Here is a 106,673-nt window from a genome sequence, read left to right as displayed (position 1 = left end):
TTTACTTCTTCTTTTCCGATTTGGATTCCTTTTATTTCTTTTTCTTCTCTAATTGTTGTGGCTAAAACTTCCAAAACTATGTTGAATAACAGTGCTGAGACTGGACATCCTTGTCTTGTTCCTGATCTTAGAGGAAATGCTTTCAATTTTTCACCATTAAGAATGATGTTTGCTGTGGGTTTGTCATATATGGCCCTTCATATGTTTAGGTAGGTTCTCTCTATGCCTACTTTCTGGAGAGTTTTTATCATAAATGGGTGTTGAATTTTGTTGAAAGCTTTTTCTGCATCTATTGAGATGATCATATGGTTTTTCTCCTTCAATTTGTTAATATGGTTTCTCACATTGATTGACTTGCGTATACTGAAGAATCCTTGCATCCCTGGAATAAACCCCACTTGATCATGGTGTATGATCCTTTATTGTGCTGTTGGATTCTGTTTGCTAGTATTTTGCTGAGGGTTTTTCATCTATGTTCATCAGTGATATTGGCCTGTAGTTTTCTTTCTTTGTGACATCTTTGTCCGGTTTTGGTATCATGGTGATGGTGGCCTCGTAGAATGAGTTTGGGAGTGTTCCTCCCTCTGCTATATTTTGGAAGAGTTTGAGAAGGATAAGTGTAAGCTCTTCTCTAAATGTTTGATAGAATTTGCCTGTGAAGCCATCTGGTCCTGGGCTTTTGTTTGTTGGAAGATTTTTAATCACAGTTTCAATTTCAGTGCTTGTGACTGGTCTGTTCATATTTTCTATTTCTTCCTGGTTCAGTCTTGGCACGTTGTGCTTTTCTGATAATTTGTCCATTTCTTCCAGGTTGTCCATTTTATTGGCATAGATTTGCTTGTAGTAATCTCTCATGATCCTTTGTATTTCTGCAGTGTCAGTTGTTACTTCTCCTTTTTCATTGCTAATTCTGTTGATCTGAGTCTTCTCCCTTTTTTTCTTGATGAGTCTGGCTAGTGGTTTATCTATTTTGTTTATCTTCTCAAAGAATCAGCTTTTAGTTTTATTCATCTTTGCTATTGTTTCCTTCATTTCTTTTTTCTTTATTTCTGATCTGATCTTTGTGATTTCTTTCCTTCTGCTAACTCTGGGGGTTTTTTGTTCTTCTTTCTATAATTGCTTTAGGTGTAAGGTTAGGTTGTTTATTTGAGATGTTTCTTGTTTCTTGAGGTAGGATTGTGTTGCTATAAACTTCCCTCTTAGAACTGCTTTTGCTGCATCCCATAGGTTTTGGGTTGTCGTGTTTTCATTGTCATTTGTTTCTAGGGTTTTTTTTTTTTCCTCTTTGATTTCTTCAGTGATCTTTTGGTTATTTAGTAGCATATTGTTTAGCCTCCATGTGTTTGTATTTTTTACAGTTTTTTTTTTCCTGTAACTGATATCTAGTCTCATAGCACTGTGGTCAGCAAAGATACTTGATATGGTTTCAATTTTCTTAAATTTACCAAGGCTTGATTTGTGAGCCAAGGTATGGTTTATCCTGGAGAATGTTCCATGAGCACTTGAGAAGAAAGTGTGTTCTGTTGTTTTTGGATGGAATGTCCTATAAATATCAATTAAGTCCATCTTGTTTAATGTGTCAGTTAAAGCTTGTGTTTCCTTATTTATTTTCATTTTGGATGATCTGTCCATTGGTGACAGTGGGGTGTTAAAGTCCCCTACTATGATTGTGCTACTGTCGATTTCCTCTTTTATGGCTGTTAGCATTTGCCTTATGTATTGTGGTGCTCCTATGTTAGGTGCATAAATATTTACAATTGTTATATCATCTTCTTTGATTAATCCCTTGATCATTATGTAATGTCCTTTTTTGTCTCTTGTAATAGTCTTTATTTTAAAGTCTATTTTGTCTGATATGAGAATTGCTACTCCAGCTTTCTTTTGATTTCCATTTGCATGGAATATCTTTTTCCATCCCCTCACTTTCAGTCTGTGTGTGTCCCTAGGTCTGAAATGGGTCTCTTGTAGACAGCATATATATGGGTCTTGTTTTTGTATCCATTCAGCCAGTCTGTCTTTTGGTTGGAGCATTTAATGCATTTACATTTAAGGTAATTATCGATATGTATGTTCCTATTACCATTTTATTAATTGTTTTGGGTTTGTTTTTGTAGGTCTTTTCCTTCTCTTGTGTTTCCTGCCTAGAGAAGTTCCTTTAGCATTTGTTGTAAAGCTGGCTTGGTGGTGCTGAATTCTCTTAACTTTTGCTTATCTGTAAAGGTTTTAGGGTCTTCCCTGGTGGCACAGTGGTTGAGAGTCCGCCTGCCGATGCAGGGGACACGGGTTTGTGCCCCGGTCTGGGAAGATCCCACATGCCGCGGAGTGGCTGGGCCCGTGAGCCATGGCCGCTGAGCCTGCGCGTCTGGAGCCTGTACTCCGCAACGGGGGAGGCCACAACAGTGAGAGGCCCACGTACAGCAAAAAAAAAAAAAGGTTTTAATTTCTCCATCAAATCTGAATGAGATCCTTGCCGGGTAGAGTAATCTTGGTTGTAGGTTTTTCCCTTTCATCACTTTAAATATGTCATGCCACTCCCTTCTGGCTTGCAGAGTTTCTGCTGAAAGATCAGCTGTTAACCTTATGGGGATTCCCTTGTATGTTATGTGTTGCTTTTCCCTTACTGCTTTTAATATTTCTTCTTTGTATTTAATTTTTGATAGTTTGATTAATATGTATCTCGGTGTGTTTCTCCTTGAGTTTATCCTGTATGGATAAACTGTGCTTCCTGGACTTGATCGACTATTTCCTTTCCCATGTTAGGGAAGTTTTTGACTATAATCTCTTCAAATGTTTTCTCAGACCCTTTCTTTTTCTCTTCTTCTTCTGGGACCCCTATAATTCAAATGTTGGTGCGTTTAATGTTGTCCCAGAGGTCTCTGAGACTGTCCTCAATTCTTTTCATTCTTTTTTCTTTAAACTGCTCCCTAGCAGTTATTTCCACCATTTTATCTTTCAGCTCACTTATCCGTTCTTCTGCCTCAGTTATTCTGTTATTGATTCCTTCTAGAGTATTTTTAACTTCAGTTATTGTGTTGTTCATCATTGTTTGTTTGCTCTTTAGTTCTTCTAGATCCTTGTTAAATGTTTCTTGTATTTCTCCATTCTATTTCCGAGATTTTGGATCATCTTTACTATCATTACTCTAAATTCTTTTTCAGGTAGGTTGCCTATTTCATCTTCATTTATTTGGTCTTGTAGGTTTTTACCTTGCTCCTTCGTCTGTAACATATTATTTTGTCGTTTTGGGTTTTTTGGGGGTTTTTTTGTTTTGTTTTGTTTTTTTTTGATGGGTGGTGCCGTATTCCTGTCTTACTGGTTGTTTGCCCTGAGACGTCCAGTACTGGAGTTTGCAGGCAGTTAGATAGAGCTGGGTCTTGGTGCTGAGATGAGTACCTCTGGGAGGCCTCACTCCAACTGATATTCCCTGGGGTCTGAGGTTCTCTGTTAGTCCAGCGGTTTGGACTCAGAGCTCCCACCACAGGAGCTCGGGCCTGACCTCCAGCCTGGGAACCAAGATCCCACAAGCTTCATGGTGCGGTTAAAAAAAAAAAAAAAAAAAAAAAGGGAAGAAACAAAAAAGGAGCAGTACAATATCAAAGAATAAAAGACAAAATAAAATTCGACGATAAAAAATATATTAGGAAAAATAAAACTATAATTGAAACAACTGCAACAAGGTAAAATAAAACCACAGCAGAAAGAAGAAAAAAAGGGGGGGTGCGGGGTAGGGGCAACAAGCCAAAAGGAGGGATCACTCACAAAGCGTAAAGAATAAAATAAAATTAGAAAAATAAAACATTTATTAGGAAACATAAAAATATAAAAGAATCAACAAGGTAAAACAGAACCCCAATCTAAAAGAGGAAAAAAGAAAAGAAAAAAAAAAGCCTTGGCTATGGGGGTGGAGTTTAGGCGGGTGTGGGGGGGTGGAACTTAGGCAGGGGCGGGGTTTAGGGTGAGGCGGGACTTAGGCAGGTGGCGGGGTGACATTTGAATGTGGGGTAGGGCCTCTGCTTAGGACCTGCGCAGAAGGGGAGAGGCAGCACGTGGAAAGGAGGGCCTCTGGAGTGTGGGGTTCCGGAGTTTGGCGGTAGGGCCCTGAGTGAGGGTGTGTGGGTGGGGTTCAGGCCCAGCGCAGTTGGAGGGAGGGGGTCTCCGAGTGTAGAGGTGGGGCCCTGGGAGGGGGTGTAGGGGCAGGGCTTGGGCTCTGTGCAGGAGGAGGGAGGCTCCTAGGGCAGAGGATTAGGCCCGGGAGCGCGTGGTGCCTAAGTGGACAGGGAAAGCACTGGCCGCATTCCCTTCCGGTCCTTTGCACCCCTCCCCCATCGTCTCCCCCAGGGTCTCCACCTTCGCCGCTGGACCCCTAACCCCTAACCGTAGGTGGGTCCCGCTGGGTGTAGGAATTCCTTCCCTCCCCCAGCTGCCCTCAGGGGTGCCGGTCCCGAAGGTCCGGCCTTTACTTTTGTTCCCCCTTCCCTCCCTCCTACCCCCTTAGGACCCGCGCGGCTGGACGGGCCTCGGTGGGCAGAGGATCAGGCCCTGGATATCAGCAGGCTCCTGGGGGCCTAAGTGGACAGGGGAAACATGGCCACACTCCCTTTTGATCCTCTGCCCTCTCAATCCCTTCCCCTCCCCCAGCCACCCCTCAGAGGTGCCAGTCCCGTCCCACCTCCACTTCTCCCTCTTCACTCCCCCACCATGCCCCACATCCTATCCAGTCACTGGGGGTTCCTCCCATCCCCTTAGGTATCCGTGGTCCCCCACCGGTGCCTGGAGGTGCCCTAGTTGTAAGGAGACATGAATTCTGTGTCCTCCTAATAAGCCATCTTGACTCTGCCCCTACACATTTTTTAAAAAACTTCTTTTCTGATATTTTTTTTATATTATTGAGCAGTTAGCATATACGATGTTGATCTTGTATAATGTGAAGTGGAAATCATAGAGATCCTCTTTATCTTATGCCTGATTTTGAAAGAAATGCTGTTCCATTGAGTTGGATGTTTCTTGTAAGTATTAGACACCTTTTATCAGATGTTTGCTTATACTCTCTGTTTAAAGTTTTTGCTGTATCTATTAGGATGATCATATGCTTTTTCTCTTTTAAATTGTTAATGTGGTGAATGCCATTTATTTCCAAATGTTGAGCCAATCTTGCATTTCTAGGATAAACTTGTCTTAGCTCAGGCCGCTATGACAAAATACTGTAAAGTGGGTGACAAACAACAGAAATTTATTTCTCACAGTTCTGAAGGCTGTAAGTCTGAGATCAGGGTGCCAGCATGGTTCCAGTTCTGGTAAAGGCCCTCCTCCGGGTTGCAGACAGCTGACTTCTTGTATCCTCACAGGGCAGAAAAGAGAACTAGCTAGCACTGTGGCTTCCTCTTATAAGGGCACTAATTCCATCCCTGAGGGCTCCACCCTCATGGCCTAATTACTCCCAGAGGCCCCATCTCCTAGATCATCACACTGGTATTAGGGTTTCAACATATGAATCTTGTGAGAGGGGACACAAACATTCAGACCATTGGAAAGCCCAACTTGGTCATATTATTACTTTTTTTTAAAAATTAAGATATAGTTGATTTACAATATTATATTAGTTTCAGGTATACATAGCTATTCAACATTTTTATAGATTATACTCTATTTAAAGTTATTATAAAATATTGGCTATATTCCCTATGCTGTACAATATATCCTTGTTGCTTATTTATTTTATACATAGTAGTTTGTACCTCTTAATCTCCTACCCCTATCTTGCCCCACCCCTTCCTTCTCCCTACTGGTTACCACTAGTTTGTTCTCTATGTCTGTGGGTCTGTTTTGTTATGTTCATTTGTTTATTTTTTAGATTCTACATATAAGTGATAGCATACAGTATTTGTCTCTCTCTGTCTGACTGACTCATTTCACTTAGCATAATACCCTCCAGGTCCATCCACGTTGTTGCAAATGGTAAAATGTCATTCTAGACCTGACACTTTGCTAGTGATTCCTGTCTTTATTAGTTATAGATATTTAACTTTTCTATTTCTTCTTGAGTCAGTTTTTCTAAGAGAGATACATAGATAATACCTTTTCTGCAGTTTTAAGATTTATTGGCACACAGTTGTTCATAATCTATTATTTAGATTTCTGCCGTCGCTTCAGTTATGTCCTTTTTTCTCATTCCCATATTATTTATTTATTTATGCCTTCTCTTTTTCTTGATCTGATAAATCTTGTCAGAAGTTGTCAATTTTGGGGCTTCCCTGGTGGCACAGTGGTTAAGACTCCGCCTGCCAATGCAAGGGACACGGGTTCAAGCCCTGGTCTGGGAAGATCCCACATGCCGCGGAGCAACTAAGCCAGTGCGCCACAACTACTGAGCCTGCACGCCTAGAACCCATGCTCTGCAACAAGAGAAGCCACCACAATGAGAAGCCCGTGCACTGCAACGAAGAGTAGCCCCTGCTCGCTGCAAATACAGAAAGCCTGTGCGCAGCAACGAAGACCCAACTCAGCCAAAAATTAAATTAAATTAAAAATTTAGAAAAACAATTGTCAATTTTATTAGTTTTCTTTTTCAAATAACTAAATTTGGAGTTTGACATCTCTCTCCAGTGTATCTTTTTCTTCCTCACTAATTTCTGTTTATATTTTCAGTATACTTTTCTGTTTACTTTCTCTGATATTTTTCTATTGCTTCAAGAGGAATGTTCATGGCACTCAACAAACTGATTTTAATACTCTCGGAAAAGGAAAAGACCTAGACACTCCCTTTCTGAATCCTTATCGCAGTGATATTATAAGTCACCACACCTGGTTTCAGGCGTTCTGCTGGATGTCACCCTGTGGCTTGGCTTTCCTCCCAGCCTGGAAGCTTCACCCAACAGCCTCACTCTCATCCTTCCTGTAATCCCTGGTCAGGACCATGAAAACAGTAGGTCCCAGGAAATGTGAAAGGAAGCAGCAGGAGAAAGGCAGTCTCTCATTAAATGATCTCCACAGGAGGCAGTCCTCTCTGTGAGAAAATGGAGGTAAGTACCTCCCTGCCTGCCTCACAGGGTGTGGTGAGAAGCAAATGAGAAGATGGATACAAAAGAGAGATGCTTAAAAGTGATATGCAATATAAAACATTGCTCTCATCTTCCAAAACTAGGCAGTAACTCAGAGGCTTCCTGCGGAGCCCCTCCCTATGTGTTCAGTAACAGGCATGACCTACCTGATCCAGAAAGAGGCAAATAAAACACACACACACACACACACACACACACACACACACACACACACACACACCATTTGCTCCAAACTCTGGAGGCTTGAGAGCCTTTGGTGCCTTCCACACCGAAGCCCCACTGTCCAGCCAGTCCCTGCAGCCAGAACTGTTCTAGCCACACCACATCACCGTGCAAACAGCACCTCACAGACGCTAAGGACAGCAGTGGGCTCACCCCGCAGGCCTGCAAGCCCTGTACTTGCCCAGCCTCAAGACTGAAGCAAGAGCCCGGAGTCAGCGACAGAGACATCAGTGGTTTAATGGATGGGGGAGCTTACCTGGCTGAAGTAAGATCCTGGAGGGACACCTCACCAGCAGTCTTTACTCCTGGGTAAAGAGGGAGGTTAGTTACAGAGGGAATTGACATCAGGTTGGCTCATTGGTTGCCAGGGAAACCAGCAGAGGCGCATGCCCCTCACTGCCCCTTTCATAAGCTATCTTGGTGGAGATGTCCTGATCTAAAGATTAGAACAATCACCAGCTGAGGCTGGGGGCAAGTATGTAGGCATTTAACTGATTAGGCTCTATGATTAAGAGGGAAGGTCAGTCAGGTGAGTTGGGTGTAGGTGAGGCAGGGACTGGTCAAGCAGGGGATGTCCAGAGAGCAAGAGAACAGCTGTCTTGAGTGGCCTGATCATACGGATGGGGACCTCCACTCAGTGATGGCGCCTTGCTTTGGGTGTCTTCAGGGCATGAAGGGATCCCCTCCTTGTTTTCAGCCTGCCACATAGCTGAGAGGGCAGCCCCAAGCACACACCCCTCTGTTTCCTCAGAGCCCCAGGATGGTCACTAGAACACACAGGAATTCTAATTACACCCCCTTTCCAGAACAATTGAGTTATTGTCTAGGGGAACCCCTTCCCCACCATAGAGAAGCCTCTTCATTTCCTCAAAGGTAATTTACCTCCTGAGGTGACACAAGGGACTTTCTGACCCTTTCTTTTGATGAAGAGACCAAAGCCCTCTCAAGTTCAGTCTCTCCCAGGGCGCCTGTTATCCTGTCATGCTTCATTCATTCATTCCACAAACATTCCCAAGACCTTCATCAAAGACACAATTTACTATTTCTTCTCATTGCATTTATCAACTAAGAATTTATTCATTTTCCATTTGTAATGAATCAAAAGCATATTCGCTCACCCACTGGAGTTCTGATCAGCGTGAGAACAGAGCGCTCTCCCAGAGAGGGTGGTATGCTAGCCCTGGGAGGAGAAGGTGGAGAAGGCACAGCGGTGGACACATCAAAGCAGCTCTGACTCCCGACCACTTTCTCCAGCCTTGAGGCAGCCTCAGCCGCAGCCTGGGAACCTTTGGTCTATTATTTGCAGACAAAAGTCCAGGACTGTGGCAAGAGCATGAAACTGGGTGGGGAGATGCGGGTTCTCATCCCAGCCCCGCCCCTAACTAGCTGGGTGACCTCCTCCAGTCGTGAGTACTGTCAAAAATCCAGAAATAGCTAAACTAAAACCACCAAATCAGTAAATAGTAAGAGTTTATCATGCCTATAAAAACAATTCGCAAACTGGGAGCTTCCAAATTCAAAGACTGATACGAAGCTCAGGGGCATGAAGTTATAGGATGGCTTATAAAGTGAAAATGAGGAAGTTATTAGCGTTTACAATGACTGGTGATTACAGTGGGGTTTCAGCTGGCAGGTTTAAAGTGATCATCTCATACCATTTTTAGGAAAAAGACTATAAAGTTTCTCTTATGATTGTCAGGGGCATTAACAAGAAATAACCTGAGTTAACTTTCACTTACCTTCATGAAATAAGCTGGATTTCCTTTTGCTTTCAGGACCTACACGGTTTTATCTGCTCAGGGAATTCTCAAGTCCGGTCTCCATTTTGTGTTTAATGTTAACAATATCCTCTCTGGGGCTTGGTCTTCCCATTTGTCAAGGGACAGCCTGAGTTAGATAATCTCCACATTTTCATCCAGGCTCTGACATTTTATGATGCTAAGGTCTGGGCTCAGGGGAGTAAAGATAAGAGTGTGACAGAAACAAACAGTACTGCCTTGATCTGAACAGCCCTTGCTTTCAGTGACACAGCTGATCCCACTACGCCCGACTGAGGCGCTGCTCCCTGCGGGGATGAAAGACGCAGCGGGGCCAACGCAGGGCTACATGGTCATGCCTAGATGGCCAGGCTGGACACACCAGTGCATGCCCCCACACACACACACCATGCACGTGCATGCAAACACACACATGCACAAACACGCATGTGCGCATGCTCACACATTCACGCATTCACGCACAACTTCATGCACACACACCGCCAAGTGCTGCGTGCTACACAGCACTGCCAAGTCTGGGGACCAACCCATTTCTCCGCCCTTGGTCACAAGCTACCATTTCTTGAGGTCTGTCTGTGAGGCTGGGTGCGGGGCATTGTGCTGGCCCATAAGCTGGGTCTTCCCTTCCCTCACAGAGTCATTGAGAGATTCAAGTGAAATATCAGAATAAGAATAGTGCTTTGGAAAACAAACATATGTGCCTAATTGAGGGGTGGGAGTTGCCCACATTAAGGCTGAGAGGCAGTGTGGTACAGTGGTTACCATCCTAGCACTGGAGCCAACCTGTCTGGGTTCTGATCCCAGCTTTTCTACTTCCTAGCTGTGTGACCTCAAGCAAGTCACTTAACTTCTCTGTGCCTGAAATATTTCATCCATGAGCAGGCATAATGATAGTAGTATCTACCTCATAAGTTTAGTTTTAAGAGTGTCAACATGGGTGTGTGGCATCTAGTCTGTGCCATATAAGGGAGGCTATTGTACATTACTAAAATCAGGCACTGGCCCTCTCCGTTGATCTGAATCAAAACAAAAGGAAAGGGGGCTTCCCTGGTGGCGCAGTGGTTGAGAGTCCGCCTGCCGATGCAGGGGACACGGGTTCGTGCCCCAGTCCGGGAAAATCCCACATGCCGCGGAGTGGCTGGGCCCGTGAGCCATGGCCGCTGAGCCTGCGCGTCCGGAGCCTGTGCTCTGCAACGGGAGAGGCCACAACAGTGAGAGGCCCGCGTACCGCAAAAAAAAAAAAAAAAAAAAAAAAAAACCATAAGGGAAAAAAAAAGAGGATCTCAGTTAAGAGAACAGTAGGAATGTGAAAAGAGATGCGTTTTATTTTTAATTGAAATTTTTCTATGCTAAGTATTTTTATGCAGATGTTTTCTTTGTATTACATGACAATTTCATTATGGTGCCATTACTTTTTGCTTTGTGATGTAGATTTTTTTAAACATATAATGTTGTTGAATAAATAATACATACACAGGCCACAACATTTGCAGGGTTGCTGTGAGGCATGACGGCAGAGGCGGGCGGGACTCCTGTGTCCACTTTGGGCAGGAGCAAAGGGGACTCGAACGGGGCCTTGGCCTGGGGGCTGCACGTTCTTTCCCAGCCCCGGCTCCGGGGCTACTGTCCAGCCTGGCTGAGGAGGATTGGAGGGTCAGAGAGGCAAGTATGTGGGGAAGGGGTGTCAGGGAAATGGAGAGGGACCAGGGGACAGAGAGAAGGTAGGACACCGAGAAACTGGAGAAGGAGGCCAAGTCAGAAAACAGATCATTCCAACTTGAAAACAGCTGCAATACTTAGAGGGTGAATCCTTTCTAAATCAGCTAAGATTGATAGATGGGGTTTGTTGGGACTGAACTGGGCATTTACTGACGGGCAAAGTTCTCAGGATGCTCTCTGATCTGCAAAGCTGCCTTGGGAGGGAAGGAAGTTGCCCGTGCAAGACAGAAACAGGCCCAGCCCTCTCACGGTCTGCAGGCAGACAGTAAGGACACACAGTCGTGCAGGGTGGTCATTCCACAGACACAGCAAATCCTCTCATTCCTACTCTAGAGAAACACACACTGGTGAATACAGGGAGACGGTGCAAGGGTGTCCACTACAGCACCAAAAATTGGAAACAGAAAATATAAATGGCATTATTTAGTATACCATATATTTTTCTTGAGTGCATATGGAAATCTATAATTCCATATAAGGCCTGGGAGGATACCATACCATGCAACAGCAATGATTACCCCTGGGAGAGGGACTGGGCTTGGGGCAATGGAGAGGGGACCTCTGTAATATTTTACTGTTTTTTTTTAACAGTGAGAATGTTTTTGTGTATTGCTTATTTAACTTAAATTATTTTTATTTATTTATTTATTTTTAAGAAGTTAACTACTCTATATTAAAAATATTGATGGGTGTTCCAGGGAGTTCACATTCTTACAGGTATTATCTCTATGCCAATAGTTTTCTACATGTTTGGGACTGAAAGTTGGGAGACCTGAGTTTTATTTTTTTATTTTATGTTTTAAATATTATTTATTTATTTGGCTGCATCGGGTCTTAGTTGCGGGATCTTCATTGCAGCACGCGGGCTCAGTGGTTGTGGCACGCGGGCTCTCTAGTTGTGGCACTTGGGCTCTAGAGCGCACACGCTTAGTTGTCCTGCAGCATATGGAATCTCAGTTCCCCGAGCAGGGATCGAACCCGCATCCCCTGCACTGGAAGATGGATTCTTATCTACTAGACCACCAGGGAAGTCCCTTAAATTAATTTTAAAAAATTGAAAGGCATAGAGCTACTTGAAGAAGAACCAAGTTGATCCAGAGGGAGGAGGGATATGGGCAAGAATAAGAGAAAATCCAGTATAGACTGGAGTTGGGGAGAGAGAGAGGTTTGGAGGTGAAGGTGAAGCCATGAGATAATAGGGAAGAAGATGGTCAAAGAGAATATTCAGGACTCTTTAGAATATGACATGTAATATAATTGATCCTCTGGCACCTCTTCCAGGCTGTTCAGCAAGCCCCATCAATGGTGACCTCTGCTACACTGAGACAAGTCATGCAATGAGGCAGAAACACAGGGCTGCGGAAGCAGAAAGGAGGGAGGTATGAAGCCTTGACACAACCTTAGGAACATTCCAGAGAGAAGAATTGGGCAAATGCATCTCAGGCCGCGATGGCTAGGCTTCTTCCCAAGGTTCAAGGTTGCAACCTGTGGGGTTGGAAGAATCCCAGAGAACGAGCTTCTCTGGTGGCCAGTGCTGACAGCGCCCCCAGGTGGAAGCATTCACACTCCTTCCCTGCATGCCAGGAAGCCCCCAGGAGGCTGAGAATAAGCATTGGCCTTGGAGCTGGAAATCCTGGGTCCCTTGCCAAAAACAGCTGGCCCCGTGGGTCTCCAGATGTGATGCCCTACATACTGTAACTGAGCTGGAGCCTATGTGGCCTCCCCTCCCACCCTGTCCTCTGCCTGCCTCTGGTCTGTAGAAAAACTTTAGCCTCCAGGCCTTCCCCCAGTTCCAAAGAATACATTTAGTCAGAGAAGTGAGGAAAATGCAGAAGCAAAGGAAAACAGTCAAACAAGACAAAACAATAATAGTTTAGCCATTAAACAAAGTCAAGGACCTTTAGTTCCTCCTCAAGGGCTAGAGATAGTATCCTGAGCCACATCCTTTGAGCTGTTTTGCAGAGACTGAAACCCCCACCAGGTGGGAGAAGTTAACTGTCTGCTGTTCACAAGCACGTAGACCCCAGACTGGTTGGAACCTGAAGGTTGACGATGTTGATTCTCAGTTACTTCACCACCAAGCAATCAGAAGAAGGTCCACGAGCTGATCACACACCCCACAACCCTCTCCCCAGCATGCAGCCCCTTCCTCTTTTCCCTATATAATTTCCGAGCAAAACCTGGGGAGTTGGTTCTCTGGGACATGAGTCCACCTTCTCCCCAGGGTTGCCAGCTTCCTCAGTAACGCTGTCTTTCCTTTTTACCTGATACTTGTCTCTCAGCATTGGATTCTTGAGCAACGAGCGGCCGAACAACAGGACACTCTAAATCCACATGTGGCTCACTATGCAGGACAGCTGACCTTGTTTCTTCAGAAACATCAGTGTCAGGAAAAACAGGAAAGGCTGGTGCTGTTCTAGAAGAAGGGAGAGGAAAGAGTCAGGATAACCAAGGGAGTGGGCGAGTCTCTGGATACTGGATGGGGAAAACACGGGTGAGGGGGACATTGTTGGCACAACTGGGGACATTTGATAACGGACTGTATATTAGATAACAGTTTTGAACGTTTTTTCTTTAAACGATGGAAATGAGAAGAACATTTACATTGTTTCCCTGGGGTGGGAGGATGGGGGTGGGTGGGAAGAATCCATTGTTTTACAAGGAGAACAAAATCTTGGATTGCAGTCCTGGCCCTGCCACTTCCTACCTGTGATAAGTGGGACCAGTTTTGAGACCGCTCGGAGCCTGTTCCATCATCTGGGAAAGTGGGAACTGAGCTCACACAGGAGAAGCTGTGGCTGGTGGGTTAACTCACTTCAACGGCCAAAGAAGGCTTAATGGGGACGCGGCCACGCTGGAAGCATCCGCTGAGTCAGGCCCTCTGGGGCTCCCTTCCCTCTGTGTGGGAGAGGCAGACTCGGGGGTCTGCACCCCTTTGCTTCCCTCCCCCACCCCGCCCCCTTTCCCAACCGGCTCCAGCATAGGTGCTCCCAGCAAGATTTATCAACCGCAGGGTGCAGCCTGGAGACGTAGCTTAGATCCCTTTTGTTGGTTTCCAGCAAATTAAAATTTATCTCTCAGGGAGGAAATGAGGGGGTAGGTTTTTTTCTTCCTCTTAATGGGCCCTGATAAAGGAAATGAATGCGAGGAAGGGATCAGAAACACGATCCTCCTCTCACAGCCTCGGAAAGGTCTGGGGGTTCCCTGCACCCGCAGAGGGGGCAGCTGGGCACAGTGTGTTTTATTATATAATTAACCTTGACCCTTCTGGGTTCAAAGAGAGAGGTTAGTTGGAAATAAATCAATAGTCTGGTCTGGTCACTTCAAAGGCTTCGGAACCCGCTGGAAAATTCCATGTGGGTTCAGTGTGTAAATTGGAATAGGGTGTGCAATTCTTTTTGAAAGGTTGGGGGGTGGTTAGGTCTAAAGTTGAAATGAATTGTGTATCCGCTTCCTTTCATCAAGCAATCAGGAGTCTTTATTGTGTGTCTTCTTGGAGGCAGTGGGGGGGGCGCCCGTGGGAAGGCCTGGCAGAAAACACGACACGGTGTGACCTCTATGTGACCACTGGGCCCGGCTCTAGGACAATAGGCATCTCTCCAAGCTTAGGAAGCATGGCCCCTCCCTAGCAGGGCTCGGCCCTTTATTCTGACAGGTCTGGAATTCTTAGAATCACCGAACCATCACCATCATAATACATGGCATTTATTGAGTGCTTACCATGGACCAGGTGCCAGGGATTTTCCAGTTATTTTTTCATTTGATCCTCATAACAGCCCAATTAGATAAGTACCATGATTATCTCTATTACAGATGAGGAAATGGAGCTTCAGAGGGGCTAAAGAGCAAGTCCAGAGCCACTTGGAGGTTTTCATTTTTTTGTTTTTTGTTTTTAATATTTATTTATTTATTTGGTTGTGCTGGGTCTCAGTTGCAGCAGGCAGGCTCCTCAGTTGTGGCATGCGGGATCTAGTTCCCTGATCAGGGATGGAACCCAGGTCCCCTGCATTAGGAACGCGGAGTCTTAACCCTTAACTGCGCCACCAGGGAAGTCCCTGAGGTTTTCGAAGTCTGTTCCAATGCCATGGCTCAAGGGATGAAAAGAAGACCCAAGGAAGAGTTGCAAATGACCCAAAGTCTCCAGTCACAGCATTCTTTTCCCTGAAGTGGTTGGAAGCTGAATGGAGCTGGTTTCTCTTCAAGTGTCTCTCGGTTTCCTCTCTAGTCCACCTTTCATCTCTCTCTCCTTCTTTCTCTTCATCTTTTCTTTCTCCGTCCCTCCCTCTTTGCTTTCCTGCTTTCTAAATAGTCAAGCATTTATTGAGTATTTAGTGCTGCTCCATGGCAGCACAGGAGGGTCATAAAGAGATAAGAAACCGACACCTTAGAACTTAGGAAGCTCACATCCTAAGTTCTCCAAGCAGGCATGACTGACACACATCATGTGCATTTTATGCTACAGAAAGAAATAGCTCTGTATGAGAGGATGCAGAGGCAGGAGAGGTGGTTCTAGTCAGAGAGGATCAGGGAGGATTGGGAGGAGGTGATGTTTGGAAGGATCTGGAAAGAAGAGATGATCAAACAGTCTCATTCTAGGCTGAAGGAACAGGCCTGGAGGTACCACTGCCTGGCGTGTTCTGGAGAAGCCAGGAGCCCAGCTTGGAGGATTGGTGTGGATGACGGACAGAAAATTAGGCTCTGCTCTGATTAATAATAATAATAATAGCAAGCACAGTCCTGACTGCTTTTCATAACTGACTTCTTTACTGCTCTCAACAACCTATGAAGTATGTGCTACACTTGTCCACAGTTTATGGAAAAGGAAACAATGGCACCAGAGGTTAAGGGACATCCTCTGGGTCACACAGCCAGTCAGTGGCTGAGTGGGGATCATAAACCAGTTAACCCATGCTGTTAACCACTGGCTTACATCACCTCTTGTGAGAGGGCCTTGAATGCTAAGCTAGACATTGGACCGGGCTTCCCTGGTGGCGCAGTGGTTGAGAGTCCGCCTGCCGATGCAGAGGACGCGGGTTCGTGCCCCGGTCCGAGAAGATCCCACATGCCGCGGAGCGGCTGCGCCCGTGAGCCATGGCCTCTGAGCCTGCGCGTCCAGAGCCTGTGCTCCGCAACGGGAGAGGCCACAACAGTGAGAGGCCCGCGTACCGCAAAAAAAAAAAAAAAACAAAAGATATTGGACCGCTCCAGGGGCACTGGGGAGCTATGGCAGGTTCCTGACCCAACATGCATTTTCGGACATGCCCCAACTCCTCAACCCTCCTCTTCAGGGTCTGACATTAGTGGATCTCTCCTCAGTGTTTGAGAAGAAAATCTCCGTATCAGCCAGTTTAGACCATTCCTCCCCCCATGTTCCCCCACCCTGCCTTGTCCTCAGTCAGCAGCCAGCATGGGCTTAGAAAAAGGAGGCCCAGGTTCAAGCCCCAGTTCCACCACCTCACCTCTCTGTGCCTTCGTTTCCTCATCTGTTAAATGGGAGGATGACAAGAAGTGCAGCCCTGCTCACTACAAGGCTGTGAGAAGACGCACAGGAGGTAATGTGGAGGTGTTCTGTTAAACGTCACAAGAAGTTAATAACAGAGGAATCATCATTATCACAAGGACTCCATAGAGGCTCTTTCCCTTCCCTGAGGAAACTGCAGGCTATTTGGCCTTCTTGCTACTTCCCTTTCCACCTGGAAAGCCACATAAGGCTTTACTCAGATACATCAGAAATGCAAAAAGCATATGCTCTGGAAATCTAGTAATCGTTCATTCATACATTTATTGAGTATCTACTGAGTGCCAGCCTCCATGCAGCAAATGATAGCCTCCTGGCTGCTCTGTGATCTTACCTGCGCTTTGCTTACCCTCTGCCTTCAGCCTTGGGTGTCCTTTCCCCCTTCTCCACCCTTCGAAGTCTTCCTTAATCCTGGCCTTCAATGAATCACGTTTTCTTCTGCTTCCACAGCTTGCCGGTACCCATCCAAGCAAGTACTTGGATAAATTGCAGTTTTTTAAATTCAAGCCCATATTGTCAGCTCACCGAGGGCTGGGTCTGTCTCTCCTGTGTGGGGCTGAGCGCATCTTAACTGCAAGCTTCAGTCAGACGTGGGTTGAGATCAGGCTTTCATCCCTGTAGCTGTAATTCTCGCTAACCCCACAGGGTGGCAGCAAAATCCTCCAATCACAGCCCTTGTCCCAGGAGCGCAGAGATCGCAGGCTGGGACGCTGCATCCAGAGGCTCCCCGCAGCTCCAGGGAGGCCAGGCTAGGAGTAGAGATCCCTTCAAGCTCACTTTCTTCTTTATCTCGTTCACCAACCCCTTCTGCTTTGGGTCACTTTGCTCTGCCCACCCCAGTTTCTCTGCCTGTAACAATGGGATCATTTGAACACAAACTGAACTCTTCACTTACATGAACTGAGTCCTGTCAGGCACTCCTTTTTTTTTTTTAACAACAGCTTTTTCAAGTTGTAATTCACATACCATACAATGCACTCATTAAAATGTGCAATTCAATGGTTTTTAAAATACCCACAGAGTTATGCGATCATCACCACAATCAATTTTAGAACATTTTCATCACCCCCAAAAGAAGCCCTGTTACCCATTGGCAGTTACTACCCATCCCCCGACTCCTAGCCCCCAGCCCTAGGCAACAACTAATCATCTTTCTGTCTCTATCGATTTGCCTATTCTGGACATTTCATGTAAATAGAATCATATAATATATGGTCTTTTGTAACTGACTTCTTCCACTTAGCATAGTTTTCAAGGTTTATCCATTTTACTGCTAAATAAAATCCTATTGTACGGTTATACAACATTTTGTTTATCCGCTCATCAGCTGATGGACATCTAGGTTGTTTCCACTTTTTATCTATTATGGATAATGCAGCTATGAACATTGCTGTACAAGTTTTTGTATACACATGCGTTTTCATTTTTCTTGTTTATATACCTAGAAATGGAATTTCTGGGTCATATAGTAACTGTATGTTCACCCTCTTGAGGAGCTGACAGATTGTTTTTCACAGCAGCTGTACTATTTTCCATTCCCACCAGCAGTGTGTGAGGGTGTCATTGTATAATGATGTTTCATTGAGACATCACCATGGTGTCTCATTGTGGTTTTACTTTTTATTTCTTTCATGTGCTTATTGGCCATTTGTGTATCTTTGGAGAAATGTCTATTCAGATCCTTTGTCCATTGGGATACTTGTCTTTATTATTGAGTTATAAGAGTTCTTTACACATTCTTTTTCTTTTTTTTTTTTTTTTGACTGTGTCGTGCGGCTTGTGGGACCTTAGTTCCCCAACCAGGGATGGAACCTGTGTCCCTGGCAGTGGGAGCACCGAGACCTAACCACTGGACCGCCAGGGAATTCCCATCTTTATACGTTCTAGATACAAGCCCCTTATCAGAGATGTGATTTGCAAATATTTTCTCCATTCTGTGGTCTTTTGTTTTCTTGATGGTGTCATTTGAAACACAAAAGTTTTACATTTTGATCGTGTTCAATTTATTTTTTTTCTTTTGTTGATTGTTCTTTTGGCATCGTATCAAAGAAACTATTGCCTAATCCAGAGTCAGGCCAGGCTGTGGGCATTTTGGAGGGATGGCAGGGCCAGTCCCTGCATCTTGACAATGGGCACATAGCACAGGGTGACCAACAGGCTACCTGTGAACTTGGGAGCTCCAGTTTCAACTACACCCCTCTTGAGCTCAAGGAGCAAGGCCCTATCCTTCCTGGTCAGCCTGGCTCCTCCCTGGGCCCTCCTCTCAGCCTCTCCTGCCCTCACCTCCCTGACCCAGGTGGCTCCAGGGGAGCAGTCCCTCTTTGTGGGAGGGGCATGGGTCTAGATGTCCCACTCCCTGACTCTAGCCTGAACTCAGCTCAGGACAGGCCCCCCCCATCCTTGGTTGCTCCCACTGCCCCCTTCCTGCTGCCAGCCCAGCTTCCCCCAACCCTGTCCTGAGCAGGGTTGCCCCTAGTCTCCATGTTCACATACCCCTAGTCTCCTGCCCCACCCCTAGTCTCCATGTTCACATACCCCTAGTCCCATTCTTTTCCCTCTCCCCTCCCTCGGGGCTCAGTCTAGTACCGAGCATCCTACTGTGGCCTGACTGGGTTGGATGCACAGGGCTCCAGGTGGGGCGTGGCTGTCCTGTCTTCCAGCCCTGCCTCTGCCTCTAACTTCTCTGGGATCCTGTGCAACTCCTGCACCTCATAGCTCTCAGTTGCCTTGTCTATCTCACAAGGGGGCCAATGGTCCCTTCGGCCTCTGTCATTCTGGGTCTACCATCCCTGGTGGGTGGGGATCTCAGGTTAGCACCAGCTCTCCTGGGTCCCTCACCCCTCACTGCACTAGGAGATGGAGCCGGCAGTGGAGCGGGGCCCCTGCTAGGTGTGCACAGGGGCGTGGTCCTCCCTCCCTGTGACCTCAGGACTGCCCCTGCCCCCCAGACCAATCTTCACTAATCATAGGGATGAGACCCACAAACAGGGCTTGGCTAGGAGTTGGGAGCACTCTCTGTCATCCTGCACCCCTCCCATCACACCCCAGGGCCATGGTGGGGAGCCTTCCCACTGCCCAACCTCCCAGTTCACATTTGTTGTCCACCCGTCCCCCCAAAGTGGTCCCGTGGTCAAACATGTCCACATCTTTGACTCTACTCCCATCAAAAGGTGGAATCTAACTCTCCTCCCTGGAATCTGCTGGCCTTAGGGATTTGCTCCTCAAGAACAGAACATGGCAGTGGCACTGTGGGTCGTCCAGGGCAAGGCTCTAAATGATGAGGCAGTTTCCGCCTGGCTCTCTCTCTCTCAGGACGCTGATCCCTGGCTCCCAGCCACCACCAGGCTGTGAGGCAGCCCAGGCCCATGGAGAGGCCACAGGTAGGTGACGGGGCCGAGGGCCAGCGTCAGCCACAGACGTGAGACCATTGAGCCTTCAGATGATTCCAGCCCCCAGGCTTCAAACTGCCTCAGTGGAGCAGAGACAGCTATTCCTGCTGGGCCCTGCCCAAACTGCAGATTTCTGAGCAGAAGAGATGTTAGGTTAAACCACTGACGTGGGTGCTTTGTTACAGAGCATTAGGTAATTGGAGCAGGTTGCAAGCCCTGGCTGCTGCTGCTTTCTGCCCAAAGACGAGTGTGTGTGTGTGTGTGTGTGTGTGTGTGTGTGTGTGTGTGTGTGTGTGTGTGTGTGTGTGTGTGTGTGTGTGTGTGTGTGTGTGTGTGTGTGTGCGTGCGCGCGCGCGCATGTGTTGAGGGGGGGGAGCACGGTATTCAGCCTGAGGCTGCTGGATCGTTTGAGACCTCAGGACCCAGATTCCAGCTGGGCCACTCAGCTGATACCAATTTCTGCTAAACTTCCTAATTGGAACCCTGCTTCTCCCTTTACCGTAGCCTAGTTCAGGGCCTTGTTAGGATAGGCCCTTCCTGTATTTGCATGTGATTTGTGTGCAATTTGCATACATCTACATGAGTCATATTAGGTGGTTTTTAAAGGTTTCTGCCTCCCTCCCTGGGGGAGGTACTACCATCTTGGACTCTGGAGGGACAGGGGCACTGGAAGTTACCTGGTCTGCTCTCCCATCCACTCACTGTCTGCTCCACCACATGACAACCCATCACCTCCCCAGGTGGTCCTTGGATGGCTTAGGTTGATGAACAATTTCTGTGTTTGTGGAGCTCTGTGTAAAGAAAGGTGAGGTATTATGTCTACATGTGGACTTAGTTCTTTCCTCTGGGAAAATCAATCAACCGCTTCCCCCAACACTCTGGACAGGTACCATGGCGGTCTCAGGATTCTCTTTCTCAGCTCAGCATCCACAGCGCCATCACTGTTTTTGGTTGACATTGGCCCCAACCACCCCTTCTGGCCTCTTCCAGAAGAGCCAGGCCAGGGGCTTTCAAATGTTTCTTTTAGGAGCAGTATCCTGTTTTCAAATGAAATCTCACGTGGAGTCTAACATGTTAAGACAGGTAAAAATAGAGCTGCTCTAGGTGAGGGTGGGCAGGGAGGCTCCCCCAGGCCCCTAGCCAGAGCTGGAGAACCCAGCTTGCAAACCACTATCCTCTCAAACGATGCCTCTGGGTATAGAATCCCACCCTCCAGACTTGCAGAGCCTCCCAGGGGTGAGCCCTGGCTTTCCATTTCAGCAGCAGAGGGGACACTGACCGTCTAAGCAGTTGCATTACACCATTGCCTCTTACTAAGCTCGAGGCCCGCTGAGACCTCCTGATCTTTGTCAGCACAACACCTTTAAGCCAAGTCTCTCGTGGTCTATCCTCAGCCTTGGCAGCCTCAGATACCTGGCTTCAGGAGCCTGGACTGAAGAGAGAACAGGGAGGAATAAAGAGGGCTGGCCAGGGGTCTGGCTGTGTGCTCTGAAGACAGTCACCCAGTCAGAGCCCCAGTTTCCTCAACTTCAGGATGGGGAGGAAAACAGTCCTTTCTCATAGACAGTGCATGAAAAGCATATAGCCCCGCCCAGCAGCTGGCTCAATACTGGTGGTCTGTCACTATAGGGCCGAAGGACTGGTCTCGGATCCCTCACTGCCAGCTAAGGAGGCACAAGCAGTGGTCAGAATTGCAGACTCTGGAACCTGGCGACCTGGCCCGGACACAAACTCTGATCCTGCTGAGACTGGCAGTGTGAGATTCAGGATGTTTCCTTCCTTTCTCTTATCCCTTCTCGGTTTCATCATCTGTAAGAGGAGATGATGATAACTAGAACATCGACTTCCCAGGGGGTTGTGAGGACCTAGGCAGCCTCCCTGCCTGTGGAGAAGACCCTGCATGCACGGTGCCTGTAAGTAGTACCCCGAGGTCTGCTGTTATCCCCACGGGCTCTGACCCTGTCAGGGTCCACCTGGCTCACCACCCTGGCTCCCCTAATCCCAGCACTCCCACGCCTCCCCCAGCGCCTGACACAGCCACCAAAACACCCGAGATCCACTTTGGCAACAGGACTTTTATTCAGTCAAAATGAGTGTGATAAAACCCAAGACAGGCCAGGTGGCCCCCCTCCCCCAGACCCACACTTTCCTTGGGAGAGGGGGTTCCAGGATGAAAGGAGGTGCAGAGAAGTCGCTGCAGGGACCAAGGGGCACTGCCTGGGAGGTCTGAGGTGCCCTGGGCTCAGGCCCAGTACTGGGGAGAAGGGACGATAACCTTCCCCGAGTCCACACACATGAAACCGCAGTCTTCCAGGAAAACACCACCAAGTGTACCTTCTTCAGCTAATTCACTAAAGTTGGGGGCGGGGGTCCCTAGAGGGTTGGGGGGGGTCAGGGACTTTATGGTCTAATCTCATACTTAAGGAATGCACATTTTTTTCCTTTTAAAAAAAGTTTTCTTTCTGCTATTTAAAAAAATGTTTCTGAGTGTAACCAAAAATAGGTATTTGTTTCCTTTTTTTTTTTTTTCTTCACCTTTAAGTCTTTCAAAGAACAACACAACAGAAAAGAGAAACAAGAAGTCACAAGAACATAAATCCTTAAACACACCTTATAGAAAAATAGCTTCCGGCCACATCTGCTGACATCGGTTGTTCCACTGTCCAGGGGCTGGGTCCAGCTGGCAGTGTCCCAAGGGACAGTGGGCTGGGGACCCCCCCTTGCACACACACACAGTACATTCCGGAGGCCCGTCTGTTCCAGCGGCTCTGTGGGCAGGACAGGAGGCAGGCTGTGGGGTGACAGCCCACCTTCCCAAGGCCCACGTGCAGAGAGGGTCCTGGGGGTCCCAGTCAAGGATGAGTTGGTGGAGAGGGTCAAAATGGGAGTGGACAGGCAGACAAGACAGAGCACTGGGAGCGTGCTGGGAAGTGGCTAGTTTTTGTTCCCAGGAACAAATTCTCCTCCTATTTTTGGCTTTTTTTTTTTTTTTCACATTTTCTTTGACCAATTCCATCTTTCTTTCTGCAGGCCCCGAGAAGCCCACACTTGGTGAGGAGTCAGGAGGGAGGGTCCAATGATACAGCACAGGCCCGGGAGCCAGCGAGCCTCGAGGTAGACATTTTCTTTCACACCTGGAAATGCTTTTTTTTTTTCTAAACTCTGGACAACAATGTGGGGAGGGAGAGGGGGTGCCCCTAAAGGGGCTCGAGGTAGGAGTACATTCGGGGCTCTGTGGGGCGGGGGGGCTGAGGCCACGGCCCCACTCCCCTGAGGACATTCATTCCGGCTGAGGTAGGTGCTGAGAGCCAAAACAGCAAAAATCCATCCTGAGAAAACAAGTCGTGGAGGGTGACAGTGTCAGGGGCCCAGCCACAGCAGGGGCACATGTTTGGAGTCGAATTCACCTTTCTCTCTCTTCTCTTTCCCTTTTTTTTTTTTTTTAATTTTAAGTTTGTTCTTTTTTTAAAGAAAAACGTTAGTTCAGTTCCAAGTCATGTGGGTACCAGGCAGAGGTTGGGGGGGGGGCCTTGGCCCAAGGGAGGGGCTCCTGCAGGAACCCCTCCGGGTCCTTGCAGGGTGTCCCTTGCCAAGGCTACTGTAAGTCTTGACAATCAGAGGAGCAGTCAGGACAGAAATGCTGGGAAGCCCCCATCCGAATCCCACATGACAGGAGAAATCTTGCCTTTGACCTGAGAATGGGGGGTTGCTCCCTCCAGAGCCTCCTGGACACTGGCTACTGTCCCGAGCGAGCTGGCAGGGCGGCTGGTCCTTCACTCAGGAGGCCGGGGCCCGTGTCCTGGGGTGGCAGGGCAGCGAGGGGGCCTACACAGGGGGCCTTGGCCTCAGACGTCATCTCCTCCAGGAGCCCGAACCCCTGAAGCGGCAGCATGGAGAACTGGGTCTCCTCACACAGGGTAGGGGCCTCGGGGTCCTGCTGGGGAAAGGGCCAGTCACACAGGCGTCAATAGGAGGGCCACAGGCTCGTGAGCCCCCAGCCAGGGGGTCAGGCTCTGGAGCCAATCCCACTCGGGGGTTCAGTCTCCAGGCTTCCCTGCCTGACCCGGGGGCACAGAGAGAAGCACCGGCTGCCAGTCTTGTGCCTGGAGAAGCCCTGCAGCTTGGCGGAGGCCGGTGACCAAGGCTTGTGACCAAGGTGAGGAGGGTGGAGCCTGAAGGAGGGGGTTGGCTTGGGGGAAGGCGGGGCACTCACCGTGGGTCTGGGGTTAGGTCTGGGGTCGGGCTGCCCCACGGCCCCCGCTCGGGGAAATAACTGCTCCAGTTCCTTCATGTCCACATGTTTCCCATCTCGGCCCAGCTGGCCCCGCTCTCCCCGTCCCGCCCCATTCAGTGCCAGGATGCCAGGGTCCCTCTGGCTCCGGGGGCCCTGAGGAGGGGAGAGCTGGTTTTCTACATCCTTACACAAGAGGACCCTAGGGGGTGAGCCAAGAGTTAGGGGGAGGGATGTGGGAGGAGCAAGAACAAAAGGATGGAGACAATGGGCCCCAAACCCTGCCTCCCCTGCGGTTTTCCGGCTCCAGGCCTGTCTACCCCATGCTGGCCCAGCCCCCTCTCCCTGGCCCAGGACCCACCTGCCCCTTTGGCCAAATAAGAGGAAGAGGACACAGAAGATGATGCAGGTGACCCCGATGTGGATGCCAATGACGATGCCTGTGGTAGACGTCTGGTTGGTGGCCTCCTCCTTCCGGCAGTCACATGGTGGGCTCAGGGCTGGGGGTGGAAGCAGCGGCAGGTTGGGGGCTGTGGCTCCCAGACACCCAGCCCTTGAGGGTTACTTCTCCCTCGGCTGCTCGACATATGAGTTGTCCTTGTTAATGGGACCCCAGCCCAACCTTTAGGGTTTTTTTACCAGTTACTGAGCACTAACTTTGTGCCAAATACTGGGAATAACACTTTACATGGACCATTTCACCCTCCAGACAGTTCTATAAAGTGGGTATTACTATCCCTGTTTTATGAAGGAGAAAACTGGGGCTCAGAGAGGTTAAGTAACTTGCCCAAGGTCACACAGCCAAGCATCAAACTCAGGTCTAAGCCTATGTTCTCCAGGGCTGCATGTACTGTTCTACCCTCCTGCCTTCCCTGGATGCCTGCTCCCCTCCTCCCTCAGCCTCTCTTCCTGAAGGCCAGTCTTTAGCCAGACCCCATCCCCAGCCCTCACCTGTCCTCTCAGATGCTCCCCTCAAAGACACGAAGCGGACTGTGGCATTGCCATCCCCATGCTGGTTGTAAGCGAGCAGCTTCACCTCATACACTGCAGTGGGGTCTGGGGGGAAAGCCAGGATGCTGAGGGACCTCCCCCGGCCCCACCAGGCGGCTGTCCGCAGGGTGAACTGGAGAAGACCTCTGTGAACCACCTCCTGGCACCAGGCACCACACCCCCGCCCAGCTCCCCAAGCCCCAGCCGTGTCCGCCTCACCGAGCTGGCTGAGGTTGTAAGAGGAGACAGTTCCAGGCAGCAGGATGGGGCCGGTGAAGGAGGCCTTGCTTGCTGGGCGGTAAAACAGCTTGAAGCCGCCCTCGTGCTGGGCCAGCCGGGGCCAGGCCTCCCACAGCAGCTGCAGGGTGGAGCTGCCCAGGACTCGCACTGACAGTGGGGGTGGGGCAGGGGCTGTGGGCGGAAAAGGAGGCCGAGATGTGAGGACTTGGTGGTTGAAGCTCTACCCTTCCACCTGCTACCAATGACCCAGACACCGCCCCCCCACCCAGAGCCTGACCGCTCTCTGACCTCTAACCCAGGGCCTCTGCTTGCTTAAATAGCACCTTTACGTGAATTAGAAAACAACACCCCTGGGACTTCCCTGGTGGTCCATTGGCTAAGAATCCGCCTGCCAATGCAGGGGACATGGGTTCGATCCCTGGTCCGGGAAGATCCCACATGCCGCAGAGCAACTAAGCCCGTGTGCCACAACTACTGAGACTGCATGCCACAACTACTGAAGCCTGCGCACAGCAATGAAGACACAGTACAACCAAAAAGAAAAAATCAGAAATAAAGTGTTGTCAGGTTTTTTAAAAAAAGAAAAAAGAAAAGGACACCCCTTCCTCCAAGTAGACCCAGCCCCGACTCAGCCTCAGGGCGAAGCACTCTGTGCAGTGCACAACCTGAACAACGGTGCACAGGGGTTCTGTCCTAATACCCTGAGTGTCTGTGGTTTTGTGCTCCACACCCAGACCTCACCTTCACCTAGAGTGCTGGCCAGGGTGGGGGCAGAGGCTGAGCTGGCCCCCCGGGGTGTGTAAGCTTTGATGTAGAAGCTGTAGGCAGTGGAGGGCTCCAGGTCGCTCACCAGGTGCTGAAAGGTGCTCTTGCTGACTGCTTCCTGATACTCCAGCTCTGGTGGGTCTGGGGAGGCCAAGGGTAGGGCAGGGGATTAAAGGGGCATGAGGGAATCCTACCCACACTGGTGAAATGAGGGCAGCCAGGGTGCAGCCGGGAGAAAGAGGGAAGGTGTTGCGTCAGCACGTGTGGGATCGAGGGGGATGAGAAACAGTGAGTAAGAGGGAGGGGATGCAGAGGCAGCCTTGCCCTCCTGGGCCCCACCCACCAGCAGCCTTCCTGATATGCAGGACATAGCCGATGATCTCCTTGGTGTTGACCAGGGGCTCGGTCCAGGACACGCGGACCTCAGTGGACGACACAGAGACCGCCTGCACGTTGACGGGGGGCCCGGGCAGGCCCTCGGCCCACAGCACAGTCAGCCTGGCGCTGGCCTGAGAGGAGCCAGCGCTGTTCTCGGCCATACACTGGTAGATGGCCTCATCTTCAGGGCCGATTCCAGAAATGGTCAGGGTGCTGCAGGGGGAGGGAGAGCCTCAGATCCCCTGCTCCTTCCGGAGTATCCCTTGGAGGTTGGCCAAATCTCCCCATTTGAAAGATGGAGAAACTGAGCCCCTCCAGAAGACAATAGGCTTGTCTGAGATCTCTCAGCAAGTTAGGGGCAGACCTGGGACGACTCAAACCCAAGTCTCCAGACCCCCAGTTTAGTGTTCTTCCCTGGTAGGAGGTGCACAGCCTCCTACCATCTGGGCCTCACACCGGCACACCCACCACACACGTGCCTGTTGTTATTCTTGAGCCTGACGTGGCCTCCTGGCCCCAGCACCTGTCCATTCTTCAACCACGTCACATGAGGGGGCGGCTCACCCTGGGCCTGGCAGGTGAACATGGCTGTGGTCCCAGCCGGCCTGGAGATGGACTGGGGGTGCTGGACAAACTCTGCTGGGGCTGGGGTTGGGGCGGGGGCGGGCACAAAGAAGCATAAGGGTCACGAGGGGTCAGGTGTATAGGGAGGGGACAGCTGTGAGTGAAGGGCTGAGGAAGGGGAAGAGGGTAGGGCCAGAGGTCTGCAGGGAACAAGTGGGTAGGGGACATACACACCCACCCCGCCCCGGGGAGAATCCTCCAGGTGGGGCCCACCCTCCACCCCCAGCCTAGCCTCTGGGAGATGGTGGCAGGCCTCACGTCCCTCCACCCCAGAGAGGCAGACCCAAGAGAGGACTCCGTTTTAATGACTGTTTAAAAGACTGACATTTGTATCCGAAAGCAATCAAGCTGAGCTCCCTGTTCAGGAAATTGTTAAATAAATAAATGTGCTAATAGGTTTGGCTGCACCTCTAAGGCCAAAGGCCAGTAATGACGGGTAGACGGATGAGCCCTCAGGACCAGCCCCCCTCACCCCTACATTCAATTCCACTCTCCTCCAATCCCAAGCCTCAAACTTCCATTAACACCAGAGAAATGAAATGCTCCATCACTTCCATTTGGACAGATTAACAGCACACGGAATGCTAAACAAATGGGCATTTAAGTTCCTAACTCCCCTCTCTCCCACCTCTCTGGGAGGGAACAACCACAGAAAACCCCTGAGAATGGGACTCCAAGCCGGTTCACGGAGACAGTTTAGCCCCAGGGCAGGAGGATGGACAGAATGAGCTGGTCAGCTGCAGAGGCCCCACATACCATGGGAGTGGAGGCCGGCTCTGTGTGTGTGTGTGTGTGTGTGTGTGTGTGTGTGTGTGTGTGTGTGTGTGTGTGTGTGTGTCAGGAGCTGGGGTGTGATAGTGTGAAATGACAAACACACTGAGAGTGTGCAGGCAGGTGTGAGCGTGGAAGTGCCACACGTGTGAATGAGAACAGCACGTGGAGGGAGGGACACATGGGGGTGACACAGGTGGGGGAGACCAGCTGAGATGACAAAGTGGAAATGACTGGGGGGGGTGGCGATGGCACCTGGAGGGGCAGATGACCAAGAATGTCCTCGCATTCCCAACATACACATTCCTGGGGGAGGGGGAGAGACACAGAGCTGCTGCCTTTGGCCTGGGCTGGGGCCCTGGAGAGGGAGCAGGGGCAAGGTTAGGGCAAGGATAGGAAAGTGGGTGAGTACACGGCACTGGGCTTGGGCCAGGGATGTCGATGAGGCAGGGAATGTGGGGCGGGGAGGTCCGTACCTTGCACCACCAGCCGGCCCTGTGCCGTCCTCCTCACCCGGGTGCCGGGCCTGTTGGCTGCACAGACGTAGACGCCCGAGTGCTGGACGGTCACGTCTGAGATGATGAGGTTCCCCGTGCCCAGCACCTGTATGCCCTCCACCCCAATGGGGCGACCATCTGAAGGGGAAGGGGAGGGTCAGGGAGGTAGGTGTGCAGGAATGTCCAAACTTGGAATCGGCCACCATCAATCTTCCAGGGAGCCCCTGTCTTTGACTCTTCCCTCTGAGCAACATGGCATTGTGGAGGCGGCCAGAGCAGCACAGAAAACTCTCACCCAGCAGGAGAGAACTGGCTCCTGATCCTAACACTGTCACTGCCTCACTGGTGACCTTCAAGTCCCCTCCCCTCAGTTTCTCAAACAGGAAAGTAAGGGGTTTGGGTTACATGGACATTTCCCAGCTTGATTTGTCTCTCCTGAAAAAAGTTCCTTGGTCAGATATCCATTCCTCTCCTTAACTGTCACAATGCGCGTTAATATAAAGGCTCTGAGAAGTCCTGTAGCAAAGGGATCTGGTTTACTGTTTCCCAAACTTGTTAGACCACCAAGCCATTCTTTCCCCTTGCAGATTTCACTTTGGGAAATGTTGCACCAGATGGTCCTTGCAGGGCCTATGGGCTCCTCCTAATGGTGAGGCCACTCTTTCCAGCCTCTCCCAGTCCCCGGGCCCTCCCCCCACCCAGGATCAGATTAGCACAGTCAGAATGCGAGGAGACAGCTCCCCATTCAGTCCCTGAAGTGGTGAAATCTACTCCATTATCCTGCCTGCTGCCCCCTCCTTCCCGGATCACTCAGCTGCTACAATGTGGCACAGTCTCCTTGTGAATGCGACCCCACCCCATCCCCTCCAGACTCTCCTTCCCCCAGTGACCTTTCCACTCAGACAATGTGGGCCCATCTGCACCCTTTCATTTCTCTCCTTCAGCTGCCTAGGGATTTAGGATGGGGATTTAGGGGGCCAGGTTAGAGACTGGGGGGGTCCAGAGAGAGGATGTGACAACTGGCTGAGATTTTGAGGGGTTTGGGATCGCATCACTGGGGAGGATGGCCAGGGTGTAGATGGCAGAGATGAGTCCGACCGGAAAGAGACTAGGGGTGCTGAGAGCTGCAGAGGGGTTCTGGAGGGCCCGATGGAGATGCCCAGAGTGAGGGGAGCATGGGGGAGGGGAGCTGGCGCAGGACTGCCAGGACTGGACGAGGTAACCTGGGGAGCTAAGCCATCTGCACAGAGGGAGGGAGAATGCAGTGGGCAGGCGGACCTCCCTGGTCCTGCCAAGGAGAGGGGAACCCACCCCCTCCCCAGGCCTCGAAGAGAACGGACCCCCACGGAGAACAAACAGGATTCCAAGTTCCCCCTGGAGCTGGATGAAGAGACTGGCCCTCCCAGGGGTGGGAGAGGCAGGGGCTGCAGGATGGGGCTCACCCAGGCGGCTCCAGGACACAATGGGGCGCGGGTTGCCCGTGGCGACACACTCGAGCACGGCGGTCTGGTGCACAGTCAGGGTGAGGTTCTCAGGCCCCACGAGGATCGTAGGCTCCTTGTAGGCCCCAGAGCCCGAGCCTGGGAGGAAGATGCCATATTTCTTCACTTTAGCTGGGACCCTTCCCACCTCCTCACCACACCCACCCACCCCCAATACACGGCCTAGGACATGGTGGGTGGGAGACAAGCTCCAGCCCAGAAGCTGGGTCCCATGCGTAGAGAGGAGAAGCCAGCAGCCCCAGGACGTTGCTCACATTCATCTCTGCGGTCAGGCCCCGCAGGGCCTCCAGCGGTGGGAGAGCCACCCTCACCCAACCACCCATAAGCAGAGAGTGGGCTTCCTCAAGGAGAACTGAGCCAGGGAGGGACCTCGAACGCCTCCTGAACCCTCACCCTGAAGAGCACAGAACTTCGTGCTCACAAGGTGCCCTGTATGCACTTGGCTGTCCAGGCTCTGGGGCTCAGTTGAAGAGGGACTGATTGGAGGGTGGGGAGAAGAACGAGACAGGGCCAAGGACCCTCACCTGACACAGTGAGGCTGGCCCCATGGCTGACCCGGACACTGGCGACATTGGAGGCCACACAGTGGAAGACGCCGCTGTCCTCAGCCTGAAGGCCTGTGATCTGCAGGACCCCCTTGGGCAGCAGTGTGTACCTGTGGCGGGAGGGCACGGTCAGCCGTAAGCAAGCACAAGCACCACTGGCCACAGGGTGACTCAGCATCACGGACACAGCCCAGGACCCGGCCACTACCCCAATGTCACTTTTGTCATCACAGACACACTACGGGACTCTCACAGGTGGATGCACCTGCGATTCCAGCCTCGACAACCATCACACACGGATCTTCGCGTGCATTCAAGTGTTGAATCTGGGCCCACAAACCACACAGATACTCAGCCTCAACAAAGTTGCAGAAACACCACCCTGGAGGCCGCAGGCAGGCCTACTTCAAGGCCCAGACACTGGACTGGCCTGCCTCTTGGTCATCCCTCCACCTTCCCCACCCGGGGCTCACCTCTCATTGTCTGTATCAATGGGGACTCTGTTCTTCTCCCAGGTGATCAGGGGTTTGGGAAGCCCATGGATTTGGCACTGGAAGCGGGCCACACCGCCCTCCTCACCCACGGTGGCCTGAGGGTGCACGTGGAAGTCGGACATGGCTGGAGAAAGAAAAGGAAATGTATATGGGGAAGGCACACTGCTGAGGTGCAGAGGGGATGGGAGAGGGCATGGGGGGCCTCGGGTCTGTGTCCTGGAGCCCTGGAGCTCACCCGGCTCAGGGCACAGGGTGTCTTCCCCCAAGCTGAGCTGGCAGGTGCAGGGCACAGCTTGCTGGGGGTACATCGGCACTTACCCTGCCTCCTACCTGTGGGAAACATCTCCCCCTAAGGGATGGTATAGGCCGGGCTGGGACACTTTGAGAAAGGTCTGGACAAATTCTTGGATAAACCTCTAACATGGAAATCTTGGGCTGCGGACCCACGAAGCCTAGTCAGAGAAAAGCCTTGCTCCCACGGCCTGCTCCCCACTTTTACAGCGGCTTTCGGATTTATTTTTATAAACTCCCTGTAAGGTATGCAAGTGCTAAGTATTATGCTGTACGTTTTACAGAATAGGAAACAGAGAGGGGAAGCGATTAGTCCAGTGTCACCCAGCAGGGACACTGGTCGTTAGAGCCTGGTTACCAGCACCCAGTGGCTTTCTTTGCCCTTCATCATCACCCCCTTATCCCCAGTTCTTCTGCAGCTTCTCAATGCACCCCAAGAAGGTGGTGTACCATCCAAGGTGACAAGCCTCTTAGAAGACAGTCAGACCTACCAATCTACATTTCAATGTGTCATAAATATTCAGGGGCTGCCTTCCCACCTTTTGGGGATCTGAACTGCTTGAGCTCTGATCATGGGAGGGGCCGTGGTGCACGCCCCCCACCCCCTTTTAGGCCGGTGAAGTGTTCCTGCCCACCCTCACTCCCATCCATCCTTACTCCCCAACCTGTAAAGCCCAGGGAAGGGGCCCCTCCCACATGGGTTCCCAGCTTCAGCACCAGGGCTGTGATTTCATTAAAATCCACTTTGCTTCAAGTGCGGGAAGGAGGCTCACCATCTGTCCAGGCAGGCAGCCCCTCCCCTCCAACACTCCATCAACTGGGACAGTTGTCCCCTCCCAGAAGAAGCCCTCCCTCTCCCCACAGCAGCAGGGACGCTGGAGCTTGTCCTGGTCCCTGCTCCTGACTCCCTGGTGCGGGTGGGCACACCCCGTCTCAGGCCCCCTCAATCTACCGGTCTGTTCAGGACTCCAGGGCAGCTCAGAAAGGCCGAGCCTTTGTGCCCTTCTTCCCAGAGTCTCTGGGGGCTGACTCTTTTGTGGCACATTCTCCATCTCATTTGCATGTGGTTCATTAAATATAAACATGCATAAAAATCCCCAGCCCAGCCTCCTCCTCCTTCAGGGCCTCCTGGGAGTATGGCTGATGGGTGTGAGCGCGTCCTTGCACGTGTGTGCAGAGCTGTGCTCGCTGGGAGGACATGGTTGCCTCTGTGTATGTGGTGTGAGTGTCCAAGCTGGATGTGAATGGGGGAGGGGTTGTATCCCTCAGCTCCTGTGGCTGGTGTGTGATTCTGGTTCTGTGTAGGTAATCAATCACACATGTCCCTGTGTAGGTATAGTCCTTACAAAGGGCACCTTGGGGCCCTAGGGGCGGGAGATGGGGGCAAGCGCCCCAGCTGGTGTCCCCATCAGGCTCAGTGAGATGATCCCCAGGGAGCACTGTGAGGTCAGCCTGCCCAGGCTCAGGCCAAAGGCTGTGTTTGGCCAAGGGCCTGCAGGTCAGCCCAGAGGTTTGGGGCAGGGGGCTGAGGCACTGGTAGGGCCCCTCTACTGCTTCCAGGCCTCAACCTCTAGGAGCGCAGGGCTGGAGGCAGGGCTAGCGAGCGGAGAGGGCACCCCGGCTCCTGGGTCAGCTGTCTATGCCCCACCCACCCAGCCCTGCCCTTCAGGAGCTGGGGAGCTGCCTGCCCCCTCCTCACTCCAGCTGGAGAGGAGCCTGCAGCCCCCCAGGGACTTGGGGCGGGGACTAATGGCTCTGCTGACTACAGATGCCTCCTCATTAAGGAACCCGAACCCTTTTGTGTTTCTAGCCCCCATTCTGGGCTCCCTGGAGGCGCCTAGAGCTAGGAGCTGGCCTGAGGAGAGATGCAAGGGAAAGGGCTGCTTCTCATCAGGGCGCACTGGATGGAGAAGTTTGGCCTCTAGCTTCTTTCTCCCCTAAAACTAAACAATGAAGAAGCATGGGTTGAATGTGATGCTGCAGAGGAATGCTCGAGCAGGAAGGGGTGGTAGTTAAGGAGCCAGTCTGATCATCTTCACACTGTACAACAGCGTCCGAGGGGTCCCCAGGGGCCCCTGGGATGCACCTGGGGCCCCTCCCCACCCAGGGCTTCACATCTCCCCTCCATCAGAGCAGCACCTTGCAAAACCTCTCTATCAGCTTTACTTAACTGCAGTTCTGCCAAACATTTCATTTGAAAGGTAGCTTTGCTTTTAAAAGTGCTTGAAAACCACGCATGTAAAGCCAACACATTCATTTTATAAAAGGGAAACTGAGACCCAGGCCCAGTTGGTGGCTCTACTGGCCCCAAATCAGAAGTTCCATGCCCCAAGCCCTCTGCTGGGGTGTCCCCAGCAAATTTTTCACTCTCCAAGGACAGGTGACCCCAGGGCAGACTGCAGGCTGGGCCAGCCTCTTCTCACTGGCTGTGAGTTGGCACTGTTACAAGTTGCAGGGACGACAGTGAGCCCCCGAGAAGGTTTTTCTGTCCCATCCCTCGGAGCCCAGCTGGTTAGGCAGTGTGGTCCGGGGGAGGGGGTGCAATAGGAGGGTGTGGTCCTCTTTATCTGAGGCTCCTTCTTCCCTCCCCTTCTTCCCACCCCTACTCAACCCTTGGGTCAGCCCTGTATATCCCTTCGGTGTCCTGGGGGATTGCAGTGAGACCGTGGGCAGGCAGTGTCAGGGTATAAAAGGGAAGAACAAACCTGACTCCATGTTGGATCTGTTTCTTTTTCTTTAACCTTTGTATTCTATTGCTTTTGCTACAAGTTAGTTGCTAAAGGGATGTTGCCTAGAGCTTAAAGTATACATGATGGCCCATCTCTGGGAACCCTGCCTCCCATAATAGGAGCGCTGGTCCTTTCCTCCACAGATGAAGGGGTGAACAGGTACTCTGCAGGGCCTCCCACGTCAGACTCCTGCCGCCTTCCTGTACAGGCCTTTGTCCACACTCAGCTGAGCTCACTCCGAGTTTGTCCACTCACTCTGAGTTCACTGCTGACTTCTTTAGGAAGTAAGGGGAGAAAATTTCTCAGGGCCACTTAGATCTCCGATCTCTCAGAGGGGAAACACGTTTGGTTTACGTGTCTGTTTTGCACTGGCTTGTACGAGCAGGCCATGGAGCCAGCTGTCCCTCATCGTGTCTCTCTGGGAGAGGGTCCCTGGGCAACCATGAGGACGTGGGGCTGAGGACTGGACCTCAGAAAACGCTGACCTCTGAGCAAGTCATTCTGGAGGCCACTGTGTGGTTGACAGTGGTGGGCACAGTGGCTGGAGGCACTATTTGTCAATAGTTTTTTATTATTATTATTTAAAATTTTTATTTTATTTATTTATTTTTGGCTGCGTTGGGTCTTCGTTGCTGCACACAGGCTTTCTCTAGTTGCGGCGAGCGGGGGCTACTCTTTGTTGCAGTGTGCGGGCTTCTCGTTGCGGTGGCTTCTCTTGTTGCAGAGCACAGGCTCTAGGTGCGCGGGCTTCAGCGGTTGTAGCACGCGGGCTCAGTAGTCGTGGCTCACGGGCTCTAGAGCGCAGGCTCAGTAGTTGTGGTGCACGGGCTTAGTTGCTCTGCAGCATGTGGGATCTTCCTGGACCAGGGTTCGAACCTGCGTCCCCTGCATTGGCAGGCGGGTTCTTAGCCACTGTGGAGGCACTATTTGTGGCCAGTGTGGGTAGCACTGTGTATGGGGCTGGTGGACATGAAGGTGGTGCTGTGGCTTGCGGCTAACGATGCTTTACCTTCCTGCTCACACCTGTTGGTCGGGTAGGAGCTGTTTCGGGTTCCTCACTTCAAGCTGGGTTATGGGAGGGGGTCGTGTTGGGAGGCCCCTCCTGTGTGAGGACCAGAGAGAGTGACAGGGAGGACAGAGGCCTGCTTGGGGGTCATTATGGAGAAAGGAAGAAGAAAGCACCTTCGTCCTCAAACAGTCTGAGAAGGAATCTCCCAGCCGCTCCCTGTCCTTGCCAGGGGTACAGCTAGGCCGTGGGGAAAGAGGGTTCACAGAGACAGCCCAGCAACCCACCGGGCTGGAAGGGAGCAGAAACCAGCAGGAAATGGCTCCTGGACACCCCTATAAATCACCCGAGGGGAGGGGAGTCTCCTGAGAGCCAGATCTAGAGCGGCTCAGGGAGGGGAGGGGAACTTTCCTCCTGGTCCACGACCTCTGGCAAGGTCAGGCCTGGATCTGATTAGACAGGCTCCAAGGGGACGCTGGGGGGGCAGGAAGGGTCGGGGCAGAGTGCTGGGAAGGAAGCCGGTAGCATACCCCAAGCCCAGCCTCCAACCCTTTGGCTACAGCCAGACTCCTATCTGGTGTGTGATGACAAAGAGATCAGTGGGCTTGCTGGGATGGAGAGTTCAAAACACAGCCTTTGCAGAAGCCAGCGGCACTGGAGGTCTGAGGCACCGACTGCCCCCACTCATACCGCCATTCAAGAGGAATAACCACGACCTGCAGACTCTTCCAAAGGCCATCCAAAGTCCCCTTCCTTGTATCCATCCCTGCCAAGGACCAGGGACACCCCGAACGCCCGGTTCCTCCTCACGCAGCTCAGATGATTGTAATGTTTTTCCTTATACCAGAGGCACAGCTGAATCCCATATGCTTCCACCCAATGCCCCAACTTCCCCCTTGAGAATCTCATTTTTTAATAAAGTAAGTAGCCAGCTATTAAGCACTTGAAATGTGACCAGTCCAGATTGAGTTGGGCTGTAAGTGTAAAATACACACTGGATTTCGAAGATTTAGTACAAAATGAAAAGACACTGAGCATTGGGGAAATGCAAATCAAAACCATAATGAGAGGCCACATCACACCCATTGGGATGGCTACTACCAGAGCAATAACAAAAAACAACAGAAAATAGCAAGTGTTGACAAGCATGTGGAGAAATTGGAACCCTTGTGCACTGTCGGTGGGAATGTAAACTGGTGCAGCCACTATGGAGAACAGTATGGAGGTTCCTCAAAAACTTAAAAATAAAACCACCATACAATCCAGCAGTTCCACTTCTGGGTATATACCCACAAGAATGAAGGGTCTCGAAGAGATATTTGTACAGCCACATTCATAGCAGCCTTATTCACAATAGCTAAAAGGTGAAAGCAGTCCAAGTGTCCATCAACAGGTGAATGGAGAAATAAAATGTGTTTATACATACAACGGAATATTACTCAGCCTTAATAGAGGAAGGAAATTCTGACACATGCTACAATGTGGATGAACTTTATGGACATTATGCTAAGTGAAATAAGTCAGTCACAGAAAGACAAATACTGTATGATTCCACTTATATGAGGCACCTAGAGTAGGCAGATTCATAGAGACAGAAAGTAGAATGGTGGTTGCCACAGGCTGGTGGGGAGAGAGGAATAGGGAGTTACCGTTTAACGGGAATAGAGTTTCACTTTTGGGAGATGAAAAGAATTATGGAGATGGATGGTGGTGACAGTTTGCACAATAATATGAAGGTACTTAATGCCACTGAACTGCACACTTAAAAATGGTTAAGACAAAAAAAAGATGGTTAAGACAGTAAACTTTCTGTTATGTGTATTTTACCACAATTAAAAAGTTGGAGGGACTTCCCGGGTGGTCCAGTGGTTAAGAATCCACCTTCCAATGCAGGGGACGCAGGTTCAATCCCTGGTCAGGGAACAAAGATCCCACATGCCGCGGGGCAACTGAGCCGGTGCGCCGCAACTACTGAGCCCATGCACCACAACTAGAGAGCCCGCAGGCCGCAAACTACAGAGCCCATGCACTCTGGAGCCCACATGCCACAACTAGAGAGAAGTCTGCGCACCGCAAGGAAGAGCCTGTGAGCCGCAATGAAAGATCCTGGTGCCGCAACTAAGACCCGATGCAGCCAAAAATAAATGAATGAATGAATAAATATTTTTTAAAAGTTGGAAAAATAATAATTTTGATAATAGTTAATAATTTAAAATATTGCTAACAAGCTGAAATGATAATATTTTGGATTTTAAAGACAGTTCAAAAAATGTAAAAAGTATTAATAATTTTAAAATAATGATTATATGTTGGGATAATATTTTGTATATATTAAGTAAAATAAAGTTTATTATTAAAATTAACTTCACTTGTTTCTTTTTTTTACTTTTTTTGTAAATGTGACTATTAGAAAACTTAAAGTTACCTACGTGGTTTGCGTTATACTCCCGTTGGACAGTCCTGCTCTAGAAGACACAACCAATTTTGTTCTTCACACAACAGATCTTCAAATACTTGAGGTCTGGGTTGTTCCCTGAGAAACATCTTCTGAGGGGAAACACCCTTAATTCCTTCAGCCACTTGTGATGTGAAATGATGTTCAGATGCCTTAAGCCTGAAGACCCTGGGGATGGTATGAACCCAAAGGGCCTTACACCAGCAGGGGACCTGGAGCAGATTTCAGCCATCATCTGTAGTGAGCATCCTTGTGTTGTCCAATATGACAGCCACTAGCTACATGTGGCCACTTTTAAAATTAAATTAAAAATTCAGTTCCTCTGGCTCCCTAGCTACCTTTCAAATGTTCAACAGCCACAAGTGGCTACAGGTTACCTTATGGGACAGCACCAATAAAATACTTCCATCATCACAGAAAATCCTTTTGGACAGCACTGGTCCACACCCAAGGCAAGGCCTCAGACCCACAGCTGCTTTCTGTCTTGCTCCCTCTCTCTTGCCGCCCCGCCAGAAAGCCCCCTTTCTTCTCCATCTTCATCACTAGCCCAGCTTTGCCCCTACCAGATCCCTCCTCTCCTGGCCACATGGACTCAGAGACTGCTGACAAGGCCCGCATTCGATCGCATCCTAAGGCTGTCACACTGCATGGCAGAGAAGGCCTCACACAGCACGATTTCTACTTCTGGTGGGGAAATACTTGCTGAGAGCATTTTGAGGGAGCAATGCAGTGAAGAGGTTAACGGTACAGGCTCTGGAATCAGACAGAACTGGGTACAAGACTCACCTCCGCCACTCTTAGCTCTGTGACCTTGGACAAGTTAGTCTCTCAGAACCTCTATTTTCTCACATATAAAATTGGGATGACAATAGCTCATGTTGCTAGAGCTGCTGCACTGGCGGGAATCAATGAGATTTATTTGTAAAGTGCTTGGCACAGTCCTTGAAAAATAGCAAATACTTGCCAGTGATTGTTGAGGGGAAAATAGTAGAATCTTGAGTTAAAAGGTGCTGAGAGGTTATGGAAGAGCACGGTAGGATTGGGGTTGGGTGGCCATCTACTCCAAGAGGGTAGCCGTATTCCCATGGAGAGGCAAAAGCTCAGAGAGCTAGTGGCAGAGCCCTCTGGAGAACTGAGTAAAGACAGAATCTGCAAGGCCTGAATGGTGAGAGGGTCAGTGCAGGGGGAAGGGGGCAGCCTGGTATAAACCAGAGCTTGGCTTGTATTTCACTTCTGCCTGGGGGCTTCACAGAGGCCCCAGTAGGTGAGCTGTCACTTGGAAGAAGCCATTGGGTAATTGAGGCCTTGATTTCTCTAGTAAAATGTTTATGAAGCCCATAAACTCATGCCTTTATTGGCCAGGCTCATTCCGGGGGATGGATGTGGCTCTCCAAGGTGTAGTTAAAGCACCTGCTGAACTCAGGCACCCGATGGCTACTCTGGCCTCCACCCAGACCCACCAGGCAGAGTGACTCCTGGAGGGCGAGGAGGCCAGCCAAGTCCACATGCTCTTTAAACTCCGCAGAGCACTTGTAAATGTCCTCTCTAAATGCGCATGGGAAGGAGAGAGGTGAGGGCAGAGAACCCTGAGTCCTGGGGAGGCTGGCAACTTGCCACAGTCCCGGTGGGATATTGGTTTTGTCATCAGGGTTCTCTGGGCCAGGCTTAGCCTCTCCAACACTCTGTCCCAGTCTCTCCAATATCTGGGTCCCCACCTTGCCCATGACTTTGGCTCCGTTAGGGAAGATCCCCTACATTGATTGGCGGATGACATTTGGAGTTGAGGAAAGTATGAACTTAGAAGACCTGTATTTACTTCACTGGCTCTCCAAAGGGAAGTCTGAGAGTTGAATTAAGGTTCTGAATCCAAAGAGTAGGTGTTTTTTGCGGGGGGCGGGAGGGAGGCACTGTGTGGGGTTTGGGTGTTGGATGGGTGTGGGTGGACGGTGTCTGGAGCTTACAAACATCCCCAGAAGACTGCGATGGCTCAGAGGCCCTGTTCAGCTTTGCTGGGGGTGATTGATTCATCTGGGCCTTTGCCTGGTGACCCTGCTCTGAGAAGCCTCTGGAACCTTTTGTCTCCCACTTCAAGCCCCTTACCCCCTGCCTTGGGCCTCTGAACCCCAGCCCCTCCCTCCCACCCTCCCACACCACCACCAGCTCACCACTCCCCGCCCAACCCCAATTCTAACACAAAAGGCAACTTTGTCTTTCAAGTCAGCAGCCATAAATCCACGTCTCTCCCCTCCCTCCTGGCAGCCACCTCTGACAAATGGGGTGGGGGGAGGTGGGGGACAGTGGGGGGCCAGACTCAGCTTGGGAAAGTCCTTGTATCCAGCTGTTGGCCCACTGTAGGCTGGTGAGCATCGAACCTTTATGGTCTGATCTTCGATTCCAACGGATGGGAAGACCCAAGGCACAGCTGCAGGAGGGGCAATCTGGGGCTCTCCGCAGCCTCTGGGCTGGGCTTTTACAACCCAAGGAGAAGAAAACCTCTCAAAGCCCTACTTTTAATTATTCAGCCCACAATTCAGAGGCTCCGGTTCTTCCTCCGATCAAGTCTTGTGCTCCCCTTCCCTCCCCTGCCTCCAGCCCACCGTGGAGGGAGTGAAGTGTGCCTGGGGGAGAGTGTGCTGTGGGACACAGGTGGTATGCCTGCCCGATGCGGCATACTGGATGTGCCACTGGGTGGGTGTGCCCCGCTGCTTTCAGTGTGGACCCTACACATTCAGGGGAGGGGAAAGGGGGAGGAGTATCACCCACCCCGTGTGACCACACTACCTCCCCCACTGCTAGGTTTTCAAAAGCAGTCCCAACTTCAAATACTTCGCCCTAATTTTCATCCCACGTATCAGGCAATGAGTCACAGGATGTGTCCTGGTTTGGGAAATACAGTCCTCTGTCCTATTTACACAGCACACCCACTGAATTAACTCTAAGCATTCATTCAACAGATACTTACTGATGTGTCTGAGAGAATGTTCTGGCACTCCTGAAGTAAATTCCCTTCATCCCACAGGCCCTGTCCTTAGGTTTTCTACGCAAGCTCCTAGAAATATCAGAAAGGTGAAAGCACCAGAGCCAGGGTCTTAGGTACTATCATAGTAATGTGGTCCTGAAAAACAGAAACCTGCAGAAGCCATGATGGGCAAAGGTAAGATATTATATCAGTATAACCCTGAGAGGTAGGGATTACTAGCTTTTCTGAGGTGCAGAGAGGTTAAGTAACTTGCCCAAGGTCACACAGCCATTTAATGATGATCACACGTTAACATTTAATGATGTTAAAGCAAGCATTTGAACTTAGAGTGGGTCTAACTCTAAATCCAGTGCTCTTTCCCTGCATCACAGCTGTGAGACACACACACACATACTCAAATGCTGCTCAAACATGACTAACCACACCTGCAAACACTGGCACAGAAAATCACAGAGGCGCACAACATCCCAGACCCTTAAAAGTACCATGCCTACGCACATTCAGAGACACCCGTGACACAGCAGGCTTCACTTTAGCTGAACTCCCCCAGGGTTTGAGGTAGGTTTCATAGCGCGTGACTAATGCAGATAAGCACCATGATAAGATGGTGTTATTAGTCCACTAGTGGTCACTGAGCCCACACATGTTTCCTAAATTCTATTAACACAGGTAAATAAACAACCCAGATGCTAGTCTCCAGGTAGCTCTTCCATGAGCATTTCCAGATCAGCAAACCGGGAAACCAAGCTGCAAGGATGGGGCCTGCAGGGTTACTCCTGTCACCTGTTGGGCCCTTATAAAATAGAGTAGTTTATTTTCCTGGTTTTGCAGGGGGAGGACAAAGCATTGTGAGATGCTAGCAGCTTCCATGGGGTGAGTGGGGGTAGGGGGCGGGGAGACGGAAGGTGGATGTGCTAAAGGGAAGGGTAGCTGTGACTGACTCAGTCCTTTTAATAACTGGATCTTGATAAAGCCAAAGCCCCTCTCTGGGCCTCTGTTTCCTCCTCTGTAAAATGGGGGAGTTGAGTTGGACAAGTTATAAAGTCTCATCCGGTTGTAGCCTTTGAGACACATGTGCTTCCAGGCACCAGCCAAGGGTGCAGGGTCAGGGAGTCGACTTGGGAATCTCTCTCTGCCTTAGACTTGAAAATGTCCAGGCCCAGCAGAGCCCCTCTCCATAGACTGCATGTCTCCGCCCGTGTCAAGGTCACCAATCTTCCTTATGTAAACCTGCCCGGGCCCACAACATCCTTAACTTCCGTCATTCTGGTCAGGATACCGGATCTCCCTCACCTCCCGGAAGGGCGTCTGGTTAGGGGGCCCAGGCTGGAGCTATTAAGTAAATTGCTTTCACATGACCATGAGGACCACTCAACAAAAACAGATACTTCCCCCAAATTTCCAGAGCCATATATTAGGATTTGTAGGACTAATATAGCAGGCATTAGGTAATGGAGAGGTGACCTGGGATCATGCCTGGCTCTGTCACAGATTCTCTGTGTGACCCTTCAATTCCAACCTTGGATTTCTCATCTGTAAAATAGAGGAGTGGAGGAGGACAGACAAGAGAATCTCGAAGGTCCATACCATTAAGAGTCTAGGATAACACTAGGTAAAATGGTCGCTCTCCACCCATGAAAGGACCCTCTCCTATTCTCAAACCTTGATCTGATGCTGTATTCACCTCTCATGGCTCTACAGGACCTCTGGCAGCTCAGCACTGAACCCCGATAGTTTAAGGCCTGCAGATCCTCCACCCCAACAGCACTCCAGAAGAAGCCTTATCAGTTTGGGGGAAGAGGGAGGCCTACATTCCATGGGAGGATCATGAACCTTCTTCGTTGGTTAGGGCTACCAACTCTTGGAAGTAGACTTATTTGGGAAACTCCACTGCTGCCTTCTAGTTGTCGGAGGTCTCCTAAAGCCCTAGGAATCGTCCGTAGAGGGTTTCAAAAGCCTTCCCTGAGATTTTTTGATGATGGCCCTTCTGACCAGTGTGAAGTGATACCTCACTGTAGCTTTTTTTTTTTTTTTTGCGGTACGTGGGCCTCTCACTCTTGCGGCCTCTCCCGTTGCAGAGCACAGGCTCCGGACGCGCAGGCTCAGCGGCCATGGCTCACAGGCCCAGCCGCTCCGCGGCATGTGGGATCCTCCCGGACCGGGGCACGAACCCGTGTCCCCTGCATCGGCAGGCGGACTCTCAACCACTGCGCCACCAGGGAAGCCCCTCACTGTAGTTTTGGTTTGCATTTCCCTGATAATTAGTGATGCTGAACATCTTTTCATGGGCCTCTTGGCCATCTGTATGTCTTCTTTGGTGAAATGTCTATTTGGGTCTTCTACCCATTTTTTGATTGGGTTGTTTGTTTTTTTTGATACTGAGCTGTGTGTGTTTTGGAGATTAATCTTTTGTCCGTTGCTTCGTTTGCAAATATTTTCTCCCATTCTGAGGGTTGTCTTTTTGTCTTGTTTATGGTTTCCTTCGCTGTGCAAAAGCTTTTAAGTTTAATTACATCCCATTTGCTTATTTTTGTTTTTATTTTCATTACTCTAGGCGGTGGGTCATAAAAGATCTTGCTGTGATTTATGACTTAGCCATAAAAAGGAACAAAATTGGGTCATTTGTAGAGATGTGGATGGACCTAGATTCTGTCATACAGAGTGAAGTCAGAAAGAGAAAAACAAACATTGCATATTAACACATGTATGTGGAATCTAGAAAAATAGTACAGATTAATTTATTTCCAGGGCAGGAATAGAGATACAGATGTAGAGAACAGACTTGTGGACACACACAGCGGGGGAAGGAGAGGGTGGGATGAATTGGGAGATTAGGTTTGACATAAATACACTATCATGTGTATAATAGACAGCTAGTGGGAACCTGCTGTAGAGCTCAGGGAGCTCAGCTCGGTGCTCTGTGATGACCTAGATGGGTGGGATGGAGTTGTGGGGGGGAGGGAGGTCCAAGAGGGAGGGGATATAGGTATACGTATAGCTGATTCACTTCATTGTACAGCAGAAACTCACACAACGTTGTAAAGCCATTATACTCCAATTAAAAAAAGAGCTTTCCCTTAAATTCAAAGGAATCACCACACCCACTCCTAACCTCTCCCTTTTCCTGTGCCTCTTATTAACAACCTCATCACGCACCAACTACCCAAGCTAAAACAAACCAAGGTGTCACTGCCTCATCCGTCTCCCTCTCCCCCACAGCTAACTGGTCACCAAATCCTGGTCTAACCTCCCTTTTCCCTCCCATTGCCTTGGCTCAGGCTCTCTTCACTCTCAACTGTTTCTGTAATAGCTTCCCCTCTCCAGCCTTCCCACTTCCAGTGCTCTCTCCCTCCTCTTCTTCCTCCATCCTGAAGCCATATTTATCTTCCTGAATATCCAATATGATCATTAAACATGTTTGGTGGTTCTCCATTGCCTTGAATCAAGGTACTCTCCTTGGGATGGCATTCAAGGTCTCCATTATTAGGTCCTGATTCATATTTCGAGCTCCAAATGCAGCTAATTCTCTCTTCATGTGATTTGTACTTTGACTGTGTGAGACAAGTTTGCCTTCCCGAGACATATCATAGATGGTCATGCTTATATTCCTTTACTTCTGCTGTGCCCTTTGCCTGGAACTCTTTTGCCAGTTTCTCTACTAGCACCCCACCTTCCACATCCCCCAAAGGAGGCAGAATTAATTCCTGCCTCCAATGTGTTGCCTTGTGCCTCTCTCCTAGCTCTTATCAGACTTTATTAGAATCAGTTGCTCACACATCAATCGCCTACTAGTAGCCTACGATGAGTCCCTTACCGGCGCAGAACAGTCTAATTTACCTTTCTACCTCCAGCACCTAGAACAAATACTAGGTAGATAATAAGTCCTCATTAACTGTGTCCTGAATGCTGGCTTTAAGGATCATATGGTCTTGGGGATCATTCCCCGTTATCTTCTCTTCCACCCAAGTCCCCACCCTACCGCAATTCATTGCCTATGGTGGGCAAGTTACTTCCTCTCCTTGAGTCTCAACTTCTTCAATGAAATGAAGGACTTGGACCAAGCACCCGCTACCCACTTCTCAAACTTGACTGTGTATCAGAATAACCTAGGGTGCTGGGTAACAATGCAGATTTCCGGACTCCACTCCCTTGGTCTGGCGTGGTGCCCTGGAACCTATATTTCTGTGAAAGCGCAGGAGGCTGCCTCATAATGCACAGCCAGAATTGGGAACTCCTGGCCTGGCAGGTTCTCGAGAACCCTGATCTCGCCTCGGGCTCCAGCATCCGACGAGGGCAGATTCTCAGCCCAGCACCCGCCTGCACACCCCCCACCCCCCCCGCGAGCAACGGGGCCGGCTAGTCCAGGCAGTGTGACTCCGATGCCAGCAGGCGCAGAGCGGGCGGCGGGGCGGGTGGAGGAGCATGTGGGAGCCCGGCCCCCGCGGGGCCCCAGTGCAGGCATTCGGCTGCCGGGCGGGGTCAGGGCCCTGAGAGCCGCTCGCTCGGCGGCAGGAGTAAGTGGGACCATCTGCTCCACTCCGCAAAGGTCATCGCTTTGTGTCAAGCTCCCATCCCCCCCTCGCTCCTCCCCCACCTTCCCCTCTTTGCCCTTTGACTCCCGGGACTCCAAAGAAAAAAGCACTTGAGGTCCTGATGAAAGTGGGAGTGTGATGGGGAGCGACGACGGCCGCCGGAGCTCGGGGCCCGCGCAGAGCCGGGCCTGCTCCGAAGGAGAGCGCGGCGGGCGGCTGCGGGACGAGGAGGACCGGCCGCGTCCCGTCCGCGGGGCCCGGGCCCGAGCCGGCGGCGCGGCTCCCGAGGGAGGCGGCGCCGGTTCCCACAGCCGGCCGGGCCGCCGGGCCCCTTTGAAGTGGCCGCAGCTGCACACCCCGACCCGCGGCTAATCCCCGCCGACGCGGGCGTCCTCGCCCCCCCGCATAGCAATAGTGTCCGCGCTGAATGGCGCTGGCTAATTACCTCGCTCGCACCGCCGCGGGTGAATGAGAGAATCCGGCATTGTGCGCGGCGAATGGAGAAAATAAGACAGCCATTGTCCTCGCAAGCCAAACGAGGGTTTGATGTCGCTGGGGCGAGCGAGGCACCATTTCCCGCCACCCCCTCCCCCCGGCGGGGGCAAATTCCCCGGCTGGGCCCGGGTCCGGGAGGACCGGGCTGGCCCGGGGAAACTGAGGAAGCAGGTCCGGTCTCCCCGGGAAAGAATCCCTCCGCCTCCCGTGGAAGCCCAGCGGGCGGACACATGACAGCCCGGGGCTCCCCTCTCCACCAGCAGATTCTTAGCGGCCCCTACTGCGGTCGCCCGGTTCTGTGCCCGACTTAGGAAAAAAAAAACAAAACAGCAAAAAAACAGGCACGGCCCTGCCTTCGACAGCCTAATTAGATTTCGTTGGGAACACATGGAACAATCGGAGGAGTCGGGGATTTGTATCCCTCAGTGCTCAACTGTGTGCCACCAGCTGAAAGGGCTGGAGAAGTTCAGAGAATGGCTGGGAGAGATGTGAGGAGAGGAACAAGACCCTGAAAAGAAGGGGCAGGAAGATGGGGAGCTGTGGGGAGCCTGGACTGAGGAAAGGACTGGCACCTTGGATAATTTGGACCTCCCCTTTCCAACCATTTCCCTCTTCTGGGAGGAAGAGGGAAATGGTTGGAAAGGGGAGGTCCAAATTATCCAAGGTCTGCAGAGCCAGGTTTCAGGATTCGGAGGTAATGCCGGAAGCACGGAGGCCACTGTTTTGATTCAAGAAAGGTCCCGATGAGAATGGTGGATGGAAAGGTAAGATTGGAGTTCCAACCACTTGCCTATGGAAGCCGACTCATTATCAGGAACCAGACTAGCCTCAGGCATTTCCTTTTTTTCCTGTATAAGGATGTGAGGGGCTCAGCTTAGAAATCAGCACTAAAGGAAATCACGATGCACATGGACAAGCTGATGATCACACTGTTTATGCATTCAACAGTTTCTGTGCCTTATCAGGCTGCCTTCTCTTCACGGTCACCACCAAGTAAGGTTGCTTTTTGGTGGGGCGGGAAGAGGAGATTACATCCTTCAAGATCAGGAGGTGTCTTGTCTTTCTGTCCCTCAGAGTACTCAGCTCAGAGGCAGGTAGGTATAGGACAGATGCTCTTGGAGATGTGCTGATTTGAGAACTGACCTGCTTTAATATCCTTCAGTTCCAGTATCCTTTTCCTGGAAGCACGTACTTCCTAATCCCTTCTGATGGGCTCTTAGACTATTTCTGCCTAAAGGAGGAATGTCATACATAAGATCCAATGTTCTATCAGGCTTCTCAAGTGATAAAAAGGTCTGTTGCTCAGATCAACAGTAGGCTGTTGGGCTGACCCAGTAGCCCTTAGCTAGCACCGCTTACAATGCATATTACAGTAGAGCTCTTTCTGAGGCAGCAATCTTTTCTAACGTTCTAATGTCCATGTTACCACGATTAGATTATAAGCCCTTTGTGGGCAGCCCATAACTAGAGTCTGAAACAGGACCATCCATCCATCCATCCATTTATCAGAGAATAAAATTAAAGAATGGATAACACATAACACTTGTTCAGGGACTAAACAGCAGCCAGAATGGTTCCTTGTTTTGACTGATCAACCACATTTCATATTACCTAGCACTGGTTGTAAGTGATACATGAAAAGCATGCGTTTTAAAAGGAGAGAAAAATCTAAGTATAGGTCATTGTTTTTCTAACCCAACTCTGAATCAGGGTTTAATTTAACCCTGGTCATAACCTCCAATATGATCATAATGTTTTTCTTTATAATTCTCCTAAATCTGCATCTTAGAGTCATATTTCTTCTGCCTAAGGCTCTAGAATCTTAAGCCCACTTGGCGTCCCAGCACCTGCTGCTGCTGAACTACTCCCCTGCTTAGGCCCTTCTGCCTCCTTAGTTGATCTGCCTAGTTAGTTGGTTTAAAGAACTCCAAAACAAAACAAAAAGATAAAGCGGAGCTGCTGTGGATGTGGTAGATGTAGGAAGCCTGGAACCCCACCAATCTGACTTTTTCTCTTTCCCCCATCTCCAGCCCCTGAGCCCCCTCCACAGACCCAAGGACCCTTAGGAATGATGCTTAAAGTCCCCTCATCTAGAGAAAAGAAAGGGCTTATCCAAGGAAGCAACAGCTAGTTGGTAGTAATCAGAGATCATTCTAATGCTACACAGGCAACTAGCTTCATTTTACAAGACTAAAATGACCATTCAAACAGAAACTACAAGTATAATTGTTATTATGTATTACTATACGTGTGTCTTTATGGTTTGTCCAGATTTCAACAAGAGTGCCTGAATGTCTAATCCCCAGAAGATTATACTTTGGAAATGATCCTCTATTCATAAAACATGAGGAGCCTCCAGGCCCAAATTAGAGATTCAATACTTTTAACTAAAAAAGTGCTTTTTTTTAAAGGAAGCCTGTTTCTCCTCGCATCTCTTCTTTCCCCAAACCCAAGACCATAAGTAACTTTAAAAATAATGCTCCATGGGTGACTATTTTGATAAGAAGATAATGAGTATAATAATGAGAGTGTGTTTTTTCTCCTCTTATCCATTCCCACAGCAACATGCATTCACAGGATGCTTTGATTTATCATGGTTATGACTTTTCAAGGTAACAGGAAGGTAGGCATGTATATGCAGGTATAGTCCTTCCAAAGAGGATGCACATGAAGCTCGAGGGAAGAGGGACACTTCCCAGCATGGAACTGGCCTGTTAGCTATTCCTGAGTGAGGCCAATGGTCTGGCATCCTGGGACTTTCTATAGCTTGCCTGGAAGGGTGTTCCACCCTGAGGTGACTGAGTACCAGCAGCCACCTCTCCTGGGGTGGCACACCAGGATCTGAACTCACCAGGCCAACCCCTTCCCATTCAGCACTCAGTCATGGCACCTGCAGCTCAGTCCAGTCCCAATCCTCCCCCAAGCGGTCAGCAGTGCGACCCTGGAAGGGAACAGAATAGGGAGATAGGGGTGCCTCTTTTTTTTTTTTTTTTGCGGTACGTGGGCCTCTCACTGTTGCGGCCTCTCCCGTTGCGGAGCACAGGCTCCGGACGCGCAGGCTCAGCGGCCATGGCTCATGGGCCCAGCCGCTCCGCGGCATGTGGGATCCTCCCGGACCGGGGCACGAACCCACGTCCCCTGCATCGGCAGGCGGACTCTCAACCACTGCGCCACCAGAGAAGCCCGGGGGTGCCTTTTAAGACTAGAAGAAGCTGGATTAGGAGACTCAGGATACAGTTAGATGCACACATGGCTGCTCTCAGCTCCTGACAGTAGGGACTCGGAAACCTTCGGAGACTGGTTTAGGTGAAACCACCCAGTAGGCCCTTGAGTAATATCTGACTCAGTTTTACCTGCCCTCCCCCAAGTCCAGGCTGTTGAGCTCCAGAGGATGGGTGTTCCTACCCTCCTTTTCATATGCCCACAGCTCCCCATTCTCACCCTCCCCAGGCACCAACTCCAGGCCAAACCATGTGTTTAGCGCTGAGGATGCACAGAGGAGCTATAGCCCCTCCTGCCACAAGGACTGTGCAAACCAGTGGAACAAGCTATATACTCACTGTCCCAGAACAGACCAGTGTCTTCTGGTTCTCCCCACCCCAAAAAATCAAAGCTGGGCATACAGCTCAATGAATCCTTCTTGAATTGATGTAATAAAAGCTATATAGCTTTATTTCAGGAAAGCCTTGATCCCATCAACCTTACGCTTACCAGCCTTGCTTGTAATAACCTTGATTTTGTCACAGGTGGGAAAATGATTTGAGAAGCAAAATCAGAAACACAGGAGAGCAGGAATAACAAACAGGCTCAATGCTGAGGCTCATTCTATGTAATATCATTATTGGTCTTCTGATATACTGGAATCAAGAATATTCTAACCCAATCTTCAAGTGGGACTAATTTAGACAGGGTTTTCTGTAAGGTACCAGAGGTCTGGAATACAATTTTAAGAGACCTCAAAACAATTAGGGTGGGCTTCCCTGGTGGCGCAGTGGTTGAGAGTCTGCCTGCCAATGCAGGGGACACGGGTTCGAGCCCTGGTCTGGGAAGATCCCACGTGCCACGGAGCAACTAGGCCCGTGAGCCACAACTACTGAGCCTGCGCGTCTGGAGCCTGTGCTCCGCAACAAGAGAGGCCGCGACAGTGAGAGGCCCGCGCACCGCGATGAAAAGTGGCCCCCACTTGCCGCAACTAGAGAAAGCCCTCGCACAGAAACGAAGACCCAACACAGCCAAAAATAAAATAAATAAATAAATAAATAAAAAGATGCCTCTCTTTAAAAAAAAAAAAACAATAAGGGTGAGGGGAATTACTGCAGAAAGAAAGTGACATTCCATATAAGCTGGGATATAAACGGCAAAACAAAGATAACCCACGAGGGGGTGGGGGGCGAGGTGAGGAAGAAACAAGCCAGATGTAAAGATGGCAGAAGAAGATCCAAGAGTTGTTTATCACAAGCCAAATACTGGGTTTCAGTTTTCTGAGATCCTGGCTCTGAAGTTAGAGCCCAAATCCCATTTGGCCAATCAGCACATTGGAAAGAGCATCTGACCGCTTTCAGTCCCAGTTCTGTACACCCAGGACTTGGGTCAAGGCCCTCTCTCTGGATCTCAGCTTCCACAGCAGTGATGTAAGAAACATGGGCAAGAGGCTGGGGGAGAGGGGGTGTAGGGTCAGGGTGAATCAGCAAAACCTGGAAAGTTCCTCTCTCCCCATTCCTGCCTGCCCCTCGGTGAGTGCACTCCCAAGCACTGTGAGGGCCACAAGCACCCATCTCTGTTCAGTCTGCCATTCTACGAAGGCTCTGGGACCTGCTCTGCTTCCTTTCCCTAGTAGAGCTTGCCTGTTCAAAGGTTTGCCCACAAACTTTTGTCCATCTCCCACCCCATGTCAGAAATCCCTGGCCTATACCCCAAGCCAATTGGGAGGAAGGGGTCTGGGAACCCGAGACCTCCACTCTCCGGTTCCATTTTGCTCCCCAAGACCAGCTGGAGGCCACCGGTTAGTGGGAGCCAGTTCCCGAGTTACCAGGTGAAGCCTAGGGAAATAGGGACCCCGACGCACCATGCTGGAGCTCCAGCGAGGACACACACGCATTCGCAGGCCACAGATACTCATACGCACTTGCACACGCATACGCGTTTCACAGCCACAGACACACGGGGCTTGGTGACCTGACAGCTCAGACAGCGCAGCGCGGTAAGGTTAATAGAATGCGCATCGATTCTGCCGCGTGTTGGCCAGCCGAGCCAGCCGGGCCTCCTGGAGAAGCAGCCTCGCTTGGTGCTGGAGGTGGGGGGCATCCCTCTTCCCCGACGCAAGAGAGAGGGGTCGTTCTTCGGAGCGCGGCTACCACCCCCCCCACCCCCCACCCCACCCCCGGTCCACTCTCTTCCCACCGTGCTCTCCCCAGGGCGGAGAGCCAGTCCCTGTGAAGGACGGGCGAGCACACTGCCACACCCCGCCTGGGCTGTGAGGACCCTGCAGGCCACTTCGGACACATGCGCTGCCGGGAGCCAGGCGGGCGGCGACCGGGCTGGGGGAGCAACACAGGGTGAGGATGACAAGAGAGCTTTGCTGCAGAACTTTGATCCCGATATTTCAAAAAGGAGGAGGCCAAGCCCAGCGCAGGAGAGAGGGGAGTGGGAGAGGGAGATGGAGGAGAGAGCTAGAGCCAGCCTGGGGACAGGTAGAGAGGAGAGCCGGGGAGGAGGGAACTGGGTTCAAGACAAAACAAGTCAGTGTCTCAGCATTTTAGACGTGGGAAGGGACTTTAGGAACCTTGCAATCTGGTCCTCTCCACGCTACCTTCCACCTATGGGGAAACTGAGGTCCAGGAAGGTGAACTTTGGATTTTGTGGGTTCCAAGTCACACAGGGATGAGTTGAATATTTACATATTAAAAGCAGCTTCTTGTTGAAGTGGGAGCCAAGGAGGGCACGGAAGTAATGATGGTGTCCATGTCAAGTCCAGGCTCCTCCCGTGACCCTCAGTCAACAATGGTGAGGCCAGAAGAGATGTCCCCTCCAAACCAGTCTAAGTCAGGAACCTCCCGTAAAGTCCGGTCTCCAAGACTCAGCCCTCCCCCTAGCTTCGCTGCCCTGCTGACACCAATGCCCTCTGAAGCCTGAATAAAGGGTGCCTCCACTGGTGGATGGGGGGCATAACCCTACATTCTACAAATGCCCGGACCCTCCTCATCCTCTCGCCTTTGAAAGACGGGCAGGGCAGTGCTCCCTCCCATTTCCCACCAAGACAAACTGAGGCCCAACAGCTTTAAGGGAAGGAGGAAACTTGAACCCAGAGCCGGTCGTCAGTGCAAGTCTATCTGCATCTCACACTGGCTCCAGCTCCCTGAGGGTGTCTGTAGTCCCACCACAGTCCCACAGCAAGAGCAAGCGGGGTTCTATTACAGGCAGGGTTTGGGGATGAATTCTAGGTTGTCCTTGATTTCTCCCCACACAAGTGCCGTCTTTGCAGACACCATTCCAGGTGGGAAAGGGCTAGGTGGGGAGGATGACACGGAGGCAGGTCCATGGTAGGCAGGGCCACAGGCCAAGGCGTATGCCCCATGGAATTATCAGCACCCAAACCAAGAGCCTTCAGGTAGGGATGGGGGCAGGAACCAGGACCTAGCCCAGAAGTCAGGCTGCCGAGAGTGAGGGTGAAGAAACGCTGAGCACCCAGGGCTGCTGCTGGATCCCAAGCGGGTCTGGTCTGCTGCTCCCTCCCCCACCCCCATTCCTGGTTCTCACCCAGAGACCCAAAGTCTGCCCTGTTCTAGGGACCCCAGCCGCAACTGCCCATTCCCCTTGCCAGTAAGGCCCTGTGCCCTCCCAGCAGACACAGCCTGCCCTCCCCGCGGTGCTGCTGGGTTTACCATGAAGCCCGCCATCCAATACATTGTTCAGTGGGGCCAGGGGAGCCAGGGCCTCACACAGACCTCTCACCCAGGTCGGGGTTGTGGCAGAGTCTCCCAGGCACCACAGCAGGCAGGGACTGTGGTCGGGGCGGGGACCACAGAACTCCACGAGGTCTTAGGCCAGCTTGCCCAGGCAAGGGGACAGCACAAGGACAGTCAGCAGCCTGGCTCCTGCATCCTCCAGGCTGATTAGTATCTTCCCTACTACCCAGCCCCCACCTCCAGAACCCCCGGGGAGAAGGATCCTTCCCCGAGCCACACCAGTTCCTCTCCTGTGATTTGTTCTGAATTTTCAAACAAAGAGTAATTATGACAGATGTGGAGCAATCAGCGTCATTATGTGGGAAACAAGAAAGGGAAAGGGAGCTGAGGGGGGCCTCGGGGGGTGGTGGGGAACGTGTCTTTCCTGTGTCTTTCCTCCTGGAAAGATGTAACTCCCACCTCTATCTCAAGCTCCCCAGTACCCTCCCAGCTTCCTCTCCTGCTGGGAACCCGTACCCAGCCACTCTGTCCAGCCTCACAGGTAGGACAAGACTTCTCTCCGCAGAGCATTCCAGCCTAACTGCTCTCCAGACTCTCCGCAGGCCTCCCGCAGCAGCTGGGGCTGGGGGCATGTAGCCCCGTCTGGCGCAGCTGGAAGTGGCTCCCACTTTGGCCAGGGTTCTGAGCTGTTCTCTGTTCCCAACGCTCTGGCACACCCACCCTGCATGTGCCCAGGTACCTGGCTCTATTTCTGAGGCAAAAATACTGATTATGTTCTCAAGGGACTCACCCCCCACTAAGGACACTCAGGCCATTGAATCTGGGGTCAGGTGGACCGGGTTTCAAATGCAGCTTCTCTACTTACTGTGTACCCTTGGGCAAGTTAACTCACCATTCTGGGCTTCTGTTTACTCATTTGTAAAATGACTAGTAATAGGACTAGTAAAATAGGACTAGTAACACTACCAATGGAAATGCCGTGGGAATTAAGTAAATTAACACACAGAGAGGGCTGAGGACGGTGCAGCCGCATATAACTAGGACCACTCCCACTACTACTGGTTAGTTCATCACCAGCACCAGCACTTAGGTAGCCCTCAAACCACTCAGCTAAGCATACGGGGTGCTGTGGAAACTCAGGCGCTCTCTGAAATATTCCAGAAGCCCATACCCGAGATCTGCTGGCTAACGCTCACATACAGAACTACAACCACAGACAGAGCCTGGGGTAGGGCAGGACACACACAGAAAATCGAAATATATGTGCCAGTCTGCCCTGGAGGGGATATAAAGAGATCTCCCCCTTCCCCAACCAGAGAGCAGTGAGGCACTGGGCAAGGCAAGAGACACAAGGGATTCTCTAACCTGCCCAGGCTGGAGGACCAATCACATCCTTAGGCAGGTTACCCCCTTGGGGCCTCAGTTTTCAAGTCTGTAAAATGAGAAGGTGGGACCAGCTGAGCTCCAACGTGTCCCCCGTAGTCTGGATGCCTGTGATTCTACTTAGAGGCTGGGAGGACCTCCAAGGTCCTAGACGAACCAGGAATTTTAGGATTCTTTTGCTGTAGCCTGCAACTCAGTGAAAGGGCTAGAACTTGGTTCTCTCTCCTCCTCCTCTCCATTTAGGTGGTCTGGTCTCCATCTGCCCACCCCAAGTCCCTGGGGCCTCTTGCTAGTCCCCCTCTCACATTCCAATGGCCTTGGGGGCAGCAGCCAGACCAGAAAGTCCAGTTCCTGCCCATTATCACTGCTCGCATCTGCACTGCAACCCAACACCAGCATTCCAGAGAGCAGCCCGGGGGCTGCCCCCACCCACCCACTGTGGTCAGTGTCCGGGCTCAGAGACAGGCCCCGAGCAGAGGCCAGTGTTCTCAGATTCCTCTCCGGGAAGGTGTGCCCCCAGGGAGACTCCGACTTGCTGGGGAGGCCCCAGACCCCTTCCTTCGGGGTCTTCTTTGAACCTCACCCTCTCAGACTCTCCTCTTCCTATCTCTTTGCTCTATGCTGAAGCCTGAGCTCACCTACGTTTGCTCCTGAAACACAGGTATCTCCCTCCAAGCGCAGCAGAGGATGGTGGACACAGGAATTGGAATTGCTACAACTGGAGAAAGAGGCAGGAGGAAGCACAGAACAATAAAGAGAGCCGGAGAGAGGAAGACGGTAGGGCCGGAGAAACGAGGACTGAGGAGTGATAAAGACAGAGACCCTAAACATGGCCTCACAGGAAGGCAGAGGTGGGGCAGAGTGTGGGAGTGTCAAAGACTGAGGAGCCCCGAGACTAAGATGCAGAGAAGAGATGGAGAGTGTGAGCTGGAGCCCTCTGCCTGAATCAGGTGGTGCTGGCCTGGATTAAGCCCATACTCCCACCCCCTCCATCTCCCTGTGGTCTGGGGTCTGGCCTGCAGTTCCTCCTTGCTCACCCCTCTTCAGGCCCTTGCTGGGCCCCTGCCTTTCCACTTTCCCTGGGTCACAATGTCATCTGTCCAGTCACCCCTCTTTAGGAAGCCCCCGGGACTGCTCCCATCCATAGAGGTCACTCTCTTTTCTGCTCCTCCCTTGCATTTGAAGGCAGTCACAAAGGGTTAGCCTTTCTTGGAACAGGGTGAACAAAGTTGGGGGCAGGGGAAGCGAGCTCAGAAATCAAAGAACGGTCCTTTGGTGGGGAGGTGGGGGGTTTGGGGCAGGGGAGGGAGGATGGAGGATGGAGCAGCCCTGGCCAGCAGGCTCGGATTGCAGCCAGATTGCTGGCATTCGTCTAATGAGTAAGGAAACTATGGCCTAGACTCCCCAGAGGTACTATGGCCGGGCCCACATGCCCGTCATGTAAGCCCCACGCTCCACCAGTGACCTAAGGCTTTTCCTCCCTCCTCCCTCACTTCAGCTGCAGGACTTAATAGAATTATCTACCACTCCCTCTTGCCCTGCACCAGTTCTGTCCACTCTAGATCTCTAGCCTGGTCACACTGCTCAAGGGAGGAGGGATTCCCGCAGGAGACTCCTTTGAGGAGAGCTGGACCCCAATCGTAAGCCCCGTGCACCTCCTTCAGCACACACCTGTATGCTCAGGTGCCCACAGAGGCCCACGTGGCAATATACACACGCACTACTGGTCTCTACATTTCTTGTTGCAACAAGGCTACGGCCAGAGATCTTAGGGAGGCATAGGTTAGTTACACAGGCTGACATTTTTGGAATCACTTGGTCCAGTTTAAACAAAGACAGCAGTGAGCTGTTTGGTTTTCCATCCTGGGTGCCCTTCTGTTCTACTTTTATTGAAGGCTGTGTTGAACAACCTTCAAGCTGCTGTGAAAAGTCTCTCTTACACACACACACACACACACACACACACACACACACACACACACACACACACACGGCTGCAGGGACTTTGGAGAGGAGAGGGAAAGGCAATACAAGAAGGCCAGAAGTGAAAAAGTCCTTTCTCCCTGGGGGTGGGGAGGGAATAGGGGGCTAAGGGGGGCTGGGGGCCTGTTTCATTTGCAGGCTGCAAATGCCTCTCCTATTCACCGGCCCACATTCCCAGCCAAGGCGCCCGGCCACGGACAATGCCGGAACAGGAACAGAGAAGATTTGCACATTGTGTTCAAGGGGCCAGCTGGCTGCCTGCGACAGTGGAGCCAAGGTGTGGGAACCAGAAGATTTCGACTTCCACACTCAAGTCCTGCTGGTGGGGTGAGGGGCGGCCCTCCCCCCACAGTTGGGGCCAGTGGGCCTGGGGACACAGCCTTCATCCAGCCAGGGAATAAAGTCCAAGGCAGGACATCCCGAGGCCCAGGCATGAGGGCTACCAAGCAATTTGGTCTCTGATTCGCACCCCATCTGGTGAGGAAGAGAGAGTCTCAGCTCCTCTAGATAAACACACAGCAGCCGCCACCCCATGATTTTGCTCCGAGTGTGTTATATTCCCCTGCCGATCCTCCCCGTTCACAAGCTTCTGTGCCTATGAGCTATGCTATCAATTACGAGGTAGGGAGAAACGAGAGAAAGCAAAGAGAAGCTGAGAGAGACAGAGCTTTGCACCCAGAAGGCCACATGTTCATTTAGTTTTTACCAAGCTCCACAGGCAGGGGATGTGAGAAATACAAAAGGAAGAGAAGCCCCTTAGGAGCTTAAAATCTAGTTGAGGAGACAGATGGACTATCTAGCCACAAAACAGTTACTTAACAATGCAAGCAGCCCTCACTGAGAGGAGGGCTGAGCCTGAATGCCGCAGCCCACAAGTACTCCCCGCCTTAGGAGCGGGAAGAAGAAATTACTCTAAACTAAGTGGTCTTTGGGGAGGGATCGGGTAAGGGACAGAATAGACTGGGAAAAGGCTCAGGGAAGGCAGGCATGTCCCAAGGACTGACTGGATGGAAAGGAAGCCTTAATACAGTAGAGCAGAGATGAACCTTGGTCCAACTGCTCAATATTACGATGAGAAAAGCAAAGTCCAGAGAGGGTGAGTGGCTTGCCCAGAGCCACAGAGGACTCCTTGTGTCCAGGAAAGGCCCTTTCCATCACACCTCACAGCTTCTCAGGAACACCAAATGGGGTTGGTCTGTGGAGTACTGACTGGCAGGGAGAAGGCCCCGACCCTCACCCATTTGCACCTACCTCTGCGCCACAGCATACTTATGGGTGACCCGCCTGGCGTGAGAGAAGGCCTTGTCATGGCCACTCACTCATCACAGCGGCAGCACCTCAGCTGCAGCGCCTGCTTCCTGCTCTAATGGGTAGGCAGACGCGTGCAAGGGGCAGAGGGGAGACTTCCTCAGGGTTACTTTGGCTGAGCTGCCCCTCAAGGGGGAAAGAAAAGCTTGGGTGACAAAGGCCTCCAGGTGACAAAGGCTTCCAGGGTTACCAGCCATTGTGCCAGGAACCACTTCCCTGCACATCCCACTTTCTACACTGAGGCCCTCCGGGGTCCCCTCACACAAGCTGTACCACCCGGCAGCTCCAGCCCAAAGTTTTCCCAACCCCCCACCCAGACCTGGTTCCACAGACCTATGCCCAGACCCTGCCCCCAGATCCACACAAGCATGGGTCTTGCTGCTGAAAGAGATTCCAGAGTAGTTGGTTCAGCTGTCCTCCCTCAGACAGGCTGAGAATGATTCAGCCTTTAGGAGTGGGTGACTGAGGGCCTGAGACGTAGGTGACTTACTGGGCTGGAGACAGCAGGGGACTAGAATTGGACTTCCACTCCTCTCACCATACTCTGCTGCCACTTTCTAGGAGTCGGGCTCACCAGTGCCTTCCTGGAACCATCACATCTAAAGGAGCTTAGAACTTCACATTTCTCACCTCTGTTACCTCCCCAGAATAATGATAGTATCTAAGGAACACTTTCTACGTACCCTGCACTGTGCTAAGTTCTTTACGCATATTCTCATAGGTCATCCTCATAGCATTCCTCCTTGCTAAGTATTATTTCCTCCAATTTAAGGATGAGGAAACTGAGACTCAGAGAGTCCAGTTACCCAAGTCCCTCCAGCTGGGGGTGTGTTTGCCTCCACAGCCCACCCTCATAACCATTGTTGGGTACCGCAATCAGGATGGCCCCAGGCTGCGGGGAAGGCATTCCTGGCTCTTTGAGAGCCCTGCCTGCACTGGAACAGGCTGGTCCTCATCCTAAATTAGCGCTCAATACCTAGCACTAACAGTAATACTTAATGAGCATTTCCTAGAGGCCAAGTCCCGTGCCAGGTGCTTTCCATCCATCACCTCATTTAATCCTCCGACGGCCCTGATAGGCTGAGGGGATTATGCTCATTCTTTTCAGATGAGAGCACAAAGACTCAAGAGAATTAAAAGTAACTCTTGCTAAGGACACATCATCAGTGAGTGGCAGAGCTGGGGCTCAGACCCACCTAGGTGCGGCCCTGAAGCCCACATTCTACGGACTTCACTGTGCTGCCCACAGACCCACCCACCCCCACCAGTGATTCTGACATGGGAGGGGGCTCTCCTCCGCACCTGTGGGCCAGCACCATTGGCATCGCCTGGGATCTCGTTAGACCTGCAGAACCCCAGGCCTTGGCCTAGACCTACTGATTCACAATCTGAATTTTATCAAGATCCCCAGGTAACTCACAGGCATAGTCTGAGAAGTCCTGATCTAGATCATCTAGCTCCAGTTTCCCAAGGGGCCTGAGACCAAGAACTGAGGCCAGGAAGTGAGAGGCAGGAAATGCGGGCATCTGCCTGAGGAGAGTTGGGGGTGGGTCTCCCTCCCAATCATCCCCCCTCCTCGTAGCTAGCCCATCCCTCTTTGGAGTCATCCAGGCACACAGACCTCAACAGGTGTGAGTCAATGCATGTTCCCACTGGATCGGGTGACCCACATGCCCTTCCTGGAGCCCCTCCAGAGGGATGGCAGAGGGTCTCACAGGCCAGCGAAGCTTCAGACGATGCTCAGAGGCTTGGGAGAATCCCCAGGCCCTCCCACAAAGGGGTTAAAACAGAACAGGTTGTACTCTGGCTCCAATAATTCTACTCCTTGAGAGATTTCCCTAGAGTACTCCCTAACTGAATCTCAGCGCGGGAGAAAGCTGGGGGGCTGGGAGCGGATTCAGGCAGTCTGCTATTGCTGGCAACACGAGTGGAATCACCTTTAAATGAAGAAAAAGGTATTGCCTCCATTACCGAGTGCCTCCTCTGTGCCAGGCAAAGCATGGGGTGTGTTAGTCCTTACAACCATCCTACAAAGCAGGATTATATGCACATTTCACATAATGGTGAGGAAACTGGGCCACGGAGAGATTAACTTGTCCAGGGTCTCATCCTTAACAAGTGTCTCAATTTTCAGCCCCCAAACTATAAACACATGGAACGGCAAGGCAGAGAAACCAGACGTGCTGGAAGCACGAGTGTTCCTAGGACCCTGAGCCACTCTGTCCTAAAAAGGAGATACTTGGAACTAAAGCCCCCAAGGAATCAGCCTGTAGTCTAGCCCATCCTGGGCAGGCCATCTTTCCATGACAGCATCCGAGCCCACTGGGATGGGAGAGGGGGCATTCCCAGCCATCGGCCTCTGGCCCAGAGCTTGGATGCCCCAGCAGACCTGCCCACACTCACCTGGACCCCTAGCTGCCTCACTGGGGTAGTCCACTGGGTGGACTGTGTGTCTGTGAGAGGTGCTTAGCATACCCCCGCCCTATCAGCCCCTGTAGAGCAGGCAGGAGAATCAGGGGCTCTGGAGGGCACCTCACACCTTTTCAGAAGGCACCCTCCCATGTCACACAACATCTGCCCTGCCTGCGGGCATGCGGGCAGGGAGTTATTACCAAAGGAGAAAACCCAGGCAGCTAATCAGCTTTGGAGGTTCCTAGGGACATCAGCCTATGAAGTAAGAAAAGGGGATCCAGCCACCCGGTTGCTTGGTATCCAAGCATTCCCCATGGGGCCACGAGCCTTGTGGGGGAGAGAGGCCGCATCAGACTGCCCGTGTTTGGAGGCAAACCCCCAGCTGTCCCCAGGGCCCCAAAGGATTAACCAAGCTGACCTCGCCCACTGGCCCTTCCCCCAGTCAGAGCCCACAGCTCACTTTTCTTATACTGTTAGGAGTTTAAGGAAGCCAAACATCTTGAAGGTATTACCATTTACAGAAAAGCACATTTACAATTAGCTATATATAAATACCTGGGGATTCATCTCCCAGAATTCTAGGCTGGTGATGCAGGGGCCATCTAACTTTCAGTGTGGACACAAGCCAGGGAGCAGCTCCCTGAGAAGTCTCTTCTCTCTCGCCCGAAAATCTTCCTCGGGTCCCTACACTCCGTCCACGCTTCTCTTCCTCACACCCAGCCATCTGCTCAGAAGCTGCACCAGCCTTCCCCTACACCGCCAGGAGGACCGGGGGATGAGGGGTCACTGAGCCAGAAGTGATTCAGTCTCAAGGTCCAGGGCTGCCTCCCAGAGAGCTCCATATGGGGGCTTGGATGAGCCTTCCTTAGAACAAAGGGGCATCTTAAACCCAACTAGAGGGCTCCTGCCTCAGAATGATTCATCACTCACCAGCCGTTCAGAGCAACTGTGCAAATGCCCTCAGAGCCAGGAAGAAACTTGTCAGCGATCAGATGGGGAAGAGGCAGCGTGCCACAGGAGCTAAGTGGGACTGTGCAGGGTTCAGAATACCTAGACTGCAGTCCTGGCTCCTCTGCTCACCAGAATGTCACAGATCCCCCTAAATCTCAGTTTTTCCATCTGTAAAAGAGGGATGATAACTGCCTATCTTCCAGTGTCATCACGATGACTAAATGAGATCATTCATGTAAAGCACTTAGGCAGGGAGCCCAGTATGCAGCACCTGCTTTATAAGTATTAGCTAAAATGATTACCAACCAAAGTTAAAGCAACCCCTTTAAGGGACACCCCCCCACACACACACACAGAAGCATAGAGATATGGGATGGAGAACATTTTCCACTTGGCAAAACTTTTGCCCTTCCTCAAGAGCAGTGGTTCTCAACCATGACCGCCCACCCTCACAGCCTGCCACCTTCCCAAGATACATAAATAATTTTGGTTTATGTAAAGATTCATTGTTTTGTAACAATGAGTGTATACAGATTAAGCAACAACAACAGACTTTTTGCAGGAAAGGGCAGTAAAGCACAGCCATCATTTCATCACCACAATTACTGGTGGCCCAACAGCACAAGCAAAGCACAAGTCTAGAGCTGAAACACCTCTTCTCTCCCAATCTAAAAAGCACACCAAATATCAAGTCACCACAATGTACACTTTAAAAATCTCATAATTTTATTGTCAATTACACCTCAATAAAGCTGAAATTTTTTAAAAAGTACACCAGCATGAAGGTGAGTGGGAGTAATGTCATCGTTGTGTTAACCCTGAAATTATTCTATCATATTTTTTGTAAAGCAAATTGTTGACAAGCTTCAGAATGTCATCACCGGTACAGTGAGGTTTTATTCTACCCAAAAGGTTTGAAAGTCAGCACGTAATGAAAAATTGCATGTAACCAAAATTACCCTTCAAAAATCTCTTAAAGGGCTTCCCTGGTGGCACAGTGGTTGAGAGTCCGCCTGCCGGTGCAGGGGACGCGGGTTCGTGCCCGGAAGATCCCACATGCCGCGGAGCGGCTGGGCCCGTGAGCCATGGCCGCTGAGCCTGCGCGTGCGGAGCCTGTACTCCGCAATGGGGAGAGGCCACAGCAGTGAGAGGCCCGCGTTCCGCAAAGGAAAAAAAAAAAAAACATCTCTTAAATTACCTCCAAAGTATGACAACTGTTTATATTTAAACACAAAAATCATACTCAATAGACTGGGATGCTCACAATATACAGGCATATGGAAACTAAGACACACTGACCCAAGAACTGGATAAAGCTTGCTGTCTCTCTCTCCCTCTTCCCACAACAGTGTCTGGCTACATTCTTGTCAAATTGCATTCCAATCAGTTAAATGAGTATAAGATATAATTCCACCACCGCAAATTACTGCTATGCCCCTCTCAACTGACCCATGCTGAGAAATTCGGGTTCCAGAAGCTGCATAAGATGGAACTGCTCCCTCTATCCCCCCAGGGCCTGGAAAAAAAAAAGTAAGGGCACCCACTTACTTGCAGCCTGGATTCGAGCCTTCCGGCTGACCACCAGCCCAAAGCGGTTCTGAGCCACACACTCATAGTCCCCCTCGTCTGAAGGGCTGCCTCCTCCATCCAGCAGGAAGTGGCGGATCATCAACGACCCATTGGCCAGCACGGTGGAGTGGGTACTCTCGGGCAGCTCCACCCCATTCTTCCTCCAGGTGATTCGCACTGGAGGGGTCCCCTCCACCTTGCAGCCCAGCACTACAGGCTGCCCAGGGACTGCAACATCATCGCTTGGCTCCACAGCAAACGCCAGTTCGGCGGAGTGGCCGAGACCTGCATCAGGCGGGGGAGATGAGAGGAAAAGGAGAGGTTAGTGTGGAATGAGCAGACACAGGTGTTCCAAGTTCTCTGGATCTGTGTCCCCATCATTCTGTGATGTTAATAGGAATCTCTATTAATATATAGACCTTTGTGCATCTCATGCAGTATAGTTACTTAATCAACAGACCATCTCAGAGAAATGGATATTGTTTCTACCATCTTTTTTTTATTTGTATCTTTTACAGAAAAGGAAACTGAAACCCAGAGATGTTAAGCAACTTGTTGGAGGCCTCAGAGTTAACAGCTGCAAATCTGGGCTCTAAAAGCAACACTGATTCCAATGCAGCCGCTGCCACTTCTGTGGTCACCCTGGTTAAGCACTGAAGCCTCACAGACTTTCAGGGTGTGACCTCAGGTAAAGTATTCAGCCTCTCCGGGCTTCTCGGTCCTTGTCTGTTTAAATCAGGAACAACAATATGGCTTGCGTTGTAGGGTTGTTAAATATGACTACCAGACTCAAAGGCACTGCACTATGAAAAGTTAAAATTTCTAAACAAATATAAAGTGAGATAGTAATAAATCACTGCTTCATTTTGCTGGCAAAACCATCTGAGGCCTGGTCCGATGCCTGGCAGGGAGAAAGGTGTGTGGGCCCAGTACCAGGTACAGGCTAGGCGACGATCCAGCTCCACTGCCCCACCCCTAGGATGCTCTGGGTTTTGGTTGCTTTTCTTGTTTTGCCTTTGTCATAGGAGGATGAGGGATACCAAACATCTACTCAGATTTCCCAAAATTTAGAAAGAGGGAGGTTCCTAGAACCTTTACTCCCAGCAACCTCTTCCCTCCTGCAGAAGAGGAAAGAACTGGAAGAGGAGGTGAAAGAAGAGAAGGGAGGAGGGTGGTCAGGGAATCAGAAGAAGCCAGAGAGGAAGGACAAGAGCTCCAATCCCAGGCATGATGCCGAGTCTCCGACTTCTCAAGCGAGCAACTTACCAGACCAGTTACAACTTCACTCCAGGAGGAATGAACCCACCTGGGCTGAAAAGGCATCCACAGACCCCTCCTCACATTTCCAGGGAACTAGCGATCCGGGAGCTGGCCCGTCCCTAACAGACCAGCGCCCTCCCTGGCTGGGGGGAGATGGGGCGGCGGGTGGGGAGAAAGAAGGAGGAAGGCTGGGGTTAGGGGCGTTTCCCCCACCCTCAGGGATAGGTAATTCGTATTTTAAGACATTTGAGGGTCACGCCCCTTCAAATCTCTACCCATCTTTACCAGGAACTGCGTTTCAGCAGCCTCAGTTCCCCACCCCAAGCCCAGTACAGCAACTGGGGGATAAAGTTTCTCCTAGAGGCGGCCGCGATACTCCGCTTCTCCGAGCTAAGAGCGGAGAGGATACTGCCCAGAGGAGTGTCTGTTGAGAACTTGGGGTGGGAGGGGAAGGGACTAGATTTGCGCCCCTCTCCCGTGAGATGGGCCCGTTACAGCCACTGAGGGAACAGGATGGTGGTGACGGAGCTCCGGGCGGCAAAGCCGGCAAACCCCGAGCTCTGCGTGTGCACCCTCCGGGGCAGGGCGGGCACGTGAGCATCCCCACCGTTCGCTAGCCCTCGGTCGGCTTCTCTCCCCTCTTCCTCAGCTCGCGGGGTGTCTCTCGGGTTTCTCCCTCCCCACGCGCGGCCCGCCGGGAATCTTCCTCCTCCTCCTCGTCCTCTCCCTCGCACTCCGCGTCCCAGTCCCGGCTCCAAATCCACGACGTGCTCTCCGCCCAGCGCAGCCCGCTCGGTCCCGGCCTCCGCCCCCGGGGTCTGCCGTCTGCTGCCTCGGCCGCCTCGGGCCACTCTGTGCCCACCCCTGGGCTCCAAGCACCCCAGCGCGCCCCCTCGGACGGGCCTCAGCCCTATGGTCTCCCATGGCTCGTTTCCCCCTCTCCCCAACTCCAGCCTGCCCGCCGAGCTCCTGCTTTGCCGCGCTCCTTGCTCCTCAGTCCGGGCTCAGGCACTGCCCTGAGTCCTGGAGACGCAGCGGACGGAATGCCGGTCTCTCTTCGGGGGGCTCCAACCTCAGCATTCCCCTGCCGCCCCCGGCAACCCGGCCTCAGCGCCCCGTCCCGTTCGCCTCCCCTTCTCGGGCAAGTCCCTCCGACCCGCAGGTCCGCGCCGCTCTCCCCGGGTCCGCCCCTCGCGCCCGCTTACTCCCTTCTCGCCCTTCCCGGGGCTCGGTCCTCAGCCGCCGGCTCGCGGGCGCCCTAGCTCACCGTCGCTCGGCGCGGGCAGCAGCAGCAACAGCAGCAGAGGCAGCAGGAGCCGGGGCCGGCAGCGCGGGGGCGCGGCGCGCGGAGCAGCCATGGGGCTCGCGGTCCGCTCGGCTCGGCTACGCGCGGCTCTGGGGCCTCTCGCGGCTCACAGCGTCCCGCGGGGCCGGCGCCGGGGCCGAGGCCGGGGCTCCGGCCGGAGCCGAGCCCGGGCGGCTGGGGGCTGGGGCCACATGCCTGCCTAGGAGCGCCGGGGGCGCAGGGGGAGCGCGGCCGCTTGCGCCATCTTGCACCCACCCCGGCGATCTGTCAGCCTCGCCCGGGGTGCGCGCTCCGCACTCGCACCGCCCGCGCCCGCCCCTCCCTCTTCCCGCCGCCTGCCGCCCCCCCTTCCCTCCCCTCCCGGTCCCCTCCCCCAGCCCCCTCTCCCCGGAGGCCCGGTCTGGGGAACAAAAGAGCCGGCGAGCGCTTTAAGCGGCCGGACATTCCCGGCTGCGCGGCGGACGCGCCCCCTGTGCTTTGAACTGGGGCCGGAGCGGCGGGCGCCGTCCTGAGCTGCAGCCCCGTACCCCTCCCCCGCGGACCAGCCCCAGACTTGGGGGCGACTGGGGAAGTGGAGACCCAGCGGACCGCCGAATGGGTCTGGGCTGCGGAGAAACCCGCAAAGCTGCGGGATTCCCTCTGACCCACTCTTTCTGCTGCGCCCTCCTGCACCGTGTCCAAGTCTATATTGTCGAGATAATTCCCTAAAAGCTGCACAAAGTTGTCAAAGATTCGGTTTTCCTTTGGTTTCCGGTCCTTCCAGCCAAAGACTAGGACGTTTAGCTGCAAGACTGGCCTCTTCAGACTGAAGAGTTCTGCCGCTTGGGTGGACAGAGGTAGGAGAAGTGGGAAGGCAGCTTCATCCCGGGCCCTGGGAGAGCGGAACCAACAGGACAATGAGAACACTTAAGTGACCCGGTTCCGATGTTCTGCCCGCTGTTTAGACCCGCAAACCCAGGCAGTCACTCTTGGAACTCATCTGAGAGATAATCATATCTCCCCTGCTCACTCATAGGGAAATTTAAAGGACACAGGTCATGACAAATAGCCTGGTAACTGGGAAAGCATATTGAAAGTTAAAATTCCCAGTAACATTTCTATGCCACAAAGAAGACTCAAGGTTTCATGTCAGAGAACATAAAAGGAGACAGCATCAGTCTCGGGTAAGAAGTGTTATGGAAGATAGGCATGCCTCTTAGGAGATACATCCCCATGCAGGCCCTCAGAGATCTTCAGTCTCGGCCACTCACTATTAAATGATCTTCTGTTGAGTCCAGCATGATGTGCTAGTCCATCAAAATTACTGAGCATCTACTAAGTTCAAGGAGAAGGAGGCTTAAAGAGAGTAGTCTCTGCCTCACTCAGCTATTGGCATTGGACTGGTCTGGGAGAGGAGTAATTACATCTCTCTTTCGATACCAACTCCGGAATCTTGGAGCAGGAATGTTAACCATATATAAAACTAACTTTGGTGCAGATGAGTAAAGAAAAGGCCTCCAGAAATCAGATAAGTTTACTAATGATGGGGTTTGTGCAGCCCAGGGACTCCTTACTCTGTAGTAGCAACTGGAAGGTGAGCTTGAGAGGCAGGACTTGAGACACACGAGCAAGCAGTAGGAGGCAATGGAGAAATTCAGGGTCGGGCACACTCCGAAGCTCCAAACCAATCTCATTATGAGGAAGGGCAGGAATGATGAGCTTCCATTGGCCATAGGAAAGGGAGGGGGGGGGCCCTCCCGTGGGCCCAAAGTCCTGGAACTCCCTCCTGCAGGGCTTGAATTCTCAACAACCCCTTCTTGGCTTGTCCTAGACTCAGGAGAGGTCAAATTGGTGTCCTGGGATGCTGTCATTTTAAATTCATTTTGACAAGTGTTTAATTCTTCTTTATCACAACGCTTGCTCTGAGAGTGATATGCAAATAATGGCTATTCTCCTGCATGCAAAATGTGCAGTATCTCTCCCTATGATCTGTCAATTAACTTGGGGCTGGCTCACTAGCCACTTTGGGGGTGGTCCTGGGCAGGGCAGCCTCTGGCTCTTGGTTCCCTGCAGTAGAAAAGCAACCACACTCCAGGCACTGTAAAGATCTTAACAGAGCAGCTGCCAGCTGTGATCCTGAGATGTGTGTGGGGTGTAAGTGTGGAGTTTGGTGTGTGACTATTGTGCTTAGGTTTGAGTTAATGGACACAAGGGTGTTTGTGAAGGTGACAGTGCATGTAGGATGGGTCTCTGAGCTTGTAGGCACAGTGCCCACATGTGTGAACATGCAGCCATGGGCAATTCTGGAGACCAGAGTAAACAAAGAAGAGTTGTTGAGCCCAAATCTCCAGAGTTGGTGGTTCACTCCTCCCTTGCACCCAGGAAAGTTAAAAAATGTGTGTCCAGATGGAAAGAGATCCCCGAAGAGCCTAAAAGAGTGTCATCAAAGAAAGCATCTTTCCTAGGTTTAGGTGCTTTTCTGAAGTGCCTGTTGAGATAGGGAGATGGTTCAGTTCGTTTTTGGTTTTGTTTTTTTGGTGGGGAGGGTTCCTATCCTAGGATTCTGAGTAACCCGTTCTCTTTTAAAATTTTATTTTATTGAAGTATACTTGATGTACAATATTATATGTTACAGGTGTACAATACAGGGATTCATAATTTTTAAAGGTTATACTCCATTTATAGTTATAAAATAACTATATTCCCTGTGTTGCACCATATATCCTTGTAGCTTATTTTATACCTAGCAGTCTGTACCTGTTAACCCCCTACCCCTATCTTGCCCCTTCCGCTTCCTCTCCCCACTGGTAACTTCTAGTTTACTCTCTATGTCTAATGGGTCTGTTTCTGTTTTGTTATATTCATTTGTTTACTTTTTAGATTCCACATATGTGATATCATACGGTATTTGTCTTTCCCTGACTTATTTCACTTAGCATGATATCCTCCAAGTCCATCCATGTTGCTGCAAATGGCAGAATTTCATTCTCTTTTATGGCTGAGCAGTATTCCATTGTACATATTTACCGCATCTTCTTTATCCATTCCTCTGTTGATGAAACACGTTGCTTCCGTATCTTGGCAATTGTAAATAATGCTGCTATGAACAGTAGGGTGCATGTATCTTTTCAACTTAGCGTTTTTGTTTTTGTTTGGATATATACCCAGGAGTGGGATTGCTGGGTCATATGGTAGTTCTATTTTTAGTTTCGTGAGAAACCTCCATACTGATTTCCACAGTGGCTGTACCAATTTACATTCCCATCAGCAATGTACAAGGGTTACCTTTTTTTCAGAGATAGATCCGTTCTTTCTTATAACCACCTGCTCTTTCCCTCAAAAACCAACATTTCCCATCCTGGTAGGAAATACATTCTCTCATGCAGAAAGGCTGAGGAAATTCTAGTCATCTGGTTCCAAAAGAGAACATTTTTGGAAAATAGTTTATTAACTCATTATAGGGACAGATACATGATCAATGCCTTGGCTTAACACTAAAGAATATCATACTTGTAAGGAGAGAAAAAAACACTGGAAAAATCATTAAATAATACAGCAAAACTACAGACAAATAAATGAGCAGGTACCGATTACACTTGTCATGCATCAAGAAAAGGTTTTTAAATGAGACTCAAAAACCGTAAGGCATCAATGGTAGATGACAAAGGGATTAATACCCTGTAAAAGGCCAATGGACTCTTTTCTAATAAAAATGCTGTTGCAAAGACACAAGCCTAACACTTCCAAATTACCCAGAGCCCAAATCATATATAATGCTAGTGAGTAATGGCCACTTTCTTATCAACTGTGAGTTATAGGCAGATACCAGATTTATTACTTATTTGCTTTTGAGAAACAATTTTCCACCCAACCTAATGGGTTATAAATTGTCTCATTTGCAGCTATTTAATTTAAACCAGAACCTTACTGCCTGTTAAACAAGAACATGAAAAATGACTGTGTGGTGTAATGCTAAGAGCCTACTGTTAAAACAGCCATTTAATTCAGGGCAGTTTTTTTTTTTTTTTTTCCTTTAGAAAATAAAAAAATCAAACCAGCAAAATAAAATGAGGCTTTTGACCTTCAGAGCAGTGATGAAACATATACAGTAGTGTTAGCCACAGCAACGCTGAATGCTACAGAAATAGTACAAGTGACAATTCTGTCCTAATGAGATACAAAACCAACATTAATAATCTTTAGTGTTATCATAGGCTGCCTGAAGGAGGGGGAGGAGGAGGAAATGTAGGTGCGGATGTCAAATGTGAGTGACACCCGAGTGTAATAAACACAGATGCTGAAAGGGTCTGAGAAAGCTGCAACTCCGCTGAGAGACATTTCGCCATTTAAAAAAAAAAAGGAAAGATAGACTGGTTATTTCTAATTTGGCCCAGAAGCCAGAGTTAACCCTTGATGTGCTGCTCAGTTAGAAAAGATGAATGCAGGGAGAAAAGACCACATACTTGATGCTCCTATGAGAGGCTGAGGTGCAAAATCAAATAAATGACCTTGTTTTCTCTCCACAGGAAACAGAAGTCAAGCTTGTCCCTGTGTGGTAGGTCAACAGAAAATGACTTCAGGATTGAATTTAAAGAAAAGACAAAATGAAAAGAGCCCATCACCCTTGTCCTGTGTGAAGCCCTCCCTTCCAGCACTGCAAGAGGATGAGATTCCTTCCACCTCCATGCCGTCAGCTCATGTTCAAGGTGCACAGAGTGGGAAGCGGTGGGGCCATGGAACTCCATCCCCTTCTACCCTTCTAGTTTCAACTGGGAAGGAAGGTCCCCAAACCCCTCTGTCCAGCAAATCTGCCTGCCTGCCTAGAAGGGAGGGAGTAATTTTACCCCAAGCTTCTGGGTCGTGTTCCCCTTTCCTTGTCTCAAAAACCCCCTTGTATGACTTGCATTTATCCCCTCCAAGGAGAACCCTCCAATCTCAATCACAGGCAGAAAGATGCAAGGGAAGCTGAAAGGTCTTTTCCAAACTGCACTGGGGGTAGGCAGTTTGCCTGGGGAGGGGGCCTATGGAGGCACAGATGGGAAGGGGGTGGGAGGATGATGGCTGAAGTGGATGGCAGACACAGGAGTCATGCTCTGGCCTTGAACAGACATGAGGTAGTCATGTTGTTAGGGGAGGATGCAGAGATTGAACCCAGGCAGGAGAACCACATGACACAGTGTGGGAGAGGTGGGAGAGACAGCAGAGACAGACGGAAAGAGGAGACAGAGAAAGCGCAGAGAGGAAAGGAAAGGGTATCAGGGAGGAAAAGAAGGGCGCTAGGATTGGAGAGCAGGGCGACTGGGACACAGGCACTAGAGGAGTGAGCGGGGAGGAAGGAGGGGAGAGCAAGAGAAAGCAGATTTTCAAAACCAGGCACTTCCCCAATTACAACACTAGATGCAGAGCTGCTCTGAGGGGAGCCAGAGTCACCCTCTCAATTTGGGCACCGGGGACATGGCAGAGGTGATGCAGCTAAAGCGTTAGGCATTCAGAGCCTGCTTGCACTCAGCCCAGCCAGACAGGAAGTGGGCTGGGGCTGTCTCTGTCAGACAGGGCACTGGAGACACTCTCAGAGTGTGTAATAAAAGGCTGGGTGACGGAGGTGGGGGCCCACAGGGCTGGGCACTGTCCTGACCTGGAGGACGGAGTAGGCCGTAGTGACCACTGCCCGGGCCAAGGTTTCCCAGCTCACCAACCAGCACACGCACACACGCTTCACACGTGTACAGCACGTATAGCTGTGCTTCACGCGTCTCTCGCCTACCACACGTGTCACAGAGCATGGGTGGGGAAGAGTGAACAACCCACTTCTTCCTCTCCCCTGAGCCAGAGCACCCTAGGAGGCTCCAAAGGGCTTGATGATGGTCAGTACCTGCAGGCAGACACATGTACATGTGTGGCCACACGTGTCATGTCCCATGATCCGTACCAGCCTGCCCCAAACTGTGCCCTCGAGGGAGCTAAGCAGAGGAGGAGACTGGGGCTCTGGGCAGGCCTGGGCTGGCTGCTGGAGGGCAGGGGGCCTTTGGCTGGCAGCTGTTCCCCGGGGCCTCCTGCAGAGCCTCACTGGGCTGGAGATCCAGGTAGGGACAAGAAGCACTGGCTGCCTCTGGCAGGCAGGTAAGTCTGTCTGGCCCAGGGCTTGCCTGCTCACACCCTCCCAGCTCCCTGTCCAGCCAGTCTGCCCCTTGCCTGAGATTCATAACACCCAAAGTGAGGTCAGCAGCCTCTGAAGGCAGCGGATCCTCGGGTTCCAGGTCTTGGAGGTGGAGGTCAGGGTTCCCTTTGGATGCACTAAAGTCAGAGTGGACAATGACCTCGGCCTCCACCTGGTTCCTGCAGGCTGGGGGTGGCTTCTTCCTCCCATTGCCCTGGTCAGAGAAGAGAACACAAAACCATCACTGAGAGTGACCATCAGAAGGACGGCCATCATTCTTGGGATGCAGAGAGACTGACCCCCAGCCCAGAGCCCGTTATACATTACATGGGAGCTGGTAAAGGAAGAACGGTGACTGTCCTAAAAGAGATGATGATCAGATCCCTGGGAAGGCAGGGAAATACTACGCATTTGCCCTTGCTGAGGAGTTCCAGAAGTACTAGATTCAGTCAGGGCCTCAGTGAACAGGGGGAAGGGCTGAGTGCACTCAGGCCGGGTGCACCGTCAGATCCATGTAATTCTGCTGTGACCCACTTACGTCTAGGTAGAGGAAGGCTTGTCCCCAACCCAGAGAAATACAGCTTCTCCCAAACTGGCCTGCCCTCCATCCACTCACCTTTAGAGGCTCCAGGGATCTGCTGGCTAGACTTTTAGCCCCAGGGAAGTTACCACCAGGGCTCTCCAGAGGATTCACTACTTGCTCTGCACAAACGCGGGGACCCTCCTCTCCTTCCCTCCCCCCTCTTCCCGGGACGCTGACCTTTATGGCGTCATACACCAGAGCCTGCAGCAACAGCGTCTGCCCGGTTCCAGCAGGGGGCAGCAGGGCCCGGGTCAGAGAGGGCATGGGGCCTGCCTGGGGCAGCTCACAGCCTGCCCAGGAACCTGCCCAGCTCAGCCCACCGTGCTGAGCCCAGGAGATCTGCACAGGAAGAAAAGTGGGAGCACTGAGAGCTTGACTGTGAAGTATGAGAGGGAAGTGTATGGAGCTCCCTTCACAGACTCTCTTGGCCCCCTTGCTACCTCCCTCCCCAAGGCTGTAGGGAGAAGCACAGAATGGGCTGAGAGTCTGGGGGTGAATTTGAGGATAGAAAGATCCTCCTGCAGAAAAGCCCAGAGGTTTCTGAGCCAGGCAGGGTCTCCTTCACCACAGAGGCAGGGAAAGGATGGGGAAAGACTCAGGGGTTTGAGCTGGCTGGTCAGGGAATGCAGGATGAGCCACCACTGCTAGGATGGAGGGGACCTGCCCTGTGTGGGCCCACCTTATCCGGATCCCGGTCCCACTTGACCACCTCCAAACTGACCAGCCTCTTTTTCCCATACTGGGGAGAGCCGGGTCTTAGAGGTCTCCCCAGCTCCCAGGATGAGGAGGGATCTTGGTGTTCTGGCCATCCCGAGTCAACCGCAGACAGCCCATCGGGGGCCCTCCCCTCCTTCCTGAGAACCAGGCTGACCTATTCTGCCGGGGATGGAGGCCCATCTGCTTCCCTGCCCTCCCAACCCTTTCAAGGAGGAGGGAGAGTATGCTTTTTCTTCTGCAGCTGGCCCAGGAAGGGGAGGGGGGAGGAGGGAAGGGGCTCTCTCACGGGGTCACACATTGCGCTCTCGCGCCCCCTGGTGTCCTATTTGGGCATGAGCCACAGTGTGGGGCTCGGACCTACCCAGGCTCACCTTTCTCTTGGAGTGACCCCGGCAGTCAGGACCGCCACCACCCATAAGGCTGTGCACTTCAGCCCTGTCCTCGATGTCTGAGGGCGGTGGGGACCAATCCTGGGGACGGGGGTGCACAAGGGACTCCAGTTCATGGGCAGCCGGGGGGCTGGGGGGGGCAAGGCGGGCTCGGGAGTAGAGCGTGGGGTTCCCAGCAGTGGCCGTGGAGGACAGGCCCGGGAGGGCTTCCCTGGAAGGGAAGATGGGGGACAGCACAGTGGTCAAAGAGAGGGGTGGGGGTGAGACTGGTATCTAGTCCAGCCTGTATCCCTGGGCAGGTTCCTACCCATCTCTGAGACTTAATTTCCTGGTCTGTGCAATGAATAAGAAATTCTGGGATTGTTCAAAACAGCTGGGACACTACACTGGGGTCCCTCCTCCCTTGGCTCCAGGCATCTGGAGATTTGGGGTCCCTCTCTGCAAGATGCTGGCAGCTACCAAGGAAGCGGCAGAGAGGCAGCTCTACCTACGCCTGCCCTTGCTGAGGGGATATGCTGGGGGGCTTCCCTAAACCCACCCCCTACTCTCATGAGGTCATCACCCCCAACCCCTTCATCCCAGAGTCAACTTTAATGGGGCTCCTGGGAGTGCCCAGAGCAAGTCATGGCCACTTTCCCTGCTCCCTCATCTCTGCAGCCCTTCTGGAAACCTCTCCTCTGTGCGGTCAGACTGGGTCCTTCACCCACCGGTGGGGGCCACGGCGCAGGCCAGCGCACATGCAGGCCAGGAGGCAGAGGAGGCCCAGGCAGACACCCACGATGATGCCTGTGACGGAGTGCACGTCCAAAGAGTCTGGCGGGGGAGAGATGGAGACAGAACGGATGGAGGACGGGAGAGAACCCAGGGTTCATAGACCTGGACTTGCGGCTTCCTCCAGAGACCCCTGGCCTGAGCCTCAACCTTTGGACATGTGAAATCTTCTCATGCAAGGACAGGAGGGCCCCATGGACTCACAAAGACCACCACTACTCCCTCTCACTGGACATACGGAAGTTGTGGCTCCTCCCCATCAGCCTGGCCTTTCAGTGAAACACACCTCTTGCCTTCCTAACAGGGCTGGTTTTGCAGGTGTGCAACACCTGCAGGGGCACGTGGCCCATGCTTAGAAGGGCTCTGGGCTTGGTTTAATGCTCTGCTGTCACCATCTGGAAGTTCTTCCCCCTTTTTAAATAAGGGACCCCACATTTTCCTTTCACACCAGGCCCTGCTGATTACGTAGCCAGTCCCATTGCCCAAGACCTCCACCCCATAAATCTCATCACCTTTCTAAGCCAGTTCTCCAAAGCAATCTCCTAAAGAAACCAAGCCAGTCTCTCGCAAATCTGACCTCTCAACTGAATCACCACTGAACCACACCCATCTTCCCTCCAAATTTGTCCTCTCCACACCAGGTGAAGAGGGCACTTGTCCAAAACAATGAAAGTGTAGTCATGCCCAGAGGCAGGACCTTGGAAGAGATGGCTTGAGGGTTAGAAGTCAACTGTGTGTGTGTGTGGGGGGGGGGGGCTCTGGAGAGCTTGGGCTGCCCCAGGATGGACCCCACCCCTTCCTGCCTCTTACCTGAAAGCTTTTCCTGGAGAGTAATCACATCCTGCAGGCCAGAGAAGGGCCCAGGCCCCACCTCCGTGCGCGCCCCCATCTTGAAGAAGTACCTAGTGTCGCTCTCGAGGCCGTGGACCTCAGCACTGAAGATGTTTCCTGGCGGGGGGGGGGGGGGCGTGGGGAAGGCAGGGAGAGCAGGGTTGGTGAATTGGGTCGGGGTGGGCTGCAGGGATGGGCTGGGAAGTGGCCCTGAGAGAATCTGCTTCTCCCGCTCAGGCGGTAGCTTCTGGCTGCTCCTCCTAGAACAAACCTCAGCGGCAAGCTCACTACTAACCAGCCACTGGGGAGGCTGGAAAGTGGGGAGAGGGTGGGGAAACTCTTGCTCGGATGCCGTGGGGCGCGAGCCCTCACCCTCGGTGGTGAGCAGGGTCCACTGGTGCTCAGGCTGGGTACGGTTGCTGCTGTAGAGAATCAGATACTCCACGATCTCGCCGTTGGGCTCCGAGGGGGGGCACCAGTGCAGGCGAACAGTGGATGGCGTCAGGGGCCTCAGGCGCAGGTCAGATGGGGGCGTGGAGGGCCCTGGGGGTCAGGAGGGGAGACGGGGAGAGGCAGGGTCACTGACAGCCCCAGCTCTGGGGGCAGCTGGGAGCCAGGGCACAAGGACATAGCCTCCCTGCTTCCTCCTTCACTGGAACAAACCACAAAGCAGAATGAGGTCTGGTCTCTCACTGGGGACTTTCTGGAATACAGTCGAGGAGGGGGCTTCACCACCATTCCTCCCCTCTCAGAAACTCTTTTCTACTCCTTGGAGCAGAGCTCCTCAAACTTCCACACCCAAATACTTCCAAGGGTTGAAGACACTGTCTTCAACCCTTGGTATTCTAGGGACCTGGGGGCAGAGCTCAGAAGTTTTTGGAAGGCTTACCTTTTCTTTTAAATTCATCTATTCCGTGGTAACATTTAATATAAAAATAGTGTTTGAAATACTTTAAAGTTCCTAACTCCCCTAACTCCCCTAACTTCCCTTGCCACCCAAAATCTTCAAGTAAAGTTGGTTGATGCCCTGGGTAGCCTCTACGCCTGCCCCTGGCACAAGTCCTCAGGGTCTGGGGAACCGCAGTGGGAGAAGCGGCACCTTGGAAGGCTTTGTGTTTTTTTTTCAGAGAAGAAGTTGATCCTGGGGGGTGGGAGTGAATGAGGAAGGGGGAGAAGGAGGGACACAAGGTGGCTGGTGTGTTGGGAAGGGACAGAGATTTGGGGGCTCAGGTTTTCGAGGCCCAACAGAGGGTGGGATGGGGACCCAGGGCTCTAAGGCATAACAGAGCCACAGCACCACGGGCTGCCAGAACCCTCCTTGATCCTAGGTGACTTTCTGCTTCTCAGGCTCCAGTCTCCCCACCTGCGAAAGGAGAAAACATTCCCCCCTCTATAGCCTGGTCAGTTGTGCTGAGGATCCAGTATCATACAGTCTCCTTGGAGAAAACACCAGTGTCTCCCTAAACTCCACACGCAGTTTAAGACCATAAGAACTGAAGTCATGCATGGGTGAGAAACAACTTGCAAGCAGTTTTTAAAAAAGTGAATCCATTAGGGTAGAGGGCCTCCCCACCCTACCCTACACGTGTCTTCCTATTTCAGGTCAGGGACAGAGGTCTGTCAATAGAAAGGTGAGCAGTCTTAGGACTGGAAGCACCAAAGAGCCTCTGCTGTGAGAACAAAAATCCACTTGTTGGGCTTCCCTGGTGGCGCAGTGGTTGAGAGTCCGCCTGCCGATGCAGGGGACACGGGTTCGTGCCCTGGTCCGGGAAGATCCCACATGCCGCGGAGCGGCTAGACCCGTGAGCCATGGCCGCTGAGCCTGCGCGTCCGGAGCCTGTGCTCCGCAACAGGAGAGGCCACAGCAGTGAGAGGCCCGCGTACCGAAAAAAAAAAAAAAAAAAAATCCACTTGTCTTCAGATGCATTTCCAGAGGGTTCCAGAGTCACAGACGTGCAAAGCGAATGGTCCCATCCTCTCTTTTGACAGATGAGGACCCACAGGCCCTTCGTGGGGAAGGGGACTGCCTAAGTCTCAGTGTGTGTCCGGGGGATGACGGGGACCCAAAGGCAGAACCCAGGACGCCTGCCTCCAGACCTGGCCCCCCACACAGCTCGCTGAGGTCTTCCCACAGCCTCTTAAAAGAAACCACTCCTCTAAATCTTACGTTATGATGTCTGTGAGTAAACGGTTAAGACCAGCACAGGACTGCCTACAGAGATGCAGAGCAAATGACGGACACTCATGGGGTTCTGAGGGGCGCTTCCCAAGAGGGATGCTGGGGCAAGAAGGAGTTCCCTGAAAGACGGACTGGTGGCCACTCACGGTCAGGCAGGGTGGAGCGCTCCACTACGGAGCCGAAAGGCCCGTCCATGTCCACGCCGTGGGACTGTACCGCAAACTCGTATTTGGTGAATGGCTTCAGCCCGCCAATGAGGATGTCTTCTCCAGAGCTGCCAAGGCAAGAAACGTGACCAGGGCTCTCAGGCACACCCTCCTAGCAGGGCAGGGCCCTCCAAATCTACTCCCCTACCCCAGCCCCACGGGGGCCACTAACACCATGCAGAGGACCTGAAGAGGGGTCTGGATGTATCAGGCTCCATGTCCAATCCCCAAGCCAGGCCCCTCTTCCAGGAAACATTCCTGGATTCATCCACATCATTCTCTACCCAAGGGACCATCTCTGATGCTTCTTTTCCTTGACTTAATTTTACTTCAGCTGCCACTGTATATATCTATTTCTTTTTATGCTTTGTTTCCTCTGCCAAACAAACAGCTCCCCAGGTCAGGGTCTCTGTCTCCCCATTTAACTGGGGACCTCTCAGGACAGCAGCTGGGCTGTCTCTTCCCCGTCACGTGAAGTTGAAGAAATAGGTCTGTCCTGCGTGACATTTCCTAGGGTTGAGTACAAGGCTCTCCTGTGAGGGGATGGGACTGGATGGACGCCCCTTTTCCATCTGGCACCATCTGGTCATCAGACCCTCAATGTGCCCCCAGTTTAACACATGAGTCATGAAATGTCCCTGAACCCCCAGGTCCCCTCTCCTCATCACCACCTGCTGCCTTCTTCCCCACCGTCTGCTCTTCCTCCCCCTTTGCAGCATCAGCCCCCTCTTCCCACCTGGTGTAATAGGTGACCAGAGAGGCATTCCTGAGCCCCCAGGGGCTGAAGCGCACCGTGTAGTTGACAATCTTGACTGTGGTGAAGTCTGGTTTTTTCCACCGAAGCCAAATGGATGTGGAGCTGTTTGATTCCGCATGGACATGGGCGGGGGGCAGGGGTGGCCCTCTCTGGATGGGCAGGTCTGGAGGGTGAAAATTAGAGTGTGGGAATGGAGGGAGGATACTCATCCCTCAATATGTATAGTGGTTTGCAGTTCCCAGGGCACTTGCTTTTACCCAGTCTCTTTTGATCCTGTGAGTTGGGTGGCACCATTCTCACTTCACAGATGAGGAAACTGAGGCTCCCCAGAATTTAAGTGATTTTTGCCAAGAGCATACAGATAGCAGACTGTGGAACACTAGTATGTAGGAATGTAATAGAGACAGCAAATCATGGCAATTAAGAGCACAGACTCTGGAGCCAGGCTGCCCTGATTCAAATTCCAACTCTGCCACTTAGTAGCTGTGTGACTATGGAGAAGTTAATTAACCTCTCTGTGTCTCCATTCCCCATTCTGTCAGTGGGGCAGATAATAGTACCAACACCTCATAGGGTTGTTATGAGGATTAAATTAGTTAATGTTTGTAAAGGACGTAGAAAAGTTTCATGGAATGAATGTCTGTGTCCCCCCAAAGTTCATATGTTGAAATTTGAACATATGGTGGGTCCTGTCTTAGGGATTAGTGCCTGTCTTTGTCTGTTCAGGCTACTATAACAAACAACTGTAGACTGGGTGACTTATAAACAACAGAAATTTATTTCTCACAGTTCTGGAGTCTGAGATCAGGGTGCCAGCATGGTCAAGTTCTGGTGAAGGCCCTCTTCTGGGTTATAGACAATTGACTTCTCACTGTATCTTCAGAGCAGAAAAGGGAAGCAAGCTCTCTTGTGACTCTTATAAGGGTGCTAATCCCATTCATGCAGGCTCCACCCTCATGACATCATCTAATCCTAATTACCTCCTATTATATCACATTGGAGTGGAGGGTTTCAGCGTATGAATTCTGGGGTGACACACATTTTCAGTCTATAACAGTGCCCTTATAAAAGAGACCCCAGGGAACTCTCCAACCCTCTTTCTGCCACGTGAGGACACAGCGAGAAGATGGCCTATGGTCTACGAACCAGGAAGCAGGTCTTCACCAGACACTGGCTCTTCTGGGGTCTCGATCTTGGACTTCCCGGCCTCCAGAACTGGTTGTTCAAGCCACCCAGTTTATAATGTTTTGTTGCAGCAGCCCCAACTAAGATCCTGAGCCTCAGGTTCCTGGTGGGCCACAAAGGGATACCCTCCCTCCCTAGAGCAGAGGAATAATCTGATAGACGGTGCAATGTAGGTGGATGTATTTTAAAAATTGTTTAAAGGTCAAACTTGGAGTCAGAAGTCACTGATGAACCATGGGGTTTTTCTCTGTCCAAACCTTCCATATTAGCACTGTTCATGGATAAGGAAAACACGGTGAGCAGACCTACAAGACAGTGCACAAGCTGGGGCTTCTCTCTGTAGCCTAGAAGAGCCTCATAGAATGGGTTTGTGGGTAGCTGAAGCTTCCAGACAACCTGACCACCAGAGCCGGCCCAGAGGAAAGGGAAAGGAGGCCATCCTGTTGACTGAGACCTCCTCCCCCACTTCCCCAGCCCCCTCACCTGGGGTGGGAGCCTTTTCCGTCTTGCCCTTCCACACTGCCGCATAGCCATCCTCGTGTTTGTTGAATGCCACGAGCTTCACCTCGTACAGCTGGCCAGGGACTGGGGAAGGTCATGGGGGTCACTCACTGGCTAGAGGAACCTCTGGGGTCATCTCCAGCCACTGACCCCGCTTGTCCAGTCTCCCACTGGAGCCATGTCCATCTCATCCCTCCCCACCTGGCCCTCCTCACCTAGCTGGGTCAGCTCATACTGCTTCACTTTCTTCTTGAGCCGGACAGGACCCACATCCCAAGCCTGGTCTCCACGGCCCCCTGGAGGGCCCTCGCCATCTGCCTCCTCCTCCTCTGTCCCCACCTCTCGCCAGTACAGTTTGTAGCCAGAGATCTGAGCGGGGTGAGGGGGTGGCTGCCATGATACGACCAGGGACTCCATCCTTGCCCGTACCTTCAGCTCTGCAGGGGCAAAAGGGACTGCGGGCAGAGGCGCAGGAAGGGAGGGGGGAAGAGACACGAGGAAGCAAAAAGCAGGAAGACAGCATTGAGTGACAGCCTTGCCAGCCTTCTCCCAGTGCATCACCATTCAGCCACTGGCCTAAGGGCCAGGCCCAGGCTCGGTCTAGAACACACCTCACTCTTCCACAAGTGCTGGCAATGCAGGGATGTCTCCCGGGCATTTGCAAAGAGGTCAGCAAGGAGCACCTCTGGGGCAGGGCTGACAGCACCTCGCTTGGAGCAGGGCTCTAGAATTCTTCTGAAGGAATGAATGCATGAGTACCGGCAGGTAGGGGATCCCAGGGATTGCTAAACCCGGGAAGGAGGGATGGAGCCATTGGAAGTAGGGAGCCCTACTTGGAAGCCTAAGAGTGGGGCAGCTCACTATGTGTCTGATGCTGTTCTCACAACCCTATAAAATAACAAAAGCACTATTATCCCTGTTTTACAGATAAGCAGACTGAGGCTCGTAAAAGTAACTTGCCCAAGGTCACACAGATAGTATGTGCGCCAGATTTTGAGTGCATTTAACCACTCTACTATTGGGCCTCTCCGCCAAACCCACGATCATAATCATGGAAGCAGCTACTATTTAACAAGTTCTAATTATGTACTAAACATTTTGTTTACATTAATTAATCCTCATGCCACACCTGGCAGTAAATGAAGTCTTAGAGTTGTGAATGGTCTGTCCAAAGTCACACAGCAGATGGAAAGGAAACAGGAGCTCAGGGGTGTCTGCAAAAGCTAGCCCTTCACCTCTTCCGCCCATCCTCCCTTGCCCATCGAGCAGGGGGAGCCATGGAACGTCTCTGATGGAGGAGGCGGCTGGGTCTGGGTTCCAAGGGCAAACATACACATACATACATAGGCACACGCATCACCCCAACTGTCCCCTCTGACCCCGTACCGTGGCTCTGGTTGTGCACACTGGGCGTCCTGTGCTGCATCCACTGGGAGGGGGCCCCGTAGCCGGTCCCTGTGCCGGCCGAAATCCGCACTCGATACACCTTGTTGGGCTGAAGCGAGTTCAGTGTAAACTGTGTCTCATTCCCTGGCACCTCGATGGAGAAAATCTGATCTGCTGGGACAGAAGAGACTGGCTCTGGGTGGCCGCCTAAGGACCAGGACTCCTAAACTCCCCTACACCGACTTTTCCACCTCAGGTCCTGGTTCCTCAGGGCCCATCGGAGCCTAAAACCCTCAGTGCCCAGACGGACTCCATGCTCCAGGGCTGACTCCTGGGCCTCCAACTCTGGCTGACACAGCCATCAGCCTCGGCTCAGAGCGGGAAGAATCATGGCACACACTCCCCACCGCCCCAGGAACTGTCAGTAACCAACCCCTCCCACACACACCAGGGTGCTGGCATGAGGCACTGGCTGTGAAGGCCATCAAGCACCACCTACCTTCCGGAGCCCTGCCAACAACCCAAGCCCCCCTCCTTACCCTTCCCTCCCTCCCCACCCTCATCCTGGCCCCCAGCCACTTGCCTTCTCCAATCTCTCCATCCCTTTCACACCTCCTCCCCTAGATTCCTGACATCTGTCCTAACACACACGCCCCCATGCCTCATTTCTCTCAATCCCACAAGCACACCCTCCACCTCCCTATCCCTCATCTGCTTTTTGAGCTGGAAGGGACCCCAGGGATTACCTAGGTTACCTGCCTCATTTCACAAAGACACTGAGGCAGGGACTCAACAGGATTACGCACTGCAGCCGTAGAGGAGGTGGGGCTAGACCCCAGGCCTCCCCCTGTCTCAGCTAGCCCTCTTCGCCTTCCCTTTCTCTCCTGCCCTCCCAACCCCCAGCCCACCTTCCCCCTTTCCAGGTTCACCTTGCCCTACTCCACAGCTCTGCTCAGGTCCCCAGCCACTCTGATCAACCCTTTACACCAATGATTCCCAGCCAGGTGGAGCCCGTGTCCTGCCCCCACTCACCTTCCTTTCCCAAACCGTACTCTATCTTGTACTTCACCACCTGCCCATTGCTCAGGCTGGGGGGCAGGGGCAGCCACACCACCCTGACGTCCGAGGGGTTGGGGCTGGACAGGGAGAGCTGGGGCGCTGCACTGGGGACTGAGACAGAAGAACATCTACGTGAGCTCTGCTCCACCGACGTGGAAGGTGAGGCCCAGGAGCGGTCAGAGACTTGCCCAGGTCACACAGCAAGTCAGAAGTAGGCCCAGGACCAGGATCTGAGGGAGGAAAGGGAGCCTCTCAGGGGAGCCCCAAGCTGGAGATGAGGGGACATCCTTCCCACCCTGAAGCCAGAATAAGGTTGGGGGCACAATCATCTACATCCGATGGATCGTCACTGGCTCCTGTCTGACTGGATGGTACGTGGGTGTCGGGGAGAAGGGCCATCTGATACAGGCAATCATGAGACCAGGGCTCAAGTCCCAGCTGTACTACTGACCTTGGGCAAGTCACTAATTTTCTGGGCCTCAGTTTTCCCAACTGTAAATTAAGGAGAAGAACCCTCGCCCACTCCCTTACAGGGCACAAAATATGGCATAAGGCAGGTAAAAGTGCCTTGGCGAACACTAGTAAAGTGAAGCTGAGCTACCATCCCCAGGGAATTCTCTGGGCCCCAAGGTGCCCACTGCAGGTGCAGAGGTCCTACCATCATCCAGTGTGTGGACCAGTGCTGGGGTGGAGGTGCGGCTGGCCCCCAGCTGCGAGTAGGCCACCACGTAGAACTCATAGTCTGTGTTGGGTTCCAGGTCCCGAACCTGTAGCTCAGTGGTGTCATTGTTCACTGCAAACTGGTATTCCACATTGTCCATGCCTGAGTAGGTTAGGGTTAGAGGACAGTCTGTCACAGGGCAACCCCCGAGGGCTCGCCAGCTGGAAGCTGTCTAGGGATCCTTTATATTGTCCCAGTCCCTAGAATAGCCTCTTTACAGCTAAATCATTCCAGATAATCTCAGTGGGAGAGTATAAACTCCCCTGACTTCTAGTCCCACTGTATTAATTCCTCCACTGGTCAGGAAGTCCCTTCTAGCCTCTAACTGAAGTGACTCCTGCTGCAATTAACAAGCTGGCTCCAGGAATGCCAAGCCACTTTCCCTGGGAGGAGAAGCATCCTCTCCCTCCTCTCTTATAACAAACTGTGGCTGAGGGAGAAATGTACTAACCCATTTCTACACAGGTCTCTCCTGTGGGTTCCCACCCCATCCCGTTCTATCCTATCCCCAAAGGCAACCCTTCAATCATCCAGCCCGTGCCGCGCCCCTCCCCGCCCCCCAGAGCCCCCGAGTAGGTCTTTGCTGGGGCCTCTTAGCCCCGGGGAGACTTACCCCGTGCCTTCTGGTAGTGGAGGGAGAAGCCGATGATCTGCTCGCTGTGCAGCTCGGGCCGCTCCCAGGCCACCAGAACGGCGGAGCTGCTCAGCGGCGTGGCGGTGACCCGCGTGGGAGCGCTGGGCAGCCCCTCGCGCACCACTACTGCCAGAGGCGCGGCGGCGCACGCCGTGCCCGCGCCATTCTCGGCCACGCACTGGTAGTAGCCGGCGTCCTGCAGGCCGATCTGCGTGATGACCAGGCTGCCGCCGCCGCCCTGCACCTTGACGCGCCCGTTGGGCCGCAGCGGCTCTCCGTCGTGCAGCCAGCGCAGCGTGGGCCGCGGCTCCCCGGACGCGCGGCACACGAAGCGCGCGGTGCTCGCCCGCGTCCGTGACAGCGCCTCCGGCGCCTGCGAGATGACAGGGGCGGCTGGGGGAGGGGAGGGGGACGCTGACCGCGCGCTCCGGCCACCAGGGGCACTGGCTCCCGCCCCCAATACCCGACGGACACCCCGACGGACTCCCGCATCCTCTCCACTCATTCTAACCGCTTCCTGACTTACCCGTCCCCCCAAAATACCCTCGGCAGTGCAGCTCTAGCTCTCTTCCGCCTTTTACCCCAGCCCCACACTGACCATTCTCTTTCTCTCTCCGAGTTGTCCCCAGGCCTCCTCGGCCTCCCCTAAATACCCTGGTTCCTCCTGGATCAAACCCTGCTCCCGCACTTACCATTTCCTTCTCCCCTACCTCCCAGTATCCCTTACCTATCAGATTTACCCCTCAGCCAGCCCTGAGCAACCCTACCCCTAGTTTTCTCCTCCCAGACCACTCCATCTCCCCCGAGTAACCTCAGTCCCACCCCTCCCCACATTACCTGGGTCCCACCCAGACCACCCCTCCCCTCTGCCCCCACTCCATCCTCCACTCTCTTTCCACCACTTCCTCTCCTCTAATTACCTAGTCTGTCCCCTCCAATGCCCCACCCCCCGCCCTATCCCTTTTTCATCCTCCAGCACCGCCCCTCAGTCCCTCTGACACACCCACTCGCCCCTTTACCCCCCTCCCCTCTCCTCCCGGCCCCGCCCTAGCTAACCCGCCCCAGTCCGGTCTCCCTCACACCTACTCCGCGGTCTTTCGCCCTCCCTCACCCTCCTCCCCTCCTCACCCAGCACGCGGAGCTCTGCGGCTGCGGTTGCGAAGTCGCGCGTGCGGGGCTTGTTAGCTCGGCAGACGTAGACGCCGGAGTGCCGGGGCTGCGCGCTGGTGATTAGTAAGTTGGTGCGGCCCAGGACGATGACATCGGTGGAGATGGGCTTCCCATCTGCGGGAGGAGGGAGAGCGCTGGAGGGGGGAGCTGAGGGCTGCCCCTCCATCCACTCTCCGGACCTCGGGAGACCCTCTACACCCGGGTTAAGAGAACACAACAGTCGCTGGCTGGGATCTCAGTTCCTCCACTTGCTAGACCGATGACTTCCTCTGAGCCCTTAGTGTCTCTGTCTGTAAAATGGGGAGATGGTCCCTCGCTGGAAGGGCTGCTCTGAGAGCGTAACGAATAAAGTCTGTGGGACTGGCCGGCACAATGCAGGCACATAAGAAGTGCTCAGTACACCGGTCAGTTATTACCATTACCATTATTATTAAATTCATTTCTCTCAAGAAGGACACTCCTCCCATATGGTCTTAGCCCAGTGCTATGATGAACATACGGCTGGAAAGGTCTGGACCAGAACCAAAGATCTGAATCTGTGCAGACTTTTATCTTGATGTGAAGTGAAAACCATTTTAAAAGCCCTTCCCTTATGGACCTGAACAGAAAATCCAGGGAAGAAATGCAAATGGCCAATAAACAAAAAAGTGTTCAACTTCACAAAATCAAAGACATGCACATCAAAACACAGATATTCATTTTCACCCATCAAATTGGGAAAGTTTTTAAAAATAGTATGAGAAAGGGTAAATGCTGATAGGGCTAACAGGGGCTCCACCTTGACCTTGAAGCCAGGATTCCACTTGTGGGCACTCTGTGGTGGGGAGCTGTGAACGGGGCTGATCACTGCAGTGTTAACTGTAATAGTGGACAACTGGGAAGGACTTAAAAATTCAATAGCAGGAACTAGCAACTTAAATTATGGTGACATTCAAATGATGGACTATCATAGTTATTAAAATTATTTTCGAAAAAGTTTTAAAGATGGGGAGATGTTTATGATATACTGTTGAATGAAAATAGGACTTGGAATTGTAAGTAAGCACGCTTTCAATTTTGGGGAAAAATGTACATGTGCATAGAAAACATCTGGAAGAAAATATGCTCATATGTTAACAATTTTAATCTCCGAGTGGTGGGATGTTTTCTGTTTCTCCTTTTCCCTAGTTTTCTACAATGAATACGTACAACTTTTGCCATCAGAAGAAAACAAAACAAAACAAAAAAGCAATGCCCCTCTGACTTAGTTGAGTAAGTTCCTAGACTTAGTTGAGTAAGTTCCTAGAAAAGGAACAGTGCCCAGGGGCAGGAATGAAGTCCATTTCCAGCTTCTCTCTTCCCAGTCTCTGTCCAGGAGTGCTATTAGCAGAGTTTCTCCAAGTGAGATCCCAGAGCCACAGGTGTCAGGACCCTCTGGGACAGCAATGCTCAAATCCTTACTGTGTACACAAATCACAGAATCTCAGGAGACCTTGTTAAGATGCAGAGGCCTAGGGCACCCCAGATTCTGCATTTCTAACTATGGCCAGGAGGTAGGTCCAAAGACCACACTTTCTGTAGAAGGACCTCAGACACTTGTTAAGCATTAAAAATCCTGGGTCATGACTCTCCAGGCATACATGGAGGGAGTCCGCAGTTTTAAGATGCTCCCTGGGATTGGGACTGACATATAGTACACACTACTATATATAAAATAGACAACTAATAAGGACCTATTGTATAGCACAGGGAACTCTACCTAATACTCTGTAATGACTTATATGGGAAAAGAACCTAAAAAAGAGTGGCTATATGTCTATGTATAACTGATTTACTTTGCTGTACACTTGAAACTAACACAACATTGCAAATCAACTATACTCCAATAAAAATTTTTTTAAAAATTAAAAACTAAAAAAAAAAAGAAGCTCCCTGGGTCATCTTTTTTTTTTTTTTTTTTTTAATAAATTTATTTATTTTTGGCTGCACTGGGTCTTTGTTGCTGCATGAAGGCTTTCTCTAGTTGTGGCGAGCAGGGGCTACTCTTCCTTGCGGTGCACGGGCTTCTCACTGCGGTGGCTTCTCTTGTGGAGCACGGGCTCTAGGTGCGCGGGCTTCAGTAATTGTGGCACGTGGGCTCTAAAGCGCAGGCTCAGTAGTTGTAGTGCACGGGCTTAGTTGCTGTGCGGCATGTGGGATCTTCCCAGACCAGGGCTCGAACCCGTGTCCCCTTGCATTGGCAGGCAGATTCTTAACCACTGCGCCACCAGGGAAGCCCTCCCTGGGTCATCTTGATGCCTGGTCAGGATTTGAGAAACACTGATAATAGAACTTCTGGGTGACACAATAGGCTTACTGCAATAATAGTACGAGGGTCCTGCTGGCCCCAGGATCCCCCTAACTAGGCAAGTGTCACAAGTCCAAGGAGGCCGGACAGGTCAGGGAGGCACAGATACCAGCACTGTTCTTTCTCATCAGCTCGGTGGGGGTATGTAGTCATTTGGGTTATTATTTTTCTTTAAACTCTATGTATTCATCACGACATAGTCTTGAATGTGAGATACAAACTTACAAAAAGAAGGCAGTATGGAGTCGTATACTGAACCAGGGGAAAAAGGGTAAAAAAGAGCTGGGTTTGGGACTTTCTGGTGGTCCAGTGGGTAAGATTCTGAGCTCCCAATGCAGAGGGCCCGGGTTCGATCCCTGATCGGGGAACTAGATCCCACATGCCACAACTAAAAGATTCCGTATGCCGCAACAAAGATGCCGTGTGCCGCAACTAAGACCGGGCGCAGCCAAATAAATAAATTAAAAAAAAAAAAAAGAGCTGGGTTTAAGACTTACTTCTGCCATCAACTTGGCACAAGTCACTTATCTCAAATGGAAACAAAAATAATCCTTGCTTTTCTTCCATACAGGGCTGTAAGGGGTGGTGTACCAGAAAGAGAACAGGCTCTAAAGTTTGGGTCCTGGCTTTCTACCTTCCTCTCTGAGCCTCAGGTTCCTCATCTGCTCTCTGGGAATAATAGCCCTGGCCCCTACCCTCCTCCAAGGGCTCCAGCAGGAGAGTAGGTTGCATGCTCAGTAGACTGCAAGGTGACGTTTGGCCGGCACCCTCATTACCCTGATAGCATCGATGGCATCTCCTGTAACGCATTCCCACCTGGCACTCATCACTTGCTGCCTGATACTGTCAAGCGTCTTGTCACGGATGTGTGCTTATCTCCCTTAAACAGACTGTGAGTTCAGAGGGCAGGCCCCCCCCTTTTTTATTCACTGTGCCCAGCATGAAGCCAGGCACACGAAGGCGGCAGCACACTGGGTGGACCAGGAGGTGCTGTGTAGTTAAACAGACCAGCAGAGGGTCCAAGTTCCACCTGACTCGCTGGCCCCTTTCCAGCTCTCACACATTCACTGTTGTGAGGACTGGAAACATAGTGTGGAAAACCGAGCCCAGTGCCCCACCCGCCAAGTAAGGTCTCAAGAGTGATTTTGTGAGTGGCAGACTTAGTGTGCTTCGTAAAGGAAACTTGCTACACGAATTGATGATTAATTTTGTCCAGGCTCCCTACCCACACTCAGCCCTGGGACAGGAGTTAGTTCCTACCATACCAAAGGTCGGTGACCATTGCATGGTCACCCTTATAGCTCCTTGACTTGGGGATGTGTGAGATGCCACACCCTTCCTCTCCCATGCCCTCAGGTCCCCTCCCTCCACTTACCCTGTCGGACCCAGGACACGAAAGGCGTGGGGTCAGCAGAGGCCACACACTCCATCACCACACTCTGGCCAGACACCACGGTGGTGTTCTCCGGGGCTGCTACAATGACCACGTCCTGCCCCCCGATGGATGCTAGGGACCCTGGAGAGAGGGCAGGCCAGCAGGCAGCTTTACCATCAGGCATCTTCACATGCAGCACCTCACCTGATGCTTACAGTCACCTGGTGAGGCAGGTGGGGCAGGGAGCAGCCAGGGTTCCATCTGACAGATGGGAAAGCAGCTGCGTAGTTCAGCAGAGCTGGGACTGGAACTCAGAGCTCTTTCTCTGGGAGCCAGGAGAGGAATAACCTGACCTCCGACACACCACCCCCATTCTCCCCTGTCAGATTGAAGCCACCCTCCGGGCAGAGAACCAGCAGAGTCAAGAGTAGACTTGGAAACAACTATACCCCAGTTTAAAACAAAAGAAAAAAAAAAAGTAGACTTGGAGTCTGGACTTGGAGTCAACAGTTATAGTTTCTAGTTCTGGCAAGTCCGTTCTCCAGAGGGCCTCGATTCCCACGTGGGAAAGGCAGGGGATGGGTTCGAGTTTCTGCCAGCTTGGCAGCCCCCTGAGCACTAATTCTCTGCCAAGTTCTCAAGTGTGACCCTGGGTCCCTGGGTCAACATGGTGAATACCCGGTTTGTCCAGCAGGTGGAGGCAGAGACCCCGGGCACGGGAGGGAGCGCGAACCAGACTCAGCGCGTCAGCTAAGCCCTAGGAAGCAGGGTAGGAGTGGAGGTGTAGGGGATGAGGAGGGGGATGGGAAGAGAAGAACGGAGGGGCGCGGGTCGAGGGAAGATGCCATGGCAAAGGGAGGCAAGGGAGAGGCCCTTGTGGGAGGCCCGGAGTGAGATCTACTGAGCACCTGCTAGGCAGCAGGCACTTCCTAATCTTATCTCAGCGATTCTCACCACCTCCCTGAACTGGACATTTGATAAGGAACCCAGGGTCACGCAGATGGTGAGCAGAGAAGGCAGGATTCAAACCAGGTCGTTCTGACCCCAAAGCCTGTGTCCTTCCTACTGCATCACCCTGGGACGGGAGATTTTCAGAGAAATGGAGAGAACACGAGCCCCAGACCATCAGGAGCTAGATGCACAGCAAGCAGCAGCAGGGTGAATCCCCTTCAGGGCACACAGAGGGCCGGGGACCAGGGCTTCAGGGCACGGACACTCCTCCACGGACGCCTCACCTCCCCACCCCTGGACGCTCCACCCAACTCAAGAGAACACAGAGCCTCGCAGGAAGAGAGCCCTAAACTGGGAGTCTTGGGTTCCTGCCCCAGTTCTACCTCTGACTTGTTGGGGGGCACTGCCTTCTCTGGGCTTTATCGCCTTGCCAGTTACTTATTTGAAGGCAGGCCTTGGACTACTTGAGGCCCCGCCCAGCTCCAAAATGGCCGACTCCAGAAACCCCCAGGTTTCTGCACCCAGGCAGCCCCCTTACCTCTGTGGGCCACGCGGAGGAGGGCCTCCTGGCTGAAGCGCTGGTTTGCTGAGTTGGTGGCCACGCAACGGTAGGAGCCTGCATCACCTTTCTGAACGTCCAGGATCTGGAGGACCCCATTGGGAAGGGTGATGAGCCTTTGGAAGAGAGAGGGCACCTGTGAGGTGCGCAGGAGCTCCTCAGGGAGGGTAGCACGCCCAAACAGTCCTGGACCCACCCTCCCCTCTGGCCTGAAATACCTAGAGCAGTTCACTTTCAAGGTTCACTCATAATAAAAGAAATGCAAATTAAAACTACAAGATACCATTTTCACCTATCAGATTAGCAAAGGTCAAAAGTGTTTTTTTAAATTAATTAATTTATTGGCTGCGATGGGTCTTCGTTGCTGTGCCTGGGCTTTCTCTAGTTGCGGTGAGCGGGGGCTACTCTTCATTGCGGTGCACAGGCTTCTCATAGCAGTGGCTTCTCTTGTTGCGGAGCACAGGCTCCAGGCATGTGGGCTTCAGTAGTTGTAGCACGCAGGCTCAGTAGTTGTGGTTCGCGGGCTCTAGAGCACAGGTTTAGTAGTTTTGGCGCACGGGTTCAGTTACTCCGCAGCATGTGGGTTCTTCCCGGACCAGGGCTCAAACCCGTGTCCCCTGCATTGGCAGGCGGATTCTTAACTACTGCGCCACCAGGGAAGTCCCAAAGGTCAAAAGGTTTTGTTTTTGTTTTCTTAATTTTCTTTTTGTTTTTTCTTCTTTTTTGGGGGGGCCACATAGCTTGTCCAATCAAAAGGTTTAATAACACCCTTTGTCGATGAGGGAATGGGGGAAGGCAGTCCTGTCTTGTTGGTGGTCATGCCAAATCAATACACCCTCTTTCAAGGGCAAGCTGGTGATATCTTACGATCAAACCTGCATGTGCCTTTTGAACCAGCAACACCACTTCAAGGACTTTATCCCACAGATATTCTCGTACATGTACACAAAAACGTATGTCTAACGATATTCACTCCAGCCCTGTCTGTAATAGCAAAAGACTGGCAACAGTCCAAATGTCCATCTGTAGGGCGGGAACTAGCTAAATCGGTCTGGGTACATTCACACAATGGAATGCTAGGCAGCTGTTAAAAGGAGACAGTTCAATGTGTACTGCTATAAGACCATCTCCAAAATATGTATGGTACAGAACAGTGTGTGTGTGACGCGTACACTTATATGCTTTTGTACTGAATGTCCCTGGCAATAGTGGCTATCTCTGGGGAGGGGACCTGGGATCCTGGGACCTGTCAGTGGGAGATTTAATTTTCATTAAATAACCTTCTGTATAGTTTGAATTTGTTTACCCCCTGCCTGTATTACCTCCTGTCTCCCTGATAAAATCCCTTCTATTCACACTATCTCATCTGAAACTCGAAACAAGCCCAAGGGGTAGAGGGGATCACAGCCTTCATTTTAATGGTGACAAAACTAAGTCTTGGAGGGAGTAGGGTATTTTCCCAGGGTCTCACAGCTCGAGCAGAGTTAAAACTGGAACCTAGGGCTTCTGGTGCCAAATCCCACGTTCTTCTCACTTGCTTGTCTCAGCAGCCACTAGATGGCCGAGAATGCCAGTGGAAGGGACGTGGTCTCCAGCAAGTCCCAGTCAACACGTACACTACTGAGGAGGGGCAGGATGGATGAGAGTGGTGTTCTCTGCCCTTTTGGTGAGGGTTGGAAAGCAGTTTGGGCTAGAAGGGCCCAGAGACCTTGCTTGAGAGACAGTGCAATCCCAGGCAGGGAAGTGCCCATGGGAGCCAGGGTGGTGGGAAGCAGAATGGGTTCTGGCCCAAGCAGGGAGGCAGTGGGTCTTCCTGAATCCTCTAGCTGTGATCCCTGCAGGGTCAGCTCGAGGGTGAGAATTCTAATTTCTCACTAGAGCAAGTGGCCTGTGGATGTAGGCTGGGCCAAGGTCAGGGAGGGAATAGGGCAGCTGTGCACTTGGTGAAGACCCCTTGGCTCACGGGGAAAGCAGGGTATGAGAAAAATCTAAACACAGGAGAAAAGAACTAGCTCAAGGGTGTTGGGAGAGAATTCTGACCATGAGCCTAGAAATCTGCTGTGGCCCAAAGACTTAGAGAAAAAACATAAACCTGCATCACTCCTTCCCTCAGCCCACAGGCAAACCCATCTCTGCCCCAGAGTCTTACCCTCAGTTCCAAGAACTGCCCACATCAGTGCTGGGAGAGGGGACCAGAAGGGGCAGGGTGGTTGGAGAGAAAATCCTGGGCCAGGACCCAGCCTGCTGCCATGGAAAATTTGATGGGAAATGACAAGTGGGGAAGGACAAGCAGGACCCATCTCAGAAACAAGGCCCCCATCCCCATCCACGGCTCCTCCACCTAATATTCTCTGCCTCTAAGACCCTTCCTCCTTCCTCAGTCTCCATAGCTGTTGTCAGCAGGATTCACGCCAGGAGCTGCCCACACTTCGTAACCCCAAAGTTTCTCACTCTTTCCAGGGAAATTGTGCTCCAGGTATCCAAGAGCTAATACCTCCTTTGACATTGCCTTAATTACGTGTGTTGAATGAATGAATGCGGGTGTGGTGCTGTTGCTAGAGCCAACACAAGTGAAATGGAACCACTTTCATTTAAAATTTCTTCTGCTTTGTTAAAATGTGTCTGTCCTTGGAAGAATGTCCAAGACATATTGGTTAGTGGGGGGAAAGAATTCACAAATCAGTGTTTATGAAGCAATTCTATTTTTGGAAAATAGATAAATGATATGCTAGGATGTGCGTGGAAAAAGTCAAGGGTGGTAAAGCTCACGTCATTCGTGGAGGTTTTCTCTGGGAGTGGGGTTACTGTGGGGCTCTTTTTTGTTGCGTTTTTAAATTTCTTGGTTACAGTGAACATTTATTAGTTTGGAAATATAAAACTTAAAAAAATTTAAATGGAAAAAAGCATGTGTCCTTGTACACTTTGTTTTGTAACTCCTCGCTCTAATATAAGAGCAGCTGTGGCATAGAGGAGAGAACTGAATCCAACATATGTGATTTTTAGCAAGTGACATCACATGTCCAGGCCTCAGGTTTCTCATCTGAAAAATGGGTTTCATAATTCCTGCCTACTTCACAACCCCGACCCTGTTAATGTGTCATAAGCTCTCATTAGATAATGGTAACAGCTATCTGTGCTCTATTTGTAGGTGACTTTTTTCCCTTTAAGTTAGTATGTTTTATCATTTTAAAATGAATTCAAATAAAACAAAATAGCTACTTATAGAATGAAAAGCAACCTCTAGCTAAAAGGAAGGGACCATTCTCTTTCCAAGCCTGAGCCTCAGCCTGCTGCCCGTACCCGCAAAAGGCCACTTGGACCCAGAGATTCAAGAACAGAGGAGAAATGACAGCTGCTCTGAATTTCCTGAGGGCCAAGGAGCCTCCACCCTGAGCCGTTCAGAGATCCACCCAGGGAAAAGGGACACTAGCCGAGGGTCACATGAGGCTGACAGACACGATGGACCCTAGGAGATGGGTAGGGCAGAGGACTGGACTAGGGAGACTGCAGTAATTAAATCCATTAGTGCCATGGTTTTAAAGTGTGAGTGAATGGTGATAACAAAATGATTTCAAGTGGATCTAGACACAGGTTTTTATTCCAGTGGTTATATATTCATTTTTATGGCTACCTTCTATTTAAGGTCAGTGCTGCTGGTTTTCCATTTTACTGCAGTGAGATACTGTTCCTTTTTAGTATGTGTTAAAGTTACAAAAGAGAGAGCTGATTTGAAGAAATGTATTAAGTAAGTGTTGTATAAATGGTTGAGGGATGGCCAAAAATATGACAGGAGTTTGTGACTGCCTGCGATCTGGGAAACTTTGCTCTCATTGATTACTGGTTCCCGTGGAAGAAAAATTACCCCTATCATTAGAAATTAGTATAAGTATCAGGGAATTGCCTCAGGGTCTAGTGTTTACCATCAGTTCCCAAAATATGAACATAGACCCTGACAGAGTGTGCTTATTAACTGCACATGTGCACAGCCTACACCAAGGCATATGGTCTCCTTCAAATCACTGGGTTGAGTTTATGAATAGCATATTTCTATGTGAACTCTATCTGGGTATGTGTAAAAATACATACCTTGGGCATAATCAAGTTGCTGTTTTAGATATTTCTTTATTCCCCCCACACACACAATGTGCTGGGACATGTGAGCCTGGCTTATTTATAGATGAGGATCACTTTTCAGAGGACTTGGGGGCAAACACTCCCAGAGGCCAGGAACTGGCAGCTCCAGCCTCCTGGGAGAGGCCTGAACTAGATGTTGGGAGATGAGGGAACTCCTCTGTTTGCTGAGAAACTTTGGGGAAGTAACTTCTCTGCTCTGAGCACAGCTGGACCACTCCAACTCTAAGCCAGCCTGCAACAGGAGTTTCTTCAGACCCTGTGGCTTCCCCACTCCAACCACCAAATCCACCACCCCAGGGCTCCGCTGTCAGATACTCTCAGCACTAGCTGTGTGACCTGGGGCAAGTGACTTCTGTCTCTGATCCTCAGTTCCCTCATTTAAGAATTCAGATAACAGTATCTGCCACAGCCATACAGATAGACCTGGAAGGGGGTTCCTTATGTGTTAAGTGAAAAAAACAGAAGTTGCAATATAATCCCATTTTTGTTTTCTAAAAAAAGGTGATTGAACAAAAAACCCAGTATGTACAATATGATCCAAAATTTGAAAGAGAATATTTATAAACATACAGGGGAAAGGTCCAGAGGATAGACATCAAAACTAACAGAGGGGGACTTCCCTGGTGGTCCAGCGGATAAGACTCCGCGCTCCCAATGCAGGGGACACGGGTTTGATCCCTGGTCAGGGAACTAAGATCCCACATCCCACATGCCACACGGCGCGGGCAAAAAAAAAAAAAAAAACTAACAGAGGCTTTCTATGGGTGATAAGAGGACGAGCCATTTTTGTTTCTTCTTTTTTGTTTATATGAATTTGAAAAATGTATCTAATAGGAATATAAACTAAAAGTAAATAGAGGAAAATATGAAAAATAAGGAACACTTACCTTGAAGGATCATGGGAAGGATTAAGTGAGAAAACACAGCTCTAATGAAGTGAAGCCTCTTGTGACTTTTAACGCGGGGAGAGTATTCTGCTCTCTCCCACCCTCTCTGGGGACTGTCCCAGGAGTAGACTCTCAACTGGTTCTCATCCAACAACTCTCTCACAGCGGTGAGAGGCTCCACATTTAAAAGGCATAGCACTTGGGACTTCCCTGGTGGTCCAGTGATTAAGACTCTGTGCTCCCAATGCAGGGGGCACGGGTTCGATCCCTTAGGTCAGGGAACTAAGGTCCCACAAGCCCTGCGGCAGGGCCAGAAAAAAAAAAAAAAAAAAAAGAGGCATAGAACTTAAAATGTCAGCGCTAGGAAGGCTGGGTTAGCATTCCCAAGGTCTCCTCCCTGGAATGCTCATTCCTAGGATGTTAACAGTGTTCCTGCAAGAGGGGCTCTGGGCAAATGAGTCTAGGAAGCATTTGGTTAAACAAGTTAAACAGGTTTCTCAGTACAGGGCTTCTCAGGGCCTTGTCAACTCCAAGAGGGAGATTTATAGGCAGTTTCCTCATCTTATTTGACTGTGGAGTACTTTTTTTTTTTTCAAGAATAATCTTTAGGGACTAACGTTCTAATAAAGAACACACTTTGGAAACCGTGATCTAATCCAACCCACTGGACCAGTGGGGCTGACTGATCACCAAAGTCAACAGGATCACTTATATCTTGACCTCTCTCACCCTTCTTCCTCACTTACAACTGTTGCAGAGATGTGGCCTGGGGCTTTTCTATCTAGAAGTTTCTCTTACACTCTCACCCCTACCTAGACACGGGCAAAAGTCAGAGGAGATGGGACAACTCAATACACTGAAGACAGGTTAGTTCCAGGGCAGGGAGATCTGGAAACCGGTGTTTCTGAGCCTAAGGAATCCCACCTCTGCTGGGAGAGGAGAGCGTGAGTGGTAACTACAGCTAGAGAGATGCAGGGAGAGGACGGCAGCGTGGCTGGGAAAGGCCTTTGGAGCCACATTTCCAAAGGTGTAAGACTCCATGTGGTGGCAGCCGAGCCATGAGTCCAGTTCCAAGACCACAGATGCAAATGAGCCTCGTGCTTTCTGGACATGCTGTGTGTACATCTGGGCCTTCCCAGGAGGCCGCAGTAGGGATCAGGCCCTGGGTCTAGCCTCTGCTTCTCTTCTGCCCTAGAAACCCTTCCCTAGGATTGCTCCATTGCCTTTATGGGGAGAGAGGAGGGTGAAACAGGAAGGACCTCCACAACCTGGTTATCAGATGCTGCACCCCACTGAGTGGAACTGAGAGAAGAAGAGAAGTTATGCATCCAAGGTAGAAACTCCAGAGGAACCTGCAAAGGGAAACCCTCTGGGCCCAGAACAAACAACAAACGTTCTGCCAATGGCTCACCGTGTGGCCTTGGTTAAAGCACAGCTCTTCCTTGGCCCTTGGTCTCCTTCTCAATAAGGCAAGTGGTTGGACTACATATGCTCTGAAGGACTCGATAACTGCTCTCTACCCAAGCCCCATAGCTTGGTGGGTGGCTTTCCTCCCAGGGAGCAAAAACTTCTGACACAACTTCTCTTTGGGACCAGAAATGGGCTGAGTGTCAGGTGGTGGTTGGCTCCTAAGTCAGTTTGGACAAACGGAGCCACCCTGACTCTAAGAAGCCCAGTTCCTGAGCACATCCCAGAGCCCTCCTTGGCTGCCCCCTGGGACCCACTCTCCTCTTGCCCACAGGACACTCACCGAGGCTCCTCAGGCACCGTCACCTGGTCCTTCTCCCAAGTAATGACAGGTGCTGGCAGCCCTTCGATGTGGCACTGAAACCGAGCGGTCCCGTTCTCCTCCACCGTCTGAGACTGCGGGTGCAGGGAGAAACCTGCAAGTGCTGGGGATGAGGACAGTGAGAAAACGCAGGGACGGGAGAGGAACACAAGAAAGGAGGCCACAGCGAGCAGACAGGAAACACACACACACACGGACACAGAGAGACACAGGTGGACAGAAACACATGCAAAAAGAATTCAGACCGACGGAGACACAGTTGGAAAGAGGCAGTCGGAGAATAAGAAGTGGTGATGACTGGTCAGATGCCGCAGGCAGAATGAATTCCAAAGTCCCCCTGCCTTACATCACCATATGGCTGGACTACAGTAAGATGTGCATTTCTTCTGGCCCCAAATTGTTTCATGGTGATCTGTGCCTCCTGAGAACCCCCGAAGAGTGAGTGAGCTGGACAACACAGCTCGGCTCTACACACTCCACCTGCTGTGGGGGTGGGGAGCACCTTTGTGCCCCTGACGTGCTTATAAACCTCTCTGGCAGCCTTCCTGGAGGAGAGCACAAGTCTAGACTCTCAAACTCACAGGGAAGGAAAAGGAGGAGGAACAGAAGAGCAGGGAAGAAGTGAGACTATTGAACAGTGAGGCAGACAATACCAGGAAGGGACCCACTGAGCAGCAAAGGAGGCAGGGAAAGGGGGCGTGGCTCAGAGTCAAACCTCTGTGCAAGTATCTAACTGCAGACCCCACTTCCCACACCCCACGTCTTATAGGCCTCAGCTCAGTCCAAGATGTAGCACTTACTGGCAAGCTTGACCACCGCAGCCTGGCTGGCCACCACTCCAACGGGGCTGCGGGTCAGGCAGGAATAGTTGCCCTCAATGACCTCTGAAGCCCCAGGGTCAGTGCCGTCGGGAGCTGGCAGCTGGGACAGCCACAGGGAGCCATTGGGTAGCAGGCGAAGGTGGCTGTGCTCGGGCAGGATGCCTCCATCCTTGCTCCACGTGACGCTGAGGGCGTGTCCTGCAGTAGCCGCCCCCAGACCGCAGTCCAGCACCGTGGCTTGCTCCGGGCCCAGGATCACTTGCAGCGGCCCTGCTCCACAGCTCAGCGACACGGTCGTCTTCCGGGGCAACGGCTGCTCCCCTGCGTAGAGGAGGGGTCACCAGGGTCATCAGTGTGTGTCCTCCTACATCCCACAGCCTCCGGAGCCCGAGTCACCCACCCCGGGTCGAGGAGGGCAAAACCTCAGAGAAAGAGGTCTCACGGAGAGACCTGTGTCTGGATCCTGGCTCTCCCTTTGACTAACTGTGATCTTGGGCCAACGGCTGCACTTTGTTCCCAATCCTTACCCCGCTGCTCAGCTTCCTCATCCACAAAATAACACAGTTCTTAGCAAAAAAGTAGAAGCAACCCAAATGCCCGATCACCTGATGAATAGATAAATATATTACTCAGCCATCCAAAGAAATGAAGTACTGATACTTGCTACAACATGAATAAACCTTGAAAACTTTCCTCAAAGTGAAAGAAGTCAGTTACGAAAGGCCACATATTGTATGATCTCATTTCTGTGAAATGTCCAGAGTAGGCAAATCCATAGAGACAGAACGTAGATTAATGGTTGCCAGGGACTGGGGAGAGGGAAGAGTGAGGAGAGATGGCGAAGGGATCGAAGGTTTCTTTTTTAGGTGATGAAAACGTTCTAGAATTAGATAGTGGTGATGGTTGCACAACCTTGTGAATATACTTAAAACCACTGATTTGTACACTTTAAACGGTGAATTTTGTGGTATGTGAATTGCGTCTCAATTTAAAAAGACATAGTCATTCCTTCCTCAGAGGGCTGTTGTGAGCGCTCAATGAGATGCTGTGTGGTAAAGGAGTACAGCACAGTGGCTGGCCTGGCACAGAACTGGGGCTCAGTAATGTCATTCCCTCTCCTGGAATCCCACAGATCGTCCTGACCACTATCACCCAAACCACTTCTGCCGCAGTGACTGGGAGGGGTAAGCTCTCCTTCCTGCAGCTGATTCCCCCAAAGCCACGCAGCAAGCCAGTGCAGAACCCAGTCCCTGACCTTCTCCAGATGCCCCAGAAGAGCCTGCAGCTCCAACACTGCCCTGGCCGCAAAGGGAAGAGCAGGAGAACAATGGAGGAAGGGAATGCCATCCCAGGGTCAAGGCAAAAACACACAAATGACAAGTTTATCATTTTAACCAACATCTCAGCAAGGCCCAGTAACCGTTATTCATAGAGAAATAGTTGGTTCTCTTCCAGTTTTATCTTCCAGACGGTTGACCTGCTGCCTTCCTGTCCCATAAAAGCTTAATGGCCCGAGGTGCCCTCTTATCCTCTGGCCTGACACCTTGCTTAAAGGCACAGTGGTGTGTCTGAGAGTGAGCTAGGGACAGAGGTGAGGACACTCATTACAAGGCAGGACAGGGCTGACAGAGCCCTGTCAGGGGCATGCAGAAAGCACAACGGCTAAGGACTCCGGCGACCCTCAGTTCTAGCCCCGGCTCTGTCACAGTCTAGCTGTGTGGCCTTGGGCCAGTCACTTCCACCTCTGGGCTCTAGTTTACTCCAATGTAGTGGGTGATGTCGAAGATTCTATGGTGGTAGGATTATTCAGTGAGCTGGACTCACCTACTCCTGAACAGATGCAGAACATCATCTAGACACACACACAAAACGGTAGTCACGACCTGCCATACCTAAACACGTGCTCCCCCTGTCTCTGCCACACTCATCAACACCTGGACACACATATATGCCAACACTTAAACCCCTGAAGAGGATCAAGACTGAGGGGAGAAGAGAGGTCCTAACTGGCTGAGATAAGGAGGCCAGGGCAGAAGCCAGGCCTCTGACACCACAGTGGGAAGGACAGACAGACAGGGTCTGAACAGGCCTCTGCCTTTCTTAAAGGCTCCACTGGCACCTCCAGCTACACAGCTGGGCTCAGCATTACTAGTGGGTGCAGCGAGGAGAAGGCAGCCCTTGCCCTCACTCAGTTTCCAGTCTAACTGGGGAAACCAAACTGGCATTCGCATCACTGAGGGCCATGTGCTGGGGTGGAAAGAGCATCTGACCTTGGGGCAGAAGGTCAAGGTTCCAGTCTTGCTGCTCCACCTACCAGCCACTTTACCTCTCTGGGGCCCAGTTTCCACATCTGTAAAAATGAAGGCGATACTATGGAGCCTGTGAGGATTAAACAAGATGATGTGGGTCAGGTCTCCAGCCCAGAGCCTAACGGGCATCAGTCAAAGAATGGGAGCTCATTCTTTAAAGGCATTTCGTGAACTGGAAAGGGATGTACAAATGCAAATCGCTATTCTTAACATCCAGTCCCTTCTCTATCTGAGGCCCTAGATTCTGATGCAAACACGGTGGGGGGAAGGCCAGCCCGGGCTCTCAGCCCAGTGGCTTCCAATTGCCCCATTCCAGCCGCTGAGCAGTCGGTTTGAGTTTCAGGGGAGAAAAACCCCACATGACACGAATCCCTGAGCCCTCCGGCAGCCTCCCTACCCCCTAAAGCACGTCCGGGGCTTGGAAAATCCCCTGCTGCGCTGAACAAACAATGTGAACAGTTGGGGCCCGAGCAGCTGCTGGGTCTGTCAGCAGCCTGGGCTCCTGCGGGCAGGACAGCGGCCAGAGGGGCCGGGGCTTGCTGGGGAGCCCAGAGGAGGCTCCGATTCCCTTCCTGAATATTCATGGATCAGCAGATGTCTGGCTGCCCCACCTCGGAGGAGCCCAGCACCCAACAAGGCAATGGGGAATGGGAAACCAACAGGGATGTAGATGTGGGGAGAACCCGGGATCCCTGGGGGGGTACAGGGCTGTGCCAGGAGCCCAAGCCGGCCCACGTCGATGGAAACGTATGCAGAGCCTGAGATTGCTCATTTTATAGATGGGGAAACCGAGGCCCCAAAGGGGAGGTTCTCACCTCTCTGGGAGACAGTCTGGGGACATCCTGGGCGTGAACCCAGCATTGAGGAGACAGTTGCTCCCAAATAAGAGGGTTCTCTCTGCCCCAGCACCCAACCCAATTTCTGTGCCCAGGACATGCATCCTTAGGGGCTCACCTCAGGTGCCACATCCCTCTGTGAAGCTGCCCCTGCCTTCCCCAGAGAAGGGTTTTCCTGGGTCTCATATCATGTAGCCACTTGGAGGTCCCTTAGCCATTCTTCCTCTTGCCTCCTTGCCTAAGGCGGACCATGGGATGTGGCGGGACAAGCCTTGGCCTGAGTTCAGAGTTCTGGGTCCATCATGGGTTGTATGACATTGGGTCCGCTTTCCTCCTTTCAGCCTCGGTTTCCCCGTCTTAAAATGAAGAGTTGCCACATTTCTCATTTTCACCAAAATTCTCCCAGCGGCAGAGGAGAACGTACTCAGGAGGCTTGCTGACTACCTGAAATGTTTTTATTTTGAAACCTCTGGCACATTTTGCATCCTATTCCATTACACAGCAGTGTTTGTTTTAATGTAAATGTGGTTCCTACACCACCAAATCTTTTTGGAAAAGTGATGCTCTGGGGAGTGGCCCTTGTTTGTCCAGTGGTTTCGTGGCTGTCCCTTTCCTGCCACCACCACCCCCATCCCCTGTCATGGCGGACCACCAAGGCCCTCCCAGGAGCACATCTCAGTGCTCCCCCTAAGGACTGGGTGGACATAGCGGACACTTGCTGTTGGCCAGCGTTCTGCCTCGAGGGGAACTCCCTCTCCCACAATCCCTTCTCCTCAGTCTCCTCGGTGGGACCCTGCCAGAGATGTGGAGTTTCTATGCTTAGGAGCCCCAGGGCCATCTCTCAATCTCCTCCTTCTGATATTACTTTACCCATTTACAGGATAAATTAGATTTTATGAGGCCAATTAGAACCCAGACAGAAAGGAGGTTCGCTGCTGAGCCCCAGGGCCAGCTCAGTGCTCTTTCGTGGGACTAGTGCAGCCCTGGCATAAGCCAGGGTTCCATTCTTCAGTGAACTCTCAGGAACTGAGAGTTCCTGGGACTGGGGGATGGGGTGGGGAACAAAGCCGAGATGCCTCCTTCATTAAGCCAACAACTTGCCACAAACATCAATGCCTTGTCATTTTTTAATCTCAGGGCCCACCAGATTTACAACTTGTTTTCGGTCCACACGGGCAATTCTCCAGGACGCCATCACCACTCTCCTCTCCTAGGAGACACAAGCCAGTTTCTTCCAGAAACCTCCTTCCCCGCCCCCCACCTTGGCCACCTCCCATACCACACACTAAGCCCCTCCCACAACAGCTGGAAGGAGAACTTGGGACGGTTGCCTGGGACACAGGGAAGGCAGCATTCCCTTCGTCTCTGATCCTCAGGAGACAGGCTCAGCCTCAGCAGACTTGAGAGCAAAGCCACTCAGCTTGACCTGCCTACCTCCTGTTCCTTGTCACCCTGGGTCCCCACCAGACGGAACCACTTCCCGTTCTCTGAAAGCACACTGCTGTTCCATGCGTTGCCTATGCTGCTCCCTCTTCCTTCAGTAGCTGTGCCATCCTGGGGTCTGATTTAGACGCCTCTCCTTTTTTCTGCCCCATAGGACCCTGGGCACCTGGGTCACTGCAATTAGCACTCTAGATTTTTGACTTGCTTTTCTGCCAGCGAGGCAACAAGCCCAAGATTATTGTCCTAGTCAGCACTCTAATTCCCTAGGACCTAAAACACTGTCTGGCACATAGTAGGCGCTCAATAAACAGTTCTTGAAAAGATGAGTGGACATGCGGAGACACACTCAAAAAGATAAGACACAGAGCCCCTCATGCTTTGCCAAGCCTCAGTTTCCTTATCTGGAAAAATTATAGAACTCCCTTCAGGGCTGGGGATGATGTGGATAGTATACGTGGAAACTGCCTAGCACACTATGTGGCACCTATGAGACACGTAACAAAATGCTTAAAAAGCACCAAGACAGGGAATTCCCTGGTGGTCTGGTGGTTAGGACTCCACGTTTTCACTGCCTTGGGCCCAAGTTCCATCCCTGGTCAGGGAACTAAGGACTAAGATCCCGCAAGCCGCCTGGCGTGGCCAAAAAATAAATTAAAAAAAAAAAAAAGAAGCAGCACCGAGACAGAACAGCAAACTCACATTGAAAGAAACTCTTCTACTTAAACATTACCAGGACTGGGGAGCTCACGACCTCACCTCTTCTGCTATACGGATGGTCTGATTAAAAGTACCTTCCTTAAACGCAAGAGGGAGGAGATATGGGGATATATGTATATGTATAGCTGATTCACTTTGTTATAAAGCAGAAACTAACACACCATTGTAAAGCAATTATACTCCAATAAAGATGTATAAAAAAAAAAATACCTTCCTTGTGTGCCCAATCTTGTCTCTCTATGCTCCATTCATTTGCCAGAGCTCCAAACTAAGTGACAAGGTAATGAGCCCCTATGAAACCATCTGGAAGTCTTGGCTCTGCACCAGCTTCCATGCTCAGGTCTGCACCTGAGAGAGAATTTACTGAGCCTCGGCTTCCCGGACCACAGTGACCCCACAGCCCCTCAATTCCAGAGGAATGCCTCAGCCTCAGCAGTGAGGCACTTTTAGCTGGCAGCACAGCCAGCCCCGAGGACAAGGACGTCAGGCCTAGGTCATCCTCTCTCTGGTTTTCTTCTCTCTCCTCAGGTGCCGTCACCCACCTCTGACCAGGCTGGGGCTGGGGTCCTCCCCCATCAGAACCACTCTTTCTCTTCCTTCCCCCCAACCCGGGGAGCTGGGAGCCCCCAGGCCTGCTTGGCAATGACATCTGTTCTGCATCTGGAATTCTGTGTCAAGTCTGGTTTCTGTACCTCAGAAACAGCGGAGGCAGAACAGGATGCGGTGGGTGGGGATGGGTGGAGCAGAGTGGATTCCAGAGCCCAGACCCAAACACACCACCTGAGGGGGGCCAAGCCCAAAGTTGTTGATAACTTCTCAGGTGAGGGGGAGGGGGTGAAGAGAGACTGAACTTGCGTTCATGTGTACCAAATCCCGGGAAAGTACGGCTGCTCCAAGAGCCAGGAGACTGGTTCCAGTCCCAGCTCAGTCCCCATCCATGTAACTCTGGGAAGTCACTCAGTTTTCTCATCTGTAAAATGGGTTCATGCTAAAATTATTTCTAAGTTCCCCTCAGTGCTGACATTCAATGACGCTAATTGTGGGATTACTCAACTTGAAACAATGTACCTTTAGGAGAAAAGAAAGGAAATGCTGATTTACACATAATGTATGATTACTTGGGCCATGAAAATACATACAGGATCAATGAAGGTTTAGATAACTTCTGGATTATTTAGATTCACTATTAAGAGCAACTATTGGGTTGGCCAAAAAATTTGTTCAGGTTTTCCGTAACATTTTTCTTATGGAAAAACCCGAACGAACTTTTTGGCCAAGACAATATATTTGACCTGGTTCCTAACCTCCAAGATGAGGTCAGAGAGGGCCCCAACACCCCAACTAACTGAAGTTGGTCTCTGAGCTTCTGGGCTGAGAAAGGGATGGAGGGGGGAGTTTCCCCGGTGAGGAGAAAGCAGCTCTCTTGTTCTTAGAGCCCTCCTGCTACTGACCTCTGGCATCACCACCCCCCAAATTCTGACTGGGTGGAAGGGAGAACCCCACTTCTTGCATGTGGTGAAAACAGAGCATTTGGCATCCCACCACCACCCCCAGACAGGAGTCCCATTCGCATACATCTCCCCAGTTCCCAAGCCCTGGCCCAAGAGCAGTGTTCGGGGGAGACGGGCAGTCACTATCTTAACTCCAACACCAGCCCTTCATTTTGCCATGTCGAGGCTGCTGAAGTGTCTATTATGTTTTACTTCTCTCTCCCTCACTCCCTACAAAGTCAATCTATCCTCACATCCTGCCGATTCTACTTCCTAAATATTCTAGAATCCACTGTAGCCATCCCAATTGCCACTACTCTAGTTGCCAGCAACATCCTCTCTTCTGGACTACTACCACAGCCTCCCAAGAAGCTGCAGCTTCCTGCCTCCATCCTGTCCAATCATTCTCCACATCGGCTGGAGTGAGCTGATGCAAAGCTGATCTTAAAACCCTCCAAGGGCTCATGCAGGCTCTCAGGCCAGAAACCTTGGTGGGGCTTACAAGCCCCTTCATGAGTTGCGTCCAGCCTCCATCTTCAGCCTTCTCTTTTGACACTCTGTGGCCCCTGTCCCATTCCTCTCTAACCTGCCCCACCCTCCTGCCTTGTGCTCTAAACTCCAGCCAGATTTAGCTTCATTCAGTGGTCTAAACGAAGTCACCCCTGAGCGTTTGCACATGCTGTTCTCTCTGAAAAACTCACCCCATCATCACTCTCCTGCAGGGCCAACTGACCCTCTGCACTGAGCTCTATTATTTACCGCTTCCTGGAGGAAGCCTTTCCTGACCTTTCTAGACTACCTGTCAGTCTCCTCCTTATTTACTATATTTCAGGCACCAGTCACGTGCTAGCCGAAAAGGGTACTCAGTAAATATTTGTTGAATGAATGAATAAATGGCCTCCGTCCAGATCGGGGAGGCTAGTCAGAACTCTATAGGAGTGTCCCCAAGCCTGACGAGCTTTGCACACTCAAAGGATTTAGGACGGAGGGCGAGCAGAGTAGTTGCTTCAGCCATGCACACTGCTGCCAAGGGAGCCCCAGCTCGGGCCCTGCCCCTGCCTTGTGCACTCGGGAACCCCAGAGAGGAAACTGAGCCCCTCGTAGGGAGGCCCCACCGATACTCCATAATGCCCGAGTGAGCGCAGTTCCCAGTCCTGATTCCGCTTTGCTAGATGACCCCGAGCCCGGTCCGGAGCTCTCAGAAGAGCAGAAGAGGGTGGGCCCAACTATTCGTTAATCCCCTGGCCTCCAGGAGGACAGACGCCTCTCTGGCACTTCCCCTCCCCCTCCACCTGACAACCCCGGGCCCCCCACTTCCCTAGCCTAGCCGCCGGGACCCCGCCCCCGGGCGGCCTCCTGCCGGGTCCGCAGTCAGGTCTGAAAAGGGGCGTGTCTTTGTAGGCAGAGAGGGGGTCCGAGTAGTTCCCGAGACTTTCCCACCCGCTGTTTGGGCTTCCTGGAGATGGGCCGGGGCGGGCCAGGCGGAGGCTCCTTCCCCCCTCCGCCGTCCCTGCCTCCTTCCCACGTGGCCTGGCTGAGTCTCTCTAGAAAGCCACAGCAGCTGGAGAGAAATCCCCCTCCCCACCCCCACCATCAAGTCCCTCCCCGACTGGCTCCGGACACATCCTCAGCTCCCCCCTCGGCTGGGAAGGCGAGAACTAGGCGAACAAAGCGGGCAGCCCATCCCCCTCCCCAGCCCTACCAACCACCTAGCCCACGGGCCGCCCCGAAACGCACACAGGACCGAAAGGGAGAGGGCTGGGGGTGGAAGAAGGCTCCCTAGGCAGAGACGCTTGGGACTCCGTCACCCCATCCCCAGTCCTCTCTCCAGCGAGGGCAACTCTTGACTCTAACCCACCCTCACCTCGCACTGAGGTGGGGGGTTGGAGGAGGCCTTGCTGACCCCGTCCACGCTTCTCAGATCTGCCCCTGGGGGTGGGGCAGGAGTGACACGCGTCCCATCCTGAGAGCGGGTGTCGGACATGTCCACGAAAGCAACTGGTTTCCTGCGCCCTCCCCCAGCCCACTCCCGGCCTCGGGTTCGGAGGGGGCAACACTCCCGCGCTCCCCACCCCCTCCGCCCAGCCCCACCCAGCTTCAGGGACCACACCCACCGGACAAAGTTGAGTATTTTATCACCACTATTCCCAGTCAATTCGCAATCTCATGCTTCTGTCCCCCCACCAAGGGCATGGACACTCTCCGAAAGCCAAGGCCAAATATTAGCTCAGCCCCATAAACACAATTACACACGCTCTCGACACACAAATGGAGGTGCAGACACCCCCCCCACACACACCCCCCTTTACACTCCCAACCCGGAGACACGCGCGGTAAAGGCAGAGCCCGCCCCGCACAAACCACCGGCACCTCAGCTACAGCCCGCGATGCTACGCCGCGACCGGCCACGCGCTGCGGACACGTACGCCCCACAGAAGCCCCCTCCCCACTCTCTGCACGCGGTCGCGCGCGCCCGGGCGCGCGCGCGCGCACACACACACACACACACACACACACACACACTCACACTCATTCTGGACTCCGCAGACCAAGGACACACACCCCCTGCGGACAAGTACGCGCCGCAAACGTCCCCGGCCGCGTCTCGCAGACCCCAGAGCGCACGCATCGCGGGCACAAGGACGCGCAGCCCCCCCCCCCCCGCCTCCCCCGGCCCCAGCGCTCGCTCGGGACTCGGGACGCGCCGGCCCCACAGCCGGCGCAGCCCCGGGTGCCGATGCACAGTCACCCCGGAGCCGCTCCCGCCACTGCCTCAGCGCCCGCCCTTACCGCGCGCGGCCAGCAGGCAGAAGGTCAGCGCGAGGAGCCTGCCGCCGCAGCCAGCGTCCCCCCGCGCCATGGGGCCGGGCCCGGGCTGCCGCCGCCGCCGCCGCCGCCGCCGCCTCCTCCTCCCCGCGCCTCAGCCGCCGCTGCCGGGGGAGGGCGCGCCGGGCTTCAGTGGCCCGGGGAGGCGCGGCGCCGCGGGCGGGGGCGCGGCCTCGGGGGCCCCGGCCCGAGCGGGGGCTGGCGCGGGGGCCCGGGCTGCCGCCGGCTCGCCCGCCCCTCCATCGCCATCTTGGGCGAGCAGCCCGGACGGGGGCGCCCAGCGGGCGCGGCCGGTCGGGCCCCGCCGGTCGGGCCCCGCAGGGGACTCCGGCCCGCGCGCTGTGACCTGCGCCGCGCAGGGTCTCAGCTCTGCTGGGGTCTGCGCCCCTCTGCCTCGCCCTCTCCGGATCGCCATGGGCCCCCCCATTTGGGCAGCTTGTTTCTGGGTCTGTCTCTTCGTCTCTCTGTCTCGGGGTCTCTTTCTGCCTCGGTGTCTCTATTTCTTTTCTCTGCCGCTGCCTCAGGGTCTCCAACATCTCGGTTCCAGGCTCACTGGAGGCAGATTCAAGGCCTGGGTTTCTGTCCGATGACCCCATCTTGCCACTTGAGCCAGTCCATTCCAGCCCAGGTCCTGGCCTGAATCCTCATTAGCTTCTCCACCTGCAGACCCGCTGAGGACATGGCGGTTCCCTCCTCATC

General features: G+C 51.9%; 2 protein-coding genes across 3 annotated transcripts; both read right to left on the bottom strand.

Moving 5' to 3' along the window:
* Nucleotides 1–22,907: 22,907 nt before the first annotated feature.
* IGDCC3 (immunoglobulin superfamily DCC subclass member 3) lies at nt 22,908–62,002 on the bottom strand. The gene is made up of 13 exons (XM_049705917.1): nt 61,700–62,002; nt 30,701–30,845; nt 30,207–30,337; nt 29,623–29,760; nt 28,160–28,318; nt 26,768–26,933; nt 26,254–26,501; nt 25,887–26,051; nt 25,125–25,316; nt 24,867–24,971; nt 24,277–24,415; nt 23,898–24,117; nt 22,908–23,618 (listed from the first exon to the last, which is right to left on the bottom strand). Exons 1-13 carry the CDS (start codon nt 61,818–61,820, stop codon nt 23,421–23,423), a joined length of 2,127 nt encoding a protein of 708 aa, XP_049561874.1. The 5' UTR covers nt 61,821–62,002; the 3' UTR covers nt 22,908–23,420.
* A 6,301-nt stretch (nt 62,003–68,303) lies between these two features.
* IGDCC4 (immunoglobulin superfamily DCC subclass member 4) lies at nt 68,304–106,086 on the bottom strand. Of its 2 annotated transcripts, XM_033439867.2 has the most exons (21): nt 105,939–106,086; nt 96,333–96,674; nt 95,494–95,635; nt 88,702–88,838; nt 87,213–87,353; nt 83,470–83,625; nt 82,321–82,734; nt 81,645–81,809; nt 80,960–81,097; nt 79,928–80,098; nt 78,757–78,996; nt 78,524–78,625; nt 76,835–77,018; nt 76,039–76,166; nt 74,086–74,256; nt 73,693–73,830; nt 72,819–72,924; nt 72,094–72,322; nt 71,183–71,344; nt 70,583–70,636; nt 68,304–68,813 (listed from the first exon to the last, which is right to left on the bottom strand). In XM_033439867.2, exons 1-21 carry the CDS (start codon nt 106,006–106,008, stop codon nt 68,802–68,804), a joined length of 3,402 nt encoding a protein of 1,133 aa, XP_033295758.2. In that variant the 5' UTR covers nt 106,009–106,086; the 3' UTR covers nt 68,304–68,801. The 2 variants fall into 2 exon arrangements, with proteins under 2 accessions (XP_033295758.2, XP_012390846.3); XM_012535392.3 differs by having other exon boundaries at nt 68,304–70,636; nt 105,939–106,078.
* Nucleotides 106,087–106,673: the final 587 nt, after the last annotated feature.

This window comes from Orcinus orca, chromosome 2 (genome assembly GCF_937001465.1).
Source record: "Orcinus orca chromosome 2, mOrcOrc1.1, whole genome shotgun sequence".
In the NCBI taxonomy this organism is placed as follows: domain Eukaryota; kingdom Metazoa; phylum Chordata; class Mammalia; order Artiodactyla; family Delphinidae; genus Orcinus; species Orcinus orca.
The sequence above is the reverse complement of the archived record's forward strand: the minus strand, read 5'-3'. Positions and strand labels throughout refer to the sequence as shown.

What these genes read in the sequence shown, in the direction of transcription:
- IGDCC4 (XM_012535392.3), bottom strand. Translation starts at nt 106,008, where the DNA reads ATGGCGCGGGGGGACGCTGGCTGCGGCGGCAGGCTCCTCGCGCTGACC. An exon ending in CGTGTCCTGGGTCCGACAGG is followed by an intron (nt 83,626 to 87,212) that starts GTAAGTGGAGGG and finishes CTCCTCCCGCAG; the next exon opens with ATGGGAAGCCCATCTCCACC. An exon ending in GGAAAAGGCTCCCACCCCAG is followed by an intron (nt 77,019 to 78,523) that starts GTGAGGGGGCTG and finishes TTCACCCTCCAG; the next exon opens with ACCTGCCCATCCAGAGAGGG.
- IGDCC3 (XM_049705917.1), bottom strand. Translation starts at nt 61,820, where the DNA reads ATGATCCGCCACTTCCTGCTGGATGGAGGAGGCAGCCCTTCAGACGAG. An exon ending in ATTGATACAGACAATGAGAG is followed by an intron (nt 30,338 to 30,700) that starts GTGAGCCCCGGG and finishes CTCCCGCCACAG; the next exon opens with GTACACACTGCTGCCCAAGG. An exon ending in GCATATCAGGAAGGCTGCTG is followed by an intron (nt 26,052 to 26,253) that starts GTGGGTGGGGCC and finishes TGGCCTCCCCAG; the next exon opens with ACCCACCAGAGCTGGAGTAT.